We start from the raw sequence: 144,179 nt of genomic DNA on the forward strand, positions 1-144,179 counted from the left end.
TGAGGTAATGGGAGACACCTGGTGGGTGTCTCCCATTCCATGATCTGTTTTTTGTACCAAACCGTTCAGACGCTACAGACAGAAATTGGCACATCGGCGGTCCGACTTCAAACGAAGAACACCATTGAGTTTGTGAGTTTCATCTTTCCATAGAAGGGTCATATTAGTTTGTAGCCCAAACCGTTCGGACGGTATATACATTATTGTGAGATTTTCAGGATGTTTCCTGGTTTGACAAACGCCGCTGCTCTGCCAACTTCCACGGCAGATGCGGAAGTCCGACATTGGTGGATGCGGTGGATCAACCTGGTCTCATAGCATTTCTCATTATTCTGTAAGTAAATACACCCCATTTAGTATGATATGTTATGTTTCGTATTCTATGTATACATTGTTGGATGCTATGTATGATATGTTACAATTCGTATGATACAGTATGTTTTGAATTCTCAAAAAATAAATAAAAAAAGATATGTTACGAATTCTAATTTGTTGTGGCTAAAGTTAGCTAGGTGGCTTGGTAGCTAATGCTAACGTCGACTAGCTGGCTAACGTTAGCTAGTCTAGGGGTTAGGTTTAAGGTTAGGAGTTAGTTTAAAGGGTTAAGGGAAAGGTTAGCTAAAAGGGTTAAGTTTAGGGTTAGTGTTGGGGGAAGGGTTAGCTAACATACTAAGTAGTTGCAAAGTAACGTAAACTCACGTAAACTCGTACATCGCCTTGGTCCGTACAATTGCCCCTATTTTAGCGCCCCAAAAACGTAATACTTCCAGATCAACTGTAATGTCAATACCATTGTAATGCACAATTTCTCCCCTTTCCAACAGAATCAATTACATGACCTAAACGCTGCCCGTTTCTGCATAATTCAAGCAGGCAATGAGCCCCGCCATTTAAAAATGGCGGGTGTGGAAGCAAAACTAATACGTGATACGTGATAGTTCACTCGATCTGTCCAACTTATCACCTTATCGCCTCTAAAATGTAAATAAAACACTATAAAGAGTTTATATAATGTGTCATTACATACCTATTTGAAGGTATGTGTCGAATTTGAATCGGGTTTTTAGGGCGGTGCTAAAGTGATCTTAGAAGTAAACAGCGGCTTTGAGAATGATGATCGCATGCAATGATGACGCAAAAAATTACTAGGTATCCCCCCTTACCCCCGTCACTGTCCATTTCTTGTTTTTAACGGTGAGAGAAGTGCTACACCTGGTGGAGAGAGATTGTAAGACAGAAATAGTTGCTTTATGCGTGCTGTACGTTACGACATGACACGTCAATATGTAACGGAGGGTCAGTTTTTTCAACTTTTCTCCAATACTATAGAGCCATTACCATGTCGATCAACGCTTGAATAGAAACCTAGTTCACACCCCCGATTTTGAAGTCAACACAGTCGCTACAGTCCCATTAGTTTTCTTTGAAGCCTCGTTTGAATGTTAGGGTTGCGCACATTTGTAGGCCTTCCTGTTTGAGCTCCTGTAAGATAGATTCGATTTGGTTTCTCGAGGGGAGGCTGTCTAGTCTTGCCGTCTACCTGTGTCTGTTCAGATGGGACAGGTTAAGCCTGATAAGTAGGCTATTTATTTTGGGCTATTGCATATTTGGTAAATCTACTTGTATATTTTGTATGATATGGCGGTTTCACCAATGGATCACCAAGACCTTTAAATAAATCTACACTCTGAGCACGCCAACCTGCCTGCCCTTCTGCTGATTTCATGCCCTTACAACTGCTACAAGGTCCCTGTTTTACAATTACATAGGCTAATCAAAATGTGTTGTAGACAAAATAATGAAATGGACATCTGGTAGCCTCAATAAATAGACAAAGATTTGTAGTTGAACAAGTCATTGCATGTATGGATACCTCTAGTCTAGAGACCAGGCTGGGTTGATTGAGACACAGCATATGCTAAAAAGCAGATATCTCTAGTTTAAACAGACAGATTTTGACAATAATTTTTTTATTATTATGCTAGTTAGATTTCCACAGGTCCGTAGACATTGTTTCTCCGGGGAGATAAGGCTATGCTTGGTTTTTGATCAAATGAAACTAAATGGGGGAAACCAAGATTTTTTAAATTGTTTCTAAATACGAAATTTAGTGGCAGAAAGGGCACATCTGTCCTTCCATGGGCACTGTGCATCATGGCTAGATAACTCTCATAATCCATGTCCTTTTCAACTTTGTTAGCGTTAGGACCTGATTTTGTGGGTCTTAAATCTTCCCATTAGCGCTGCACAGTGGTGTAGTGCTTTTTGTTTAGCCGAGGAAGCACCCCAAAAAATTATGTAAATTACATAATTTCCTCAAAGTTTCTACCGACAAGTGTAGCCAATTGAATAGCCTATCATTATAGAATATGCATAAAAACATCCTCCAAATTGCAACGTCTGCCTATGCCCACACATATTATCTCAGGAACATTATATTTTTAAATCCCCTTAATCACAAAGTTAAACACAGGCTCCTAATTTCTAAATAGGCCATCATCACTGTCAATGCGTGAATGATAATTCTTCACATTTTACCAGTGAAACGTCCAAACTTAATCTCCATGCAAATCATTTGATTGATCTCAATCAGTTTCATGGGAATATGCAATGAGGTCTTCTTGAATTAAGGTTTTGTGCATGAGTTAGAGCAGATGGTGTTAACAAACTATTAGCCTTTCTTGTATTTTTTTTCCAATCAAAGTGTATATCTTGCCTAGTGGCAAGCTCTGTTGAGTTTTGGCGCATTATATTTTTTGGGGGGACTATCTGCTTCAGTGTCACGTTCCTGACCTGTTTTCCTTTGTTTTGTATTTGTTTTAGTTGGTCAGGGCGTGAGTTGGGTGGGTTGGTCTAGGTTTGATTTTCTATGTTGGGATTTTGTGTTCGGCCTGGTATGATTCTCAATCAGAGACAGCTGTCAATCGTTGTCCCTGATTGAGAATCATACTTAGGCAGCCTGGGTTTCACCTGTGTTTTGTGGGTGTTTGTTCCTGTGTCAGTGTTTGGGCCACACAGGACTGTTTCAGGTTAGTCATGGTTGTTGTATTTTGTAGTGTTTGTTGTTTTCCCATTAAAATATGAATACTTACCAATCCGCATCTTGGTCCGATCCATGCTCCTCCTCGTCTGAGGAGGAGAAGGACTACGACAGCCGTTACATTCAGCTACCATCCTAAAATCTCATTGGAATATAATGTTAACAAAGCTCATAAGCAATAGAATGGAAAAAGTCATACCAGACTTGATACAGATCTATCGTCAGCTGAACGTTGTTTCCTCTGATGCATTGGTGCGGTAAAATACTATATATATATATATATACACAGTTGAAGTCGGAAGTTACATACACCTTAGCCAAATACATTTAAACTCAGTTTTTCACAATTCCTGACATTTAATTATAGTAAAAATTCCATGTCTTCGGTCAGTTAGTATCACCACTTTATTTTAAGAATGTGAAATGTCAGAATAACAGTAGAGAGAATGATTTATTTCAGCTTTTATTTCTTTCATCACATTCCCAGTGGGTCAGAAGTTTACATACACTCAATTAGTATTTGGTAGCATTGCCTTTAAATTGTTTAACTTGTGTCAAACATTTCGGGTAGCCTTCCACAAGCTTCCCACAATAAGTTGGGTGAATTTTGGCCCATTCCTCCTGACAGAGCTGGTGTAACTGAGTCAGGTTTGTAGGCCTCCTTGCTCGCACAAGCTTTTTCAGTTCTGCCCACAAATTTTCTATAGGATTGGGGTCAGGGCTTTGTGATGGCCACTCCAATACCTTGACTTTGTTGTCCTTATTAAGCCATTTTGTCCATTTGCGACCAAGCTTTAACATCCTGACTGATGACTTGAGATGTTGCTTCAATACATCCACATCATTTTCCTGCCTCATGATGCCGTCTATTTTGTGAAGTGCACCAGTCCCTAATGCAGCAAAGCACCCCCACAACATGATGCTGCCACCCCTGTGGCAGAACAGCCTCAATTCACCGGGGCATGGACTCTACAAGGTGTCGAAAGTGTTTCATGTTGACTCCAAAGCTTCCCACAGTTTCCCTTCAGCCACAGTACACTGATTGAATTGGATTGAACAAGTGACATCAATAAGGGATCATAGCTTTCACCTGAATAAATCTGGTCAGTCTATGTCATGGAAAGAGCAGGTGTTATTCATTTTTTGTATACTCAGTGTATGGCAGTGGAGGCTGGTGACTTTAAAAATTGAGGAGGATGGGAGACCGATAGTATAAATCGTCAAAGACGATTTATTTGAACCTAAAGCATTTAATAATTACATTTGTAGTACAATATCATGTGGAATGGGAATGACAGGGCTACTTAGTGTTGGAAAGGGATCACAGCAGTGATTGAATGAGGGTATGTGGCATGAGTTGAGATATTCAGAGGCTTCACCAGTGCAGGACAGGATTTGACTGGCAAGACAAAAAACAATAACACAACACACTACACAGTTAGACAAAATATCTAAAAATGAGCTATTCCAAGCATGGAGTAAAATCATTGATGTGTAATAATGGGATTGTGTTTTTGTATGTGATTGACTCTACATACAGTAATGAGAGAAAATTGATAGGGATACTCAGAGTGCTTGGAGGGGAAACATTCAATGTGCCAGTGGATGAGCGGGCACATGAGACGTGGCTTCAGTTCATGTCAGGAGAAAGTTGACAACTGTAGTGGAGTAGTCATCACCTCTTAACCAGGGAACAGGAGGGGACTTAGCTGTAAATACAAACAGCAGATACATTCCATTACAGCTGCGCCATCGTAGGTTTAGACAACGAGTTTCTCCATGAAGTTAAACTCAGACATGTCAAAATTCATCAAATCAAACACAGACTGCGCATCTCGCACACTTGACACATCAAAGTAGCTAAAGAAACGGTTGTGAATAAAGCCCTGATCGTCCACATACCTGACGATAACTGACAACTGCAAGCAGACTGGTGGCATCATAGGTCCCAAAGCGGTGGGAAAATGTTTACCCCCTGGGGCCTGGAGTTTGCCTTATATGTTAACCTAACTAGGAAGACTCTGGACCCTATAAGGTATGACAGTGATTAATCAGTTGTAAAAAAGATTTACATGGGCTACGATGAGACACGTTTTCCTAATTAAGTCACATGGTTTTAAAAAACTCCTGAAAAAAAAACCTGTCAAACTGCAGCTACCTTCTATTTGTTCTTAGAAATTATATTTCGACTGGATTAGGTGGGGGATTTCCTCTACCTCGACACTGACAGACAATAGAACTCACAGAGCTTAGATTGCTTTATGCATGCTGGCATCATGCAGGCCTGTGCAACTGCAGGCCTTGTAACAAATATACTCATATCTGTCATCACTATTATGTTGAATGATTCATTCCAGTTAATCATTTTGGATTAAAAAGGTATAGGCAGCCTAGCCAGGCCAATTTTGAATATAAACAAAATTTGATCACGTTCACATTTTCTCCTGACTCACAAATGGACTATAAATACATAACGTTACCAATTAGTTACCCTGACCAAATGGACAGCAGCGCACATAGGCTGTATGCAGCTGCTCTTATTAGTAGCCTACAGTTGATCAAACTGAAAAATAGTCTCATTTTCATACCGTACAGCATGTCAGATTTCCAATGTTTAGGTGTAGCCTAGGCTGCTGCAACATTTATGTCATGAGTTTTTGCTTGTGTCTGTCCGGAGTGATTATGTGTTATCAACTTTGCCAAATAAATAAAGTTACCAGAAGAAAGTGGAAAGCCTACTTGAGCGCACGTGAAAGAAATGCACGCCGTCAACCGCTCTCTTTAATCTTACTTTTAATGGATGATGCGATGGAAGCTATCAAATCATTCGGAATTGTTTTCGACATCCCAGAAAAGACAGTCGAAAGTTCGATATGTTCAGCAAGTAATGAATCGTAAAGTGTATTTACCTCTGCAAGCTCCTTGTAGTTGCTCTCGTTGACGGAACTTTGCCTGTCGTCGTGTCCTCTAAAAGCACATTGTACCCACCTTTCGACCAAGGCTCAGACTTTCCAAAAAGCAGGCAAGGCCAGCAATACAGGCGGCTTGATGAAAGGCTCCCTGTTAACCGGCTATACTTTTGATACCAGTTGGTATTGTACACCCTGACCTTCTCATCCTTCTTCATGAAACTGTTCTCAGGCAGAGGATGACCCTCACTTTTAAATCGCACCTTTTCCGTGTTCCCCAGAGAATGAAAGGGGTTCTTCAACAAAAAGTCCACAGCGTGGCAACGTTGGCCATTCTACCATTCTGGCGGAGAAAACTGCACACTCGAGCTGGTAGCTAGCTAGCTACTGAAGTTAGCAAGGCAAATATAAATAAATTGCACTGGACAACTGGACACAAAAAAACAAGTTCTAAAACCAAGAAAACAATTTATAATTTACCTCATCCGTCTCCAGTAATTTGAAAAAACGAATTTGAATTGAATAATATCAAAAAAATGCTAAACTATCGCTCTTCACTCTTAATCTCTACCCAACAATGTCACCAATCTAACACATAGAACCCCCATAATGTTCTGTGGCACAATCCCAATACAACACACTAGGTTAATTCTCTGATCCTAATTCTATGATTGGATGGACAACATGTCAGTTCATACTGCAAAATCTTTGATTGGTTGGAGGACGTCCTCCAGAATTGGTCATAATAACCATGTACATCTATGGAAGGGGGTGAGGCCTACGAGCCTCCTAAGAGGAGGACGGAAGCTAGCTGTCCCCTGGCTACACCATGGTGCTACCCAGACAGTGCTGTTGAAGTTACTGTAGACCTTCATTGCAAAACAGTGTATTTTAATCAATTATTTGGTGACATATGAATATATTTAGTATCGTTTTATTTAAAAAGGATAACCTTTTACATTTTTCACAATTTTATTTTTATGAAATTTCACTGAGGAGGATGGTCCTCCCCTTCCTCCTCTGAGGAGCCTCCACTGGTGTATAGTTAAACGCACTAAGGAGGAACAATGTGTACAAATTGAAGATACGCATACTCATTCACGTGTCTATTCTCAAAGGATAAAGCTAAGAACATGCACAACTTCGTAGTTAAGAACCCCATAACAATATGGAAGAAAATTAATCGTATTCTACAAGAACCAATATCAATCCCTAAAAACACAACCCCATGGAACAATAATTGGATAGCTTTTCAGAACACACAGATAAATTGGTACACATGGAAAACTAAAGGCATGGAAAACGTAAATTACTTGGTAATAGGAAATACATGTATTTCCATGACAGAATTAAAAAGCAATTTTAGACTGACCAACGTAGCTATTTTTAAATACATGCAACTTAAAAGTATTATATCAAGAAATTTCAGAGCAATCTTGAGGGAATCCTATTTGAGTCAGAAAAGGATATTCATAAAGATACACAAAACCTTGCAGATAGCCTATCCAACTGACAATCTCTTAGAAAAAAATATTAATTTGGAACCAAGACTTAAAAAGAACTGATATTGGGACAAGATGGAGAGAATGTTGGAACATAGCTAACAATATTTCAGTTAATGAAAATGTACGCTTAATCAAGTATAAACTAATTTGTCTAATTTATTACACAAATTCTACAGCACAATGGCAGAGTCATGTCTTAAATGTAAAACTAACAATGACTCAATAATCCATGCTTTCGGGAAGTGCTATAAAGACCAAAAGTTATGGGCGGAGTTAGATAGTTGGCTGTCAGAAGTTGTACAATATAAATGTACTTTTAATCTCTGTCTGCATATTTCAAGACATGGCATATGAGGGTGGAGTTATATACGCGATGGGTTGGACAATACTTTTCTTGTCAATCATCTTGAAAAAATGTATACTTAAAAACTGGAAAACAACAAGTCCTCCATTGTCAACGCAATGGAAAGATCTAATGCTTTATTATCTAAATGTCGAAAGTGCGTGGGCAGCGGAGAGAAACAAAATGGTGCAGTTTGAGGCCATGTGGCGGAGAGTGATGCGGGCGCTGGAAATGGGGGTGTGAGCAGGTGGGTCTGGGCAGGGGTGATGTTGTGGATGTTTGTGAGCGTCTGTATGTTGTCATTCGTATGTGTATGTTTTCTATTGTTAAAAAAATGGTACAAAAAAATGCTAAATTCTGTGTTTTTGGTGTAACAGTAACATTATAGACATACTATGCCATGGTATTATATTTGGTTCTGTTACGTTAAAATGCTAATTCATCATTATGTGATCTTACGAGAAATTGATTCAGCTTTGTTCTAACTTTACTAAATGAGCACCATTGTGAGAAGTGATATGTGTAATAATAATAATAATATGACTATTGATGATGTCATTTTAAGCAATTGGTGCGCCATTTGTGGTGCTGAAAGACACCGCCAAGATCGTGCAACGATATAAAAAAAGTTGAACCAACTTGTGGTGCTGAAGGATAGCTCTGTGCATTCAGCCAGTCTAGGAAGAAACAATAATAATTTGCATCAGGCCTATAGCCTTATAAATCTACGACTACGTGATATAGCTACACTCAGTAAAAAAAGAAAAGTTCCTTTTTCAGGACCCTGTATTTCAAAGATAATTTGTAAAAATCCAAATAACTTCACAGACCTTCACTGTAAAGGGTTTAAACACAGTTTCTCATGCTTGTTCAATGAACCATAAACAATTCATGAACATGCACCTGTGTAATGGTCATTAAGACACTAACAGCTTACAGACGGTAGGCAATTAAGGTCACAGTTATGAAAACTTAGGACACTAAAGAGGCCTTTCTACTGACTCTGAAAAACACCAAAAGGAAGATGCCCAGGATCACTGCTCATCTGCGTGAACGTACCTTAGGCATGCTGCAAGGAGGTATGAGGACTGCAGATGTGGCCAGGGCAATAAATTGCAATGTCTGTACTGTGAGACGCGTAATACAGCGCTACGGGGAGACAGTACGGACAGCTGATCGTCCTCGCAGTGGCAGACAACGTGTAACAACATCTGCACAGGATCGGTACATCCGAACATCACACCTGTGGGACAGGTACAGGATGGCAACAACAACTGCCCGAGTTACACCAGGAACACACAATCCCTCCATCAGTGCTCAGACTGTCCTCAATAGGTTGAGAGAGGCTGGACTGAGGGCTTGTAGGCCTGTTGTAAGGCAGGTCCTCACCAAACATCACCGACAACAACGTCGCCTATGGGCACAAATTAACCGTCGCTGGACCAGACAGGGCTGGCAAAAAGTGCTCTTCACTGACGAGTTGCGGTTTTGTCTCACCTGGGGTGATGCTCGTATTCGCGTTTATTGTCGAAGGAATGAGCGTTACACCGAGGCCTGTACTCTGGATCAGGATCAATTTGGAGGTGGAGGGTCCATCATGGTCTGGGGCGGTGTGTCACAGCATCATCGGACTGAGCTTGTTGTCATTGCAGGCAATCTCAATGCTGTGCGTTACAGGGAAGACACCCTCCCCCCTCATGTGGTACCCTTCCTGCAGGCTCATCCTGACATGACCCTCCAGCATGACAATGCCACCAGCCATACTGCTCGTTCTGTGCGGGATTTTCTGCAAGACAGAAATGTCAGTGTTTTGCCATGGCTAGCGAAGAGCCCGGATCTCAATCCCATTGAGCACATCTGGGACCTGTTGGATCGGAGGGTGAGGGCTAGGGCCATTCCCCCCCAGAAATGTCCGGGAACTTGCAGGTGCCTTGGTGGAAGAGTGGGGTAACATCTCACAGCAAGAACTGGCAAATCTGGTGTAGTCCAAGAGGAGGAGATGCACTGCAGTACTTAATTCAGCTGGTGGCCACACCAGATACTTGACTGTTAATTTGGTTTTGACCCCCCCTTTGTTCAGGGACACATTATTCCATTTCTGTTAGTCACATGTCTGTGGAACTTGTTCAGTTTATGTCTCAGTTGTTGAATCTTGTTATGTTCATACAAATATTTACACATGTTAAGTTAGCTGAAAATAAACGCAGTTGACAGTGAGAGATGACATTTCTTTTTTTGCTGTGTTTATTTGTAGGCCATAGCCTAATATATATACAAATACATATAGCTTAATATCATTGCACAGTTTGCGAGGAAAGCTTCATTACGATTAGGCATTTAATTGTATTGTGTAGCTTACACACTGTGTCATAAATAGATATTTGAGTTACAATATACCCTATTACAGAGTAATAGAAAACAGATTGATTAAACATGCTATCTAATGAATTGACCAAGTAGTGAATATAGATCATTACTAGTAGAATTGCAGGAAATTCGTTTTAAAACAGCCATAAAAATCTATATTTTGTTGTGGTGTGTTCATGCATCTCAATAAATAATAACCTAAATGCATTACTACCTCCAACTTGCCCCAATTCAAATGTCCAATTACCCACCCTGACGTACCAAGCTAGAACGGGCAGTCAAAATATCCCTAGCAGGACTACAGCAACTTCCAGAGAGGGTCAAGCTCCTTGGGCTTTGCGATGGCTACTCTGGTTTGGGTGTCCTCCTTAGAATGGTGTCGCCGTATCCAAGTGGTCACATACTGTATCGTTCTGGGCTCCACTCTGCAAAAGTAGAAAGGGGGACCGTCGAGTTTTATTAACTGCTGACGGGCCTCCGCAGTGCACACATTGTGCACATATAGTTGTTCAGATTTCTTGCCATCGCCAGAGAGAAGACAGGGAAGAAACCACCATTCACCTACCTCTAGGCTGCTATACATATTTATTTGGTTTGTCATTCTATTGTTTTTCTTTTTTTTTTTGGTAATTCAATATAATTTATTTAGAATTTATCAGAATACATTTTCCAGAAATAGTTTGACCAGCTCTGTGTATTCTCAAATAGAAATACGCGAGGGAACGCCGCTTCTCTGCGCCGCCAGCTCTACACCCCTGTTGCTGCATGAAATTGTCACGTTTCAAATCAAATCAAATTTTATTTGTCACGTGCGCGAAATACAACAGCTGTAGACCTTACCGTGAAATGCTTACATACAAGCCCTTAACTAACAATGCAGTTAAGACAAATATGAGTTTATAAAATATTTACAAACTTAAGTAAAAAAAGTAACACAATAAACTTTTATGCTTGTTTTTAAGGACACACCTCAAGTATTGCAGCGCAAGCGAAAATATCTTTTACAGGTAAATTGTTTGTCCATGATTGACACTTGCTGTAAGAATGCGCACCCTTAGCGCCAGCCGAAAATCGAGTCCTTACTGTAAGAATACTTTCAAATGCACGTTGTGAATAGTCAGAATAATATAATAGTTTGATTATAAACATTTACATGCTTTGCAAGAAGAACGATTGCTCTAATAATCCTGTTAACCTGGACATATCTGATAGGACTTTGATAAATGCAAATGCAGAACATCGCCAATCAAAATAAACATTCTAGAACAGCGAGCATGTTATTTTAGGGAAGCCTAATTGATTCTGAGTTTGACCATATGAAGTTTGTATGTGGAAAATATGATGCATACTTTCAGTTTTTCTCCACTTGGCAAAGAGGGAGGCTTGTGCTGCTCTTGCTAGCATATGCATAGATCAAATACACCGATTAAGATAAGCAGGGTAAGGTGTTTACAAGACAAATGCCATATTCGGGCTACTGCCATAATCAGTTTAATATTGAATTATTAGTGTGCATGTAAACATACTCATTGTTTTCAGTGAAGTTCATTGGATATCACCATTAAGCTCTTACATTATTGTGTTGTTTTAGACCCAAATCAGCTATTCTAAGGCCCATGTCCCACTACCTCGGCACTTTAAAAACACTGACTACTCCTGTTAGTTTCTGTCTCATTTGCCTGTTTTCTCCCTTATGTTTTTTTCTGGAGAAGTTAAGGGGGGAGCTGGTCTACTTGGAACAAAGACTGATTGGCTGATTGTAGCACAGACAGCAATCAGCTGCTCTCTCTCTCTTTCTCTCTGTCTGTCTTTCCCATGGAGAAAGATAGAGGACTCTGCTGCTCAAAATCCTGTTTTATCCTGGGCAGTGCCATTGAGGACATTCACCATCTTGAAGTAGACGACTGGGTGGGACTTCCTATGGGTTAAGGAAATATCACATGATTTCCATCCAGGTAATGAGGAGGGGTCAGCCAATGAATTATACTTGTGAGCAAACATTCCAGAACTGCAAGTGGCAGTAAATCATCAACCTTAGCTTTATACCTGTTCAAACAACACACTCTAGGTGGCAGTATGCACCCTTTCAGTTTGTTTTCCAACTCATAGAAGCAGAAGAAGAAAATTAACTACTTGAAAATGGAGATGACCTCAGAGGCCATAATGCGACAGATACAATGATGTGGTGTCTATCTAAGTCTATGGTCCCTCCCTCCCTCCCTCCCTCCCTCCCTCCCTCCCTCCCTCCCTCCTCTCTCTCTTGCTGCTCCAACTGCTACAGAATAGAAGAAAAACAGACAACAAAGGAATGTAGGAGGAAGAAAAGCATTTCCTTCGATACAAAGACACAGTTTGGGGAGTGAAGTTGGTGTAGGGTGTAACCAATTTACCATGACATAATCTCTCTGGAAACATACTGTACTGTTCCATCCAATTGTTTGTCCATGATGTAAGCCATAAGCAAAGCAAACACATGCAGAAACAGCTGTCTAAATGTATGTTTGCCTAGGAAGTTATGAAACGCATAGGGTGCAGTAGCATATCATTGAAACGCACATCCAGAACACTAGCATTACATTTACATTTACATTTAAGTCATTTAGCAGACGCTCTTATCCAGAGCGACTTACAAATTGGTGCATTCACCTTATGATATCCAGTGGAACAACCACTTTACAATAGCATGAAAGCATGAGGGCTGTTTTGACGAGACAGAAAAAGCAGGAAAAAGCAGAAATAAGCCCTGAAAGTAAAGGTCGTTCATAGGAAAAAATTATGTCTGAAGAGGGCCTTGTTAAATGCTGACGAATGCCTGTACATACGTCATTACTTGAAAATTCCACTTTCACCCTTCCGCCACCTGGTGTCAAATAGCACATATGACACCCTAAAGTTCCACTGAGTTCCACTGAGGGAGTGCAAATCTTAGTCTCAGTTACAGTAATTTCAATTCTTTCAGATGAGTCAAAAAAATGTATACAAGTTTCTCTGTGTGAAATAAAATGAAATATCACTCAACCAAAGAGTCTTTGTAAGTAGAGCTACCTGTCACCAAGCAACTGATGTAATAGTAGAGCTAGAGCACACCAAATCCTCTGTGTATAAATCATCTTCTATAAAACAGTCAAAAACAACCTCAAAGACATATTCCATGGACATAACTCTCTTTATTTGTCTGAGGATTGGAATTTTATGACAATTTAAGGCACATGTTGTTGTTGGATTGCATATACAAAGTCTCTGACAAACCAAATAACCAAGTCTATGTATGGCAGAAGTGACCAAAATAAATAAATAAAAGCAGAAACATATTAGGGGTGATATGCAAAGACACCCTCAACAGGAAGAGAGAAGGAGACAAAAAAAGTGCAAATATAGAAAATATGGCATATTAGCATTGCAAAAAATAAAAAAAACTAGTCTTAAAGAGTTTTTATTTTTATTCTATGAGGTATGCACAAGCAATGGTATTTAAAAGTACAACATTTACAAAATAGCCATCAAGGCATGGACTTAATCATTTAAACAGAAACAAAACAACAAGGCTCCTTGTCTATAATAATACTGTAAAAGGAAACACAATTCAGACATTTCCTGAGCTATCTCCTGAATGGTGTATCTGATACCAATATTATACTGTAATATCATGCTCTACAGATAAAAAAAAAACTATTACAAAAACAGCAACAGCCTCTAAAAGTAACAACAAGGTAATGTGTAGCGATCTAAAGAAAATAGATATAATACTGGTACATACAGTGCATCCTGAAAGTATTCAGACCCCTTCCCTTTTTCCACATTTTGTTACGTTACAACCTTATTCTAAAATTGATTAAATACATTTTTTCCCTCATCAATCTACACACAATATCCCATAATGACAAAGCGAAAAACAGGTTTTTAGATATTTTGGCAAATGTATTAAACATACAAAACAGAAATACCTTATTTACATAAGTATTCAGACCCTTTGCTATGAGACTTGAAATTGAGCTCAGGTGCATCCTGTTTCCGTTGATCATCGTTGAGATGTTTCTACAACTTGACTGGAGTCCACCTGTGATCCAATTGATTGGACATGATTTAAGGTTGCACAGTTGACAGTCCATGTCAGAGCAAAAAACAAGCCATGAGGTCAAAGGAATTGTCCGTAGAACTCCGAGACAGGATTGTGTCTAGGCACAGATCTGGGGAAGGGTACCAAAAAATGTCTGCAGCATTGAACATCCCCAATAACACAGCAGCTTCCATCCTTCATAAATGGAAGAAGTTTGGAACCACCAAGACTCTTCCTAGAGCTGGCTGCCCAGCCAAACTGAGCAATCGGGGGAGAAGGGCGTTGTTCAGTGAGGTGACCAAGAGCCCAATGGTCACTGACAGAGCTCCAGAGTTCCTCTGTAGAGATGGGAGAACCTTCCATACGGACAACCATCTCTTCGGGCACTTCACCAATCAGGCCTGGAAGCCACTCATCAGTAAAAGGCACATGACAGCCCGTTTGGAGTTTGCCAGAAGACACCTGAAGAACTCTCAGACCATGAGAAACAAGATTCTCTGGTCTGATGAAACCAAGATTGAACTCTTTGGCCTGAATGCCAAGCGTCGTCTGGAGAAAACCTGACACCATCACTATAATGAAGCACTGTGGTGGCAGTATCATGCTGTGGGGATGTTTTTCAGCGGCAGGGACTGGGAGACTAGTCAGGATCGAGGGAAAGATGAACGGAGCAAAGTACAAAGAGATCCTTGATGAAAACCTGCTCCAGAATGCTCAGGGCCTCAGACTGGGGGCGAAGATTCACCTTCCAACAGGACAACGACCCTAAGCACATAGCCAACACAACGCAGGAGTAGTTTCTGGACAAGTCTCTGAATGTCCTTGAGTGGCCCAGCCAGAGCCCGGACTTGAACCCGATCGAACATCTCAGGAGAGACCTGAATATAGCTGTGCAGTGACACTCACCATCCAACCTGACACAGTTTGAGGATCTTCAACAAAGTACTGAGTAAAGGGTCTGGATACCTATGTAAATGTGATATTAATATTTTTTTAAATGTAGATTAATGAGGAAAAAAATCTATCAAATCCATTTTAGAAGAAGACTGTAACGTAACAAAATGTGGAAAAAGTCAAGAGGTCTGAATACTTTCTGATTGCACTGTATATAGTCATTTCAAAGGAAAATAAATGTACAACTGTTGCCAAAATGTGTTATACTGTTAGATTTTGTAACGATACTAACCTTCAGGCCCATTTATTTTCATCAAATTATAAAATACAACAAACAATATTCTCATATAATTGGTGATTATATGAGAATTATCTTTACCCTTTATATTGTCTAATTCTGAACAATTTTTTTCCTAATTTGACAACTTCACAACAGTCAGCAGCTAATTTAATTTAAAAGCAACAGAGTATATACAAGGTAATAGGCACCGTTAAATTAAATTAAAGAGGACATTTGGTTAGTAAAATGTAGTAACAGTAAAATAATAAACGTTTCTGTAAATTGTGGTTGATATGACTTACGACCTATTATTTTCTATCAGATAACTATATCAAAAGAAAACACCCTGCAGTTCACTGACAGTAAATAACTGCTTTAATGTTACTTTGATGGGAGTTTCTTACTCAAACTATATGTGTCCATCAACGTCTATCTTGATTTTTTTGTTGTTGCTCATTTTCAGGTTAAGTCTATAGATAAACATTTCAACACCACCAGGATGTGATGCCAATTTGAATGTTATTACTTATGGCATAAGATGTACACTGTATCTCCTGAAATTGCAAGATTGTACTGTACCTTCATCTGGTCAACTTAATTATGGAATGCAAACCGCTAATGGGACACAAAATCTCATCAGCACAGAATACCTAGCCTGGCCCCAGATGTGTTTGTGCTGTCTTGCCAAATCACAACAACCATAGCAGTTGGAAAGACATCACAAACAGATCTGGGACCAAGCTAGAGAATAACCTCTCACAGAATGTGCTATACCACATGATCCAACCAGTGGAGCTTAGGCAAAACACCTATCCTATCACAGATGTTTCTCTCAACTTCACATATAGAAATCAGAGCCTTTATTAAACATTAATTGCAGGCCGGGAAAATAAAACTCTGGCAGTTCTAAAATGACCTCACCGCTGCCTGTCAGCCAATAGAGTTGCTTTTAAGACAGCCACTCGTGAGTCACGTCCTGTCTGTGGTGTCGAAATGTTATACTATGCAGTTTTTTGTCATCAGTGTCATAAGTCAGTCCTGTGAATCCAAGCAAGTGATTCAGTTTTGAGCAACTCTTTAGCATTGAAAGGCTAAATGAAAGGATACGATTAAAAGCTGCTTGAAAGATTTAGGGTCAATTCAATCAAAACCCAATGTTTAGGGATTATCTTTTCACAAGTACTGCCCTGAGACACTTGTGCCATCAAATGAAAAACTGAAGTATATTCCTGTGAGGGTAGTCTATCTGGTATTGGAAAAATAACCAAAACCAGAGCCATTTTATTTGGATTATATTTATATATAAAGATATACAGTATCTCGTTATTAAAAGTAGTTAAACCTACGCCGCGGTTTATCATTAATCAAGGAACAAACATAACAGGTTGTGTGTGTGTGCGTGTGAATGTGTGTGTGCGTGGGTGCATGCATGTGAGTGTCTGAGGCCCTGCAGTGGGCTGGGTCAGACTACAAAGCCAGATACAGCCAAGGAAAACGCAGCTCTCAGTCTAGCACAACCCCGTCCCCAGACCACAGAGGAGGCCAGAGGCTGGGTCGATGGTGGGAAATTGCCAGGGTGGACGCCCCGATGGGAAACAGGGCTTGATTTGGCTTTTGACCTGGGCCATGTCATCACTGTATGCCAGCCAATGGGATGGTAGGTGGTGGTCTTCCAACAAGTGAAGACTGAAGGGGAGGAGGGGTGGAGGGAAGGGGAGGGCAAAATAACTGGTATGCAGCCCGGCTGTGCAGTTATTTTAAGAGAGAACCTCTGGAAATACACTTAAGGCTGTCTACACAGCCACTTTAGAGGGACAGCCCAGCTGAGGACAAAGATAATTCAAACTTTGGGATGTTAGAAATGACAAACACCCCGGTAATCATTTCTGGAACCACCAAATAAAGTTACAACAGTGTTGGTTGAACAGACATTATTCGTCATAGATCTATGTACTTGTGAACAGAGAGATTTACAATGGTATTTCCAATAGCGCCAAATGGATCTTTTCACAACCTAAACTCAATGGCAAAACTTAAGGATTCTTCTTAGTTCTAAATACTAATTTGAGATATTTCTAAACTTAGTGTGAAAAAACTGCAGGTGGTAATCTAAATGCTCTTTAATATCTGCTTTCAGTTTAGTGTTCTCCTCATCTGGACTGCCAGATTGTGAAGCATGATTCATCATTCCAGAGAATGTGTTTCCACTGCTCCAGAGTCCAATGACGGCGAGCTTGGCATTGTGCATGGTGGTCTTAGGCTTGGTTGCGGCTGCTCGTCCATGGAAACCCATTTCATGAAACACCCGACGAACAGTTTTTGTGCTGACATTGCTTCCAGAGGCGGTTTGGAACTTGTTAGTGAGTGTTACAACCGATGACAGACGGTTTTTACGCGCTATGCGCTTCAGCACTTGGCTGTCCCGTTCTGTGAGCTTGTGTGACTTCGAGGCAGAGCCATTGTTGCTCCTAGATGTTTCCACTTCGCAATAACAGCACTTACAGTTGACCGGGGCAGCTCTAGCAGGGCAGAAATTTGATGAACTAACTTGTTATGGAGACACATGGCTGTGTGCTCGGTTTTATACACTTGTCATCAACGGGTGTGGTTGAAATAGCCAAAACCACTAATTTGAAGGGGTGTCCACATACTTTTGGTGAAGTAGTGTATATCCAAATAGAAGGCTCTGCCCAAAACACCTCAGATTTGATTCTACAACAGGACAAATGTCATATGTGTCTTTGTAAATACTGCAACAGAAGTTAGATTGAATTGGGGCCTAACAACAAAGCAAAAAAATATATACATGGTCAATAATACATTTATAGAATAATAACCAAAAACAAAAGGCAGTTTTTCCTTTTCCTTCATACAGCATAGATCTACCTTATTGAGTTGAATTATGTACACACTTGTCCACCTTTACTGTTAAAGCGAAACTACAATAAAACTATTACCAAAACTTCAAATAAATCTGTTTATGTAGTCAAATTAGTAATATTGTCCTATAATAGCATACTGAATATATTGTGGGAGCACACATTTTTTTTTTAGCAAACACAATATGTCCTCATTTGTGCCCTGTGAAAAAGTACATCATAGATGTCCAGCAGTTGTCCTAAAAAATAAATATACGTGTTAGGCAAAACCCTCTTAAGTTTAATGGTGACATTTTTACCAATGGAAATATTCAGTGTTTCTTGACCTGAGGATTGGCACAACGTTAATATGTGATAGTGAAATGTCCAATGATATCAAAACATACACATTTCTTAATACTATCATGGCAAAAAGGTCTTTAACACTGAAAAGGAATGATTCAAGAAGGCCGCATTCAAAATGGTAGAGGATCTTCCTCTCTGTTTCCTATGTCTAAGCATTCAGTCAACTCTCATACCCAGTATTGGTTCTTTTTTAACTCCGGGTTCGTTGTCCGACAGTGCTGCAGCAATTCCGGGTCGGCGTCTTTGGAGTCCATTTGGGACATGGGGATGTTATTGGCCGGGTCGGTTTTCCGGAAGGTCTCCTGGCTGATCTCTCCGTTTTTGGGCTTTGAGCCAGCCACCGTCTGCACATTGTGTTTGCCCGTCTTGTTGCGACGCACCAAGTAGAAAGCCAAGATGGCCACCAGCAGGAGGAGGAGCAGGAGGAGCAGAATGGGGACGAGGATGGACCACAGGTTGTTCCTCCTGGACAACACTGGCTTCCTATGGGAGTCTTTGTCAGTGTAGGCAGTGGTGGGGGCATCTCCTCCATGAGGCCAGTCCATGTTGCCCCTCCAGCGGGGGCTGGCTGGGGTGATGCGTGGGGACCCCGCCCCTCCAGGGAGGTCGTTGCTATTGGACCACGCAGACCCGCCAGGGACCTTAAGGAGAGTGGCCGGGTAGACCTCTGAGGCGTTGTAAGGGGTCGTCTTGAAGGAGAGAACGCACTCAGCGGGAGGGACCCCATGGGCCTTGAGCAGGAAGCGAGCCACGTCCTGGGCTTGGCTGCCTCCTGTTCCATTCAGGATCTCCATGGCTACAAGTCCCTCATCCAATTCTTTCTGGGTGAACGTGTCCACGGGCTGGCCGTCTCCCTCTGGCCCTCTCCCGCCAGCCCTCACGAAGCGGGCGCCTTGTGGTTGCTGGATGACGCTGAAGGTGGGAGATGTCCGGGTCTTGTTGGCCAGCGGCGTGGCATCCAGCAGCTTCTTGTCCAGCAGCACGGTGGCACCCCGTGGCAGCAGGAGTTCCTGGGGGATGTTGGCCAGAGGCTTGACCGTGATGTTGAGGACAGAGGAGACGTTGGCCGCCCGGCTCCGGGCCACAAAGGCCACGCTGTCCCGGGGCGAGGTGGACTTGATGAAGCGAACGCTCACCCGGCCCTCCCTTATCTGGGTCTGGGTGAAGGCCGACGTGGGCTGCCGGTCCACCATGACGGCAGCGTACTTGGGCACACTGGTGATCTTGTAGAGGACTTCCTCCTCATTGGGGCCACCTGTGGTGGCCCTCAACATCTCCTCTGTCACTAGGGTCTCGTCGTCCCCCTGCAGCACCTGGATCTCTGGGGCTTTGGCCAGCACTAGCGTCCGGGACAGGACTCCTACATGGAGAGTGTGCGGCTCGGTGTGGTGCTTCCCGTCCGACACAGTGAACTCCATGAAGCCGTCCAACAGGCTTCCGTCACTGACAAAGCCCACCTGGCCCTGGTTGACCGCCTCCTGGGTGAACGTGGAGATGTGGTCGCCCTTGGTGGCATCCACCAGCCGCCCGTTGGTGGGCGCCTTGGAGACTGTGAAGCGCACCTCGTCGGGCGTGCTGTCCTCGTCGCGGGTGTTGAGGTACTTCTGGGTGATCACCGTCATGGAGCCCTGGAGTACCTCCAGAAGAACGTCCAAACTCACCAGCTCTGGAGGACTAGAGTCCCTTCTCCGGATCGAGATGTTGAAGACCTCCTCCAGGACCACTGCCTGGGCTGGGGAGGGGGGAAGGGTGGCACGGCCCTGGGAGTTGAGCCGGGCTCGGAAGGAGAAGCTGTCCACGGAGGCTCCAGAGTCATCGTGGAGGTATTCCAGCTCGCCCTGCGCCACGTCCTTCTGCATGAAGTAGGGGGCACCCTGGGGCAGATCCAGGCCCCCCAGGGTGACTCTCCCATGCGCTGGGAAGCGGCGCACCTCAAAGACCACGTCCAAGAGACCTCGCTCCGCCTCGGGGAGGCTGGCCAGCAGGTTGGAGGCGTCCAGGATGGAACTGTCAATCACCTTCCTCTGACCTTGCACTATGTCCAGACCTGAGAAGAAGAAAGAAAAATAATATACAAGATTATCCATTGATGTTTAGGGCTACATACCCTTTCTTTATATGACATTTGAAATAACTTTTAAATTTTCTTGTAATGCTTCTTTGTAATTATGCCATGAACAGACCTGATTCAATAAACCTGCAATAGCAAGATTTTTCTTTACAGAACATTTTGTTTACAAACTGCTGCCTGACACATATGCATATCTTAGACTGATAACAGACAGCCAGACCTGTGTCAAATACATACTGTATGTCAAGTCAGCTTGATTTATCTAACTCAGTAGAATAGAACCAACGGAATAATCACTAGTGCTAGCTAGTACACAGTTATCTGCATTTTCAGATGTTGTGAAACGCCTTGAATCCCATACAATGACTGACCTGGACACCATTTTCTTTGGTATCCACCACTTTTGACATGGCACCTGCCCAGATCCATGTGGCTCTACCTACCTCTGTTCTTCCAGAGCTGTGAGGAGACATTGTGGCTGGCTGCGTAGTAGGACACGGTGATGGGGAGGACGTGATGCACAGCTGGGGCCGGAGGGGAGGAGAGCAGGAGCTCCACAGAGTCCCGGACCACCCAGAAGGGCTCCTCAGGCATCTGGTGCTCGTAAAAGACTGCCCCGGACTCCAGCTGTGGGGAAGAGCAGAGGATAGGACATTGTTCATTAAGGCAACGTTTAAAATGTTTAGCAACAAAAATGAGCATTTCTCATTAGACAAGACCAGGTAGTTCCTCCCTGTTTCAGCATGTAATCTTCAGTTTGGAGCTTAATTAATGAACACGACCCAGGTAGCTGTGCGTTTCTATGTGTGTGTATATATGTTTGTCAGTGAGTGAGTGAGCGAGTGAGAGACGAGTGAGCGAGCGAGCGAGCGTGTGTGTGTGAGGGCGTCATGAAATTATACAATAACTATGAGGTTAAAGTGCAGCCTTGGTGAACCGTGTAGAAATTACAGCACTCTTGTACATAGTCACCCCATTTTAGGGGCCAAAATAATTGTGACAAAGGACATATTCAGATATATTTTATTTGAAAAAATAAGTAGTTGAATATTTTAATGTATTTGGAAATACACAGTATTTTCAAATACAATTTTTAAATACTTGGGTTAAATCCATGCGAGTGTATTTGAGTCACTGTATTTTAGTATTTGAAATACGATTTAGCAGCATATGATTTATACAAATATGTCACGCCCTGACCATAGAGAGACTTTTTATTCTCTATGTTGGTTAGGTCTCTGCTGCCAATGACTGGAACGAACTACAAAAATCTCTGAAACTGGAAACACTTATCTCCCTCACTAGCTTTAAGCACCAGCTGTCAGAGCAGCTCATAGATTACTGCACCTGTACATAGCCCATCTATAATTTAGCCCAAACAACTACCTCTTTACCTACTGTATTCATTTATTTATTTTTGCTCCTTTGCACCCCATTATCTCTATCTCTACTTTGCACTTTCTTCCACTGCAAACCAACCATTCCAGTGTTTTTTTTACTTGCTATATTGTATTTACTTCGCCACCATGGCCTTTTTATATTTTTATTTATTTTTATATATATTTTGTTTGCCTTCACCTCCCATCTCACCTCACTTGCTCACATTGTATATAGACTTATTTTTCACTGTATTATTGACTGTATGTTTGTTTTACTCCATGTGTAACTATGTGTTGTTGTATGTATCGAACTGCTTTGCTTTATCTTGGCCAGGTCGCAATTGTAAATGAGAACGTGTTCTCAATTTGCCTACCTGGTTAAATAAAGGTGAAATAAAAATAAATAAATAGGTCGGGGTGTGACTAGCGTGGGTAATCTAGGTTGTTTTATTTCTATGTTGGCCTGGTATGGTTCCCAATCAGAGGCAGCTGTTTATCGTTGTCTCTGATTGGGGATCATATTAGGCAGCCATTTCCCCACTGTGTTTTGTGGGATCTTGTTTATGTGTAGTTGCCTGTGAGCACTCCATAGCGTCACGTGTCGTTTGCTCTTTATTGTTTTTTTGTGCGGTTCACTTCTAATAAAATGTCGAACTGATTTCACGCTGCGCTTTGGTCTGAATGTTATTACGACGATCGTGACAAAATAACCATTCAAACGCTCAAATAAAAGTACTTGTTTTGGGCTGTGCATTTGAAAATGCTCTGACTATGAGGTTAAAGTGAAAATACTCAAATACAATTTTTTTTTTTTTTGAAATATCAGATAGTCAAATACACATGTATTTGAACCCAGGTCTGGTGTGCGTGTATATTACTTTCAACCCAGTCAACATAAGCGCCGTGTCAGTGTTTACTTTTAAACCCCTGTAGCTGGTTAACCCTATGTGAGCCTGGAGATTAGATGGAGTAATTAAGATCAACAACTTCTAAATAAACTTTTGATCAAGTGCTTTTCTGATCTTGCCTGTTTTGTGATCTATTTCATTAATTTGTGTCATGACGATTTGTGTCATAGATTTTTATTTGTGGCTGGACATGTTCATGATCTTCATTTAGCATCCTGTATTGTAAGATTAGATTACCACTGAACAATGGAGGTTGGCGGCACCTTAATTGGGGAGGACAGGCTTGTGGTAATGGCTGGAGCAGATAGGTGGAATTGGATCAAATACACATGTTTCATGCCATTCCATTAGCTCCTTTCCAGCCATTATTATGAGCCGTCCTCCCCTCAGCAGCCTCCACTGCCACTGAGCTAGTGTAGAATGTTGAAGATAGATCTGGGCCAGTAACGAGACTGGGAATGTGATGGAAGGTAGGCTGGAATGTGCCTATGTGTGCTTCTTTGAGGTTACTGTGTCCTGAGCTGAACTTTTCAACACCACTAAAACTTGTCTGCAACATGCCAATCAACCACACATGGGAGCATACAGTTCACTAGGAAAGTATTCAGACCCCTTGACTTTTTCCACATTTTGTTACAGCCTTATCCTAAAATTGTTTTTTTTTTTTAAATCATCAATTTACACACAATACCCCATAATGACAAAGCGAAAACAGGTTTAGACAGTTTTGCTAATTTATTAAACATAAAAAAACCAAATACCTTATTTACACCCTTTGCAATAAGACTCAAAATTGAGCTCAGGTGCATTCTGTTTCAATTGATCATCCTTGAAATATTTCTACAACTTGATTGGAGTCCACCTGGGGTAAATTCAATGGATTGGAGATGATTTGGAAAGACACACACCTGTCTATATAAGGTCCCACAATTAACAGTGCATGTCAGAGTAAAAAAACAAGCCATGAGGTCGAAGGAATTGTCCGTAGAGCTCCAAGACAGGCACAGATCTGGGGAAGGGTACCAATACATTTCTGTAGCATTGAAGGTCCCCAAGAACAACACCTCCATCATTCTTAAATGGAAGAAGTTTGGAACCGCCAAGACTCATCCTAGAGCTGGCCGCCCAGCCAAACTGAGCAATCAGGGAGAAGGGTCTTGGTCAGGGAGATGACCAAGAACCCAATGATCACTCTGATAGAGCTCCAGAGTTCCTCTGTGGAGATGGGAGAACCTTCCAGAAGGACAACCATCTCTGCGGCACTCCACCCACCAGGCCTTCATTGTAGAGTGGCCAGACAGAAGCCACTCATCAGTGGCACATGACAGCTCACTTGGAGTTTTCCTAAAGGCACCTCAAGACTCAGACCATGAGAAACATTCGACACCATTCTATATACTTCCGGCCCTTCCTTGGACACTGTGCTATCTAACCTCCAAACGAGCTTCAATGCCATACAACACTCCTTCCGTGGCCTCCAACTGCTCTTAAACGCTAGTAAAACCAAATGCATGCTTTTCAACCGTTCGCTGCCTGCACCCGCACGCCCGACTAGCATCACCACCCTGGACGGTTCCGACCTAGAATATGTGGACATCTATAAGTACCTAGGTGTCTGGCTAGACTGCAAACTCTCCTTCCAGACTCATATCAAACATCTCCAATCCAAAATCAAATCAAGAATCGGCTTTCTATTCCGCAACAAAGCCTCCTTCACTCACGCCGCCAAACTTACCCTAGTAAAACTGACTATCCTACCGATCCTCGACTTCGGCGATGTCATCTACAAAATAGCTTCCAATACTCTACTCAGCAAACTGGATGCAGTTTATCACAGTGCCATTCGTTTTGTTACTAAAGCACCTTATACGACCCACCACTGCGACCTGTATGCCCTAGTCGGCTGGCCCTCGCTACATGTTCGTCGTCAGACCCACTGGCTCCAGGTCATCTACAAGGCTATGCTAGGTAAAGTGCCGCCTTATCTCAGTTCACTGGTCACGATGGCTACACCCACCCGCAGCACGCGCTCCAGCAGGTGTATCTCACTGATCATCCCTAAAGCCAAAACCTCATTTGGACGCCTTTCCTTCCAGTTCTCTGCTGCCTGCGACTGGAACGAATTGCAAAAATCTCTGAAGTTGGAGACTTTTATCTCCCTCAACAACTTTAAAAATCTGCTATCCGAGCAGCTAACCGATCGCTGCAGCTGTACATAGTCCATCTGTAAACTACCCACCCAATTTACCTACCTCACCCCCATACTGCTTTTATTTATTTACTTTTCTGCTCTTTTGCACACCAGTATCTCTTCTTGCACATGATCATCTGATGATTTATCACTCCAGTGTTAATCTGCTAAATTGTAATTATTCGATTTATTGCCTACCTCATGCCTTTTGCACACATTGTATATAGATTCTCTTTTTTTCTACCATGTTATTGACTTGTTTATTGTTTACTCCATGTGTAACTCTGTGTTGTCTGTTCACACTGCTATGCTTTATCTTGGCCAGGTCGCAGTTGCAAATGAGAACTTGTTCTCAACTAGCCTACCTGGTTAAATAAAGGTGAAATAAAAAATAAATAAAAAAAACAATATTATTTGGTTTGAAGAATACAAGATATGTGTTTCTTCATAGTTTAGATGTCTTCACTATTATTGTACAATGTAGAAAATAGCAAAAATAAAGAAAAACCCTTGAATGAGTAGGTGTTTTAAAACTTTTGACCGGTAGTGTAAATTCACTGAAAACCCACACTAACACACGGTCATATTAACAGTATTGCACTTTTCATGTAGCCTAATTTTGGCCAGCTAATAGCCTAACCACCGATCAAGTGTCACGCACTGACCTTAGTTCCTTTGTTATGTCTCTATTTTTGGTTTGGTCAGGGCGTGAGTTGGGGTGGGCATTCTATGTTTTTGTTCTATGTTTTATATTTCTATGTGTTTGGCCGCGTGTGGTTCTCAGAGGCAGCTGTCTATCGTTGTCTATGATTGAGAACCATACTTAGGTAGCCTCATCCCACCTGTGTTTTGTGGGTTGTTGTTTCCTGTTGTGTGTCTGCACCAGCCAGAACTGTTTCGGTTGTTATTTCAGTGTTCATTTAATAAATATGGACACATACCACGCTGCACCTTGGTCCTCTCCTTCCAACAGCCGTTACATCAAGCAACATTATGGAGTAAACATTTAAATCCTGTTGCTGCTAGTTTATTTTGCTGTGTCAGTACTGGTCAAATTAAGATCCTACATTGGATGCATGTACTGTATGTAATCTTTCCTTAGCGCTCCTTTCTTTTTCCCATCAGCATATACATAAATATGGAACATAGCTTCCTGCTAACATTGGCTTGTCTCTTACAGCATTAGCTAAGTATTGGTTTCCAAACTCATCCTAAATTGAAAACCAGATGCACTGACTGGACACTTTTCCCACAGGCCAGGGAAGTAAATGTCATATCCATTCTTTGGAATGTTCTTATAATCGAAGATGGCACAATGGAAATGAAATTATAATAATTCTCAGTCATCTGCGGATTCTCTGTCTTACCTCTGATTGAGAGAAGCGTGTGATCTCTTCAAACTGGTTCCTGTCGTTGGCTAAGATCAGTCTTCCCAGGCGAGGAGGCCTGACCAATGAGAAGCTTATCTCATCTCCATCCTCATTGGTCACTGCCTTCAAAATGGCACTGGTGATGGCATGTCTTGTTCCTATAAAATTGTAAAAATGGTACAGGTTCACTATAAGTGAATATAACGCAAGATATAAAACACATGCCCTGTCATTGTAGCCCTTAGCTTCTCATTGACACCTTTTAAGCCTTTAAGGCCAGACTTTCCAATAGCTCAGACACCAGAAGGATTGTCAAACGTTTGCCTGCCGATAGTACTTACTTAGCACCTCTGAACAGTGTCGGAAGTCAATCTCTTTTGTGTTCACACAGCAAAGACTTAAGTCGTCAGCCACTCAGCCTTGTTAAAATACACCAAACCAGAAGGTGGCAGTAGGGTTGTTTGGCAATGCATGTCCATGTGTGTTGCTTAGTTTATGGTGTAGATTCCCATGTTAGCTAGCTAATGTTGCTATTTTGTAGAAAGCACTTGTTGATACTAGCCAGATGGCCACAGCTAGATAACTACTTAGCAAGATGACCAAGAAACAATTTAATTCACTCTCCATAATCCCAGCGCCAGCCCATAGCCAACTGTTTAGCTATCTAGCTAATGTGCTAATGTTAGCATATTCGCTAGCTAGCACATCTTAGCTAGGTAGCTAAGGACACTGCACTAAAATGGCAGCTGTTTCATGGAAACTAATCCATTGTAATTTAATTATAATGTCAATACTAGCTACAGTGGTTAGTTAGCTTGGAGGAAGTATTCAGTGTTGTGTGCATTACCATCCCATAGCCTACATTGCATATGAAGTGTGACTGGCTCATGACATTTAACTGTGGATGTATGAAGAAAATGCCCTCTTTTTTCCATTTTGTTGTCACTCTTGCCGGCTCCCCATCTGGGGGTTCATGCGCTCTGATTGGCTCAAAGTCAAGTTGTTGGCCACTGACGAGCATTGCCATGTTCGTCACTACCGGGTTGGTACTAGTGATGGGAAAATGAAACTTAATGAAGAGTTGAGCATTTCCCACCAATTGTGTCGAAAATAGGTTCATTACCCGAGGCTTTAATCAACACTGTGTATATTAGTGGCACCTGCTGGTCAAAAGAACAGCAAATTATTATAGATGACGTCGCACACGCTGTAGCACGTGTGCAGTGTAGCATTTTTGTCTCCTACCGAAACCAATATCAAACCAATCAGGTGGTTGTTGATCATTGATCACGTGCTTCTGATAAAAGTGATACAAGCATCAGCATACTGCTTAGAAGTAAACTGCTTAGAGATTTCGACGCATGCCTCAGAGCTCCGGTATCAAACGTAACTAGCAGGTACCACTTTTGTTCTTGCAAGAGAAAAAAAACGGCCTCCCACTGTGATAAGTACCTATCGGCAGTCTCGGCAGTGAGATTCTCGGTGTGTTTCATGCCTAAGTGTGGAATGTCAACATGTTGTGATTTAAAGAGGGGAAAATGATTAGAAGGGAAAATACTAGAAAACAAAGCTAAACATTACACATCCTAAATTGTATTCATTGTAGGCTACAAAATACCCATGGAACTATTTTTATCTGATATTGTGGCCTATTTGTTATCCAAACAAAAAAACAAAGCCATGCTGAGACATAATTTGAAATGGCCATTATTTGTTCATCATACATGTCTGGTCAAGTTGGGTTCACTACTTCATGATCCAGCATGCTTTTGGTAGCTCACCTGGAAAGATCATTAGCTCCTCCCCGGTTTCCATGGTGATGGTGAGCTGTCTAGCCGTAACGACAAAGCGGTAGAGAGGAGAGGTGTGCTCTCCGTCTGTCACGGTAAAACTGAAGTCTCCAGACTCCAGACCTGAAGGAACAGTTCAGAATAGGTTGACCATCAGAGTCAAAGATAAAGCTTACAAAGCCTAGGGAGCTAAAAAAAAAACATGAGCTGGCGCACACCCAGAATAATAGCTTGTTTGGAGGTGGTGACTAACGGAAAATAAACTATAAACTATCAAAAATAAAGAAAGTCACACACTCCATGTATAAACTCCCAGCAATGTAATGGGTATTTACCAACGTTTCGGCATCACTGTGCCTTCCTCAGGGTAATGTCATGAATACTTTGAACCAGGTTATGTAGACAGACACACAGTGCAATTAGTGTAACCAATGACAATAGTGAGGGGTGTGTCATAATGATTAAGTTCATTAAAATTAATTAGTGAAACTGTTAAAAAATAGTATATGGCATATTAAGTATATTACGCTATTGTTATCATATAGAAACATAATGGAATATTGTACATCATATTAGCATCAACATACATTATTATTTCATTCAATTTCACATAATCATTTCATTTCATTTTTGTTACATGTAATCTTTTGGTTCAACCTTAATATATAATAAGAATCATCAACAGGGGGAACATATTAGGTGTACGCTAATAAGCTGGATTTTTTTTCTTCAGATTTATAAGACTTGTTCATAAAGGAACATTTGTTCATAAGAAGGGCCTGAGATCAAAGTCAATATTCAGACCACTAGGGGTCAATGTTTTTAGACAGGACATCCAGTAAGCCTCACTTTGTAGTAGTAGGATCTCGATGTGACCTCCTTTCCTTGGTAGAGCAACATGCTCAATGCCTGTTTATTTAAGGGAGGAGATGGGATGGTTAGCTTCAACAAAGTGAGCTGTTACTGGAAAGTCAATGTTCTTACACCTGATTGAGCTGCAGGGTTCAGCTATGTGTTGTTATAATTGTATTTTCGTTTGTCCTACGTAGGCTTTTCCACATGAACAGGTGATGAGATAGATTACTCCCTTGGTCTTGTATGAGATGATACCCCTAACAGGGATCTTTCCACCTGTATGTGGGTGTCTGAAGAAGGATGTTTTTATAGTGCTATTGCACTGTGCGCATGAGCCACATTTGTAGTTCCCATTTGGGATAGGTGTCAAGAGTGTCTGAGTGGGCTGAGGGGCAGGTCAGATCTCACCAAACTATCTCCAATATTGCGACCACGCTTATAGACCACCAGTGGGGGTTCCTTGAAGAGGTGTGTGATTTAAAAAAAATCTGATTGCAGAATATGCCAGTGCTTTTTCAGGATTGCTTTCCTTTTCTCCGAACCCTTGGTGTATTTAGTGCAAAAGACGGTTGCGTTGTTTTTCTGGAAAGCCAAGAACATTGGCTATCAAGTAGCAGCTCACTTTGTTGAAGCTAACCATCCCATCTCCTCCCTCAAATACACAGGCATTGAGCATGTTGCTCTACCAAGGAAAGGAGGTCACATCGAGATCCTACTACTACAAAGTGAGGCTTACTGGATGTCCTATCTAAAAACATTGACCCCTAGTGGTCTGAATATTGACTTTGATCTCAGGCCCTTCTTATGAACAAATGTTCCTTTATGAACAAGTCTTATAAATCGGAAAATATTTTTTTACAGCTTATTAGCGTACACCTAATATGTTCCCCCTGTTGACGATGCTCATTGTATATTAAGGTTGAACCAAAATATTACATGTAACAAAAATGAAATGAAATACAAAATTATTATGTGAAATTGAATGAAACAATAATGTACGTTGATGCTAATATGATGTACAATATTCCATTCGGTTTCTATATGATAACAATAGCGTAATATACTTAATATGCCATATACTATTTTTTTAACAGTTTCACTAATTCATTTTAATGAACTTAATCATTATGACACACCCCTCACTACTGTCATTGGTTACACTAATTGCACTGTGTGTCTACATAACCTGGTTCAAGTATTCATGACATTACCCTGAGGAAGGCACAGTGATGCCGAAACGTTGGTAAATACCCATTAAATTGCTGGGAGATTATACATGGAGTGTGCGACTTTCTTTATTTTGATGTTTTAAAGCCTAGGGAGCTAACACAGGTTTTCAGGTCTTAGAGAAGGTATACCAATTGCATCCTTAAAAAGAAAAGAAAAAGCTGCACACTAGTAGCTCCGATTAAATCATTTTTTTACCAACATTTCGACAGAAAGATTGATTCATCAGCCTGAAAGTGAATTTGTGGCCAGTGAGTCAATTGGGGTCAGTGAGGTAGCTGAGGCTGTAGGTAGAAGCTCAAACAGCCTTACCTTCATGGATAAAGACGACTTCCCCATTGTTAATTTGTGCCTGTGTGAAGTTCTGGATTTCTTCGTCAGGTTCCACCTTTAGTGCCACCAACCCATTGATGGTTGACTCGATGGAATAAACCAACTCGTTGATGGGGGTGTCTGCATCTTCTGTATTCAACATGCTGGTGGTGATGTCCGATTCCTCTCCAGCTAAAACCTGAAGAGAGAGAGAAGCCCAAAGAACAGAGCTTGGTCTTGGTTAAGGAAAGGGATACATCTCTATTAACTTTTGGTGAGTCTATTTTCAAAAAAACATATGTAAAACAAGATGTGCATTATTTTCAAAAGTTTTAAGTTTAGAATGTTTATCATACCCATTGTGATATATTCAACCTGCAACTATGAGAATGTTTCAACTACTTTTAATAGATCTGATTGAGCATACTAGTTAAGTTTTATATACCCCCAAAATGATATTGTATGTAGGCCTCCATATAATGGAATGTACTCTATGGACAATGTAAATTGACAATTGCTGCAAATGCAGCCTGTGCTCTGCCAAGCCTATTCTTTCTTACTGCTGTCTGGTGGTAGTACTGTGTAGGGTGGCAGATAGCCTAGCACTACTGTGTAGGGTGGCAGGTAGCCTAGCGGTTAGAGCATTTGGCCAGTAACTAAAAGGTTGCTGGTTAAAATACCTGAGCTGACCAGGTAAAAAATGTGTCCCTTGAGCAGAGTACTTAACTCTAATTTGCTCCAGGGGTGCTGTACTACTATGGTTGACCCAGTAAAACAACACATTTCATTGCACCTATCCAGTGTACGTGACAATAAAGTTAATATGTTTTGGGGGGTGTGTACACCATCAAATAATTAGTTATTCCATTAACTTTCCACTAGATGGCAACATTACCTCACTATCACCCAAGAAATTTCCCTGAGTCATTTTGGCAAGTTAAATTGTGCTGGAAATTGATTGTTTATATAACAATCAATGAATTTTACTCCTCAGGAAGAAGGGTTGCAAATTAAACTTGATCTGACAAAATGGATGTCTCATTTCTTTTGAAGCCAACAATATGATTCAATGTGTCAATGTTTTAATTGTATCCGTCTCCAAATCCCAGTAAAGAGAGAGGGAGAGAGAAAGCGATTGATAGAGAGATTAAATGAGAGAGAGAGAGGGAGAGAGAAAGCGATTGATAGAGAGAGATTAAATGAGAGGGAGAGAGATTAGAGCAAAAGAGAGGGAGAGGAGAGAAAGGGAAAGAAATAGAGAAAGAGAAAGATAGACGGAGTGCGAGAAAATATCCTAATAGAAGACAGCTGTAGCAAGGGCCTGGCCAACAGGATCTATGGCGATCAGAGAGTCACGACCGGACCATGTTGTTCGTCATGCCTGATCATCTGCTGTAGGTCACTATGCTCACATTTCCTGCCCTAAATCAGAAGCAGTGCTAGGGAAGCTAAGGAGAGAATTCACAGGAGGAGCTGGAGCTGGTATGAATGAACACTAGGCCTGCATGCGGACAGAGAGACATATCATTATATTACATTTTGTGGCCGTGCGAGAGACGCTGCGATTGGCTGGTTCCCTGGCATCGCCAAAAGCCTGAGGTCTTGTCATCTCAGTTTCCCCAAAATACAGGTTACCGTGGATACGCCGAACCACAGGGCAGAGTAAACAAAGCTGAATGACACACTCGGTTTCCAGTTGTATGTGAGATGATTATAGCTTTTTCCAGCCATTTTGTCTCTACAGTAAAATCTACATTCAGAATTTTTGAAACACTTAGGCCGTGTTCGAATATACCCATATTTCCGTTCTAAATAGTAGGCACTTTGGATATGTGAAAAAATTACTTTTTATTGAAATTTTGAAAAGGTAGGATGCTTTAAATGCCAGAATGTCATACTCATTTAGTAGACTTCACTACACAATATTGAGGAAATAATTGTCTTTCGAGACCCACGTGTGTCTGACAACAGCTGATAATCAGTTGAGGGGATGCGCTGTGCCAAAATAAATGAATTGTGGGAATCAATGCAAATGCACATTAGATGACTCATTCTCAGTAGGATGTGCCTAGTATGATATTTGTTGCATACTGCATTCGTTTTACTAAACAGTATGTTCTAAATAGTATGTAGTACGATTAGTACAGAGTATGCAGTTTAAGCAAGTAGTAGGCAAGTCAGATTTAAGACATGGCCTTACTGTTTGCTTTCAAGAATTGACGGGTAATACAATATATCCATGACAGAAATTGGTAATGAACCTCAGGCCTTAAAGGGTTACTAATATAAAGTGTTGCCATATGTGTCTAAGGTATTACTTAATTAAGGTATTCATTATCAAGTACATTAATTAGTAAGATGTTTACAAACCAATTATGTCCTTCATAACTCATGGCAATGTGTAAATCACTTATGAATAGAGTTAATTAGCTATTAAGTTGTTTTCAGGCAACCCACTGAGAAGGCTTATCAAAACATAAATGATAGCATAGATGAACAAACGAAAAACAGACAAACAAACAAACACTGTCAACTTCTGACAAGTATAATGGTTTTGGAGTGTCCTAAATGTGTGCACTAAACTGGAGCATAAAACAAATGCGTTTGTATTGGTTCTGGTGAAATACAGTACATCGCAATTAAAAGGAGTTTGCACTCATCAAATATATAGTTATCAGTAGGCGACTGTTGTGGTAAACCGACAGCTCAGTACCTCCAGTCCTGTGTTGCGTGTCAGTTTAGGTGCCTCATCGTTGACCGGGAAGACGGTGACAGTGAAGGTAACGGGGAGGCTGCGGCGCTCTATCTCATAGGCTGAGGCAGAGAGTGTAAAACTGTCCTCGCCGCTTTCCGTGCTGTCATGTAAGTAGTAGATGTGTCCAAGTTTCACCTGTAGAGAACAAAAGGGGCCGTGGGGGTCACACAGACTAGTCAGTTCTCCTGTCACACAATAGTGGTAGGCAAACAGAATTGGCAGAATGGACACAGTGGTGTTGTTTAATCCGAGTCTCAAGCAAAGCTATAATAGCTCCTGTGTCTAGGAATGTTTAGGCAAAATTTGGCAACCTTTGGGCAAAACATTTAGGACTAAGGTGATAATTCAAGATGTTGATCACTATCTTATCATGTTGGAAGTTTGTTACACTCAAACAAAAATCAATTATTAATGTGTGTAAACTATATCATGCACATGTTTCAGAGATGGGTGGATCAACAATATTCTATCAAGGTCTTCATATCCCAGTATTTTGGAGTCCAGACAGACAATGGATCACTGTGTCTTTCTCTCCCTCTACTGATCAATAACATAGGTGACCCGTTTCAGGAAACTAGGCGTACAGTATGTCGCAAGTCACAACTTTGTTTTTAATCAAAATGCGTTTTTTGGCAGAAATGCCTTCTGGAACATATGAACTTTCATGCACCTTAATAACAAACTTGTATGCCATCTGTAAATACGAATACAATTGTTAAATTACGAGCCTTGTTGGTTAAGGCACAGAAAAAGTCAGCAACCTTCCCACTAGCCATGATTGGCTGAGATAATGAGTGGGCTGGACATGCCGAGAGAGGAGTTCGGATTGGGAAGGTTGCTGGTCTGCCATATAGAAGGCTTCTGTCTATTTGAGCTGGTGAGTCTGTGTTGGTAATCCTGTCGAACGCGGATTTAATTTTTTTTTATTGTGTAGTGGAGCTGTGTAAGGGTTGCTCTCCACTTTCTGGAGGTTTGAGTTTACAAATCAGTGGCGCGAGAGTATGATAGCTAAAGAGATGGAGAAAACACCTGTCTCCTGATTACATCTTCAAACTAAGGGCAACCGTGGCATGGCATCCGTGACATGGAGACTGATCCATCATACATGATGATGTATAAGGGTAAGATAGTCTAGCTAGCTACATTTTCAGATATTACACAATTCTCATTTAGACAATGATTCATTTCAAGCTCAAGTGTGGTTTCATTTCAAGCTCAAGTGTACTGTTAGCTAGCTAGCGTTACGTGTATGACGTTATTATTCATATCCCAGAGCCGTTTGCTTTGCTAGTTAGAGCCTAATGTTAGCTAGCTAACATTGAACCTGGTTGGTTAGCTCCCAGCAGATTCATGCAGGATAGTAACAACATGATTTGGCACTATGTTCATTGTTGTTTAACTAGCTAACGTTAGCTGGCTGGCTCTTTAGCTAACATTACATTACGTGTGGGATCTTGCACATTGTTTACCTAGCTAGCTAGCTACATGTCTGAAGCTAAAGTGTACAGCACCCGTTGAATATGGCCGGTGTCAGTAAACGTCAGCACAAAAGAGGAATGAAATTGTTGCCAGCAGAGCTGGTTAGGCTGTTTTCATGTTATCAAGAGGTAAACAAATCATCGGCCAGAGCGTCAAGTGTGCGTTCTGAACGCTCCAAGAGCGAAACGAGATGGGTGGGGCTAAAGCTTAAGAGGGTGTGAACAATGCTGAATGGGTGTAGACAAAGAAGAGCTCTTCACTAGATACCAAAACGTTCAAAGGCCAAAAGTGAATTTACAGGTTTATCAACTTTTAAAGCAGAATTACTTTCCCATTGTTCCTCAAAAATGCAGTGTATGATATACCATTTTGTAGCTCTAAGTCTCTACCTTTATCCAATGTAAAAAACACAATTTCAAATTTTGCTACATAAGACCAAATCCAGGTGGTGAGTCACATAGGCTACATGTTAAAGTGTAGGACACTTCGTCAGACGATCTTGATGTTCTGATATGAAAATACACAGGTGAGGTATAGTAAGATAATACTCTAACAAGCACTCCGTATTCCCAGTCTCAGAGTAGGAGTGCTGATCACGGATCCGTTTCACTTTTTAAATCATAATACCTAAATAAGACCGGGGGACCTGCTCCTAAATCAGCACTCCTACTCTAAGAATACAATCCTACAGTCCAACTGTTTGTGAATACAGGCCCTGAGTATTTGAGGAAATGCATACAGAAGCATTGTTTCCAATGAATGGGTAGGACTTCCTATTTAGTCTACATGCAGGGGAGCATGACTTGGTGGTGAGAGGGGCCTGCTGCACCACAACTGTAGTAGGGAGATTCAAATTGATCCAAGATGGAAGCCAGCTAACTGGAAAAACACTAGGTTTCATTACTGATCGGAGAAAGTGAGCGGGAAAATCAGCCTCTGCTCAAGGACAATAAACAATGAATTGCTCTTGTTCGACATGTGGCCGTCACATTGTTCCATGCTGAGATACAATGTGGTGTTCTGATATTTTTATTGGGGACAGTCATTCAACTTTACCACAGTATGCGGGAGAGCTTTGCTAATCCAGGATAGTGCTTGTACAGCATCAAACAGGTCAATGCTCGGCTGCTGTGTGTGTTTGTGTGTGTGTGTGTGTGTGGGGGGGGCATGCGTGCATGATGGTGTGGTGTGTTTGTGCATGCATGCGTGGATGTGATTTTAATGAGTGCTTCGATCAGATGGAGGCTCCATGTTTATAGAAGCAACACTATTCCTGATGAAACTCCTCTCTCTGCACCTGGTTGAGCTTGTTTATCGTACCTTTGGTAGTCTAGAATGTTCCACTTCCAAGCCAGTTTGTTTACAAAGATGTAAACAGTCAATATAGTGGCTCTTCTAGAAAACAGTGTTTAAATTATCTCTGACCTTTCTGACACACCCTTCGTCATGTAATGTACTATGGTCCTATGTTACATGTTACAATACTACTTACTCTATGTTCTGTTCCTATGTTATATGTGCAGTACATGCAAGTAGCTATTTACATTCTTGTGGCCTCTTTAATTCATACTTATGATGACTACCAGTCTATAATGTGCCAACCACTTCAGCTACAGGAGTAAAGCTCCCCCACTCTCATTTTCTCCACTGCATCTCCTACATGCACTAAGCTACAATACTCTGACATAACCTCACAAACCTCCACTGCGTGACGAAGAGTTTACCACGAAAATGTCTTTACACAGCAATTAAGCCAATATGAGTTTCGCGGAGTAGTGGGCCCTGAGCATGAAAAGCATCGCTGAGCATGAAAAGAACCACTGCTCCCACATGAGTGAGTCAAGAAATTCCAAATCATGTCCGATATTGAGTCCAAGCATATCCATCTTTAATTTACAAACAATTACACTCTGCTTCTAATCCTGCCTCAACCGAGTCAGTCTGCAGATTTACTTCTAAACTTGGTAGTCATTTGGAGAAGTGTTGTGTTTTGTCCTCTCAACTTTTTTTGGGTCGTCCTTGCATAACAGGAAACAAACTCACTGGCGATGTACAGAGTAGAGTGCACACAAAAATACACAGATCCAGAGAGAAAACGTGTCCAGGATGGCAGACGATGTTAAAGTCCCCCCCCCCACATTTTCTCCTCTAAAAATCAAAATCAGATTTAACCTGAATCATGGCTATGCGCTTGTCCCAGTTGAATTGAAACACATAGTGGGGTCTTTCAGAAAGTCTGTCTGGAAGCAAAGCGCGGGAGGGTTGTGTGCACATGCCTTATTATAGGAATACATAGGCCAGTTTATTTTGGCTTCGGGCTGCCGAACATCACCGTCAGTTTTTCCACAACCCTTTCAGAAGAGTAGTGTATGAGTGAGGAGAAGAGCTGAGCTATACACGTAGCAGGCAAGCCGTAAGTGGGGTGACTCACAAGCTCCACTAGGCTCCCTGGTACATACAGAATGCATGAGGCTTTTCCACCACAAGTGACCACTCATGTCTCCTTTTCATTCTTTCCAAGTGCTAGGCCTCAGGACCACATGGTTGGAGACGAGACAACTCACAGTCTCACATACTGTAGTTTCTCTCTATCTAATACGACGGACAGAATCATAAAACAGCAGAGAAGCATCGCACAGAATAGTGAGCAGCTACTGTGAAAAGAGTTACTAAGCAAACAACAGTAAAGTGAACTTAGTGTGGCCTTGGTTGTCTTCGCGAACAACCAGCAAGATCAAAGTCAGAGAAGGTGGATATTATTCTGTGAGCATCTTGTAATTAAGACACAGAAAATGCTATGGTGCATATAAATGATATGGCTTGTGGTCTGGTGGGACTCAGTTTGTTTCCAAACAAGTCAAAACGGAAAAGTCAAACTCCATTTTCAATTAAACTAACGAATCCCTTTTTGTGTTGTATTTTCTCATGGTTCCTTCTTTTCAGAAAGATTAACAAACAAATAACACTTAAAATGTGGGGAGAGAGAGTAGCTCAATTCCTGGCATCTAAATAGAAATGTTATGTTTTTTTTTAAATCCTCGAGAATTTGAATAAATATACTGTCTTTATCACAGGGGGTGACACATACCAGAATTCACCTCTTAACAGTTGATATGGATATCTGTGTACTTTTAAATGAGCTAATGAACTAAATCAATCAATCAATCCATCAACAAACCAACCATCCCCCTACCCCCTCCAAAACGAAACCTATGAAAAGCACTCACCTCCTCCCAGGTAAAGAAGGTGAGCTCTTGTTCGTCACCATCCAAGTAGCGGATACCCCCATGCTGCGGTGGCTCCTCCACGACAAAGTCCACGTTGACCGCGCTGTAGAAAGGGTGAGAAATATTCAGGAGCTCAGTGGTAAGGGCCATCCCGCCGCCCTCCCTCACACTGAAGTTGAGGGCCTGGATGGGGATGAGGCGAGGCACAATGTTCACCATCATCCGGAGGTCATCCACGGTGGTGAACCCGTTGCTGACGTCAGCCACGAAGACGTCACTGCCCTGGATGGAGGCAGAGACATAGAGGATGCGGCCCCTGTTGACATCCTCCTGGGTGAAGGAGTGGATGTAGTCGAGGATGGGCGTAGCCGTACTGTCCGAGTGGTTGGTCAGCATGACCACGTGGCCCAGACGAGGAGGCTCCTTGATGGTGAACACCATCTCAGAGGGCAGGATGTCTGCTTGTTCCACCTGGGGGGAGAAAGTTGGGAGACCAGGTTCAGATTCACTTTCAAGTCTTGACTAACTAAATGGCCGTACTTACATGGTTGTAGAACACCTATGTAATAGCTATGCATTTACATGGTAATTACATGGACAGGTGCAGAGTGTGACTATGTTGTAAGTAGCCTACACATTGTTACATAGTACTTATAACTTACCATGTAAATACATATTTTAGGGACACTTATGTAAAGTTGGACCAGTTAGTTCAGTCAGTACATTCCATATACATTCAGTCAATTTGTTCCACCACCACTGTAAAAACCTTCTGCTACTAAGATGAGCACATCAATGTACTGTAGCATTTACTATGTCTTCCCTTATGTTGTATGACAGAAGTAGGCCTATATTTACAATAACAGTATACTAAAGGTTTTTACAACCTATAAATTCAGGCAATGGAATAAACAGACAGTCTCCACTGACTTTGATTCATATGAATTACATTCGATGCACAATAGTTTTTCATCTAAAGCCCTCATAACTTGGTCGATTAAAGAAGATTCAGGGTCTGGCACTTTTGTGGCCTGATTGAAGCACTTCTGAAAACAAGCACCTTTCAAAATAGGCAAAAGCTGCATCTCAAAGCAAGTTGATTATTGATTATAGTTGATTATTTGAATCAGCTGTGTAGTGCTAGGGCAAAAAGCAAAATGTGCATCCCTATGGGTACCGAGGACTGAGTTTGGAAAACCCTGGGATAAAGGGAGATGCTTTGCCTCAGGGATAAATCATTTCTGGAATAGTTGACTGTTCTACCATCTATAATCACAACATTAGTCACAAATACAATTTTTTTTCTATGTGAATTAGGCATGGGGCACTTGCTATGACTCATAGCTATACGGTCTTAAAAAAACGCCCTATTTTTGGTCACTTGGGAAAGCTTGGTATTGATATCTAAAAAAATATATTATTTTACGCTAATTTGGTGCCAGGCGCGCCGGTTTTAGTGTGTCAAGAACTACAACCCTGCTGATTTTTTTCATGGTCAACAGTTTGCGTGTGTATCAAGAGTGGTCCACCACCCAACGGACATCCAGCCAACTTGACACAACCGTGGGAAGCATTTGGTTCTCCAACTAAAAGTAAGAATGCACTTCAAGTAAGCTCCACAAAAGCCATGGTCAATAGGGCCACATTTAAAGGACAACCTGAGCTTCGTTCGACATTTCTCAATAATGCATTCTCAATGTCTGTACACCTTGGTCCTTCTTAAGTCAATACTGAGAAAAGAACAGAACAAGGTCCTCTGAGAAATGGAACTTTAAATATCAAGCACAATTTTCAATATGTTTCTTATTACTTCACAATGCGAGGTGAAAACAGGAATGCAATATGCATTGGAAAAAATGTAACTTCATCAATAGGCTCTCAAGATGAAGTGCACTCGTATTCATCTTCGAAACAACACGATTCCAGATATATCCGTAGGGTGTACTTCGTGAGTGTTTTCCACACTAAATAGACTATAATTAAGTAATAAACAAGATTAAAAGCGCCTTCAGAAAGTATTCAGACCCCTTGACTTTTTCCACATTGTTACGTTACAGCCTTATTCTAAAATTGATGACATAAAAACAATTCCTCAGCAATCTACACACAATACCCCATAATGACAAAGCGAAAACAGGTTTTTAGACATTTTTGCAAATGTATTATAAATGTACTACAAGAAATCTGCCTCCAGAAGTAAAAGCTTCTCCCAAGTGGGTGTGACACCTACTCCCGGTGCCTGCTGCACTGCTGCTTAGATTCCACCTGGCAATCTGTTCATCGTCTGCCCTGGTTGTCTTCCCCTGTCTGGTACAGGTACCCTCACCACACTCTCCCCACCTCTCTCCCAAGCTTTTGCTCACCTCCAGCACACAGGCACTGTTGGGGCGAGTGACTCTGAATTTACAATGGTTAATCCCCAAGTCGTTATATATTTTATATTTTATATTTTTCTTCTGCATTTGACTATTTTTCTATTTGCCTCATGACTCCTGCATGCTTTGTTGACTCCGAACTTTCTTTCCCCAACCGTGGGACAGACTATGTTTGTTCCCACACTCGGGACTCTGACTCTATTGGTTACACACACAGACTTTTGGCCTCCCATCCTATTCTAATCACCTCTCGCCGGCTTTGTATTCATATTACCTCATGAAATTGCTGTACAATATGATCTTGTTGCCATCTGATGCACATTCAGATGTCATAAATCAGCACTGCAGAGCTCTCCCTGTCCTATGCTGTGCCTTGATTGTATTACTGTTGATGATATCTGGAAATGTGCATGTACACTCTGGCCCATCTACTGTTGCTAGCCCCAATTCTGACTTGTTCTCCGATATCTGCTTCACTGATTTCTGCTCTCGTAAAAGCCTGAGTTTTCTGCACGTTAACACTAGAAGCTTATTACCTAAAATAGATCAGTTGAAAGTGTGTGTTCACAGCTCCAATCCAGATGTGTTGGTCATTACTGAGACGTGGTTAAGGAAGAGTGTTTTAAATACTGATGTTAACCTTTCTGGTTATAACCTTTTTCGGCAAGACAGATCTTCCAAAGGTGGGGGAGTGGCAATCTTTACCAAGGATCGCCTTCAGTGCTCGGTTGTCTCCACCAAGTCTGTCCCCAAACAATTTGATTTGCTGGTGTTAGATTCTGGGTTAAACTTGGAACATTGTATACTCAGAAGTACAGTATCTAAGAGAGATAGAGACTGGTTTTTACATCAGAAGTTAACTTCTTTGGGGTAGGGGGCAGTATTTTCACGTCTGGATGAAAAGCGTGCCCAGAATAAACTGCCTGCTACTCAGGCCCAGATGCTAGGATATGCATATTATTAGTATATTTGGATAGAAAACACTCTGAAGTTTCTAAAACTGTTTGCATGATGTCTGTGAGTATAACAGAAGTCATATGGCAGGCAAAAACCTGAGAAAATAATCCAACCAGGAAGTGGGGAATCGGAGGTTTTTAGTTTTTCAACTCTTTGCTTATACAAGATACAGTGGAAATGGCGTCATGTTGCACTTCCTAAGGCTTCCACTAGATGTCAACAATCTTTAGAACCTTGTATGATGCTTCTACTGTGAAGTGGGGGCGAATGAGAGGAGATTGAGTAAGGTCTGCCATGAGCTGACCATGCGCTGACCATGCGCGTTCATGTGAGAGTTAGCTTGAGTTCCATTGCATTTCTGAAGACAAAGGAATTCTCCGGTTGGAACATTATTGAAGATTTATGTTAAAAACATCCTAAAGATTGATTCTATACTTCGTTTGACATGTTTCTACGAACTTTTACCTGGACCTGCCCGCGCGTCGTGAGTTTAGATTGTGTACTGAACGCGTGAACAACAAGGAGGAATTTGGACATAAATGATGGACATTATCAAACAAAACAAACATTTATTGTGGAACTGGGATTCCTGGGAGTGCATTCTGATGAAGATCATCAAAGGTAAGTGAATATTTATAATGCTATTTCTGACTTCTGTTGACTCCAACATGGCGGATATCTCTTTGGGTTGATTTGTCGTCTGAGCACCGTACTCAGATTATTGCATGGTTTGCTTTTTCCGTAAAGTTTTTTAGAAAAGGAGAAGTGGATCTAAAATTCCATGTATAACACTTGTATTTTCATCAACATTTATGATGACTATTTCTGTAAATTGATGTGGCTCTCTGCAAAATCACCGAATGTTTTGGAACTACTGAACATAACGCGCCAATGTAAACTCAGATTTTTGGATATAAATATGAACTTTACCGAACAAAACATACATGTATTGTGTAACATGAAGTCCTATGAGTGTCATCTGATGAAGATCATCAAAGGTTAGTGATTAATTTGATCTATATTCCTGCTTTTTGTGACTCCTCTCTTTGGCTGGAAAAATGGCTGTGTTTTTCTGTGACTTGGCTCTGACCTAACATAATCGTTTGGTTTGTTTTCTGTAATGACCTTAGTGATCACTATTTTACAGCCTGTGTTCATAATGGCTGCTCAGTGAAAGGACCTGTCCTGATTTGTCATAGACGCCTGCTAAAAAACTTCAATGAGCAAGCCTTCCTTCATGAACTGGCTTCTGTAAAATGGTATAGAATCAACTTGATCCCCTCTGTCGAAGACACTTGGACCTTCTTTTTTGATATTTTCAGTGGTATTGTTAACAAACAACGCCCCCATAAAGAAAATTATAATTAAAAACAGGTTCAGCCCCTCGTTCGACCGTGATATTGCAGTTACTCCACTTCAAGAATTGCATTTTGCGAAATGCTCGGCACACGCATACTCAGGCTGACTGGCTCTCGTTCAGGCAAATGAGAAATAAGTGCACGCAGGCTATCCGGAAGGACAAAGTTAGTTACTGTCACGCCCTGGCCTTAGTTATCTTTGTTTTCTTTATTATTTTAGTTAGGTCAGGGTGTGACATGGGGGAAGTATGTGTTTTGTATTGTCTAGGTTTTTTTTGTATGTTTATGGGGCAGTGTTTAGTCTAGGTGTATGTATGTCTATGGTTGCCTAGATTGGTTCTCAATTAGAGACAGCTGTCTATCGTTGTCTCTGATTGGGAGCCATATTTAGGCAACCATAGTCATTAGGTAGTTTGTGGGTGATTGTCTATGTCTATGTTGCATGTTAGCACTTAGTTTGTATAGCTTCACGTTCGTCGGTTTATTGTTTTGATTTTGTTTGTATAGCGTTCTTCGTTTTTTCGTCTTTATTAAAGTAAAGATGTATTGCTATCACGCTGCGCCTTGGTCCTCCTCTCTTTCACTTTACGACGATCGTGACAGTTACTTTAAAGACCTGGAGATTAAACCCTCCTCACAGCTACCCATGTCCCTTAAAGCTAACGATGTGGTTGTTACTGACAAGAAGCACATGGCTGAGCTCTTTAATCACCACTTCATTAACTTCTCTAGGATAGGGGGCAGTATTTTCACGTTTGTATGAAAAGTGTGCCCAGAGTAAACTGCCTCCTACTCAGTCCCAGATGCTAATATATGCATACTATTATTAGTATTGGATAGAAAACACTATGAAGTTTCTAAAACTGTTTGAATCATGTCTGTGACTATAACAGAACTTATTTATCAGGCAAAACCCCGAGGACAAACCATTCAGATTTCTTTTTTTTTAGGTCACTCTCTTTTATTTTTATTTTTTTGTTGTTGAATTTTACCACCCTTTTTCTCCCCAATTTCGTGCTATCCAATTGTTAGTAGTTACTATCTTGTCTCATCGCTACAACTCCCGTACGGGCTCGGGAGAGACGAAGGTCGAAAGCCATGCGTCCTCCGAAAAACAACCCAAACAAGCCGCACTGCTTCTTAACACGCGCGCATCCAACCCGGAAGCCAGCCGCACCAATGTGTCGGAGGAAACACCGTGCACCTGCACTGCGCTGCGTGCACTGCGCCCGGCCCGCCACAGGAGTCGCTGGTGCGCGATGAGACAAGGATATCCCTACCGGCCAAACCCTTCTTAACCCGGACGACGCTAGGCCAATTGTGCGTCGCCCCACGGACCTCCCGGTCGCGGCCGGCTGGGACAGAGACTGGGCGCGAACCCAGAGTGTCTGATGGCACAGCTAGCGCTGCGATGCAGTGTCCTAGACCACTGCGCCACCCGGGAGGCCGGTCACTCTCTTTTCAATGGGTTTTCATTGGGAATCCAGATTTCTAAGGGACCTTCCTGCAGTTCCTATCGCTTCCACTGGATGTCAACAGTCTTTAGAAATTGGTTGAGAAAAAAAAATACCTAAAGTTGTATTACAAAAGTAGTTAGAAATGTTTGGACAAAGCTTACAGGTAACTTTTGAGATATTTTGTAGTCACGTTGTGCAAGTTGGAACTGGTGTTTTTCTGGATCAAACGCGCCACATAAATGGACATTTTGGATATATATCGACGGAATTAATCGAACAAAAGGACCATTTGTGATGTTTATGGGACATATTGGAGTGCCAACAGAAGAAGCTCGTCAAAGGTAAGGCATGAATTATATCTTTATTTATGCGTTTTGTGTCGCGCCGGGAGTGTTGAAATATGATGGTCTGTGTTTGTTTGTGTGGTTGCTATCCTCAGATAATAGCATTGTTTGCTTTCGCCGTAAAAGCATTTTTGAAATCTGACACGTTGGCTGGATTCACAACAAGTGTAGCTTTAATTTGGTATATTGAATGTGTGATTTCATGAAAGTTGAAAGTAATTTATTTGAATTTGGCGCTCTGCATTTTCACTGGATGTTGGCCAGGTGGGACGCTACCGTCCCACATATCCCAGAGAGGTTAAGTCAGGATTCCTATTTGACTCAACCATGCCTCCTTGCCCGTCCAACATTTCCTCATCTCCCACCCCTTCAAATCCGACTATCCCTGATGCTTCTCCCTCTTTTTCCCCTGCCGCGCTACAAAGTTTCTCCCTGCAGGCAGTCACTGAGTCCGAGGTGCTAAAGGAGCTCCTGAAACTTGACCCCAAAAACCATCTGGGTCAGATGGTTTAGGCCCTTTCTTCTTTAATGTTGATGCCCCTATCATCGCCAAGCCTATCTCCGACCTTTTTAACCTGTCTCTCCTTTCTGGGGAAGTTCCCATTGCTTGGAAGGCAGCCACGGTTCGTCCTTTATTTAAAAGGGGAGATCAAGCTGATCCTAACTGTTACAGGCCTATTTCTATTTTGCCTTGATTATCAAAAGTGTTGGAAAAACGTGTCAATAATCAACTGACTGGCTTTCTTGATGTCTATAGTATTCTCTCTGGTATGCAATCTGGTTTCCCCTCAGGTTATGGATGTGTCACTGCAACCTTAAAGGTCCTCAATGATGTCACCATTGCCCTTGATTCTAAGCAATGTTGTGCTGCTATTTTTATTGACTTGGCCAAAGCTTTTGATAGGGTAGACCATTCCATTCTTGTGGGTCAACTAAGAAGTATTGGTGTCTCTGAGGGGTTTTTGGCCTGGTTTGCTAACTACCTCTCTCAAAGAGTGCAGTGTAAAAAGTCAGAAAAGCTGCTGTCTCAGCCACTGCCTGTCACGAAGGGAGTACCCCAAGGCTCAATCCTAGGCCACACGCTCTTCTCAATTTACATCAACAACATTGCTCAGGCAGTAGGAAGCTCTTTCATCCATTTATATGCAGATGCTACAGTCTTCTACTCAGCTGGCCCGTCCCCAAATGTTGTGTTAAATGCTCTACAACAAAGCTTTCTTAATGTCCAACAAGCTTTCTCTACCCTTAACCTTGTTCTGAACACCTCCAAAACAAAGGTCATGTGGTTTGGTAAGAAGTATGCCCCTCTCCCCACAGGTGTGATTACTACCTCTGAGGGTTTAGAATTTGAGGTAGTCACCTCATACAAGTACTTGGGAGTATGGCTAGACAGTACACTATCCTTCTCTCAGCACATGTCAAAGCTGCAGGCTAAAGTTACATCTAGACTTGGTTTCCTCTATCGTAATCGCTCCTCTTTCACCGCAGCTGCCAAACTAACCCTGATTCAGATGACCATCCTACCCATGCTAGATTACAGAGACATAATTTATAGATCAGCAGGTAAGGGTGCCCTCGAGCGGCAAGATGTTCTTTACCATTTGGCCATCAGAAATGCCACCAATGCTCCTTACAGGACACATCACTGTACTCTATACTCCTCTGTAAACTGGTCATCTCTGTATACCCGTCGCAAAACCCACTGGTTGATGCTTATTTATAAAACCTTCTTAGGCCTAACTCCCCCCTATCTGAGATACCTACTGCAGCCCTCATCCTCCACATACAACACCCGTTCTGCCAGTCACATTCTGTTAAAGGTCCCCAAAGCACACACATCCCTGGGTCGCTCGTCTTTTCAGTTCGCTGCAGCTAGCGACTGGAACGAGCTGCAACAAACACTCAAACTGGACAGTTTTATCTCAATCGTCTTCATTCAAAGACTCAATCATGGACACTTACTGACAATTGTGGCTGCTTTGCGTGATGTATTGTTGTCTCTACCTTCTTGCCCTTTGTGCTGTTGTCTGTGCCCAATAATGTTTGTACCATGTTTTGTGCTGCTATCATGTTGTGTCACTACCATGCTGTTGTCATGTGTTGCTACCACGCTGTGTTGTCATGTGTTGCTGCCTAGCTATGTTGTTGTCTTAGGTCTCTCTTTATGTACTATTGTCTCTCTTGTCGTATTGGCAGCTAGCTAAACCTAGAACCCCACATAGAAATAATAAACTAGACTAAAACCCCTAGTCACGCCCTGACCTACTCTACCATAGAAAATACAGGCTTTCTATGGGCAGGACGTGACAACCAGACTGCAATGTTTTGGACACAGGCTGCACCTTGCAATTGGTAGGCTACACGTTACATGTTTTTAAGGCTTACAATTTCAATTATAATAATTATTGAGTCTACTTATACATAATTGCACAATCATAAGTTTCCTATTCCATCTGCAGGCCATGGCTGCCTGAAAAAATAATTAACTTAGGTTATTTAGGAACTCATAATGGTAAAATAGGAATTCATAATGTTATTCATAAATTTATTAATAAATGCACACTATATTTTGATGATCATGGTAAAAACGTTTGTTAATATGTTGGTGTAATAGTACTATTATCATATGTAGCCTATAACAATGTTGGAAAATATTTGTTTCATTTGGTTTTGTATTCAGTTAGCACAGTATGTAGTCATTCATATGATCTCATTTTAGAAGTGATGTTCTCTACCCTGACTCTTGTTTTAACTAAGTCTGACGTTTTCACCCAAGTGCTTCGAAAATCGCAATTCATACTCGCAATTGCAATATCTTTCCCCCCAAAAATCGCAATTAGATATTTTATCCAGATCGTGCAGCCATAAAGTGTACATACTGTTGAGGGTGCATGCTTGGGTACTTGCAACTCTAATGACTGCTTCATAAACACAATTACAGTCTACTAAGTCATGCAGTTCGCGGTATTGTAATAGATTCAAGAACAAACAGTAGGCAAAGGTGGAAGTCAACGATTGGTAAACATAGAGGGGAATATACAGTAAACATACCTTAAGATGATCCTGGTTAATCACGGTGTGCTCTCCCTCATAGGAGATGATTATCTCATTGGTGATGACCTCAGGCTCTGACAGATAGCCTTGCTTGAAGATCTTTATTCTGAATGTGCCCTCCTCAGAAAATCCTTTCGCTTCCACAGTGAAGCCAAACGAGTCCTTGGAGCTCAGACTCTGGTCGTTATGCTCGTAGGACACCACACCCTTTTTCAGATCCTCCTGTGTGAACCAAGAGGCCTCAATCCCACTCACGATGATCTTCCCATCACTAGGGGGTGATGTCACTTGGTACCTAATGTCACTGGCGTCTCTTATGTCCATGTTGGACTCTGCACTCAACAGACTGGTGTTGAGCGTCTTTGTGCTTCCATGGTCCATGACAACCATAGTGTTGTTCACCACACGGAGGTAGGCCTCACCAGCCTGGATCTGCAGCAGGGCTGTGGTCTTATGCAGGCCATCAGAAACCTGGAGCTGGAAGCGCTCACGGTCTGCCCCATGGTGCACAAATAGAACATTCTGGTCTTTCACGTCCGCTTGAGTGAAACGAAAGAGGGGCTGCGAGGGGTCTGATGGGGAGACAATATTTCCTGAGAGAATGCCTGTGCGAACAAAGACCAACTGGGTATCATTGAACCCTGAGTCATCGTCCCTGAAGAGGATATCTTCTGTGGTCAGCAAACGTTGTCCATTTCGCACCACGTTAAAGGTTTTATCAACCACTCTAAGAGGCACGTGGTCGTTCTTGGACTGAATAGATATTCTAAACATGCTGCTCAAAGACTCTTGACCATCGATTCTGATGTTTTCACTTCCTGCTGCTTGCTCAAATACCAGGAAAGAGAACTCATCATCGCTAGACTCTGAGCCATCATGTTGGTAGATCAGCCTATCGAGATTCAGATCCTCATTGCTGAACATTCTAATGGCCCCGTCGAACCTGGGCTGTCCAGATGGGGACTCCCTGATGAGACGGCCATACTTGGGGTCTTGTGTCACCCTGTAAACAAAGTTTGTCGAGATGGATGTCTGAACCCATAGATAGTCTTTGTTCAGAATATTCTCTCCGCCCTCCAAGACAATTAGTCTCTCATTAGTCAAAACAGGGGCGTCTGAATCAGCCTGGATCTTGATTGGGTAGGTGTATATAGGGGAGTACTGATTCTCTGCAAAGACTCTGAACTGGAACTGGTCCTCATTAGCCACCGTCCTTTGCACCTGGACTCTATAGCTGACCTGGGCATTCCAGAGGTCCTGTTGGGTGAAACTGTCTCCCTCAACTAGCTTCCTGTCGATCATTTGAAGAGTACCCAGTGTGGGGGCCTTCAGAAGGATGTATCTTATAGTTTCTGGGGCTACACTTTTCCCCTTCACTTCTGCTTCAAGTTCAGTGTGTTTTATTGCCTTTTGCTCTACCTTGCCTTCAATCTCAAGGGGAACTACTTGGGCCATTTTAACCTGTGAGGGTGTGATCTTGATCAAAAAAGTATTGTTCCATAGGGAAAACTGTCCAAGATGGACATCAAATTGAAAATTATCTGACACAATGTCCTCCAGGTCACTTGAGTCTGTGCTAACATATCTCAAGCGATCTTGCTCCAAATCTGACTGGTGAAAAGATGTCACCTGTTTGGGCAAACCATTGCTAGTGAGAACATGCAATTCACCATATCTCAGAGCCTGTGTGACATTAAACACAATATCTCCATTACGAGGGGTGGCAATGACGGCCAGGTTCTGGATCCCAATGGAAGAGTTGCTTCCCTGAGACAACAGAAGGCCAGTATTGGTCACAAGGCTCATTTGGGGCTGTGTAATGGACATTTTAAAAGTGGTCGAATGACTTATGGATTGTCCGTCAGATACCTGTAAAGTTATCCCACCGCTCCCAGTTCTGTGGACAAAATATATATTGCCGTCTTTCAACTGTCTGCATGTGAACTCTTTGATACTTCTTCCTGGTTGCTGGGCATTTTCTAAGTAGCCAACCCCTCTGGGAGGTTCTGAGGTCACGGTGACAATCAATTCATCACAGCGAGTGTCCGAATCCACAATCTTGATAAGGTTGGGATTTAAGCGAGTGCGACCGTTTTCTGTGATGGAAATGTCTCCTCCGTTTAGTTGTGGTGTGTCATTGACAGGTATGATCTCCACTGGGAGAATGTACTGGTGGGTTTTTTTAAGACATCCTGGAAGGTAACTGTTACTATGGGCAACCACCTCCAACTGGATCTGATCGCCATACTTTTCATTGCCGTCGTGGAGATACTTGATTTTCTTGTTGACCACATCCAGGAGTGTAAACTTTTTGGTACGTCTGGTATTGATGTTCATGTCTACGAGTCCGTACCAAGGGTCACTTTGTAGAGTGAAGATGATCTGGGATTGGCGGATTCCCACAGTGTTTAGGTCAAATGTAGGGCTAAGGTTGTTAATATCGAGAAAAGCTTCCCCACCCTCGGGCACAAGCAAAGGGTTGACTTCAATAAGTTTTGTAATGTTCCGGAAGGCCTCTGGTGTGTCGTCAGTTGGGTAGCAATGTCTTTCATTAGGGTCAGCGTCGACATATCGGATCCGAACAGGAGCCGTAGTTGTGGTTGCCTCCAAATCATAGTAACTTGAGTAGTCATAGTCCTCTCCCTCGCATTTCACATGGACGTCTTTGGTGACCAACGCGTCCTGCAGGCTTCTGTCCTTCTGGTTCACTTTGATTTCTCCCATGCATCCGATAAAAGACTCAGATGTTATTTCCACCTCCATACGAGACAAGCTACTATCACGAAACACATCCTTCATCTTGCCCTGGATTCCCCCCATATACAGATTGCCAACTAGATCCAATCGCTCTGAGCCCCTTAGAGGGATAGAGGCAGGCTGGCTGTCCACGTTAATCTCAAACACACTCGCATCTACAGTGACTCTGATCCTATGCCACTGATCATCATCTAGCTGTACTCTGGGGTTGTCCAGTACCACCATCCCACTCCCAAGGTCCACCACACCTTTTAGGTAACCGCCCACAACGCCAACAGCTATAAAGTCTGACTCTCGTCCAGGGTGGAAGGTGAGTAGGGCATCCTCGATGGTGGTCTTCATGAGAAACTCCAAGGTCCTTTCACTACCACTAGCCCCGCTCCAAGTAGGGAAGGACACAAATGAGTCTGGGCTGATAAAGCTGGTCGCCTCTCCATCACCAACCTCAAACTCACTGCTACAGGACTGCTTTGTATCATGGCAGTCAATGGGCTCGGAGTCGAGAATATCAAACTGATGGGACTCCAACTTGACATTGGTCATGCAACCGCGGAATGGAGGTATGGCATTGCTGAGATATGGGGCGTCTAAGTCTCCGGTGCCCCCCATGTAAACCCCCATGTCAATGTTGAGGTCCTCCTGGGTTTCAGGCACAGAGATGAAAGTGGAAAAGAGGTCATCGATCAGCATGGTCAGTTTGGCCTCCTGCATCGTGATAGACACCTTGTGCTCCAGGAGGTTGTTCAGTTGCAGCCCCAGAGATGATGACAGCACCATCTCACCGGCCCCAAGGTTCATTCGCACCTATGTGAAAAAAGAGAGAAGAGTAGTGTCATTGCTATTTTATGAAGCTCAATAATTGTATGTTTTTTGGACTGTCATTATATTCGTGAAAGGATTCCTTCGTCATAGCCTTTCTTTCCATGAACGATTATCTAAAAGGATTTGAAAGATGATATCAAAGAGGAATCAATCTAGCATAGACTTGTGATTGTCTTTTGGGGGGCATACCTCTTTCACCTATGTTGTCCTTACAAACGGCTTCTTATGGATCAGAGGAGAACGGGGAAAGCATTTTAAGAATTTAAGAATTGTGTGAGCAGCATCATAGCTTTCTTGTGATTTTATCATATTCAAACGTTACTAATAGCAAACGCACCAGACCTCTAAAAACAATATACCTTGTTTATTGTACACAATTTAGGGATTGTTTATGACAGCACATCTGATGCTAATTCAGTTCCTCACAGACTCTGCCAAGAAATTCATTATGGAATTAAAATGTCAGGAATCCCATTTAAAGTGACAACCAGTAAAGCAGTGTCGAATGATTTCAGAGTACCATCTAATTGAAACTGTCACATACATGGTTCTTTAATGAGCACACACCACCAGCCTGCTTTCACTTCTGTTATAATCTTTAAATGTATTAGGTTGAAGTACATTGTTGGTTTGGAAAGAGGAAAGTGACATCACAGATGCTGTTGTCAGTCTTTCAATTACAATATAGGACATGTATAGGAAGACAGGTGTCCTTTTTCTAATACTTTTAGTGCCTCATCTCCACAGGATAGAACCAGAGGTGGAATTGGGGGGCGGGGGAATGGGTAGGAACCGAGTCCCCAAAGTGAAAGCATTTTTGTAAAACGGTGTTTAATTTGAATTTCTAGGATTTGACATGGTCAGTCCCCAGAGTGACTTTTTCCAATTCCAACCCTGGATAGAACTATAAACTGGAATATTGTGAACCAGCTGACAAAACATGTTTGCCATCTAGGATTCACAATCAGTCATCCACCTAAATAACCATGCCTTGTACATTTCTGGGTGGTTTAATAACAACATAAAGCTTGTGTAAAATACACTTTGCAACCGCTTGCTAGGTTGCCTTGGGTTAAGCCGGTCTGATAGTACATTGCAAATAGAATCCTATTTCCTACAATACAGGTGTTGATACTAACCTGTAATTTCCCATTCTGGAGTTCCAGGAATAGGTAGTCCTGCATCCCTGCAGCCAGGAGGAGGAGTCCACTTCGTCGGCTGGTCTTGAACTGCAGCGACAGGTGAAAGGAGGAGACATCTTGGATCGAAGTTATCTTGCAGAAACTGTCCCCAAAGTAGGATGCTGGGGAGACAAAAAATGAGGAGCGTTAAAGAAAAAAATAATATTCTGACATACAGTATTCTTTGAACATTCAATAAATATGGTTAGGTGTATTTTTGTTAAGTATACAGTCACTTATTAATTCATATAGTTGCCAATTTTATCGACAAATGTGTGGTGTGGGGTGGATTCTTGGTACCAAATGGCATAGGGATATCAACAGAAAATTAGCTTGATACCCTTTCATAGAGCTGGGCGATATGGACAATAAGTCATATGGTGGTACATGTAACTATTCTGCTGGATAACAACAAATACATGTTTTACTTTTTTTATGGACAGTTCATTTACATTAGCGGCAGGGCTCTAGACATTTTTTTCCATTGCAAAGTAAGACAACTGAGATGGTAGCCTCCCACTGGGCAAAAACCGGTTGATTCAACGTTGTTTCCACATCATATCAACAAAAACATTCTATGTGATTATATTGAATCGACGTGGAAAACTGATTTGATTTGAAATAAGTAATCAACGTAAGGGAATTTCACCCAACTTTTTGGGGGTGATTTCACGTTGAATTCAGGTTAGTTGAGACGTCTGTTATATGCCATGCTGTCATTGTTCTCTCTCTTTTTCTTGTCCCGACAGTGAGTTGAGTAGCTGTGATCGTTTTATCTGACTTATTTGGCGTAGGCTACAGCCAAACAGTAACCTGTGAGTTTGGAGTCAGTAAGCCGTCAATTCAAGAACTCGAGAACTGTAGTGGACGTTCTCTCATTTATGATCTATCGTGGTCATTACAATATGATATTGTTGCTATATAGCCATGTAGGCTAATTGATTAATCTATCAGTAAATGTATTCTAATGTCTTTGAAAAACTTTCCAGAGCTAGGACTAGGCTACTTGATGTAGGCCCATTCACTGCAAATGGCGCACTCTGCTTGCTCCGGGGCGAATCAAAACCATACTACAGCTTACTCCGGTTGTAAAATGTTGTCATGAACTCAATATTGGTAGGTAAGCAATATAGTATATACTCATAGAAAGCTGTGATTCTCCTCTCTGTAACTGGAACAACAGTAGTTGCTTTGAAAACTGTATTTTTCCCGCAATTGCATTTCGAGCAATGGTCATATGCTTGAGCTTCTCAGAATGCATCTCTCCCTCCTCTGTGCGCATAGTGGGGAGGGGGAGTGAGAGTGGTCTGCTCACACAGTAGCCGACAGCAAAAAAGGGACAGGCAGAAACCATCATAGCAGGGATCAACGTAATGTATAGGTTATTACTGTTGACCAGATAATGGTTTTTAGAACAATCTACAGAAAACATGTGAAGCAAAATCACCAACGTTGGCCTATGCAATGTTGGTGTTGGTAATTTTCAGTTTATCGTCCCTTTGTATCATGGTTCAGCTGCAACTCTGTTCCATTGCATCTCTGCTGTACTGACCAACATGAAAAAGCTATTTTTGGATTAACTAAAACATTATCAGGCCTTGTACAGCTGTTGCTCTCTGAAGAGGTGTTCTCATCACTTCAAAAGGATTCTCTCACTGAGACATCAGTCATTATCATTAGAGAGGGTTTCTGGAAGCCAACTATGGGCTGTAGGGTTTCCCAGGCTTTTTGGCTGTCTCCTTTCCAGCTCTATGCAAATTCAGCCATCTGCCTTGGACCACGTTCTCCGGAGTCCCTCTCCAACAGTAAACCACTCAGGAAGCCAATTATTTCCCAATAGCTTGTGCTCCTAAATAGCAATAGCTTGACCTCCAAGGCCCTGTTTCCAAGGCAGGGTTTTCCAAAGCCAGAGCCAAGAGACATAGAAGGGGGCTTTCCACAAGCCGCACACTCGCCTTCTGGGGATTATAGGTCAAACCAGAGCGCCTTTCTGGAATTCATCGAAGTGGAACTCTGACACTGTTCCGAACGACAGACAATGCAGATGTTCTGGGGACCGGGAGGAAAAGACAGACATCGCTACATCTCACCCAGAACATTCCAAAGAGGGCACAGTGTCCCTCAAAAACTAACAGAGCACCCAGCAAGTCAGCAGCAGAGCACTCTTGCCAAGAGTAGAAGGCGCAATGCCACCACAAGAGACAGATCTAATTGCAAGACTTTGTGCTGTATAAAGTGCACGTGTGCAGTTATTCTGACTCATTATTGTAACTATAAAAGGTAAAAATATGCTTTCAAGACTTATTCAATGTGTGTGTGTGTGTGTGTGTGTTTAGATGGTTGAGTGGTAGTCAGTATCTGTGTTTTATCAACATTAACGGCCTTAGGCCTACTGCCAAACGCAACCAGGGTATGTTCGTCCTGCGCTTTCTCATCCTGGAAAATTATCCCTTTCCAACCAGATCCGCAACAAACATTGGGAAACAAAATACTGCATTAGAGAGCCCCCAAACACATGTATACAGAACTAAAATAAGACAGTCGGCACAACTTTTAGCGTCTCGCCCAGGGCCTTTGTGATCACACTGTGCGCATTTGAAGGTGCAAAGCTTGCTCTTTCATGAACAAAGACAGTTGTGATTAACTGTCCCCGTACAGAGCCAAATGCACACAGTGACCTTTAGTGGCACACAGCACAGTTCTGCTCTCTTGCCAAGGATACACAATGTAGGCAACTCCCAATGTTGAACGATACAATTATTCTAACTGTTATCACATGGACAAACATACACAGCAGATGATGACTATATTATACGTACTATATTTACAAACCATGGCAAAGTGAAAATAAACAAGTTGCAAAAAACGATAAAAATGTTCACAAATGAGAGTTTACTTTCCCTCTAAAATGAGCGTAAGAACATTATAATTAAGGCAGAAATCTGTTATTGGTGGCAGCGGTGGGATTTGAACCCCGTGCCTCCGAAGAGACTGGAGCCTAAATGCAGACAAATATTATGGCTATATGCAAATACTGAAGATTGTCAGGAAGCCATGTCTATACGTTTCTGATTGTGTCCAAGCTGTATATGCTTCAGAGAACTCTGGGGACATGGTCCAAATACGAGACGTCTGCTAATAGAACAGGAGCCTGCGGCTTGGAACCAAAAATAAAAATAAACTGTTCTCTAAAAGTCAATTAAATTAACAAAGCAAATCCCAATGAGCTTCATGGTCCTTAAGCTGGAGCTTTAGCTGGATTGTTCTCAGAGAAAAGGGGATAAAATACTGAAGTAGAGGGTGATGCCAAACAATTCTGCTTAGGGATTTTCTGGTCCGTGCTGAGCTCACTGTTCCAGCCTGTGGGGAAGAAGCACCATTTTGTAACGAGATACAATGGTCCTAGTCTCAGCAGAGTACCTGGAATTCACTACCTCCCCTAGAGTGCTGTGAATAGAATACATGTGTAAAGAAATTGGCCATTTTTAAAGGGTTTGCATGGGGTTTTAATGTTCCATGCTTTGTTTTTTCGAGGCATTTCTCAACCTTTATTGTCTGACAGCCCTCACTACCATCAGCCCACTCACAGAGTGAGCAGAGGTGTTCCACCTCTGTATGATTCACAAACCTAGACCACAACCTAGAGACAGTCACTCTGTGGCCAAACAAGACAATATCACAAAAATAACACTGATGCTGATTTCACAAAAATGCGAGAACTTCCTTTGTCAAAGTGCAGGTGAAGTTCAGGACCAGTTGGGTAGCATTCGTAAAACATGTGGTGCTAACTCTGAAAAGAAATGGCCTCCCGGGAGCGTATAGCCTAGGTGAAATCTAGCCTTGTTGATCCATGGTAAAGCATCATTAAGTTTGAGTTATGGTTAACATTCTACCAGAGTAGACAGAAGACCCGAGTTGTAAAACAGCTGAGAGGTTTGGTCTCACATGTCTGTCTGAGTATGTGAGAGTCATCACAGCTCCTCTGGGAATGCACTAGAACTGATCTGAAGACAGCTCTTATCCCCCTTAGCCGCCACACCCAAGCTAACACTGCTGTATTGTGCATGGGCAGTGTCCTGGGCAGCAGCCAATGCAGATGGCTATAATTTGATGACTGACTGAGGTTGTATTTATAGTGTTCGGAGGAAACTGAAAGTGTCTTCTATTCCTCAGACCAGTGAATTAATTTCCCTCTTGTCTTTCACCCCCTTCTTTCAACCCCTGCTCTCTTCCCAGCTAACAACAAATGTTCACACAACTTTAGAGAACGTTCCCTTAAGAGTCTCATTATGTCATTACCTAACGTTTTCATAGGAATGCTCCAGTGCAAGGACTGTGTCCAAGAGACCATTCCCTTAATGTAAAACGGAACTTACCCAGAACGTGGATACCATGTTCTCAGAATATTCAATATTAATGTTTCAAACATGTTTCATTGGAACATTGCAAGACTGTTCCAGTGTCCAGTTTTCTGAGGGTTAGAAGAATAGTCTATCAACGTCACACCAAACATACTCAGAACATGGTTGCAATGTTGTCTGAATATAAGATAATCATGTTCTGGACACGTTTCATGGGACATTGCAAGAACATTCACGTGTCCAGTTTTCTTTGGGTTAGGAGAATATTCCATCAACGTCACTCCAAACATACACAGAACACGGTTGCCATGTTCTCAGAATATTCAATGGAATGTTCGAGACACATTTCATGGAAACGTTTCAAGAACATTCCTGTGTCCAATGACGTTTGAAACATAGTTCTGTCATGGTCCCCTGGAGATTTTTGTGTAGTTCCCAGCTGGGATGTCCCTAAAGATGTTCTTAGGATGTTGCCAGATGGTCCAAATGAAACGTTCTCCTACAAAATATTTCTTTATACACCACCAAATGTTACTGTAGTACAGTGTATGATTGGTGAACCACTGATTCATTTCCCAGCTCTTTGTATGTTGGCAAGGGACACCCTCACACAGGAGCAGTGCTTTTCACATACACATTTTCAACTTACATATTTGATTTCATTGTGCATGTTCATTTATACAGTAGTTATTATACAACATGTCCTCACCTGGGATTTGAATGCATAATCTCTTGGTTCACAGCATTCCGAGCTTCCTGCTATGCCACCATCTCACTATTCTCTCATCATTGATTTGATTGGCTTATTTCAGCAATTTTGGGGTTTTCTGTCAAGTCTAGTGATGCTGGGGCACATTACTCTGTTTTAATGTTACTCTGTAAACACTCTGAGAAATAACAGGGCTGAGATTTACTTCGAAGTGAAATCAATCATCGACACAGACGTGCTGGCGTAGCAGGAAGATCGTAAATGCTGTGAACCAATAGGTTGTGAGTTCAAATCCCCAGTGAGACATGTTAAATAAACATGCACAATGTAATCCTGTGTCAAATATGTAGGTTGAAAGCACTGTGTGTGGATGTCCCTAACTTTGCCAACAGACAAAGAGTTGTAAATGGTTCAATGATGGACAATAGTTACAAGGGGTGATGTGTAATGAAATAAATTCTGTTTTTTTGGGACCATATTGCAACGTCCATTAGGGACGTCCCCGGAAAAAAGCCGGGAAGTAGACAAATTCCTCTAGGGACCATGACAGAATGTCCTATGTTTAAAATGTCCTTGGACTCAGGAATGTTCTTGCTACGTTCCAATGAAACATGTCTAGAACATTAACCCTCAGATAACTGGACACATGAATGTTCAGAATGTGTACACATTCTGTGTATGTTTGGTGTAATGTCGATGAAATACTCTCCTAACCCTCAGAAAACTGGACACATTAATGTTCTTGCAACGTTCCATGAAAAGTGCATCGAACATTCATATGGGATATTATGAGAACATGGCAACTACATTCTGGGTAAGTTCTGTTTGACACTAATGTTCTCCTGACGCTAATGTCAAAACATGCTAAAGAGGTTATAGGAGGTTTCTGCTAACATACCTGTTAGTTAGGGGGGAACAATCTATGTATCTGGACAGTCAAACATCAGGGTAACATTACAGGTAACATTACAAAACCTTTTTCTCTCCCTACAATTGTTAGCTGGGTTTTTGCTTTCGGGCTCCCAACACATGTCCGGAAAACACATGAGGAAGAGGGCACAGGGGAAGGAAGCTATGCGTTGTTTGGACTGCTTCCTTCTGGCCTTGTGACTTGGCAGGGTGATGAGTCAGATTCCTCTGACTATAGATGCAGTAAAGAGGTCAATGAAATGCAGACCATGGCGGATAGAAGGAGGACGCCGGATTGGCACACATTCAACAAATCTGATCTAACGAAGTGGATATTCGTTAAATCCGTCATGATTTATTTATTGTAACAGGCCCACAATGTGGTTACTAATATCCAGTTTGGATATATTTGGATGTTTTCGCTGCATAACATTTAGAAGGTGTCCCTTTTCAGGTTTAGAAGAAGTGACTGCTAAATGCTAACTCCCGTTCGTATAAGCTGGTAGCGTAGCTAGCATGCAGAAATCAGTGGTGGTAGTCAAACTCGTTTTTAACTGTAATGCAGTTGATTGGTGACGATGACATGAATATGTGTTGGGGTTGACATCCATACAAGCATTATACTCAGATTATTACCTCAAGATAGTGTGAAACACACACTTAAACAACAGCCTAAATGTAGGCACATTTTGCTGGGGGGGCAAGGAGATTTGGTATCTTTCCCCCAAACGTTTCCATGGCATTTCTAGTGTTCTGATCACGTTTGCATGTATTCTCTAGAGATGAAGACACCATCCAGATCAGATACAGGTGTGCAGGTTTAGTGTACATAACCATACCCCTGTACACTCAACATGAGCTTTATTCCAAAATGATTTTTTATTAATACTGATGTGGGCCTATGGTCCTATTTGTAGATTACGTGTGTCACAGTCCCTATCATAATGCAGGTCGCATCAGCATGTTTATCTGTACGAGCACCATGGAAACCATTTTTCCATGTGTGCCCTCCTCCATAGCAACAGCCACTGGCAGCCACTGATTCACCAAACAAACCATCTACTTGCGTAGCAGTGGTAAAACTCTGGTCAACTTGCCTATGAATAGCGGTCATGTTGGTAATTTGTTTTCCTTACTGGGTTGTGCCTGCCCACTATACCAGCCAGTGCAGGGTGATGTTCTGGATATAATTACATGAGGGATGGGCTGCTGCTGCTATTCCGCGATAGAGTAGATCTACTAACGGATATGATGACATTTACTGTCTGAGACCATTACAAGTAACATGACAGTGATATGAATGAATCCATTCAAAGTTTAATGACAATAATGTACAGGGGTTAAATTGGGCCAGGTCTCGCTATGATCCAAATGAGACCTGGTAGGTAGGCCGCCAAACTTTGGTCATTTTTCATTATTTAATGAAAAATTGTTCACGGAACATTTTCCACAGCCAACAACACGAGTAAGCAACAGCAAAATCAGACAACCCCATAGTAGAATAGTTGATCTATTCTTGTTCAGCCTGTTGCATTCTATGTGAGAAAATAATGTTCCTCTAGAGGTGCAATCAAATTCCGAGTGCCGCACAGGGAGTGAAATATAAATGGCCAGTCATTGTACAACATTTCTATGTGCAGTCGCGGGAAAACACTCCTTTTAAAGCAATTTTGATGGCCACTGTTAAAAGGAGGATCCCAGAGTTTTCTTTCGTTACGAGGCTACACTTATTTCTCAAATCTAAGATTTGAGCCCTTTTCACCAAGATGTTTTTTTAAAACCACTTCATTGCAACACCTACAGTGTTATTCACATGCAAAACTCAGCACGCTAGCTGCTCTTTAAAGGAACCAAACACACACAGTAAAAAACAAAGTGCTTTGTAAGACAAACTAGTGCCAACTGAGCTGCCACCACCACCTTAAAGGAGACGATACCTTAACTTTGCTGGAGTATTGAAACACATGGTTGTGAGGGTACTGGGACCGATTTAAGGTGTATTGAAACATTCATCCTGAGGTGTTCTGACATGGTGTGTTGTAACACCACATAATCAAGAGTTGTGCTGCACATTGCCAGAGACTGGGAGCCCTAACCCGGAAAAGCTTGAAAACACATTTATGGTGTTTCGAGTCCTGTGTAGTGCAAAATTAAATCCCTTCTCTTTTGGTCGTTTCCTCTCGCTAAGCTCCTAACCACTATGATGGTGTTTCAAATCCTGTCTAGTGCACAATTAGATCCCTTCATCTGGAGTTTCCAAATATTGTAAATGGGAGTCTCATCTCTTATTGTATATTCCCTGCTCTTATATGGTGTGTTTATTTTCTCCTCGTCTGTAATTACAAATGGTCAAATGTACAGTATTATGCTCAAACGAAGGACACAAGAAAAAATTGTTTTGTGAAAATACTAATTATTCATTATCCTGGACAAATGTATTGAGTACAAAATTACTTTTTCAAGACATGACTGAAGCAAATTATTAGCAAATTATCAAATGACAACAAAAATGTAAATGTCTAAGATATTTATCACATTCCACTAAAGCAACAGAATTGTGGCATATTTCACATTCATGAAAAACAATATGGACAATGACTGCTAATGTTAGCAGTAGCACTCATACAAAACTTGTAACAAACTTTAGCCCAGGGCTCAATGCGATTCACTAGTCAGTCATCCATTATTCTAATGTCCTGTCCTGAGTCTATATATTCAGATGATGGTACAATACATGAAATGGAAGGTTGTTCAGATGAATTGAATCACAGTACAGTAAAGTTAGGACTTTTACTTAGACTATTAGCATAAGCAGCCGAAATGCTACACAAAATAAATGTTCTTTTTGAGTGAATTCCTGTTCTGTTTCCTTCTTCAATGTGATAACATTGTGTTTTCACGTTTCATTGACACATACTTTCTTGGATTGCTTTGGAGAGTTTCATCTGAGTGTTTGGTGTGCCCTCAACTGTCTAAGTTCGTGAAGGACCGGAATACAGGGAAGGCGCCGCAAACTTACCTATTTTTATACTTTACCGTAGAGTTTACTAGAGGGCACACCTGCCCACAAATGCCCGCCCTCCACCTCTATGCCTCAGACTGGGGGAATTCTGAACAGTACAAAAGCACAATGTTTGTAGTTCACATTTTGCCTTTAATCTTCTGTTATGAAGGTATGAAAAAATAAAGGTGGAATTTCACCCCCCAAAGAATTATCCCTAGGCCCTATTCAGACATGTATGACTGTAGTCCATAATTGAGTCCATGTTGTCTACTCTCAAGTCTGAATCGGGCCCCATGTCATCAGTGTAACAAGGTTGGTTCATCACACCAGTTTTATCCTGATGACTGGCTGAGTGGACTAAGGCAGTTTTTGACACAGTTTTTCACATCCGCCTTCTCACATAATAAATACCAGTGATGAAGGTTCATGTTGTACATGTTACCTCTGATATACCCACTGGAATTGTGATGCAGTGAATTAGAAGTGAAAAAATCTGTCTGTAAACAATTGTTGGAAAAATGACTTGTGTCATGCACAAAGTAGATGTCCTAACCGACTTGCCAAAACTATAGTTTGTTAACAAGAAATTTGTGGAGTGGTTCCAAAACGAGTTTTAATGACTCCAACCTAAGTGTATGTAAACTTCTGACATCAATTGTACATATTTTAAAATAGTAAATGGTTTAAAGCATAAATGTTGATTTATTATAAATGTTGATTGAATTTTGAGTCAATATTTGAATTAACATTTTGAAGAAGACACTGGGAATTTGAATACTTCTCATAGGGTAAACTTTGTGAGATTGTAAATAATGTTACACTCCAGATTTTTAGTGCTATGTAAGGTCAGAAGTTTACATACACTAAGTTGACTGTGCCTTTAAACAGCTTGGAAAATTCCAGAAAATGATGTAATGTCTTTAGAAGCATCTGATAGGCTAAATTACATCCTTTGAGTCAATTGGAGGTGTACCTGTGGATTTATTTCAAGGCCAACCTTCAAACTCAATGCCTCTTTTCTTGACATCATGGGAAAATCAAAAGAAATCAGCCAAGACCTCAGAAAAAACATTGTAGACCTCCACAAGTCTGGTTCGTCCTTGGGAGCAATTTCCAAACGCCTAAAGGTACCATGTTCATCTGTACAAACAATAGTACACAAGTATAAACACCATGGGACCACACAGCCATCATACCGCTCAGGAAGGAGACACGCTCTGTCTCCCAGAGATGAACGTACTTTGGTGCGAAAAGTGCAAATCAATCCCAGAACAACAGCAAAGGACCTTGTGAAAATGCTGGAGGAAACAGGTACAAAAGTATCTATATCCACAATAAAACAAGTCCTATATTGACAAAACCTGAAAGGCCGCTCAGCAAGGAAGAAGCCACTGCTCCAAAACTGCCATAAAAAAGCCAGATTACGGTTTGCAACTGCACACGGGGACAAAGATCGTACTTTTTGGAGAAATGTCCTCTGGTCTGATAAAACAAAAATAGAACTTGGCCATAATGACCATCTTTATGTTTGGAGGAAAAAGGGGGAGGCTTGCAAGCCGAAGAACACCATCCCAACCGTGAAGCATGGGGTTGGCAGCATCATGTTGTGGGGTGCTTTTCTGCAGGAGCGACTGGTGCACTTCACAAAATAGATGGCATCATGAGGCAGGAAAATTATGTAGATATATTTAAGCAACATCTCAAGACATCAGTCAGGAAGTTAAAGCTTGGTCGCAAATGGAAAATGACCCCAAGCATAGTTCCAAAGTTGTGGCAAAATGGCTTAATAAGGACAACAAAGTCAAGGTATTGGAGTGGCCATCACAAAGCACTGACCTCAATCCTATAGAAAAAGCGTGTGCGAGCAAGGAGGCCTACAAACCTGACTCAGTTACACCAGCTTTGTCAGGAGGAATGGGCCAAAAATCACCCAACTTATTGTGGGAAGGTTGTGGAAGGCTACCCGAAACGTTTGACCCAAGTTAAACAATTTACTAATTGAAAATACTAATTGATTGTATGTAAACTTCTGACCCACTTGGAATGTGATGAATGAAATCAAAGCTGAAATAAATCATTCTCTCTACTATTATTCTGACATTTCACATTCTTAACATAAAGTGGTGATCCTAACTGACCTAAGACATGGAATTTGTACTAGGATTAAATGTCAGGAATTGTGAAAAACTGAGTTTCAATGTATTTGGCTAAGGTGTATGTAAACTTCCGATTTCAACTATATGTCACCGAGGACATACCAGGGACATACATTCACAGTCATTGAGGAGCTATTTCTCACACAGGACCCAAGCATTGTGAAGGCAAGCGCAACATAATTTTAGCCTCCTTTCAGATTCCCATCTACCTCCGCGTTCCCTCAAGATTCACCAAAGCCGCCGGGGCAAAGATAAATAAAATATTCAATATGGTGGCCATTGGACATGACTCAGGGGGTGGCCTTCTCCCTGTGAATCATTACAACGGTTCTGCCCCTTCGTAAAAACTCACCGCGCTTACACATGGAGTGGGAAAACATAGGACCCTTCCATCTTAGAGAGAAGCATAATATAGTGGTGTAAGTTCAGCTGTGAACTCGACAAGAGAAATGAGGGAAAAACATGGGAAAGTTGAGGTGGAGAATAACTTTGATTTAAAGGATACTTTGGGATTTTAGCAATGAAGCCCTTTATCTCCTTCCCAGAGTCAGATGAACTAGTGGATACCATTTGCATGTCTCTGCGTGCAGAGTCCCTGTTGTCTGGGCTTGGTTCACCAACAAAGAGGGGAAATTTGGAAAAAAGTGTCTCATCAAAATGAAATTATGGTTGGTGTCACACTTTTGCCCCAGCCCCAGCTAACATATCTGACTCCCAATAACCAACTAATCATGATCTTCAATTCGAATGCAATTAGTTTAATTAGCTGTGTTTGCCACGGATGGGAAAGAAGTGTGACACCACTCCAGCCCCCAAGGACTGGAGTTGTCTATCCCTGCTTTAGGGCTGCCAGCTGGTTGGAGAGCAGAATCGAGTTCACCCCATGCATGGAGAATCGTTGTACTTAGTCGCATCCATCATGTAGAAGCCAAAGCTCTGGCCTACATTTAGAGGCGGGAGAAGCCCCATTCCAATTATGTCCACAAAAAAAACATGTCTAAGATGTGTAAAAGTCTGGGTAAAAAGTATTAATTGGTAATGACAGTAGTTTACAGTCCAGTATTCACTGTTCGCCTGCTTGACAGATAGCAGTGATGGAGATAGTGGTTGCTTGTCATGAATAAAGTAATGTCTTGTAAAGGTTCTGTATGCTGCCTCTGTCTGGTCTTAACTTTCAGTATAGTTGGCGTTCCACTCTTCAAACCCTCCAAAAGGTTTGTTAAATTATTCCAACTTGGAACATTTTTGAGGTGCAGTATAATGTCCATTTCTCAGGTTGGTTTTGCTAGCTAGCTAGCTTTGTTCAGTTCAAAGGGTGCGAGTGCAACATTTTGTAGACACGGACACGTTTTCAGAGCATATCCCAGGTTTACCCAAACAACATGTTTAGTCAATACGCATGTGCAAAAAATGAAATCGGCTCAATGAAACTAATGAAGCTACAGTACTTCAAGCTAGGCAAAGCAGCGAAGCCTATGCTGACCCTGTCCGTTAACAGTTACTGGAGTCAGGAACGGCCGTGCACGCAGTGATTTGCATTAATGGAAAGGAAGGCATGTATACCCTGGCTCCTTTCCTGAGGTTTTGAATCAGTTTTAGAAAATGTTGAGATTTTGAGCAAAAAAACACCAGAATCATTAAGAAAAAACATTTAGATAACAATAAAGAATGACTATTTGTTATATAATTTTTATCTGGTTTTTCATAACATTTTTAAAATGAGATTATCACAGGCCTACCCTGCCTACTGTCGTGGCAATTTCCTCAGTGGAACACACACACACAATAGTCGACAGATTCTATTCTGTCGAATAAAACAACCATTCTAATGCAATACAAAGATTATAATATAATTTTACAAGCACTATAACATAATCTTGCACTTTTCCACTGCACTACCCTGACTGCACATCCCTGGTGGGGGTACAGTTTTGGACAACACAGTTTCCAGTAGCTACCCTACCATGGGAACCAAATCACTGAGCAATTATTTATGTGAAATGTATGTCTAGAAAACCAGGATCCCCTATATGTACGAGAGCCAGTGAAAATACTTTTTGTTAGAGCTTGGCTGCATTTCAGTGTCATGTTAAATTTGCGATAGCCCACTGGACAAATCTACCAAGTGATGTCATACAATCCTTCATTCTTTCCTATTTAGACACCTCGAAAAGACACCTCAGTCTGAAATCCCCAACATTGTTTACCTTGTATGTAAATAATTGTATGTCTTCCATTATAGCAAGCAGGACAACAAGTTCGCTATTTGGTTTAGAGTTCATCACACCCAAATGGAAAGACTAATAGCAGTCGTCACAAATGGCCTGGACGGATAATCTCACTCACCTAACAGCATTTGAACAAAAACAGAAACCTCAACAGGAGCATTGTGCCAGGCCTGAGCCCTGCCTGGTTTATAGCCAGGCAATACAAAGGACGCCTCTGTAAGGCCCAGGCGAGCTACGGAAGCCATCAACCTCCAAGGTCCCTGCGGGTGGGTTCTGTTTAAATAATCCCCCCGTGACATCACTGGGACTAACAACAAGGGATTGTTTATACTCGTATGACCTGCAGGAGGGACATCAAAACCCCAGGGTGCTGTCTCCTGAAGACTCCTTCATCGTTTTTGTGGACCGCGTCAGCAATGCCTGGGGACACTTGAGTCAATAGACAAGTGCACTGTAATAATGTATTACTTGAAATTACATAGGCTTCGTTACAGGGTAACTACAGTACAAAGACATAAGCATGGAGGAAATGACCATGTAGCTAGGTCAGTACAGGCATTTACCACTGCTAAATACAAAAATGGAGAGAAAATGTAAGTACTAATTACTCCATAATTTAATGTACTTACTAGCTTGTTACAGTGCAATTACATAGGTTATTACACTGTAGTTACTCTGACATGAGACTAGTAGCATAAAGCTAGTAGCATAAAGTTCAACCATAGCCTCATGTCACTATATTGGAAAGAGATGATTGATGTGTATAATACTCATATTTTTCATTTTTTCCTTCCCATATACCCACTACCAGTGTACCTTTACAGATATGCATATGTAAAATATTCCATACAGAGTTTCTATCACCTTTACCTCCACGTCTGTAGTCCTGCCGCTTTAACCTAATCCACTGTTCCTGACATTTCAAAAACATAATTAATTCAGTATTCACTAGTATTAACATTTGCTCCGTTATGAATCTGGTTATGAGCACTAGAGAGCAGCCTTCATTCACGCAACAGCTAATTATCCCCATGACATTGGCTTTTCAATGGAGTGGAGAACAATTCGGCGAGTAGCAGATCTCTGTCATAAATCACCCTCTGAATGTCAACAAAGGACAATATTTGAGACCTGATTCATAAAGACATTTCTCTTTACTGGCTCCTTTGTGCGCTGTGTGCTGTGCAGTGAATCAGGTATATGGATAAGCTGAATGGGGTATAGAAAGGGGGAAAGTAAAGAGTCCCTTAGTCTGAGGCAGAGCCCAGATCAGAGCTCTCTCTATGGGCTATGGCGTGTGAGCCCCTAGCCAAGCAGGCCTGGTTGTGTGTACAGTCTGTGGAGGGGAAACTGTGATACAGAAGCAGAAAGCTGCGTTGCTCCCTATCTGGCTTACAACCCTGGTGTGTAAGTCAGTGTGTGTGTGAGATCAGAGCACAACATTAGCCCCTTAATGCAGACCAGATGAAGGCCCCGCAGGGCTCAGGTTGCCCCCCCCCCCCACCACTCCCCCATCCTTCCCATAAGCCAAATCACCGTCCACCCCTCCCTATCCTATCTCAGTCCACTGTATTAAAGCTCCCCATAAATGCTATTCTTGAAGCTGTCTAGCTACCCCTCCCCCAGCCCTCCTTGCCCACTCCACCTCCTCCTTGCTTCGCTCACTTTTTCCCCCAACAGCTAGGTTTTCCACAACCACTCAATCATTGTATTCAGTCTCCTGGTTGGTCTGGTCACTCCACCCTTAGCTGGTGCTCTCCCGCCACTCCCAGCACCATTTCCACAACGCTACTACTCAGGGGCCCCACCCTGTTTTTACTGACTGACTGCCTCTCATTTGGGAGAAATTAGGAGCAAGCCACCCCACACTACCCCACCTCTCACCCCCCTCCACCTCCCTCCCTCACCCTACCACCACTCTCCACAGCCCAAAATAAACATGGGCGCTAGGAAAACCAGGGAACACTGCAAAACGACTTAAAAGCCTGTCTAATCTTCCATCTCTGAATTTTCATCCATCTATTCATCCATTTTCCTTTCCTATACCGTGACAATTTGTTTCGGGAAGTTTTTGGATGTCTAACTTAAAGATTGATAGTATCGTTGACCATGGAAAATGTAGGTCGGGAGTCATTAAGAGACAGAGAGAAAACCCACTCAGACCGGGGATTAATCCGAAACAGGTTCTCAGCTCAGCCACATTCTCACTCTCTGGCATGGCCGTCCATGGTACGCTCTCTAACCAACTGTGCAGAGATAGATAAGTCCAAGGTATTATTTCATATTGGGAAATGTGGAACCCTGAGGGCCAATTCCATCTATCCAAGTAGGTTTTCAGGATAAACATGAAATAAGTGTGAAATACTGTATTGTACTACTATTGATTTATACAGTAGAAGTAAAATCATAGTCCACATTCCCGACGAGCCCCCAAATATGTTACGATATAGGATACACAAACTCTACAAAACAAAGTTTACAGTGAAACCCGGTAATCACTGTTGATTGACTGTGGGTTACGTAATAGCCTCTGCAATTACTTTATGGACCAGTCTCTATCAAGATGCAATCTAAACTTGAGCTCAAAGGATGGTATTGTTCAAAAGGTCTAGCACATTATGAGGTCTAGACATATATATATATATCAACAGGAATTGATTGGTGGTGGACTCAAGGTTCAATGGGAGACAGCACAGTGAATAGAATTGTCTTCAAATCGCAAAAACATACAACACATTTGGAAACTGTTCCACCACTTTCAAACCTCACTTTTCAACCCACTTAAAAGCCAATGCGGTAAGAATGTTGCGTTACGCTTTATTATTCAAGTCCCATTTTTTTTTCTGTTGAGGTTGTGGACCACAAAACACCCGTATTCACATCCCAAAGGCCACATCCATGTTAATGGTTTAAACATGTGCTGTTTCAGTGAGAAGTCCCCCCCGGGGGAAAACTCCGACTCTCAGCCTCCTAGTAATCATAAATTAGTCCCCACTCCATCCACCACAGTGGGCAGGAGGTACAGTGCATTCGGAAAGTATTCAGACCCCTTCCCTTTTTCCACATGATTGCTATGTTACAGCCTTATTCTAAAATGGATTAAATGACACATTTTCGTCATCAATCTACACACAATACATCATAATGACAAAGTTACATTTTTTGCAAATTTATATATTTTTTAAAACAGAAATACCTTATTTACATAAGTATTCAGACCCTTTGCTATGAGACTCGAAATTGAGCTCAGGTGCATCCTGTTTCCATTGATCATCCAACTTGATTGGCGTCCACCTGTGGTAAATTCAATTGATTGGACATGATTTGTAAAGGCACACACCTGTCTATATAAGGTCGCACAGTTGACAGTGCATATTAGAGCAAAAACCGAGCCATGAGGTCGAAAGAATTGTCTGTAGAATTCCGAGACAGGATTGTGTCGAGGCACAGCTCTGGGGAAGGGTACTAAAACATTTCTGGAGCATTGAAGGTACCCAAGAACACAGTATCCTCCATCATTCTTAAACAGAATTAGGCTGGAACCACCAAGACTCTTCCTACAGCTGACCGCCCGGCCAAACTGAGCAATTAGGGGAGAAGGGCCTTGGTCAGGGAGGTGACCAAGATCCCGATGGTCACTCTGACAGAGCTCCAGAGTTCCTCTATGGAGATGGGAGAACCTTCCAGAAGGACAACCATCTCTGCAGCACTCCACCAATCAGGCCTTTATGGTAGAGTGGCCAGACGAAAGGCACTCCTCAGTAAAAGGCACATGACAGATAGCTTGGAGTTTACCAAAAGGCACCTAAAGGACTCTCAGATCATGAGAAAATAGATTCTCTGGTCTGATGAAACCGAGATTGAACTCTTTGGCCTGAATGCCAAGCGTCAGCCTGGAGAAATCCTGGCACCATCCCAACGGTGAATCATGGTGGTGGCAGCATCATGCTGGGGGGATGTTTTTCAGTGACAGGGACTGGGAAACTAGTCAGGATCGAGGGAAAGAAGAACGGAGCAAAGTATAGAGAAATCCTTGATGAAAACCTGCTCTAGAGCGCTCAGGAGCTCAGACTGAGGCAACGGTTAACCTTCCAACAGGACAACGACCCTAAGCCCACAGTCAAGACAACGCAGTAGTGGCTTCAGGACAAGTCTCTGCATGTCCTTGAGTGGCCCAGCCAGAACGCTCCCCATCCAACCTGACAGAGCTTGAGATGATCTGCAGAGAAGAATGGGAGAAACTCCCCAAATACAGGTGTGCCGAGCTTGTAGCATCATACCCAAGAAGACTTGAGGCTGTAATTGCTGCCAAAAGTGCTTCAACAAAGTACTGATACCCCCAAGACATACTAACCTCTCATAATTAGAATAATAGGGGAAGTTAGCATTTTTGGGGTGTATGATATTTGTGCGTGTGTAACTTTCTCACTCATCATTATTCACGATTCATTCAGGACAAGGCCTATACTCGGCCTTGTCTCAGGATTGTAAGTTGGTGGTTGAGGATATCCCTCTAGTGGTGCAGGGGCTGTGCTTTGGCAAAGTGGGTGGGGTTATATCCTTCCTGTTTGGCCCTGTCCGGGGGGTTTCTTCGGATGGGGCCACAGTGTCTCCTGACCGCTCCTGTCTCAGCCTCCAGTATTTATGCTGCAGTAGTTTATGTGTCGGGGGGCTAGGGTCAGTTGGTTACCTGGAGTACTTCTCCTGTCTTATCCAGTGTCCTGTGTGAATTTAAGTATGCTCTCTCTAATTCTCTCGTTCTCTCTTTCTCTCTGAGAACCTGAGCCCTAGGACCATACGTCAGGACTACCGGGCATGATGACACCTTGCTGTCCCCAGTCCGCCTGGCCTTGCTGCTATTCCAGTTTCGAATGTTCTGCCTGCGGTTACGGAACCCCCACCTGTCCCAGACCTGCTGTTTTCAACTCTTAATGATCGGCTATGAAAAGCCAACTGAGATTTATTCCTGATTATTATTTGACCATGCTTGTCATTTATGAACATTTTGAAAATCTTGGCTCTCTCTAATTTTCTCCTTCTCTCTTTCTTTCTCTCGGAGGACCTGAGCCCTAGGACCATACGTCGGGACTTCCGGCCGTGGTGACTCCTTGCTGTCCCCAGTCCGCCTGGCCTTGCTGCTATTCCAGTTTCAACTGTTCTGCCTGGGGTTATGGAACCCCTACCTGTCCCAGACCTGCTGTTTTCAACTCTTAATGATCGGCTATGAAAAGCCAACTGAGATTTATTCCTGATTATTATTTGACCATGCTTGTCATTTATGAACATTTTGAAAATCTTGGCTCTCTCTAATTTTCTCCTTCTCTCTTTCTTTCTCTCGGAGGACCTGGGCCCTAGGACCATGCGTCGGGACTGCCGCCCGTGGTGACTCCTTGCTGACCCCAGTCCGCCTGGCCTTGCTGCTATTCCAGTTTCAACTGTTCTGCCTGGGGTTATGGAACCCCTACCTGTCCCAGACCTGCTGTTTTCAACTCTTAATGATCGGCTATGAAAAGCCAACTGAGATTTATTCCTGATTATTATTTGACCATGCTTGTCACTTATGAACATCTTGGCATAGTTCTGTTATAATCTCCACCCGGCACAGCCAGAAGAGGACTGGCCACCCCTCATAGCCTGGTTCCTCTCTAGGTTTCTTCCTAGGTTTTGGCCTTTCTAGGGAGTTTTTCCTAGCCACCGTGCTTCTACACCTGCATTACTAGCTGTTTGGGGTTTTAGGCTGGGTTTCTGTACAGCACTTCGAGATATTAGCTGATGTACGAAGGGCTATATAAAATAAAATTGATTGATTGATTGAATTGACAATCCATAATCATGGTAGCATCCACATTAATGTAGAACATTTTCCTTTCAGGGTGCAAAAAGTTCCGTAATTTCTAAACGGTTCTCCCAGTATGGATGAAAATACCTTTCAAATTAAAGCTGACAGTCTGCACTTTAACCTCATAGTCATTGTATCATTTCAAATCCAAAGTGCTGGAGTACAGAGACAAAACAACATAAAATTGTCACTGTCCCAATACTTTTGGAACTCACTGCACATAGAGACAGAGAGAAAATGAGAGACACTAAGAGAGTGGAATGAGAAACAGAAACAGATAGAGAGCGGAAAGAGAAAGAGATTTGTTAAAAGACAGATTGGACCAGACAGAGAGAGAAAGAGAGAGAACAGAAAGGGAGAGAGAAAGGAACTTCGTACATCATTATTGTACGTGAACAATGTGTCAAAGAGCTGGCAAGACGATGGAAAAACAGTAGAGTATTTATTCCCCTATTTGCATTTAGATTATAACAATCATGGAGCAATTTTTAGACGCTGTTGTTCATACAGCTTTCCCAGTGGTTAAACCAATGTAATTACAAACAATTGCACCTCATTGACTGCAATTGATTTACTGTTATCTCTTCATTCCATTTGAATGAATTGGCTTCTACTACTAATCCCAAATGACCCTCTTTGTAATACACAGTGCGTAACATGCTCAATATCCCGGGTAGTGTGTTAGTTGCTAGTCATTGTGCATGAAATTAGCATTAGCTTTCCAAGACAACCACAGAGCATAATGCATTAGGCCTACTCCAACGCTTATTATGTTTTAGCTTCACCATCATCAGCCCAGACCCAGCTTAACTAAGCAGATAATGAGTCTATATGCAGATGTAGGATCTGAATTTGAGCCTGTTTGCCACAGCAGGACAATAATCCTGCAGCAACAGGAAATGTGAATTATTATCTGGATTATAATTAATGGACTTTTTTTTTTTTCAAGTCTGAAATTTCTAAATGGAATTTACAAACTTCAGAATCCTTTTTAAAGTTCTGCTGCAACAGGGTGATACAATTAAGATCATACATCTGTAGGGCGAAGCAACAGTGTTACGAGTTTGGCTTTATCCCAATTATTTATGTCCACTCCACGTCTTCCTGTATGCAATCTGGTGCGATAGGCTAACACATACATCTCGGTTTCGGCCTACACATGCCAAAACAAACGTCCATCATAAGATCTTTGATCTTATCACAGTGTAATTATGTTGATGAAAGCACTATATAGGCTCCTGTGTGAATCGTTCTACGGAATAAAATATGCTCTACCCTACAGATGGCAAGCACAGATTTCTTGCATAAAACACACATCTACCAACATAGTTTTACATACAATGGAGACAGCTCAACGGCTTTATCTAGATTTACGACCACATTCTTTTGCCTCTATATGTTTTTTTTTGCACACTTCAGGCAAACAATATTGATATTGGTGTCAAGTTGTGATGAATACGGGTTTGGCTGACACACAGTAAGGGAGGGAGAAGAAGAGAAGATTATTAACATGGTTGAGAGACTGGGTCGCTGAGGAAAAAAGGGAAAGTGAAGGATGTCTCTTCTATTCACAGCTGGAGGCAGCTCTATAGAGACCGTACCACAGAGGACTTTTTGACAAAGCACTTGACTAAAATCAATGCTGCATTTCTGTGCGTGAATGCGTTATTGACTCTATCATCTTGGTCCATGCAAAGGACGCAAGGGTGACTATCTTCGATGTGGGTTATCGATAACAACATTATGTATTACTGTAGCTAGCATCCTTAGCTAATTCCATAATGGCCTCTATTCCTGACATATTTAGTACCTTGTGCATTCATAATGCATACCTAGAAAAGGATGCACTACGCTCGATGCCTTACGCTCCCAGGAGCTAGAAAATAGGCACTACCTTCCCAGGAGCAAGCAAAGATGAGTGCGTGAGTGTGTGAGATGAATATCTAATGTAAATTAACAACATGTACTAGTAATATGTGACATATTCCATATTGAATGAAGAGATATTATAACCATAATCTAAGTCTTTAGACTTGTTCCATATTCGACAAATGTAAAGTTCTGATGATCTGACATTATCCACCACGGATGCATTGTTCGATAGCCAGCTTTCTGAGGCAACGATTTGTAAACTCTCGACTGTTCTTGATTCAAACCAAGTAGATCCACTCCCCCACATTCCAAGTCTACAGCAGCCAGGCATAAAGGCATTTGGGGATGTCTTCTATCTCTGTAGTTGCAAGCCGATAGTACGTCATTATGATGATGCTGTGACAGGCCCCTGGGGTGCATATGTTCATTCGTCCACCTCCTTTCCTTCCCATTTCACTCCTAATTTATTAACCGGTACACACACTCACCATATGTGTACCAGATGTCTAGGCCCTTCAGTTCTCCTACTAAGAGACCTCACTTACCTACAAGGGTATATCACAGAACTGTGGTATAACATATCAATGACAAAGACAGAATGAAACCTATACATAACACATTGCTTGAGAAATCTGTATCCATGTATGTGGCAATGACAATGCCTGCACACAGGGTTTTGTTGAACCATTTTCGGGTTAAAAAGAAGTGCCTAATGGAACTAGCAGAGTGATGTTTAGCTTACATGTTCAGAAGCAATCATATTCCATCATGTCCCTGAAATATGTTTGTTATGTTTGCTTTTGTAAATGTAAATGTAAATGTAAATATGTCTTAAAGGACATAATATGTCTTCCTCGGAACGTTATGTAACGTTCGGTTAACCAACGCATTCAGAGAATGTTTGGCCTTTTAAACATGATCTGACCTTATTTGAAAGAGGATGTTCCTCTATTTTCCGGACTACCTGTTAGTTATTAGGGAGGAGAACCTATAAACTGCAAAGATGAACCTTTCCGTTCTTCTTTTTGCCCCATTAAACTGAAAAGAATACACTTATCTGCACAACAAATGAAGAGAACACCAAAACGGGGACTTTCTTACAGTACGAACAAAACCAAAATGACCTGCAGATGTGCTCACTGTTGCTTACCCTCTAAGTAAGCAAACCATCCTTGCAGAATGCTGACAAGTTGATATGTGTGAGAATATAGGGTTCCTTCACACCACTTGACATTTTTCACATTTTGATGTGTTACAGCCTGATTTTAAAATGGATACAATTTAGATTTTGTGTCACTGGCCTTCACACAATACCCCTTAATGTCAAAGTGGAATGTTATGTTTTTATACATTTTTATAAAATAATAAAAAAAATGAAAAGCTGAAATGTCTTGAGTCAATAAGTATTCAACCACTTTTTTATGACATGGCTAAATATTTTCATGAGTAAAAATGTGCTTAACAAGTCACATAATAAGTTGCGTGGAATCACTCAGTGAACAATAATAGTGTTTAACATGAATTTTTAATGATTAACTCATCTCTGTACCTGTCACGCCCTGGCCATAGAGAGGCTTTTATTCTCTATTTTGGTTAGGCCAGGGTGTGACTAGGGTGGGCATTCTAGTTTCTTTATTTCTGTGTTTTCTGTTTCTATGTTTTGGCCGGGTATGGTTCTCAATCAGGGACAGCTGTCTATCATTGTCTCTTATTGGGAATCATACTTAGGCAGCCTTTTTTCCTTTGGTGTTTGTGGGTAGTTGTCTATGTTAGTGGCCTGTATAGCCCTAGTCAGCTTCACGTTTGTTTTTTTGTTGTTTCTTGTTTTTGTTGGCGACATTCATAATAAAAGGAAATGTACGCTCACCACGCTGCACCTTGGTCCGGTCATTTCCACCCTGACGACGATCGTAACAGTACCCCACACATACAATTATCTGTAAGGTCCCTCGGTCGAGCAGTGAATTTCAAAAACAGATTCAACCACAAAGACCAGGGAGGTTGCCCAATGCCTCGCAAAGAAGGGCACCTATTGGTAGATGGGTAAAAAAAATCAGACATTGAATATCGCTTTGAGCATGGTGAAGTTATTAATTACACTTTAGATGGTATAACAACACACCCAGTCACCACAAACATAAAGGTGTCCTTCCTTACTCAGTTGCAGGAGAGGAAGGAAACTGCTCAGGGATTTCACCATGAGGCCAATGGTGACTTTAAAACAGTTACAGAGTTTAAAGGCTGTGATAAGAGAAAACTGAGGACGGATCAACAACATTGTAGTTACTTCAAAATATTAACCTAATTGACAGAGTAAAAAGAAGGAAGCCTGTACAGAATAAAAATAAAAGTAAAGTAAAACTGCAAAAAAATGGTGAGTTACCAGAGAATTACCCAGAAAGACTCACAGCTGTAATCGATACCAAAGGTGATTATAAAATGTATTGACTCAGGGGTGTGAATACTTATGTAAATTAAATATTTCTGTATTTAATTTTCAATACATTTGCTTAAATTTCAAAAAACATGTTTTCACTTTGTCATTATGGAGTATTGTGTGTAGATGGGTGAATAGTTTTTAATAGTTTTTATTCAGGCTCTAACACAACCAAATGTGGAATAAGTCAAGGTGTATGAATACTTTCTGAAGGCACTGTATGTGGCACATGGTCTACACATGCACAATCTAATACCTCACAAGGGAATCGACTTCCGATAGACTGGAATATGGTAATCATGGGGTTTAGGCTCTGAGAATCTTTCAGGCTGGTATATAAATTTAATGTCAGCTTTCTGTTTTCAACTTGTTTATTTTTCATTTTTTTCAACAAAAGTCCCCCATATCTTGGGCGCGTTGTTGTCAACATACCTTGAGGTTTGGCTTGGAAGTGCGGCAACATTCTTGAAATGGTTTTCAAGAAGTGAAAAAACATCTGACTTAAGCATCACCATTTTACCAACAAACAACACAAGGAACCAATTTGCAAGCTATCCTAATATTGTTAAAATTCCAATAGATTTGAATGCCTTCATTGAGTTTCATGGGGGTTGTTAGAAAGACTTTAGCTATGCTTACGGCCAACACTGGATTTCATGGTACTACAACGCAATGATCCATTTTTAAATTGCACATGACAGACACTCTTGAAGACTCATTGAGTCTTTCACACCAAGCCAGTCCTTTTTTTTCTCCTTTCGTAAACTTACTTTACTTTGAAAACATTCTCTGCACTCTCTGGGGAACAACATCTGAATGTTTCTAACAAGCCTAAACTATTCACAGATTGTCAACAATAAAAGCCCATGTTAGGACTTTAACTTAATTTCTATGAAGCCAAATCTACACATTCTTAGTACTGATGTGCAGGCCATTCAGAATGTATCCCAAATGTCTCAGAATTTCTAAAACTATTGTTTGAGTGTATTATATAAAATGTCAGAACAGTGCATTGTGGGAGCAAATCTACAGCTGCAGATAGATGTGTTGGTCCTTATTTGGAACTTGGCTGCTATTTGGGGATTCTTGGAGAGAGGGAGACATTGGACACAGTACACGATAAGGTCAAAGAGACCCCAGACTACACAATGTTTGAAGAACGGGAGCTTTTGAGCGCCACGTCACCGCCCTTTTAGTCTGGGAAAATAGGGCATTTATTCAACTATTACCATTATTTATGATGACATCAGCGAAATCCCCCCTCACCCAGAATGAATTACAGGGGTTTCAACACACTGTTCACAGCAAACTGTTGCTCTGCGCATATAGGATGTGCTTATATGGAGCAAACTTGTTAAGGGGGGTGAGTGTGGGTGGATTGTGTAGATAGGTGCATGGGGATGGATAGATGGATGTTCGGGTCAGGAGATGCTATGGACTACTGCTGTGCTGGGAATGCAGATCCCAGCTGCAAAGGATTATGGGAGATTAGAGATAGTTTTATCTCTTGTGAACAGTACCAGGTCTGTATATCTATGTCAATAACTTGTGAATGGAAAAATTTGTTTTTTGGGACTAATTATTTATGGATTGGGTTGGACATATTGCACCCTCTGTGAGAATGAGTAACAAGGGCAAAGAGGCTTGTATTATTGGCTAGCATGGACTGATTTGTAATGGACCATTCCCCCTCATGGATCAGAAAGGGCTAGGTGAAAGCAATAAGGTAGTATCTCCTCAATAGCTTGCCCTCTAATGTACTATGTACATTTTGGGACACCCTCTGGCTAAAGAAGGGGTGATGCTTGAGACTGAGGGTGTCTTAAAATGCACATCGTACTGTTACATGCTGACCAGACCGGACAGTTCGCGTGCGCGAGCGTTGCAAAAATTACTGTTATTCAACTATTGCACCCACATTGCTTGCGCGCGCTAACGAGCGTCTGCGTTGTCAAGGGCTAAAATAGAAGTAATTCTTATTTCTGACGCAGATCGCGCTGCAAGTCCTGCCTCTCCCATCTCCTCATTGGTTTATAGAAGCAGGTACCCACGTGCCATCTCCTCATTGGTTATACCCACATGAGTGATTGAAAGAAGAAATGTTTTGCCGGTCGTCGTGGTAATATTATGAAAGTTTAGATGCCAATCACCATATAAGTTCAAAGATGAAAAAGCCTGGAAGGAGGAGAGATGACTAGAAACGATTCGGTTGACCGTTTTATGTGTGGATTAATTGTCGGAGTAGAGGACCTTGTGCATTTCAGGTAAAATAACAACTCAATGTTTATATCACAGGTCAAATTAGCTAGCAACAGCAAGCTAGCTAAATAGGACACATTAGCTAGCATGTGCAAGCTAGCTAGCTAAATTGCCATACATGTTTGATGCTTTTCGACCTGTCCCCAAATTAATGTAATTTGTTCAGAGTTTGTTTTGATATTTTAACCGGCGTGTTGTGATTGTGTTTTGTGTGGGGGGACAAAATACATTTATGCAAGATGGCGCACGATGGCGCATGTGCGCAGCCGGTTTGGGTTCCGTGTTAGACTGTGTGTACAGTTTCTGCCATATTTCTTGTACCTATCCTGTCCTACCAGATGGATATAGAAAAACAAGGTTAACAAGGTTGAAGGTACTGGATAAAGGAACCAGCTTGGAATCCACTCTGATGGAAATTTATGCTAGACTGTGTGACACTCCATAATTCTGCTGTTCAGTTTGATGACCCGAGAACTGTTATCACAAACAACAGTACACAAAAGCTCTCGGTAATAACTCGGTCTGAATAAGTCCAGCTATCTTCTTTGAACATCAGCAACACTATCCAATATGGGATTAGAGATATGTATCCAATATGGGATTAGAGAAATCAATGTCAGATGAGACATTTCCAATTTAATCAAATTAGCAATAGAGTTTAGTTAAGCTTTAAAAAGAGCAATCCCACTGGACACAAACTGGTTGAATCAGTGTTGTTTCAATGCAATTTGTCTACTTATTGTGATGTGGAATCTATGTGGAAAATACATAGGATTTGAAAAAAGCTATCAATTTAAACTGCTGTTTTGAGAGTGAAATTTCAGCTACAGGATTATGTAATCATTGTAACAAATGTTCAACATAGACAAACGTATAAAATACAATGAATTTGATACAATGACCTTGACTTATTCCAAACAATAGGCTGGGCAGCACCTTCCACTGGAGATTTGATCTATCTATAGCCACAGTATTCATTTGGTCTCCTTCGGGATCGGTGTCCCTTCCACAGGATGGTTGAGCAAACGTAGGCTAATGTGATTAGCATGAGGTTGTAAGTAACAAGAACATTTTCCAGGACATAGACATATCTGACATTGGCAGAAAGCTTAAATTCTTGTTAATGTAACTGCACTTTACAGTGAAAGAATACCATGCTATTGTTTGAGGAGAGTGCACAATTTTGAACATGAAAAGTTATTAATAAACAAATTAGGCACATTTGGGCAGTCTTGATACAACATTTTGAACTGGAATGCTATGGTTCATTGGATCAGTCATACATTGCTGCCATCTAGTGGCCAAAATCGAAATTGCAGCTGGGCTGGAATAATACATTATGGCCTTTCTCTTGCATTTCAAAGATGATGGTACAAAAAAATAACAACGTTTGTTTTTTTCTTTGTAATATCTTTTTCCAGATCTATCGTGTTATATTCTCCTACATTCCTTTCACATTTCCACAAACTTCAAAGTGTTTCCTTTCAAATGGTACCAAAAATATGCATCAGGGCCTGAGCTACAGGCAGTTAGATTTGGGTATGTCATTTTAGGTGAAAATTGAAACAAAGGAGCGGATCCTTAAGAGTTTTTTAACCAAGCCCAGCTTCAATATGTGTCACTGATTACTACCAATGTGCTATTATGAGAATTACTATTGAGAGATTTCCACTTACCAACTAAATATATTCACTGTTGCTATCAAAGTCATTCCAAAGGGTAGGTTTAACAGTGTAAATGAAATGTGACCATATTTTATAATTAATATATTCTTCATTGCTGAGCGGCCTTTCAGGTTATGTCGATATAGGACTCGTTTTACTGTGGATATAGATACTGTTGTGCCTGTTTCCTCCAGCATCTTCACAAGGTCCTTTGCTCTTGTTCTGGGATTGATTTGCACTTTCGCACCAAAGAACGTTCATCTCTAGGAGACAGAATGCGTCTCCTTCCTGAGTGGTATGACAGCTGCGTGGTCCCATGGTGTTTATATTTGCATACTATTGTTTGTACAGATGAACGTGGTACCTTCAGGCGTTTGGAAATTGCTCACAAGGATGAACCATACTTGTGGAGGTCTACAATTTTTCTCTGAGGTCTTGGCTGATTTCTTTTGATTTTCCCATGATGTCAAGCAAAGAGGCACTGAGTTTGAAGGTAGGCCTTGAAATACATCCACAGGTACACCTCCAATTGAATCAAATTATGTCAATTAGTCTATAAGAAGCTTCTAAAGCCATGATGTAATTTTCTGGAATTTTCCAAGCTTTTTAATGGCACAGTCAACTTAGTGAAAATAAACTTCTGACCCACTGGAATTGTGATACAGTGAATTATAAGTGAAATAACCTGTCTGTAATCAATTGTTGGAAAAATGACTTTGTGTCATGCACAAAGTAGATGTCCCAACCGACTTGGTAAAACTATGGTTTGTTAACCAAAGATTTGTGGAGTGGTTGAAAAACGAGTTTTAATGACTTTTAACTTCCCACTTCAACTGTAATGGGTGAAAGGACAAGTTGTTTTGCGCTATTTGGCAACTGAATGACACCTTTCACGTTGGGCACATTAAATAAATTGTTATGACATTCATGAATTTATCATGGCGGTAAACTTCATGTAAAATGTCACTACTCTAACACTATAACGGGTACACTATGCTCTTAATGTGTTTCGAAACGTATCCATTTGTGATCATGACAAGCAACGTGTGAGCTGGTGACTCTGGCTGCTAACCCTGCGGCAACACCCGTTCTCCCCCCACGCCGAGCCCTTTGCTGAACAGAATTCACCCAGTAAGCCACAGCCACACTCCAGAGGAACCACAGATCCACAGTCTCACACATTTGCCTCCCGCCCACTGGAAGACAGCCAGAGAAACAAACAAACAACAACAACTGCTGTAATACTGTGGGACTCTTCTTGATGCACTTCAGTTGCCAACGACCAGCCAGGTGTGCACGTGTGTGTGTGTGTCTGTGTGTGTGTGTGTGTGTGTGCACGTGTGTGTACTCAGTACTGTATATTCCTATGCACCAAGGGGTATTCCCAAGCATACACAGCTCCTATCAGATTGTGCAGTGAGTCTGTCATAACTACAGAATGTCACAGGGAGAACACGCTGGGAGAAGCCATTTGGTGCAGTAGGCTCTCCTTGGTAGAAAGCTCTCAGTAATATTGTCGACAGAGGGGTACAAACAACACTCAGCCGGTCTTCTCATTTGGCTTCCCGAGGGGAGGTCTGCTTTCCCCCCCTTCCCAGAGAGATTCCACTCAGCAGGCCTAAACACCCAATCACTGCATGCTCATTTGAAGAGATTAAGTGGATGGCGGAGTCAATTAATTCATTAGGGCATACTGGCTAAACTAAGCAAACACAGACTCTCTCTCAACTCAGTCAGCAATAGAGGGGGTTGAGGGAGGTAGAGAAACCCTGTGCCTCGGCAGCCGTGCATGCCTGACGACATGAAGTGCTGTTTTTTTTCTGCGCAGCTTCCCTCCAGACTCCACCATACCAAGCTTTGAGGTGGTTTTGGAGCCATGGGAAGAGGGCTCTTTTTTTAACCGTTTTATGAGGGACAGGGCGAATCCATTCGCAGACGGGATGGGCCCTACTAGAGGGTGTAATAGGGGAAACTGTCCCGAAAAAGGAAAAGCAAACAAACAGCATACATTTTTTTTTCATGTTGATTACTGTAAAAGGAGCCTTTGTGTCTCAAATGTTGGATGTCCACCGGACACTCACTGCTATGTCAGAGCAGAGGAAAGAACAGCAGGAAATAAGTACTCAACAGAAGGGTACAAAATGTACAGAAAGGGAGGGATTTTTGGCGAACTGTAAAATATGTATTTCGGGAGGAAAGAGATCCTTCTTTCAGTTCGAAATCCACGTTTTGCCAGCAGATCTTGGCTTTAGGTTCTGGGGCGTTTATTCTAGTTTCCAGAGGCGTCACTTACTTTCATTGCAACAGCACCACTGCTTCATAAGACATTTCTAACATGTTTTATTTTTACCCTTTCATCTGACGTGGCAGAACAAACAGCATCTGTCAAGTTCAGTGAGCAGACCTGGTTTAAATAAGGCTGCACACATGAAATATAATCATGCATTCAGTTTGGCAGACAACCACTCAAGGGAGATATGAATAGCTAATGTCAGAACATAATGTTTACTCAACAGAGCGGAATTATATAAGTCTACATCATATTCACAGACCTGTTGAATGGTATGAGCACATAAGCCCTTTTCATATATCTGTTGCTGGGTAACTTGTTACCCTTTCAAACTCAAACTCCACTCTCTGTTGGATGTTAAAGGGGGGCTGAACTTCCTGATTTAGCCTCCGTTTCAATTCTCCTCATTAGGATATGTGACTGAGAACGAGATTTGTGTTTTGGAGGGGTGCTCTGATGAAAGTGTCTCTTGTGTGTGTATTTGAATATGGGAAGCGTTTGTACTTTCACTCTGCCAAAACAGTACACAGGTAGTCACTCACCATTCTAGATAACTTGAAACAGTCTAACCAGGTCTTGTGTTTGGAAGTAGCCTAGACTAGCTAATAAGCTAGCCAACTTCTTTCGCCAATTAGCTTCAACCTGCCGGTGTGCGACCATGGTGAAGTTGGTTTAACTTTGGATAGCCTATCTGTGGGCCTATTTAGGGACCGTCAATAAATTACACAATGTGAATGGGCCTATACTTGTAAGTTGCACTTCTTTTAGTTATCTCATTAAATGCTTTTAATATTTGTGTATGAATTGACCATGGTCATTAGGATCAGCTGTCGTGCAACTGCGCTTCGAATTGATGATTACTTGCTGCCTGCTGTGGGCAGGATTGAAATAAACCAAACCAAAGATGTCCTATTATATTGACAAGATAGTCGAGTGACCGCTCTAACATTGGAAATACATGTCCTCAAAGATAGAAGGCAGGTAAGATCAGTTGGGACCATTCTAGCCAATGAGGGGTCAGATAGCCATGTGAACAACTCTGATATAAAGTATTTTTTTTCAAAGTTGATGAAATGCCATGTGCATCCACTTATATCAGTGCATTCGTAACAACCTAACCATTATGTAACTTCTATTCAATCAAATAAGCCTCAAGTAGCAAATTTGTAAAATTTTTGTGGACAGATTTTGGGCGGAGTAAGCCTTCTCACTTCGCCTCTTCCCCTCTGACCCAACCCAAGGCAAACTGTTACGGTACCCTTCATTCGGTGACATAATTCACCCCCCTAATTATCTTGCAAATCTCTGTTTTGGATGAGACTTAATTTATGACCAAAACGATCCTATTTACACTTTGTAGTCAATTTTGACATTACAACACATGTATCTGACTCATATCGATGCCACATAGGGCGTTTTCAAAAGGAAAATTAGCTTTTTTGGTTCAGCCTCACTTTAAAACATCTGGATGTCACACCACTGTAACACATACAAATCATAACATACATTCTTTACTGCAGCTACTTGTGATGAGAATATTGGGAAATATTCACATCTTGAAAGTCTTTACTACTGTATGACTTGTAGAAGTCATAAATACATAACATAAATTCTTTACTGTTGCTATTTGTGTGAAATATGAATGTTGTATAGCCTGCACTTCTTAAACTTCTCGACAGCTGTATATTCAATCAACGTCCAATATGAATTCCATCACTCCAAATTAACCCTTCCATATTGTTGACTGTAAGTGAATGTTGTTAGTGGATGCACTTAATTGGTGATAACATTACTTGGTCTGAATACTGCCAACCATAACCAGCTGGTACTCACATGTGCTGAACAAATAGTGGAATATCCATAAGGACAATGGTACTGAGTGAATGATTTACACAATAGTCCATGCTGTATAATAGACACGAAATGGTTATAATGCAATCATATCAATGAAGCTAGCATGCCACTTCTTACGAAGCAACTTAAACTTAAACGTGCAATATGCAGAAATCAATTTCCTGGTTACTAAAATTCGAATAGTTCACTGAATTTCAGTTTACGTGAAAAAACAAGCAAGTATAGTGTAGAGAATCATTGTACCATCTAAACTGCTGTGAAAAATATTTTATATAACCAAAAATATAGTATTTTCAGCTGTTTGAAGCTGGTGCACAAAACTGAAAGTAAAAGATGCAAAACAAAACTTAAGAATGGGAAGAATAGAAATAGTGCACATAGAACAGATATACCGCTTCTTAGACTTGCTTTCAATGAGAATTACATACAGTGGGGAGAACAAGTATTTGATACACTGCCGATTTTGCAGGTTTTCCTACTTACAAAGCATGTAGAGGTCTGTCATTTTTATCATAGGTACACTTCAACTGTGAGAGACGGAATCTAAAACAAAAATCCAGAAAATCACATTGTATGATTTTTAAATAATTAATTAGCATTTTATTGCATGACATAAGTATTTGATCACCTACCAACCAGTAAGAATTCCGGCTCTCACAGACCTGTTAGTTTTTCTTTAAGAAGCCCTCCTGTTCTCCACTCATTACCTGTATTAACTGCACCTGTTTGAACTCGTTACCTGTATAAAAGACACCTGTCCACACACTCAATCAAACAGATTCCAACCTCTCCACAATGGCCAAGACCAGAGAGCTGTGTAAGGACATCAGGGATAAAATTGTAGACCTGCACAAGGCTGGGATGGGCTACAGGACAATAGGCAAGCAGCTTGGTGAGAAGGAAACAACTGTTGGCGCAATTATTAGAAAATGGAAGAAGTTCAAGATGACGGTCAATCACCCTCGGTCTGGGGCTCCATGCAAGATTTCACCTCGTGGGGCATCAATGATCATGAGGAAGGTGAGGGATCAGCCCAGAACTACACGGCAGGACCTGGTCAATGACCTGAAGAGAGCTGGGACCACAGTCTCAAAGAAAACCATTAGTAACACACTACGCCGTCATGGATTAAAATCCTGCAGCGCACGCAAGGTCCCCCTGCTTAAGCCAGTGCATGTCCAGGCCTGTCTGAAGTTTGCCAATGACCATCTGGATGATCCAGAGGAGGAATGGGAGAAGGTCATGTGGTCTGATGAGACAAAAATAGAGCTTTTTGGTCTAACTCCACTCGCCGTATTTGGAGGAAGAAGAAGTATGAGTACAACCCCAAGAACACCATCCCAACCGTGAAGCATGGAGGTGGAAACATCATTCTTTGGGGATGCTTTTCTGCAAAGGGGACAGGACGACTGCACCGTATTGAGGGGAGGATGGATGGGGCCATGTATCGCGAGATCTTGGCCAACAACCTCCTTCCCTCAGTAAGAGCATTGAAGATGGGTCGTGGCTGGGTCTTCCAGCATGACAACGACACGAAGCACACAGCCATGGCAACTAAGGAGTGGCTCCGTAAGAAGCATCTCAAGGTCCTGGAGTGGCCTAGCCAGTCTCCAGACCTGAACCCAATAGAAAATCTTTGGAGGGAGCTGAAAGTCCGTATTGCCCAGCGACAGCCCCGAAACCTGAAGGATCTGGAGAAGATCTGTAGGGAGGAGTGGGCCAAAATCCCTGCTGCAGTGTGTGCAAACCTAGTCAAGAACTACAGGAAACGTATGATCTCTGTAATTGCAAACAAAGGTTTCTGTACCAAATATTAAGTTCTGCTTTTCTGATGTATCAAATACTTATGTCATGCAATAAAATGCAAATTAATTACTTAAAAATCATACAATGTGATTTTCTGGATTTTTGTTTTAGATTCCGTCTCTCATAGTTGAAGTGTACCTATGATAATAATTACAGACCTCTACATGCTTTGTAAGTAGGAAAACCTGCAAAATCGGCAGTGTATCAAATACTTGTTCTCCCCACTGTATCTGTAACTCATATTTCTATGTGAATTGGTTGGGTAGCCCAAAAAGTTACATATTGCAGCTTTAAGTGTTTCCGGAATTAGATCTTAATCTTGAAATCAGTTTTTTTTTTTGTACATATTTTTATTCAAGTTTTACAAAATGTACATCAATGTAAATACAAATATTTTACCATTCACCCCCACCCCCCAGTCCCTTTCCTACCTCGCTGCCCTACCTCAGTCCACCCACCTCAATTCCCTCCCTCCCTCCCTCCCAACCACTCAACCCAACCCCCTCCCAACTACCCACCCCAATCACCACATATACCCAACCCACCCCACATCCTCCCTCAGTTCGGTCTTAGAAAACCAAAATTCTACAGAGATATCACAAAAAATAAACAAAAAAGAATACAGGAAAAAAATTGAATTGTCTCACATACAAACAAACAAACAAGATACAAAAAGTGGAGCAACAAAAATAGAAATAAAGAAGTAAATAAATGACCAGTAAACCTTAGACAAACTTGCTTGGACAGGATAGCATTATATTAATGACTGTACTTATTATGTAATGACTACTGGGAATACCTACTGGGAAACCTTAAAGCATCTCATCAGAAGGGAGCCTCTGCAAGCCATTGAAGTATGATATACTGTAAATGGTTACCATTTTCTAACAAATGTATTATTGGAACCACTAAGAGAATGCTTAGTTTTCTCAAGCTTTCGGAAGAACATTACATCGTTGAGCCATTGAGAAGTATAGGGGGGCTGAGCAGACTTCCACTGGAAAATAATTATATGTCGAGCTAATAAGGATGTAAAAGCAACAATATCGGCATGTTTGGGGTTCAAAGAGAACAAGTCTTTTGGAATAGCTATCAAGGCTGCAGTTTAATTTCAAGCACCTCAGATACAATTTTAAAAATAGAATCCCAGTAATTGTGTAGTTTGGAGCATTGAATGAACATGTGACTAAGATCACATGGTGAGACAAAATCTATCACACTCATCATTTACACTTGTATATATTTCAGACAATCTGGATTTGGAAAAATGCACTCTATGTAAAACCTAAAATTGTATGAGACCAAGACGAGCACAAGATGCAGTGGAGCGTTCTATATCAATCGCCTCATCCCACCACCCCTGTGTAAATTCAACAGCCATTTCCCGTTCCCAAGCAGATTTAGTTTTGTTGGTGGAGTGTTTGTGCAATGACATAATACACAGATAGATCTTAGAAACGACTGCTTTCTGTTGAGGTAATAGAGTCAATAAACCATCCCAGGGTTGGCAAGGGGGTGAAGCAGGGAAGACAGAAAATTGGGGGGGGGGGGGACACAATGCCTAATTTGTGTGAGATGGAGGCAAAGGGAATTTAGAGGCCAGATTGGGAAAACTAGAAAACATTTACATATAAGTCTTGGAAGGACTTAATACCTTTCCTTGTCCAGTAAGATAAAGCATTATCTGTTAGGGAAGCGGGGAATAAGTGATTCTTATCAATATAACGCAGAGGAGAATTTAAAATGCCGTCAAAACTGGTACTAAATCTTAAGTTTGGAAACCACTATAGGATTGCCAGTATAGAGAGAGGGGGGGTTGCTGGGAGAGAAAAGCAGAGTAAAGCAGGAAGAGAAGCAGAAATGCAAGAATGTGCCTCTAGGTGGCTCCATGGGGTATCTGGAGCATGTAACCAGAATGGCACTTTCTGAAAGTTGGCTGCCCAGTAATAGAATAAAAAGGTGGGTAGTGCAAGCCCTCCACTAAACGTGCATCTCTGAAGTTAAGATCTACTGACTGTCACGATTGTCCAAGGGAGAGAGAGAGGACCAAGGCGCAGCGTGTAAAAAATACATCTTCTCTTTATTTAGGAGATGAACGAACGAAGCAAAACAACAAATAGACGACCGTGAAGCTATAACCGAACAAAATGCAAACATGCGACCTAGACACAGACACAGACCTAGACAATGACCCAACAAAAACATGATGCCTATGGCTGCCTAAAATATGGCTCCCAATCAGAGACAAATGAACGACATCTGTTCCTGATTGAGAACCACTCAGGCAACCATAGACATACCTAGAAACATTCACTCAACCATAGACATACCTAGAAACATTCACACAACACAAACCCATACACTAAACCCAACACCCCCTTTTCCATATAACCACCCGAAACGAGACAAAACACAAACATTCCCCATGTCACACCCTGACCTAACTAAAATAATAAAGAAAACAAAGATAACTAAGGCCAGGGTGTGACACTGACTCTGGATACCTTTCCTCACCAGATAAATGTGGTAACAGCCTGATTGATTGACTTAAAAAACAGCTTTGGTAAAAACAATGGCATAGATTGAAATAGATAAAGGAATTGGGGTAAACTGTTCATTTTTATAGCATTAATCCAAGTGATAGTGGTAAGCTACCCCATCTCTGCAAATCATATTTCATTTGCTTAAGGAGGGGAGCAAAGTTTGCAGAAAAAGAGCATGTAATGAACAAATTATGTTCTCTCCAAGGTATTTGAAACCAGAGCAGCTAAGCTGAGTCTGTCTGCTGGAGCTGTAGCGCTGCTGGATTGATTGGGAAGCACTCACTTTTCTGGAGATTCAGCTTGTATCTGGAGAAGGAGCCAAAGTTCTCCAGAATATAAAGGATAGAAGGGAAACAGGTTGCAGGGTTATTTACATAGAGTAACAAATAAGCTGCATATAATGATAACCTATGTTCAACTCCTTCCTATGTTACACCTTGGAATGAGAAGGATGCCCGTAAAGCTACTGAAAGTGGCTCAATGGCGACGGCAAATAATAAAGGGGACAGTGGGCAGCCTTGGCGTGTCCCACGTTCCAGGGAAAAATAATTAGAATGGGTGTCATTGGTACTGACACTGGCCTGGGGAGATGAATATAAGAGACGGATCCATGAGCTTTTTAAGAACAGCAAATAATTACTCCCATTCAATTATTTCGAATGCCTTCTCTGCATCTAGGGAGATTACCACCTCAGGGGAGTTGGAAAATTATTTAGAATAAATAATGTTAAACAGCGTCCGAATATAAACAAATTAATGGAAAGGGGTTAACTTGGTATGGAATTTCTTAAAGAACTCAGTTGGAAACCCATCAGGCCCTGGAGCTTTGCTGCTCTGCATTGACTTGATAGACTGATTAACTTCTTCAAGGCTGAGAGGAGAATCAAGGTCATCTGCAGTTTCAGCCTCAACTGTGGGAGCCTCCAGTTCACCCCAAAATGTTGTCATATTAAAAATAAAAATCTAAACATACCTTCGACTTGGAGGGTAGGCTAGGCTATGCATGCTACCTGGCAAAAGAGTAGGTCATAGATCCAAGATACGGCTCAGAAGTGACTGCAGAACCTCATGGCATGTTCAGCGTGGAGACGAGCAGGGAAGCGGAATGATAATTTCACTTTCTACTCATGAAGGTTGCGTTTCACATCAAGGAATTTAGCTCTCTTCTTGGTGACACTCGAACTGAGGTCAGGAAAGATGGACAGAACACCTTGCGTCCGCAGAAGTGTAGCTGGTCTCTGCCATGCCTCTGGAGGATGCGCTCCTTGTCACGGTAGTAGTGAAAATGGACGATAAACACTCTAGGCTCGGAGTTCTCAACTCCGCCCGCTGGGGAAGGGCCAATGCGGTGGGGCTCTGTCCAGCTTCGGGGGTGATGGAATGATGGCCAGACCCAGCACCTACGCAAAGAAATCTGACATGAACTTAACTGAGTCCCCTCCTTCAAGTTTCTGGTATACCAACAACCTTGCCAATCAGCTTTTGGTATTCGGAGCTCAGACGGGCGACTGTTTTCTCAAGGGCTACTATGCGGTCACTCTAGTCACATAGGTCATGTTCAAAGCCGTCAAGTTGGCGGCCTTGTTCATCCGCAGCGGCTCGGACACCATCCAGGACAGCAGAGAATGGGCCAGAGCAGCATCGATGGCAGTTTAAAGCTGAGTGGCAATGGTAGCTGTAATTTCAAAGATCAGAACCGTCCGGATGTTCTGAAGATCTGTGGGGGGAGTGTGACTCCGTAACGGTTGGACTGGAGTCGGCGCCATTACCGTTTGCCATCACCGCTGAAACGTTAGTTACAGGTCTTCTGCTCCTCAGATCGTGTGACATTCAAATCAAAAAGGAAACTTACGAACTCATCAATCAAATCTGATATGTAAGAAAGTGGAATGCAAAGTAAAAATGTGGTAAAATTAACTAATGCGTAGGAGACTCGTCCAGGAGCGTCCATGTCAAAATATTTTGTGGTGGTAACACGTGCCAGACCAATGCTCTCACTTATAAGTGGAAACGTTGAGGTATTTCACTCAATCTTTCACTCCAAGCCTTGAGCTATTTTCTTCAACCGTTGAATATTGTATAATTTTTAACCATATGAAATCTAAGGGAAGGGAATATCTCTATAACAATGAGCAAGTTTTATCAGAATGTACAGGTATAACATACTATGGGGAGTTAATGTCTGAAATCATGTCCAACGGGTCAAAAGATGCTGAGCCCGCGCTCAGAAGCCCCACCTTCCTGGATGTAATACCGGGGCACACTTTAATGTCCTGAATTCAATACCGCTCTTCAGCGATCCCAAACCCACTGATGGCGCTGGTCAAAATATGTTATACCTCGTTCCCTCGTTCAAGGAGCAGTAGTTATATTCATAACTTTGCGTTTCCTTTCAGTCGATCACCCGGTATAACACACTATGGGGAGATACAATCACGCCCCAACTGGCTCAATGGGTACCAGACTAGGAGGCAGCCCAAGTACACACAGGTTCCACCAGCTCCAAAAAGGAGTTACAGAAGCCTCCTTTTTCCCTAATACTTACCAGAGAAGCCTGAACTGTCAGAGCCTCATGAGCCCCATATAGGGAACCAGAACCTGCTGCACCTTGGTAAAGCACACGCATGCTGCATAGTGTCGACCAGAGTCGATGAACCACGTCAAACCCACAGGAAGCCTGCAATAAGCTGGAAACTATGCACTTGCACACTGCCAAGGCAGCCCAAAGCTCAAACCTGCAGGAAACTGTGGTAACCCTTATAATGTGCACTTTACGCGCTGCCACACCCCAATAGAGCCTAAGGCTCTAACCCACAGCGAACTGTGGTAACCCGAATAAATGCCCAACCTGCACATCATGTTCCTGAACCATGCCCAAGAAACTGCCACACCCCTAGTGGAGTGAGAAAGCACACTGCTAGGAAAGCCTTGTCATTTGCTGTCAAATGTCAGGGAGATAGCCTCCACAATCCAATGAGAAAGCGCCATACCTTGAGCTGGATTAGCGAAAAATACAAAAGAATTGTCACAAACGTGGAAATCTATCCATATACCTGAGTAAAGCGTGCACTGGACACGGGCCATCCAGGACCAGTCAGGTCCCAGGTCGGTGCCATAGGCTTAGACACTGGTCTGAGCCAAGACACGCCTTTCAGGAACCTCACCACCAGAAGATGAGACCCAGGGGTGGAGCCGTAAATCCCTATATGACACGCCGAGACGGCTGATATATAAACCTTCAATGTGAAAAAGGCCCAGCTCAAAAAGCTCTTGCAAGAACATCAAAATGTCTACCAAAGAACTCTGAAAAGGAGAAACTCCTTTAACTTGACACCAACCCTCAAATGCACGCCAATTGTATATGTATACAACCATCTCATATAATCAGTTCCACCGGAGAAGCACATAGAGCAGAGTCACTGATACGCCAAAGCATCCGTTCCCAACGGAGTGTCCAGATCCCTCATTGAAAGAACAGACCACAATGCAAAGAGGCAACACATGCTGGCCCTCCAACATTGGAAGGAAACGCCTCAGCACTAGCGAAACAGTCAGTAGCTTTAGGTAATTGATATGAAGTGCCCTTTGCGCTGTTGACCAAAACCCTCTTTCCGAGTCGCCCACACACTGTAATGATGCGTCTGTCGTGATCACCCTGCGGGACACTACCTGGCCCATGAGAACCCCCTGCAACAGCAGTCGCGGGTCCCTCCAAGAGTCAATGCCCTTAGGCACGATGGGGATAACTTGAGCAACCGATGGCAGTGGTGAGATGCGTCCAGACACATAGCAATCACCCAGCGCTGAAACAAACGCATCAACAGAAGTCCCAGAGGCACCACAGTTATCATAGACCCAATAACCACAGGCACAAGCGAAAAGGTGCAGAGTGCCCCAGCTGAAACCCTGCCAGACAGAGCCGTAATGAGACCCCTTCCTTCATGCTCCAGGAACTGCCCCCGTGAAAGATTTCTGTGGGAAAAGGACGTGTGTCCTGTTTTTGTTTCTCCTCAAAATGGGCTTGTAAGTACTTCATAGCTGAGCCAAACAACCTTGTTAGTGAAACTGGCTCATCTGTCAGTCTCAAGAATCCGCCACCATCCCCCACAGCCAGGATAGTACAGAGGGACAGACACAGCACAAAATAAGCTGTAGCACGGATTTTGTCGAGAAGCTCTAAAACTGGCTTCCCTACCATGACGGTCTTATTCAGCTCTTTCAGCAAACCGATATATCTGCAGCATTGTAACCACATTCAATGACCGGGCCGCCACACCATCAGCCTGATACACTTTGTCCAGCTGATCCGCCGAGAAGCGGCACTGTTTATTCGGAAGCACCATGTTAGGATTAGCCCCTTTGTTAGTCTCTGGAGCTAAGTAACTCCAGCTTTCCATCCATCGGCGTACAAACGAGCTCTACCTCTTCCATACCCTCTACATTCATGAACTCGCCATAACCTGGTAGCACCAGCCTGGCTGAATGAGGGGAATCCCAGGTCGTCTTTATCTCATTGGCGAAATCTTTAAACAGGGTTGCGCAACGATTCACCGCTGCAGTGACAGGAGGCAAATACCTTCCCCCAAACCTGGAATAACTCCACTGGGGAGAAGACGGTCAATCGACCCCCAGGTGATCTGTCGTCCTACGACACCGCTCCATCACAGTTTCATTAACAACCAATGGTTCACTCACCTGCCGAATTCAAAGCCCTCCAAAGCCAACCAGGGGTAGCATGTCATCCCCGGAATCCGGACTCAGAACACTGCCAGAGAAACCGTAATGTGCCTCATTCTGCTGGGATGACACCCCTATCAACTCCGACCACTGCTGTTGCTCTCTCCCGGCCGCAGACAACCCCATTCCTGAGGTCGCTTCACCGGATGACCCTTCACCAACAGCCCCAATCTTTCTCACAAAGTTAGCCCGATGCCCAATGGAACACAGCCGGAGACAATGTCACACTAACTGGTCCGAGCCAAAGCCTGCTGAGCATGTTTCCACCCCAGGCAAACAGGACAGCACTCATGAGTATCACACATTTTTATTGTGAAACCACATGCCCTACGGCACGGTCAGAGGATCAAACTCAGCCGATAAGCCTTTTTGAACACTCACCACTGGCCATCTTACTCAAGCAAGGAAGCAGAACAGCAGAAAGTATTGGGTTTTTAGTAAACACAAATCCTACCCAAGCAAGGAAGCATTAGCTACACAAGCAGAGCAGAGAGTAGTTAGCTTTTAGCACAAAATAATCAATACCATGACCCAAAACTCACAATATCTAGGGGGGAAATAACTCTCTCTCCACTAACAGACACCTAAACATGTTCTTCCTTCAGGTGAGCTGAAGAGTGAAGAATTTAGGAAATTAATGCGAGTCTGATATTATAGCGGCGGGGCTTCTAAGGGTGGGCTCGGGAATCCATTGGCCAGTTGGGCGTGAATACTGTATGACTGGTTGTTGACTCACCATAGTATGTCATACTGAGTGAACGACTGAAATAGAACAGCCCGTTATATATTATCCAATCCCCTCTCTCCTTGAACAGAGTAAAATTGTTTCTTGACAACTTTTCCATTGTTTCCAAGTAGCCGCATTCTTGAATGAAGTCATGAATAGGTAAAATTGACTAATTCTATTTTTCTGGTCCAGGTAAAGTGATCATCCTGATCTGTGAGTGAATTATATATATAATCACACACTATATGACCAAAAGTATGTGGACATCGGCTCATTGAACATCTCATTCCAAAATCATGGGCCTTAACATGGAGTTGGTCTCCTCTTTGTTGCTATAAAAGCCTCCAGTCTTATGTGAAGGCTTTCCACTAGATGTTGGAACATTGCTGCGGGGACTTGCTTCCATTCAGCCACAAGAGCATTAGTGAGGTCAAGCACTGATGTTGGCGTTCCAATTCATCCCAAAGGTGTTCGATGAGGTTGAGGTCAGGGCCCTGTGCAGGCCAGTCAAGTTCTTCAACACTGATCTCGACAAACCATTTCTGTATGGACCTCGCTTTGTACATGGGGGCATTGTCATGCTGAAACAGGGAAAGGGCCTTCCACAAACTGTTGCCACAAAGTTGGAAGCACAGAATCGTCTAGAATGTCATTGTATGCTGTAGCGTTAAGATTTCTCTTCACTGGAACTAAGGGACTAGCCCGAACCATGAAAAACAGCCCCAGACCATTATTGCTCCTCCACCAAACTTTACAGATGGCACTATGCATTGAGGCAGGTTGCGTTCTCCTGGCATCTGCCAAACACAGATTTGTTCGTCGGACTGGTAGATGGTGAAGACGATTTTTATGCGCTACGTGCTTCAGCATTCGGTGGTCCCGTACTGTGAGCTTATGTGACCTACCATTTCGCGGCTGAGACGTTGTTTCTCCTAGACGTTTCCAATTCACAATAACAGCGCTTACTGTTGACCGGGGCAGCTCTAGCAGGACAAGAAAACAGACTTGTTGGACAGATGGCATCCTATGATGGTGCACATTGAAAGTCACTGAGCTCTTTAGTTATGGCCATTCAACTGCCAATGTTTGTCTTCGGAGATTGCATGGCTGTGTGCTCTATTTCATACCCGATTCCCACTAATTTCAAGGTGTGTCCACATACTTTTGTTCATGTAGTGTACATCCCACATTTAGAGATCTGATGTTATATGGTTTGCAACCAGATGGTTTGAAAAATGGTCACCATTTGAACAGATTGTTCTGAACTCCAATGTAAACAGACTCTGACGCTCTAGACAAGTGAAAGATGTACAGAAACATTTTCCTTGCTTCGGGTTGGTGGTAAACCTATCAGAATATGCAGTAGATATGCAGCTTAACCCTAGATAATTAATGGGTTTGCTTGAATCTTGCAAATTCTTGCCGTAATAAAGAAAGGCCTACACACATTAAAAACCTACGCAAAAAAAAGAATAAATCAGCCAGTGATTCTCCCTAGGGATCCTAAATGCTGAGCAGACACTGTGAGTTAAACTTCAGTGCTCCATAGTTGGATTGCTTCCTTGACTTGACAGTTGAACAAAGCTCTCCCAGTATCAGCTCCCAAACTGTATCCATTTGTCGCCCGCAGAATGTCTCTGGAATGCCAACTATAGTTTAAGTTTACACAAAGACAGATGGCAGGTAAAGCCTGAACGTTTCACTCCAATAATGTGCTCTTGACTTTTCTGTGAGACTATGGGAATATAAAAACATGTTCCATTCAAATGTGGACCAAATCTCACTTATCTTTGACTTTCTGAAGTGTATGTTTGCACTTGAAAAACATCTGTGGCATTGCATTGTGTTCTGAGAATTTGTTCAATAAACAATTAAAAATACATTTTGGATGACAAAGAATGCAAAGCGGTTTCAGGGCGGTATTTGCTAAAGAATGCTTCGATGCAATTAGGACTGCAAGCCTCCCTGCCTTGCTCCTGTCTCCATCTTTGAGTAGCAACCATATTACATGCTACAGGATTCATGAATACAATGTTCTCCTTCCATTGAGGTCATGTGTATGTTCTGAATTCAGGTGAAGACAGCAAGTGACGTGTTTTGAGCTGAGATCTATGTAATTGACATGGCCAGTGAACTATACATCCAATATGTCCATTTGAAGGGCAAGGAACATTATTCCCACTAGGCACACACTGGTTGAGTCAACATTGTTTTAACGTAATTTGTTATTGGATTTGAAAAAAGTAATCAATCAGTACTGTTTTCATTTAATTTCAACCAGCGTTGTTAGCATTGAAATTCGGGTAAAACTTCAACTTAAATACATTGACATAACCTGACTAACAAGTTGTTATACCAATATAATTTCAATATAATCATCAGAACCATGTATACGTTGAAATTGTGTTAAATTCCACATAAAAACATGAATATTTTTAATCTTATATTCAATATACGGGTGGTTGAAATTATGTAAAATTGTATATTTGATGAAACATGTTTTATTTGACCTTGTTTCAATGTTGATAGTGTTTGAATCAACGTCATCGTTTCAACGTCATGCCATCAAGCTAAAAAAAGAGGTATATTGAAATAAAATGTGAAGCCACAGTCCAATGATTCCTGCCTGAATAGTGACTCCTACTGGTATATGAAGGGTAGTGCACCTCAGTGAGAACAAGTCAACCATCCAGTTTCCTACCTCCATGTACCTTGCTTAGGTTTGGACACAAGCTGCATTTCAGTTGAGCTTGTAGCTAGGTATCCTGTCATTAATCTATGGTTGATTGGATCTTTGGAAGTTTTGAAGTAGTTACCATTAGCTCTACAAATAGGATGCCAAATGCATGATATTAATAATACATTTTCACCTTTAGTTGCTAAAATTCTAATAGCTAGCCTAATTTCAGTTTATGTGGCAAAAAAGGCAAATACTGTAGAGAATTATTGTACCATGTAAATTGCTTTTAAATATATTTTCAATAACCAAAAATCTTGTATTTTCAGCTCCATGAGCTTTCTTGTCTTACAGTTAAAAACAACTACAACTCCATTCAGAATATTAAGTAGCAGCCTACCTGTTGACTCTTGGTTGTTGTAACCTACCTAGCCTAGGCAGCCGACAGTGGTGAGCGCTAGATCTGCACTATCGTCTAGGCTTGATGTGCATTCCTGGTAGTACACTCATGTCCCCGTGTACCGGCTCGTTCATAAAGCATCCTCCATTTAGGCTGCAAAGGCATACTTTTCCTCCTTAACTATCTTTAAAGGCAAAAAAGGCGGGGGGGGGGGGGGGGGAATTATCTAGAGCACACCACTATCGGCTGCCTAGGCTATAGCCTGTCCTCCTCCTTTAACTTTTAACTTCTATTGATTGGACATCTCCTAACTTCTGCCGTACACAGAGGCTCTATGACTGTAGCCTATTGCCACTTTGATGACATGATTGGCCAATAACAAGCTCCATGCGCCATGTGCCACTTGTGAAAAGAGCAGGGAAACTCTGTCAGGGTGGAATAGTCTATTATTATGAACCAATCTGTGGTTGACTAATGACAAGTGAAGCATGGGGGGTCCTCAAGCAGAGGACTTACATATATTTTTTACATAATAACTAGTATTTAATTACTGATGATTTGAGGCCTTGATGATTTAAGTTCGCTAGTGTATAGGATATTCGTAGGCCTATTATTTGGTAAGTGGTGTCACCAAGTCCCATGGCCTGATAGCCAACTAATTTATTTAAGAGATGATACCCGAGAAGCCCGTGTTTGGAGGATATATTGGCATGGGTGATGTTAGGCCCGAGAGTTGAGGTTCGGCAAACCGTGTCAATATATCCTCCAAACACCGGCTTCAAGGGCATTATCACTTTTATACAATGGGTTACCAACATATTCAAATAATGATTGACATATTTTCATTAAAAACGTTATTTTGATTAATTTATTTACACTATTTCATCCTTCCACAAGACATAGTCCCAACACAATGATTGATGATTGTGTTGATGATTGAGGGAGGACCATTTTTTTTATGAGCATGGCCTTATTTATATTACAGCATATTGGATGACTGTCATTCAAATTCCATTCAGCCAGTTCAATGTAACATCGATAGGTTTAGGCTACTACATGATACTCAAATTTTCCCTATACCCATCATGAGGTTACAGCCTAGCCTGTGAATGAAAGTTTACAACATAGGTGCATACAAGTTGAGAGCATCTAGCTTATCTAGGGTGTAATCATTAGTCCAACAGTTGCAAACGAGAGTTTCTATTAGACAAATTCAGGTATTTTTTATCCCCGTTTTGTTTGATTCCGTTTAAGAAACGTTTTTCACCAGAATCGTCGGAATGAATACACCCCTGGTCACACGTAAACACTACGTTGTATTCCTTCTCTCCTCTATTCACTCTCCTCCTCTCACCATTTCCTTTCCTTTGTGGACTTCAATGCACAACACATCAGCTGTATGTGAACAGGCGAAAAAAAACGTTCCTAGCCAAACCATGTCATAACCGCTACACACAGCCTACATCATTGTCCCCATATTAGCTAAAGTAATGTCCTAGTCAACATATCTAATAAAGCTATTGTTGACTAACCCCAATCCGTACAAATTTGCACAACCGTGGCATTCAAACAAGGCTGCAATGAAAACTAATGGGATTGTAGCGACTGTGTTGGCATCAAAATCTGGGGTGTGAACTACGTTTCTATTCAAGCGTTGTCGTACTGCCTCTCTCAACCAGGTGTAGCACTTCTCTGGCAGATTAAAAACAAGAAAGGGACAGGGTAAGGAGGATACCTAGTCAATTTTACACTTGAATGCATTCATTTCTTGCGTCATCACTGCAAGCCATCATGACTCTCAAAAGCCGCGACAGCCGCTGTTTACTTCTGAAGATAACTTTAGCGCCGCCCTAAAAACCTGATTCAAATAGGTATGTAATGACACATTATATAAACTCTTTACAGTGTTTTATTTACATTTTAGAGGTGATAAGTTGGACGGATCGGGTGAAAAAGCAGTTTGCCCACACAGCTTATCTCCCCATTTCCCTATCACACAGTAGGTTTCACTTTCACGCCATTTTTAAAAAGACCCGACTTAGCTCACTGCCTTCTTCAATCAGGCAGCATGAAGGTCTCGTCATTGATTTTGCTGGAACGGGGAGAAATGTAGCTTTACAATGGTATTCATATTACACTTTTTGGGCACTAAAATAAGGTCAATTGTACATTACAGCGCGATGTACGAAAGTGCGTTAGCTAACTATAAATGTGTTAGTAAACCTGCTACAATCATGCAGTAACGTTACAGTGTTTAGTCAGTAAGAAGTTACACCAGTGGGCCCCGGTGGCAATGAATTAATAAAACCAAAAGCTTACCTTGACTTGGAAGTGTTCCAGTGTTGTGTTGGATAGTCATAGCCAGCTAGCTAACATAGCATCCCTCTGTTTGACCCGGGTGTTTGAGTAGGCTAAACTAGCTAGCCGCATTTCCTAGCTAAGTGAAACTGAAAGTGAAAAAAATTATAATCTATCTCTCTCTTGCTTCTCCTTCATTTTTAAAGAAATGAATTTGTTAAAAACTGTTCAACTATTGTCTTTCTCTCTCTTTGAGTCAATTACTCACCACATTTTATCCACTGCTGTGCTAGCTAGCTGTAGCATATGCTTTCAGTACTAGATTCATACTCTGATCCTTTGATTGGGTGGACAACATGTCAGTTCATGCTGCAAGAGCTCTGATAGGTTGGGGGACGTCCTCCAGAAGTTTTCATAATTACTGTGTAAGTCTATGGAAGGGGGCGAGAACCAAGAGCCTCCTAGGTTTTGTATTGATTTCAATGTACCAAGAGGAGGACGGAAGCTAGCTGTCCTCCGGCTACACCATGGTACTACCCTACAGAGTGATGTTGAGGCTACTGTACACCTTCATTGCAAAACAGTGTGTTTCAATCAATTATTTGGTGAAATGTCAATATATTTAGTATAGTTTAATCTAAAAAGGATAACTTCAAATGTTACATTTTAGTTCTTTTTATGAAGTTCCCTAAGGAGGATGGTCCTCCCGTTCCTCATCTGAGGAGCCTCCACTGATAGAAACCGACTTCATGAAGCTCCCGACGAACAGATCCTGTGCTGACGTTGCTTCCAGAGGCAGTTTGGAACTCGGTACTGAGTGGTGCAATCGAGGACAGACGAGTTTTCTGCACTTCAGCTCTCAGCAGTCCCATTCCGTGAGCTTGTGTGTCCTACCACTTCGCGTCTGAGCTGTTGTCGCTCCTAGGCGCGTCCTATGACGGTGCCATGTTGAAAGTCACTGAGCTCTCCAGTTAAAACATTCTACTGCCTATTTTTTCTATGGAGATTGCATGGCGGTGTGCTCGATTTTATACACCTGTCAGCAACGGATGTGGTTGAAATAGCCAAATGCACTAATTTGAAGGGTACTCCACATACTTTTGTATATATAGTGTATGTGACCTGATGCACTGGTTATGTGGCTGTGGGAGCATATTCCAATACTTTCACCGCAAAATACTGGGTAGCTCTTGTCATTGTACATTGATTCTGCTGCCATTTGATAGTGTTTTTCTATTTGGCCTATGATTTGTCTACTTTGCGAGTTGTACTGTTTTGCCTAAACCGACAATCTAGCTAGCATTATTGTTCACCATTTGATTGTTATTGAGCAACATAGGACAACAATTTGTGATACAATAACATTTTATTGAGACTTGTTGTCTTATTACATTCAGTATGTATCCCTATGTACCAAATACACATTCAAGAGCTTCAGAATGTTGTGTAAGACAGTACCCATTTGTTTGCTTTACAATGTGCATTAAACAGCAATGATCTCAAGTGCTGTAAATGAACACACAATAAAGACGTAACTGTATTAGCCTTGGCTATTATATCAGCTCAGACAAGGGCTTGGTCTCCTGGCAAGTCCCCTCAGCACCCGAGGCAGCTACTGAAGAAGACGTTGCAGTCAGTCAGGCCCAGCTCCATGGAACAAACCATTTCCTCTGTCTATTTCAATCTGCCGTGACTGGGAGATGACGACATGCTCTAGCCCCTGAACACTGGAATCTGTGTGAACCAACACTCTGCACCCCTTTCCTCTTCTCCTCTCCCCAGAGCTTCCAAGCAGCCCCTCTCACACCCCCTCTCCTCTCTGCAACATGTGAAGCAATACGCTACTGGGTCGGGCTACACCCGGCTATATTTATCCAGCACAATTTAGTCACGTCTTGTCAGCTGCAAGAGCAGAACCAAGCTACCCCAGCAGGCCCCTTGATTTTCTCCCGTAGGATCCAGCCTCTGACGAGAACAGGCAGGCTACAAATTACCCAGAAACACTTCAGGGTTTTATCAGGCCTGAAGAAGATTTCAGCAGGACAGAAGTTGGCATTGATATGTCTCTGTGTCGCACTCCTTGCATATTGCCGTCTGCCTGCCAAAGCCATGTTGCGATAGTCAAATGGCAGGAGATATTCAAACTGCATATTCAGGTCAACTGAAGACAATCATGTTATATTTTCTGTGTAAGGTTGCTGGAAAGAAATGCTCTCTAGATAGAACATACAAGGATGTTTTTTTTTATTTTTTATTTTTATTTTTTAATATTTTTATTTTTTTATTTTAGGGGTACAAGGATGTTACAAGGATGTTAGAGGAAAATTCATGTCGGGTTTCCATTGGTTTTGAGATAGTTAAAAGGGAGAGTTTTCTCAAACGCTACCACAACATTTCTAACAAGCACCATTGAGAGGACTCATGATTGTATGACTCACACTCAGACACTCTGTGGACCTGAGAGAACTCCCACAGACCGGCAGCACTAGACGGTTGTCTCCTACATTCGACTCAAGTGTGCCATTTTGGAAGTAGCCGATGACTCACTAAAACACGTGAGCGATCAACAAGGCCGTCTATGTTTATATTATTAACAGAAGGAAAGTTTCAGGGAGGGTTTAAATTACAAAGCCTCACAAGTATGTCTTCAAAGATATACTGTATGTTGACATATTTTCATAACAGATATTCAGTCATTTTAAGGAATGTACTTTCCCTTGTATTCCCTTGTATGATCATTACATCAGCTATGGCCAAATCTACATTAAAGCTTGGCTCCAAGCCGGTATATTGTTACAAAGGTTCTCATGGGTTCTGAAGTAAAATAACGAAAACGTTTTCTTGGTATAACAGTTAATTGCTCTCTTACAAGTCCTTTTTATCTCCATTACTAACTCAACCTAATCGAAAGAAAAAAAAATACAATCAAATAGTAGGCATACTTGAAATCAGGAACTATTGAGATGGCAATGGAACATTTTCTAAGCCTCTCACAGAAGTAGTTTTGTCTATATTAGGATGGGGAAGAAACAGGGATATTTTGATCAAGGTATTGACATGTTGCTAAGCATCAGACCAGGCTCTTTTATCACACTTCCCCCATTGAATCATCCCAACACTGGAGACTATTTTTATCCATGCATAGTCAATTTACCTCTACCTACATGTACATATTACCTCAATTAACTCGAGTAACCGGTGCCCCTGCACATTGAATCTGTCCTGGAACCCCCTGTATGTCACGACTTCCGCCGAAGTTGGTGCCTCTCCTTGTTCGGCGGTCGACGTCACCGGCTTTCTAGCCTTCACCATTTTAATTATTTCCCTATTTAACCCTCTGGAGCCATCATGGTTTTGTGCGTGTTTATTGTTGTCAGTTGTCTCGTTTATGGGATTCTGGATTTTCGTTCTCCTTGTTGGAAGATTATTTTCAAGTAAAGTTACTATTATTACTCATCTCTGTGTCCTGCGCCTGACTCCGCCTTACCCACATCACCTAGACTCTGACACTGTATATAGCCTCGCTATTGGTATTTTATTGTTGCTTGTTTCTTGAAAAAAAAAAAAATATATATATATTTTTTACTTCAGTTTATTTTAGTAAATACTTAACACGTTTTTTTCTTCTTAAAACGGCATTGTTGGTTAAGGGCTTGTAAGTAAGCATTTCCCTGTTGTATTCGGCGCATGTGACAAATACAATTTGATTTGATTATTTATATGAACATTTTATTTTCTCAGTGTGAACTCTCGGTCCCATCCCTCGTCAGTGAGTCAGCACACGATGGAGTAGTGGATGGATAGTTTATTTATTACCAAGCTGATAGGACACAGTATAGATGAATGTTCAGTCATCAAAGGCATATTAACAGCACTCCAACAACACTTCTCCATAGATCTGCTGTATAATATACTAACAAAAAGACAATCTGAATTAACTCGAGTAAAAGGTCTTGGTGATCGTATAGTAGATACTTAAAAGATACTTAAAAAAGATACTTAAAAAAAAATATATATCCTATTTCTAATAATACAAATAAATAAATAGTTTAAAAACGTAATCTCATGTCTACAACATCACAATAAACTACTATCATCAAAATATGTCAAATGTACCTGAAAAGTGACTCGATGTCACATTAGTGGCGAAGAAATAGAATGCACCACATATTTCTGAGCTAACAACCACGCTAACAAGCTAGCTGGTGCTCATGAGTTTATAAAAACAATTATACTTTGTACAATCGTCAACAATAAATTACCTGCAATGATGGGACACAGTATAGATGAATGTTCAGTTATAAAATAGATATTATCAGCACTCCTAAAAAAGGGCAACCTTAGCTAGCATAAAACCCACATGGAAACGATATTCTTAGATTCAGAAATAGACATGTAAAGAGTGGCTTATTTGAAGCCAAATTTACAATGGTAATTGCTGATAACATAAATTGCTAATGCATGATACAAAACGTACATTTTATGACAACTTAATGACAGTTTTTATCCCAGGACACTCTCAACTCAACTACAACAATGGCGAAGGTGCATAAAGATGTCGGAATTCAGATATTGCGTCATTGTTTCAGCCCTATCCACAGAGTTTTGAAACTACAGCGTACATCATGGTTCAATGCACAATCCAATTTTTCAGTTTTTCAAATTGTTGGTGTCTTGGAGTAAAAATGTAGATAATGTATAATGTGTTAATGACGATACAACAAAAAAAGTAACGTTGTTAAGGGTGTGTACTGGAGGCGAAGTTAGGTGCAGAAGAGCAGAGTGTAGTGAACAGGCGCACGTTTTATTCCGGTCCAACGAAAGCACAAAAGTACATAAATGTGCCCAAACACGGAACAATAGACAAAAAGTATGGCGCGTAACAATACCCACATAACATAAATACAATTTCACACAAAGACATGGCGGGAAACAGAGGACTAAATACATGCAGTGTGATTAGGGAATGAAAACCAGGTGTGTATGGAACAAGACAAAACAAATGGAAATATGAAAAATGGAGCAGTGATGGCTAAAAAGCCGGTGACGTCGATCGCCGCCCGAACAAGGAGAGGAGCTGACTTCGGCGGAAGTCGTGACAAACGGAGAGGAAAGTACAATATGGCAAACAAGGCATTTGTGGTAAGTGCATGGGGGGTGCCATATTTATCTACATCCGCTATTCTCCATAGATCTGCTGTGGATTACCCAGAATTCCATACTGTTACCACTTAGTGCATTAGACAATGTAAGAACACTCATCTGCCAGGGGGTGTTGTATTACCCATTTTATGCAGGAATTGAACAACTTATTTACACTGTTACATTAGCTTAGGGAAGCAGATTTGTGCTGCCTATTGGTCAAATCAGATACTGTTTTTATCAGAAAATGAATGTTTTAAAATGCTAACTTCGCCTAAGAACTGAAGACATTGGTTAGCTCCCTGATCTCATACCTAATCTTCAGCTCGATGGGCTAACACAGACTTCTTCAAAACCAGATATGATAAGATCTTCTCCAGTACTTCATTGGTCTCCAAAAGGGAAATGTAATGCCTTGACCTTAGCTGATCAGGCTAACACAGTCTATTCAAACCCAGTTGGTCACGCTGGTCTGATCATGAAATCCACGCCATTAAATTCCCCAACAGTTCTTATCAACAATAAATATGCCGGGCGGTGCTGTTTCACTTTGTGTTACACTTGTTTTTCCTACTACCTTGAGGGAGAAAATGTAACGGTTTCACTTTTCGGGGACAGAGACACAGGCTTTGACTTGAGTATCTTCACAAATGCACCTTCTAGTTTGAGAAACAGACGCCTCACAAGTCCTCAACTGGCAGCTTCATTAAATAGTAACTGCAAAACACCAGTCTCAACGTCAACAGTGAAGAGGCGACTCCGGGATGCTGGCCTTCTAGGCAAAGTTGCAAAGAAAAAGCCATATCTCAGGCGGGAATAAGTACAAGCAGAGATGGCAAGCCCTATCATATCATAACTTTTATTAGGGTTATAAAGTTACACTTATTCCGCCTGGTGGGGGAAGAGCGGGAGAAGGCATAGGGAATGTCCAAATTAAGAAATGTGGATTCTCACAACGGATTTTGCCCCCGGCCACAGGCAGAAAGGTCATTAATAACACAGAACTCACTCGAATAGTGAAACCTGCTGTCTTATGCTGCCAGGATAAAAAGCAGACCCGAGAGAGGAGGGAGCTTTTACTTCATTAGAACACTGTCAACATTGATTTTCTTTCCCATGCTCTGCAATGTTATGGCGTCCTCTCATTTCCATATGGTTTCAAACGGTGGCGTAGGCAGAAATCTGTTGATGGCAGAGCCAGCAAAAATGTATGTGGTCCAAAATTTGGGAACTTAAATCAACATTAAATTATCATAAAAGTATAGCTTACCCTATGCTTTAATGTATACTATACCCCACACATGTGATGGCCTACGTAAATCCATGACTCTTGCGTTTAACATGCGACTCTCATAGAACTACATATAATAAACCATAGGCCTATAGTTAATAGACTAAAATAACTTTTTTAAAGTTAAGTTATGTCCCCCCATCTTTGACTTTTCCTAAATAAGTCTATATAACACACTATTGTGTTAGACTCTTAATATCACAAACAGAATGTGTTATAAGCAGTTTTAAGAGGACATGTTCTTTTTTTCCCCTGCCAGGCCTGTGCAGCTAATGATGACCCATCAAAACCCTGCGATCCTATTGTTTTTATTTGTTTCGTGATGTTGGTGGTAAGTGCACTTGATTCAGCAGCCCCAGCGCCTGGTAGGCAGTGTTCCCATTTTGAACCATTACATGTGTCTGAAGGTAGAACTCCCCCTACCCGACAGGCCCAGAGAGCAAATCAAGTGCACCTACAGGCCTATCGCTGGCCAATCAGATAGCTCAGATCACGTGTCTGCAGTTTCCTCGAGCCATAGGCTGCGGTCCAACCACTTAAAAGACACACTCTATCCCCTCAGCCCTCAAATTAAGTGGACACTTCTGATGACGTATCATGACGCCTGACGAGTATATACAGGGCAAGGGGCAAGGGGCGAGGGAGGAAGGAATTATTTTTAAATGGACCACCCTTGGCTGGAAATTCGTCACTCGTTCATCCAGAGATGATTGTGTTTTCAGCCACCGGTATCTTGTGGGCCCCATATGCGCTACAGTCAATTATGAGTGCATGTCTACTTATATTAAATATATAATTATTAATATACGCCTACTGTATGATATCTAGCACATTAATTACCTAACTAACTTCTGAAGAAGGAAAAATATTTATTTCTACAATTTCCAAAAGATAACCAAACAAAAACATATTTACTTTTTACGAGACGTGTTTGTGCCGTAATGTGCATTAGTAGCACAACTTATTTGCATTCATTTTTACTTACACTTGTATGTTGACTTCTCCAATGATGTTGTTTTCAAGTTTTCGCTGACTTTTCTTAGCGGATGTATAATCGTCGCAAATTGAATTATGGGGAGTTTCAGGCCATTCTAGCATAGCCAATGTGCAGTGATGATATATTGGGCATAATAGCCTACTACAAACCTCATCGCTACAGAACTGTTTTGAATAGGTTAATGTTGCATAGGCTTACTGATGTTTAAAGATCTCGGCTTGCATTTTGACTCAGAAAGTGATCTTTAACAAATTCTCCTACAGAGTTACAAGCAGGTAAGACGTTTTGATGTCTATATACAGTGGGGAGAACAAGTATTTGATACACTGCCGATTTTGCAGGTTTTCCTACTTACAAAGCATGTAGAGGTCTGTAATTTTTATCATAGGTACACTTCAACTGTGAGAGACGGAATCTAAAACAAAAATCCAGAAAATCACATTGTATGATTTTTAAATAATTAATTTGCATTTTATTGCATGACATAAGTATTTGATACATCAGAAAAGCAGAACTTAATATTTGGTACAGAAACCTTTGTTTGCAATTACAGAGATCATACGTTTCCTGTAGTTCTTGACTAGGTTTGCACACACTGCAGCAGGGATTTTGGCCCACTCCTCCCTACAGATCTTCTCCAGATCCTTCAGGTTTCGGGGCTGTCGCTGGGCAATACGGACTTTCAGCTCCCTCCAAAGATTTTCTATTGGGTTCAGGTCTGGAGACTGGCTAGGCCACTCCAGGACCTTGAGATGCTTCTTACGGAGCCACTCCTTAGTTGCCATGGCTGTGTGCTTCGTGTCGTTGTCATGCTGGAAGACCCAGCCACGACCCATCTTCAATGCTCTTACTGAGGGAAGGAGGTTGTTGGCCAAGATCTCGCGATACATGGCCCCATCCATCCCCCCCTCAATACGGTGCAGTCGTCCTGTCCCCTTTGCAGAAAAGCATCCCCAAAGAATGATGTTTCCACCTCCATGCTTCACGGTTGGGATGGTGTTCTTGGGGTTGTACTCATACTTCTTCTTCCTCCAAACATGGCGAGTGGAGTTAGACCAAAAAGCTCTATTTTTGTCTCATCAGACCACATGACCTTCTCCCATTCCTCCTCTGGATCATCCAGATGGTCATTGGCAAACTTCAGACAGGCCTGGACATGCACTGGCTTAAGCAGGGGGACCTTGCGTGCGCTGCAGGATTTTAATCCATGACGGCGTAGTGTGTTACTAATGGTTTTCTTTGAGACTGTGGTCCCAGCTCTCTTCAGGTGATTGACCAGGTCCTGCCGTGTAGTTCTGGGCTGATCCCTCACCTTCCTCATGATCATTGATGCCCCACGAGGTGAAATCTTGCATGGAGCCCCAGACCGAGGGTGATTGACCGTCATCTTGAACTTCTTCCATTTTCTAATAATTGTGCCAACAGTTGTTTCCTTCTCACCAAGCTGCTTGCCTATTGTCCTGTAGCCCATCCCAGCCTTGTGCAGGTCTACAATTTTATCCCTGATGTCCTTACACAGCTCTCTGGTCTTGGCCATTGTGGAGAGGTTGGAATCTGTTTGATTGAGTGTGTGGACAGGTGTCTTTTATACAGGTAACGAGTTCAAACAGGTGCAGTTAATACAGGTAATGAGTGGAGAACAGGAGGGCTTCTTAAAGAAAAACTAACAGGTCTGTGAGAGCCGGAATTCTTACTGGTTGGTAGGTGATCAAATACTTATGTCATGCAATAAAATGCAAATTAATTATTTAAAAATCATACAATGTGATTTTCTGGATTTTTGTTTTAGATTCCGTCTCTCACAGTTGAAGTGTACCTATGATAAAAATTACAGACCTCTACATGCTTTGTAAGTAGGAAAACCTGCAAAATCGGCAGTGTATCAAATACTTGTTCTCCCCACTGTAGTTTCAGAAAGAGACGATTCTGCAGTTGCCAAATCACCTATCCTTACTAAACTCCTGAGCTCCCCACGTGCACTTGCAACACTCAAAGCACAGTAATATATTTAAACAGAAAATATGCCATTCTGTTCTTTTGAAGAAAAAAAAATTCTTCATAAATTCATTCCTTAAGAACTGCCCTTAACTAATGAATAATTTCTGATCTTTGTGATGGTGTTTATTTAATGGATTTTAACACTTGAATTGTGTTTTTTTGTGTTTTTTATTTTGCACATTTACATAATTATAATACTAGTTACATAAACAAATGAAAATTCTATTGTGTTCTTTGAAATACATTATATTTTGTATAGCGTTACCGAACACCCTCATAAACACAACCAAATGATTATTCTTCCGATAGTATATATGAAATGTATTTATTAGACTGTTGACTTTCGAAAGACATGTCATTGGCCCGAAGGCATCCAACGAGGCCAGGCTTTTCTAGTGTTAATCACTAGCATGTCGGCCAATCGAATTAGATCAGGTTTGCGTGAGACACCATCACAGCAAACATTTTTGCCAAACACTATGCTAATGCGCCTCATAATAGGCTGTAGCCTACATAGACCAGAACAGTGGTCCACAACCTTTTCTTAGTCAAGATCACTTTATGAGTCATAATGCAAGTAGAATGCTATTCTCTGTGGGCACGGGGGATCAAGTGTGCCTACAATGCATTGTGTGATATCAGTTAAATTATCAAATAGCCTAACTAAAGTGCATTGGCGGAGAAGCCCAGGACAAAGTTCTATTTCCAATTCAATTAAATCCCCCATGCATTTGCCTACTTTCATAATAATGTAGAATCCCTTATATTTCTAAATTCGAGTCTCAAGCTAGGCTATATGATAACACTGGTAAAGGGTCAGTTGTTGTATCCTATTACTTGCCAGGCACAACAGAGCATACATTTAAATAACTAGATTTTTCATTTCATGTCATGTCTCAGCGGAGGGAGGGATCGAGCGTGTGTCGAATTGGAGAAGCGTGTTTCATGATTTCTAAGAATGTTTAATAAAAATGGTTTGTAGTGCTGATCATTGTCTCTGGAAGACCTTCATGGCAAAATCACTGATATCAAATAACTTGGCAGATGCTCCAACATCACATTTACTTGTTTTTGCGAGCCAAGTTGGCTAGAGAGTCTTAGCTAGCCAACACAGTGATAGCTGCTGTTTACTACACATGGTATCAGCGCAAAGTGACACGTGCCAGAGCCCACATATTATTTGGAAATGAATCAATTTAACCTGTATTTAACTAGGCAAGTCAGTTAAAAACAAATTCTTATTTACAATGACGGCCTACCCCGGCTAAACCCGGACAACGCTGGGCCAATTGTGTGCCGCCCTATGGGACTCCCAATCACGGCCGGATGTGATACAGCCTAGATTCAAACCAGGGACTGTAGTGACACCTCTTGCACTGATATGCAGTGCCTTAGACCGCTGTGCCACTCAGGAGCAGATTTCTTTTTACAATTTGTTTTTATAGTTTTTCCCCTGGTAAATAAAGAATAATTCATATTCATTGCATAGGCCTAACTGAAATTGATTTTATGTAAAGCACCAGATTTTATGTAAGATGTCCTTTAGTGTCCTGAAAGGCATCTGTCAAATACCATGTATTATTATTGTATTATTATTATTGTTATTGTCAATATCCCTTTCGTATATCCCTTTCATTTTCCCACCCCCTCCCTACTGCTTGCTATGAATTCTATCTGATGGTGTATGCATGTTTAGACCAGTGCTTGACTTGGACTGAAATAGGTGCCAGTGCTCATTTCGAGTACCGGTACCGTTTATATTTAGTTGCAGGAACTCCTCAATACTTTTGAACTAGTATTCTATAGGAGGTGCAGGAACTCAAGCAGAAGAAAAGGTGCCGGTACTCAGTTCCGTTGAGGTCCTGCCCAAGTCAAGTAAAGACAAATAACATCCCGTTTGGAACACTGACGAGTAAAGCATTTTATTTGCCTATTTGGTGGGCCTGGATCCCCTACACCTGTGCCTGCACCCACCCAGACCCAGCCGTGCCTACGCCCCTGGTATCAAGCAAAAGGTTGTAATAAAATTATGTGTATTTTGGGGCTGATTCCGATTGTAGTAGTAGCAGTACTAGTCTTAGCCAGTGGAGGGCACTTATCCAATGCAAATAACAATGCTCAGTGCACATACCGTTCATTAAACAATGTCATGACGTTTGGGTATATCGCCTACAGCAGATGTACAATATCAAGAAGTTTGGGTATACAGCATACAGCAGATATAGCGAAGATCAAGAATTAATGTAAGAGGTTGATCTCCCCATGGGTCCTTGTCAAAACAAGTGAATTACACTGAACAAAATGATAAACGCAACATGTAAAGTGTTGGTCCCATGTTTCATGAGCTCATATAAAAGATCTCAGAAATGTTCCATACACAAAAAGCATGTTTCTCAAAATGTTGTGCACAAATTTGATTTACATTCCTGTTAGTGAGCATTTTTCCTTTGCCAAGGTAATCCATCCACCTGACAGGTGGCATATCAAGAAGCTGACTAAACAGCATGATCATTACACAGGTGCACCTTGTGCTGGGGACAATAAATGGACACTCTAAAATGTGCAGTTTTTCACATGACACAATGCCACAGATGTCTCAAGTTTTGAGGAAGCGTGCAATTGGCATGCTGATGCAGGAATGGCCACCCGAGCTGTTGCCAGAAAATGTTATGTTAATTGCTCCAACATAAGTCACCTCCAATGCCGTTTTAAAAAACTTGGCAGCACGTTCATCCGGCCCCACAACTACAAACCACGTGTAACCACTCCAGCCCAGGACCTCCACATCCGACTTCTTCACCTTCGGGATTGTCGGAGACCAGCCACCAGGACAGCTGATGAAACTGTGGGTTTGCACAACCGAAGAATTTCTGCACAAACTGTCAGAAACCGTCTCAGGGAAGCTCATCTGTGTGCTCGTCGTCCTAACCAGGGTCTTGACCTGACTGCAGTTTAGCGTCGTAACTGACTTCAGTGGGAAAATTCTTACCTTCGATGGTCACTGGCACGCTGGAAAAGTGTGCTCTTCACGGATGAATCCTGCTTTCAACTGTACCGGGCAGATGGTGTTGTGTGGGTGAGTGGTATGCTGATGTCAACGTTGTGAACAGAATGCCTCGTGGTGGCGGTGGGGTTATGATGTGGGCAGGCATAAGCTACGGATAACGTACACAATTGCATTTTATCTCTGGCAATTTGAATGCACAGCGATACCGTGACGAGATCCTGAGGCCCATTGTTCGTGCCATTCCCCCGCCGCCATCACCTCATGTTTCAGCATAATAATGCAAGGCCCCATGTCGCAAGGATCAGTACATAATTCCTGAAAGCTGAAAATGTCCCAGTTCATCCATGGCCTGCATACTCACTAGACACGTCACCCATTGAGCACGTTTGGGTTGATGTGTACGACAGCATGTTCCTGTTCCCGCCAATATCCAGCAAATTCCCACAGCCATTGAAGAGGAGTGGGACAACATTCCACGGGCCACAATCAACAGCCTGATCAACTCAATGCGAAGGAGATGTGTCGCGCTGCATGAGGCAAGTGGTGGTCACATCAGATACTGACCGGTTTTCTGATCCACTGCCCTACATTTTTTAAGGTATCTGTTGCCAACAGATGCATATCTGTACTCCGAGTCATGTGAAATCCATAGATTAGGGCCTAATTAATTTATTTAAATTGACTGATTTCCTTATGTGAACTGTAACTCCGTAAAATATTTTAAATTGTTGAATGATGCATCTATACTTTTGTTCGTAGGGAATAGGTTGCCATTTGTGTTTCAACCTTTGTGATTAAGTGGACTGCGAAACCACGTCTCTAACATGGATGTCTGTACGTGGATGTCTGTACTACATAATTACATGTACAGTGTCTTGCGAAAGTATTCACCCCCCTTGGCATTTTTCATATCTTCTTGCCTTACCACCTGGAATTAAAATTGATTTGTTGGAGGTTTGTATCATTTGATTTACACAACATGCCTACCACTTTGAAGATGCAAAATAAGACAAAGAAAAATGAAAACTTGAGAGTGCATAACTATTCTCCCCACAAAGTCAATACTTTGTTAAAGCCACCTTTTGCAGGAATTACAGCTGCATGTCTCTTGGGGTATGTCTCTATACGCTTGGCACATCTAGCCACTGGGATTTATGCCCCTTCTTCAAGGCAAAACTGCTCCAGCTCCTTCAAGTTGGATGGGTTCCGCTGGTGTACAGCAATCTTTAAGTCATACCACAGATTCTCAATTGGATTGAGGTCTGGGCTTTGACTAGGCCATTCCAAGAGGTTTAAATGTTTCCCCTTAAACCACTTGAGTGTTGCTTTAGCAGTATGCTTAGGGTCATTGTCCTGCTGGAAGGTGAATCTCCGTCCCAGTCTCAAATCTCTGGAAGACTGAAACAGGTTTCTCTCAAGGATTTCCCTGTATTTTGCGCCATCCATCATTCCTTCAATTTTGACCAGTTTCCCAGTCCCTGCCGATGAAAAACATCCCCACAGCATGATGCTGCCACCACCATGCTTCACTGTGGGGATGATGTTCTCGGGGTGATGAGAGGTGTTGGGTTTGCGTTAGACATAGCGTTTTCCTTGTTGGCCAAAAAGCTAAGTTTTAGTCTCATCTGACCAGAGTACCTTCTTACATATATTTTGGGAGTCTCCCACATGTTTGCTTATTTTTTCTTTAAGCAATGGCTTTTTTTCTGGCCACTCTTCCGTAAAGCCCACCTCTGTGGAGTGTACGGCTTAAAGTGGTCCTATGGACAGATACTCCATTCTCCGCTGTGGAGCTTTGCAGCTCTTTCGGGGTTATCTTTGGACTCTTTGTTGCCTCTCTGATTAATGCTCTCCTTGCCTGGTCCGTGCGTTTTGGTGGGTGGCCCTCTCTTGGCAGGTTTGTTGTGGTGCCAAATTCTTTCAATTATGGATTTAATGGTGCTAATTCGGATTTTCAAAGTTTCTGATATTTTTTTATAACTCAACACTGATCTGTACTTCTCCACAACTTTGTCTCTGACCTGTTTGGAGAGCTCCTTGGTCTTCATGGTGCTGCTTGCTTGGTGGTGCCCCTAGCTAGTGGTGTTGCAGACTCTGGTGCCTTTCAGAACAGGTGTATATATACTGAGATCATGTGACAGATCATGTGACACTTAGATTGCAGACAGGATGACTTCATTTAACTAATTATGTGACTTCTGAAGGTAATTGGTTGCACCAGATCTTATTTAGGGGCTTCATAGCAAAGGGGCTGAATACATATGCACGCACCACTTTTCCGTTTTTTATTTCTTTGAATTATTTATATTTTTAGTAGTTTCTTAAATTTCATTTCACCAATTTGGACTATTTTGTGTGTGTCCGTTACATGAAATCCAAATAAAAATCTATTTAAATTACAGGTTGTAATACAACAAAATAGGAAAAACACCAAGGGGGATGATTACTTTTGCAAGGCACTGTACATTGTTGCCATCCTGTTCTATGATGATGTCCAAAGGGCCGAAAATAAGTCCTGTGTGACTTGCGCCGTATTTATCCACTGTCGGATTTGGAAGCCCAGTATGCTGGATCTACATAATGTGCATTTACAATGTATCATAACATTTTAGTTAGTAAACTGTTTAAAGTGGGGGGTGAATTCAGGGTTGCTGGCTGCATTAGTCAGAGAGCTCCAGCCACCAACGGACTTATCTCGTCAATTCCCTTAAACAAGTATTGGATTCATTAATTTAATGTGCAGACACTTGTAGTCAGTGCAGTTCACCCTTCTGGCAACTCACACAGGACACATGGGCTCCTTGTATAGAAGCTCCAAGAAGCCCAGTGTCAAAATCCATATTTGTTTAGCTCTGTTACCATAGCCACATAATACACAGAGGAGGAGAATGAGATGTAGTAGTTTTGACTAGAAAGGATAGAGCTTTTGTCAGATTAGACTTTTTGTAGCAGGTTAGGATAATTCATGTAGCAGTTAAGGAGAATTAGGTTTATGAGCCCGAGTCATTTAGTAACACCTCAACAGGCCAGAGCAATCATTAGAGGGACTTTTCTATAGCATTCTGCTGTCGTACAATGACGTACAACTTTGTCCAGTTCCAGCTGGGAGCAATGTGGCACCCCGTGACACAGGAACAAGACGCAAACACAGAGGAGGTGAGGTCAGAGATGCACAGTCCAGGTAGTTTGTGAGGTGTTCCTGACAGCTTGTGGTTGGAAGGGTGAGGGTGACAGGGAGGGGTGTGTGGGTGGGTGTGTGTGTGTGTGTGTGGGGGGGGGGGGGAGAGAAAGGCGCAGACTCTGGAACATCTGTTTAGCATTAGCGATATCGGGTCAGCAGTTTAACACTACAGACTGTGGTGCCAATTGATATCACCTGATAACATTGCATTACAGTGCTACAGATGACATTCACTACACAGGATTTGAAGGTTAAAATTATTCCCTAAACTAGACTTAACAAGCAGTTTTCCACTCAGACCAAGTGGCATTCCCAACCCCAGACTGGGGCTCATCACTGTTTTCCCAGTGGTGATTTGAAAGATCTAAGAGCCTGGGACAAACAATAAACTAAACATCTGTGCAATGGGGCCGGGGATACTCCTGCCAAATTGCCATGTGTACAGATTTCTGTAGGATCCAGTGAGCTTTTGAAAGGCATCGTTTCATTCCCTCACCAGATTCAGGGCGAACACCAGATGTGCCTTCCCCCAACCTGTGCACACATGCACACGCATGCACGGACGAGATCGCACAAACACACACTTCTGAAACTCCTCGTGGCCGGGAACTGCATTGTGACAACTGAGGTGCTGCTGCTCCTGATTCAATCAAACTCAGAACTGTGGGGCCAAGGGAGGAGAAGGGAGAGAGAGAGGAGAAGGGAGGGAGAGAGAGAGGAAGCCAGCTCTTTCTTGACCCTCCACCCCCTAAAGCTCACTTCCCTGGATGGGTGAAATCAAACCTCGCCTACCCTGGCCCTGGGCTGCTTCTGAAAGAGCTTTTCAGAGCTCGAGGAGAGGACCTCAAACTCACCTCCCTTTAAAGTCAGCTATCTAACCACTGACTGTACCCTCTACCAACACACTGCTCCCACAAAACTGTTCCTGAGCAAACATTACACATAAACTTCAACATCTGCTGTCTGAGACCTATAGCACTGCACAACACCTACAGCAGATCTCTCCAGGTGTATGTCATTTCATGTAAAACAGCAGTAAAATGTGTTTGAAAGAAACCTGACTGATCGATATCTAATGGTGTGGGATGAAGTTACCCCAAGCCCGGGTCCAAAGTCAGTTTTTCTTTTTTACCTCCCAAAAGTGAGGAGGGTGAAGGATCGATGAGCTGAACCTAAGTCAGCGATTAGAGGCAACTTCAACTCGGAAACACAAGTGATTATGATTGATATGTATAGGAGGGAAGCCCCTGAAAGTGAGAGTTGACTTGAATGACCCCCATAGCTACAGCTGTGACTTTCTGACATAACAGGGGGGTCGGTCAGCTGGGAGACTAATAGCGTGACGAACTAATTTGGCTTGTTGCACTTACCTCCATGGCTGGGGCTGGGCAGACAGAGCAGGGGCAAGAAGGCACTCAGCAGGACCAAACGCAGGGCTCTCATATTGCCGGTGTAGTCCTCTGCAACTCACTCTCCATTCAAAGGGAACTGTCTTCCAGTTAATTTTGGGAGCCGAGTTGCTTCTGCATCTCTACTCTATGGAAGGGGTTGGGCCCCCGAGGTAAACGCCCTCCTTCCTGCAACCCCCCAAAAAGCCACAAGAGCCCTGCCTACGCCTCCCTTCAGCCCTTTGCCTAGCACACTCCTAGAGAGAGAGCCACGCCGCCCCTGGTGGAAAAAAGTACACAACTCTCCCTCGCCCCTTTCTCCCCCTTCTCTCACTCTCTCTCGCTCCCTCTCTCTCAAATTACTGAGTCTGGCCACTCAAAGTTGAAGGGCTCTTTATGTCTTCTGCCCGTAATTGGAATGGCCTTTAGAGACTGCAGGCTGGTGCTGCAGGGATAAACCTTTTGCTTTTAATTAAAGATGAAAATCAAGGTTGTTTCACTCTCTGTTGCTTTTGTCTCTTAAGTCTGGAGGCAGTGTCTCTGTTACTACTTGGTAGTAATAATGGTATTCACATACAGATCCTACACTTGAATTCAATGGAATAACTTCTGAAAAGAGTACACAGTAAATCAAGGAGAGTTAAAATCAGTGTTAACATTTTAGGTTTAAATTGACTTTACTGGCGTTATCTTAACTCTACTGGAGTTATCTTAACAGAGTGATACAGTCTCTGGATTTGGTGCTGATAACTGAGTACTTTTAGCTCATCCAGAGACATGGAGTTACATCTATGGAATATCTACATATTTGGGAGGGGCCTAATTGTCATATTTCCCAGCATGCTCTGTTGTAGGTAGATTTTTTTTTAAGAGTTTGTTTCAATATCTATGATTTCGCATTGATTGTTTTTATCTTATGCTTCACAAATATATGTAAAACATTTTTAAAACGAATCCAATCTGTAAGTGGTTGGATTTATTGCATCCATTACTGAGATGGTTGTTCCAGTTTACGTGAGGTAATGTAGGTAGTCTCCAACTGTGCTATATACCCCTACTTTGGCAGGCATTCTGATTGTAATGTGATGTACAATCGGTGAAGCTCCTACTGCTAGTTGGTTTCCAACAGAGATTGGATTACACATTGCAAGCCACTGTAATGTGCCACTTTTAGAACTATGTAAATGAGACTTTACACCTTCATAACTCAAAGGAGGTAAATCGACAGAGAAAATGTTTACTCTGACAGTTGATTGTTAATGAAAAACAACACAGAAAAGTGCAAAAGGGCAAGGGAGTTTAATCAACTCTCTGAGTTGGAGATTTACTCCATTTAGTGTTGTTTTAACTCTAAAAATATAAACACCATGAACAGAGTAGTTTTACCTCAAAATGGGGGTGGAACCATATGAACCTCAAAATAGTGTTGAATTTGACTCCATAGGAGATGTTTTTACTGTGTATAGAAATTAAAGGAATGGGTCAATGGGTCTTATTCATGAACGGTATTTTAAGTGACTTCAGTGACACGACTTACGAGACTAATCTTTTTGACTCGGCTCCCTTGATAATTTCACGGAAGCTTGTGCTGCATCAATAATGTCTTTATGAATCATAGCACGCCACATGGTCCCAAGACACAGAGGCTCGTTCCCCTGGGCGTGGTAATTTTCCTGGAGGGATGCCACTCACAGATATGAGTGGGTTCTCTCAGCATGGGAGGGCACAGAGCCACAGCCATTCATTCAAATGAGGTTCACCTCAGTCAGGACAACTTCAAACCACTTCACATGATGTGTGGTGAGTCAATTGTGTGGCGGTTTATAAAACAGATTCACAACAAACAGTTTGTTGTTGTGTGTCTATGTCCATACCCAGACATATTTCTGTAAACTCAATAAAAAACAGCAGTTATTGAATTCAATTATTCAATTTGCCATTTGGTTTCTTATATAACTTTAACCTCTGTACGCTGGATGTTCATCACTCACCACATGTTCATCACTCACCACATTATGTTCATCACTCACCACATTACATCATCAGATGCTAAAAAAACATATGTCTCTGCAAAAACAAATCAATACTAGCTTACTAACTAGCTAAGTTTTTCCCTTGTTTGACCTGCGTTTACAATGCATCCAATTTCATTTTGTGTGGTTGTTGGCTTAACTTTCTGTAACTTTTTAGCAAGTACTGTAAGGGGTGCGTAACTGGTGGCAGAGAAGTCAGACGCAGGAGAGCAAAACTGGGTAATAACCAGAGCAGTTTAATATCCAAAACCACCGGCATCCAGAATAACAACGTATGGGTACAAAACCCGTCGCGCACCAGACAACAATGTGGACAAGCACTTACAACCAACAATTCCGCACAAAGACATGGGGGGAACAGAGGGTTAAATACACAACACGTAATGAGGGAATGAAAACCAGGTGTGTGGGAAAACAAGACAAAACAAATGGAAAATGAAAAATGGATCGGCGACAGCTAGAAGACCGGTGACGTCGACCGCCGAACACCGCCGAATAAGGAGAGGAACCGACTTCGGTAGAAGTCGTAACAAGTACGATCTGCATAAGTAGGCGGATATTGCGTCATGATCGCAAGGTGTCCTGATATAAATTCCAACTGTCCCGTTATCTGTTTTAATGTCCATTCTAGAATGCCCTTCTCGCCAATCAAAACCGAGTATTCAACAATGCTGTGGTATATGGCCAATACACCATGGCTAAGGGCTGTTCTTAGGCAGTATATTGGTCGTATATCAAAAACCCCCGAGGTGCCTTATTGCTATTATAAACTGGTTATCAACGTAATTAGGCAGTAAAAATACGTATTTTATCATACACGTGAGATACAGTCTGATATACCACGGCTGTAAGCCAATTAGTATTCAGGGATCAAACCACCCAGTTTATAATAATATAATATTTGCCATTTAGCAGACGCTTTTATCCAAAGCGACTTACAGTCATGCGTGTATACATTTTTCATATGGGTGGCCCCAGCAGGAATCAAACCTATGATTCTGGCATTGCAAGTGCTATGCCATACTGACTGAGCCACAAAATGTCTAATGGACTTATTAACTAAATTATCTGAGAATGGTTAACAAACTAGCTGAACGGTATCAGCAGACATGCTCACATTGAATAAGTGGAAATGATGATGTCACTTCTTGCATTTTTGTATTTTCCAAAAATGTGAGTTCTGCCATCGAATTTCTTGTTGCTACTGGACCACTTTTTGGACCCAAGCACCTAACCAAAGCGCACAATGCTGAAAACCTCACACCTACCACTCCCTTTTGCACTGGACTCGTTCCTCTGTTTGGGTTCGTTTGAACATCAATAATAAGGAGCCTGGTCAAGCAGACTAAACACTTCTCATTTGCCTTACAGTTGATGTGTGTAATCCCGAAACACACACCCTCTAATATGCAGAAGCCTGGGATAGTTCTCCCAAGGAATACTTGGAAATACCTCACACGTCTCCTCTGGAAAAAGCAGTACGGCTCAGTTTTCACCACAAACGAGCTAGAATATCATCTCTCTGTGTTGCTACTGCTGTCACGCCAGGCCCAGACCACCTCTTCACTCTTAAAGCTAAAGACTTGATTAACCACAGCCTGGTGTGTCAATGTTATTCTAGACCTTTTTCCACTGTCGGGTAATAACCCAGCACCAATTGCCAGATAATCACAAAAGGTAAATAATCATCACTGTATTTTTTTTCTGTGTTTAAATATACATTCAAGTGCCCCCTTGAACAAGGTCTAATACAGTATACTGTACACATTTGCTTCAGTACTGCACCCAAATGGAAGCAAACAAGCGAAAGAATTAAGATAACAAACCCATAAAATGTGTGTGTAAGTTTGATTTTGCAGTGGACCAGATTCCAGACACCATGGGACTTGTGACCATCAACATAAATAAGACATAAAATCGGATGGTTTAGAATTTCCATACTGCATTTGAGATAATATTTTGCAAATGGACTAAGCATTGCATTTGCTTTCACTTTAATGTCTTAACTCTGTTTTCATCCTTGCTCTACATTCTTCTGGTTTTGGGCATGGTTCAAAAGTCCCACGTCATAACAACCCACATGTTGGGTGATAATGATTCAAGATTCATGCCCAAACATTTACCCTCTAGAGAAGTATCACTTTATGACCTCACGCCAGCTTCTCTCCATAAGCAAGCATTAAGAAAAGCAAGAGTCACCTCCAAGCCACCTGTGTAACTTCACTCCTCGCCACACAGTGGTCTGCCTCCAGTGTGGGTGCAGAGGCCAGATTTTTACAGAGGGAAAATTATTTGGAGGGGGGTCACACCCTTGTCAGTGTAACGGCTACAGCTCACACTTTCATGAGTCTCAGTGAGACAAAGCAGTAGTGTTGAGAAGCAGAGTTCATGTGTGCCTGGAGTCATCCAGATGGTTTGGCAATTCTCAGCACAACTCAAAGAGTACATGGTGCCTTAGAAGAGTTCCTATCATCTAGAGACAAGTGGCTACTCAGACAGGCCACTGGAATATGACATACTTCGATAAGATTCCCAGCCCAACCAGAATACACTACCCATAATGGGTGGGACTATGTTCACATAGAACGCATGTCATAAGATGTCAGAGTAACTGTCAACAGCCTTTACACTTCTGACAACACACATGTTGTTTTTGTGACACCTGAAATTCATGACCAATATTTGGTAACACTTTATATAAACTATGTATACATAAGGCATTCATAACACCTTTATGAAACAGTAATGACATATTTATGAAACAGTCATGAATTGTAGAATGACGCCGGAGAGGATGGCTGACGTTTTACGTGCTCCTAACCAACTGTGTTATTTTGTTCGTTTTTTTTGTGTTGTTTGTAACTTATTTTTTTACTTATTTTGTACATAATGTTGCTGATACTGTATTTTATGATCTAAAAATAACTTCTGGACATCAGAACATTGATTACTCACGTTGAACTGGAAGAAGCTTTTTCCTTTAACGAGTCCAACGAGTCCGACGCGAAGGATATACTAAATTTTTGGGAACAGGCCCAAATCCCCATTATTCACGTGAAGAAAAGACAGAGAAAAAGGGGGCGGAGGTCGGGTTGCCTTCTGAGAATTTGTAGGCGAGCGAGTAAACTCCCACTGCCATCCATTCTATTGGCCAACGTGCAATAAAAAAATCGCTGACCTACGATCAAGATTATCCTACCAACGGGACATTAAAAACTGTTATATTTCACCGAGTCGTGGCTGAACGATGACACAGATAATATAGAGCTGGCAGGAGTTTCCACACATCGGCAGAACAGAGAAGATACGTCTTGTAAGACAAGGGGCGGGGGTGTATGTCTATTTGTCAATAACAGCTTAGGTACAGGTATTGCTCACCTGAGGTAGAGTACCTTATGATAACCTGTAGACCACACTATCTACGAAGAGAGTTGTCATCTATATTATTCATAGCTGTCTATTTACCACCACAAACCGATGCTGGCACTAAGACCTCACTCAACCAACTCTATAAGGCCATAAGAAAACGCTAATCCAGAGGTGACGCTCCTAGTGGCCAGGGACTTTAATGCAGGCAAACTTAAATCCGTTTCACATAATTTCTACCAGCATGTCACATGTGCAACTAGAGGGAAAAAAACTCCAGACTATCTTTACTCCACACAGAGAGATGCATACAAAGTTCTCCCCCACTCTGCATTTGGCAAATCTGACCATAATTATATCCTCTTGATTCCTGCTTACAAGCTAAAACTAAAGTAGGATGTATCAGTGACTCGCTCAATACGGAAGTGGTCAGATGACGCGGATGCTACGCCTACAGGACTGTTTTGCTAGCATAGACTGGAATATGTTCATCCAATGGCATTGAGAAGTATACCACCTCAGTCATCGTCTTCATCAATACGTGCATCGACGACGTTGTCCCCACAGTGACCGTACGTACATATCCAAACCAGAAGGAATTTCTTTTAAGCGTCCAGATTAGTGTCCTGCTCGTTGAAAGTGGCAGCTCTCCATAGCTGCCACTTTCTAGGAGTGCGACACTAATCTGGACGCTTTTGAGACACCCCGTTATTCACCTCAGACAAACCATCAAACAAGTAAAGTGTCAATGTAGGACTAAGATTGAATCGTACTACACCGGCTCTGACGCTCGTCGGATGTGGCAGTGCTTGAAAACTATTATGGACTACAAAGGGAAACCCAGACGCGAGCTGCCCAGCGACACGAGCCTGAAAGACGAGCTAAATGCCTTTTATGCTTGCTACCAGGCAAGCAACACTGAAGCATGCACGAGAGGACCAGCTGTTCTGGACGACCGTGTGATAACGCTCTCGGTAGCCGATGTGAGCAAGACCTTTAAACAGGTCAACATTCACAAAGCTGCGGGGCCAGATGGATTACCAGAACGTGTACTCAAACATAGGCGGACCAACTGGCAAGTGTCTTCACTGACATTTTCAACCTCTCCCTGACCGAGTCTGTAACACCTAAATGTTTCAAGGAGACCACCATAGTCCCTGTGCCCAAGGAAGCGAAGGTAACCTGCCCAATTGATTACCGCCCCGTAGCACTTGATAGCCATGAAGTGCGTTGAAAGGATGGTCTGTGTTCACATTAACAGCATCCTTCCGGATACCCTAGACCCACTCCAATTCACATACCGCCCCAACAGATCCACAGACGACGCAATCTCAATCGCACTCCACACTGCCCTTTCCCACCTAGACAAAAGGAACACCTATGTGAGAATGCTGTTCATTGACTACAGCTCAGCATTCAACACCATAGTGCCCACGAAGCTCATCACGAAGCTAAAGACTCTAGGACTTAACACTTCCCTCTGCAACTGTATCCTGGACTTCCTGACGGGCCACACCCAGGTGGTAAGGGTAGGCAACAACACGTCTGCCACACTGATCCTCAACACTGGGTTCCCTCAGGGGTGTGTACTTAGTCCCATCCTGTACTCCCTGTTCACCCACGACTGCCTGGCTAAACACGACTCCAACCCCATCATTAAGTTTGCTGACGACAACAATGAGACAGCCTATAGGGAGGAGGTCAGAGACCTGCCAGTGTGGTGCCAGGACAACAACCTCTCCCTCAAGACAAAGGAGCTGATCGTGGACTACAGGAAAAGGCGGACCAAACAGGCCTCCATTAGCATCAACGGGGCTGTAGTGGAGTGGGTCGAGAGTTTCGAGTTCCTTGGTGTCCACATCACCAACGAACTATCATTGTCCAAACACACCAGACAGTCGTGAAGTGGGCACAACAACACCTTTTCCCCCAAAGGAGACTGAAAGGATTTGGCATGGGTCCCCAGATCCTCCAAAAGTTCTACAGCTGCACCATCGAGAGCATCCTGACCCGTTTCATCACCGCCTGCTATGGCAACTGCTCGGCATCTGACTGTAAGGCGCTACAGAGGGTAATGCATGCGGCCCAGTACATCATTGTGGCCAAGCCACAGGACCTATATCCATCCAGGACCTATATACTAGGTGGTGTCAGAGGAAAGCCCAAAAAATTGTCATAGACTGTTTTCTCTGCTTCCGCACGGCAAGCGGTACCAGAGCGCCAAGTCTAGGACCAAAAGGCTCCTTAATAGCTTCGACCCCCAAGCCATAAGACTGCTGAACAATTAATCAAATGGCCACCGGACTATTTACATTGACACCCCCCTCCCCCTCCGTTTGTTTTGTACACTGCTGCTACTCACTGTTTATTATCTATGCATAGTCAGTTCACCCCTATCTACATGTACAAATTACCTCGACTAACCTGTAGCCCCGCACATAGACTCGGTACCGGTACCCCCTGTATATAGCCTCGTTATTGTTATTTTAATGTTACTTTTTTTGAATTTCTTTGAATTTTTTTGGTTAATATTTTCTTAACTCTTTCTTGAACTACACTGTTGGTTAAGGGCTTGTAAGTAAGCATTTCACGGTAAGGTCTACACTTGTATTCGGCGCATGTGACAAATAAAGTTTGATTTGATTTATGAATGTTACATTGACATGGATACAACATTCATAACACCTTCATCAGGGTTCTTCAAAATAAAAGTCAATTTTCATGATATTACAAAAAGTTACAGGCCTCCAATGGTGTTAGTGAACCAGATAGTTGCTGGTGTTACTGATGGGGCGGGGTCAAGCCCTGGTCTCCTGCGCACCACAAGATTTTGTTAGCCTGATGAATAATTTTTTTTCATTTTTCATTTAACCTTTATTTAACTAGACAGGTCAGTTAAGAACAAATGCTTATTTACAATGACGGCCTACCCCGACCAAATTCGACGACACTGGACCAATTCAAATCAAATCAAATGTTATTGGTCACATACACATGGTTAGCAGATGTTATTGCGAGTGTAGCGAAATGCTTTTGCTTCTAGTTCCGACAGTGCAGTATCAAGTAATCTAACAATTCCACAACAACTACCTAACACACACAAATCTAAGTAAAGGAATGGAATAATAATACATAGAAATATATGGATGAGCGATGACCGAGCGGCATAGCCAAGATGCAATAGATGGTATAAACATACAGTATATACATATGGGATGAGTGATGCAAGATATGTAAACATTATTAAAGTGGTCATTATTAAAGTGACTAGTGATCTATTGTGCACAGCCCTATGGGACTCCCAATCACGGTCAGATGTGATACAGCCTGGAATCAAACCAGGGACTGTAGTGATGCCTCTTGCACTGAGATGCAGTGCCTTAGACCTCTGCGCCACTCGGGAGCCCCAATAAGAAATATTAGTTTGTGTAGCTAATACAAGTCTTCAGGTCTCAGCCTAGATTGTTGACTACCACATTACAATGGAAAACAATTGCTCAGGGGCCATCCAGACCTGGATTCAAATAGTATTTGAAATCTTAAAAACACTTTGAGTTTCTGCTTGAGCCTGCCTGGAGTGCCCGACGGGCACGTGTGGTTTGTACTTTCAGGACTATTCCATTGCTTCCACTGCAATAGGCAAGTTTAATCCAGCACAGCTATCTTATGTATTTGAACGATACTACACCCAGGGCTGGTGCCGTCCCCTACTGCCATTGTGGCCTTGAGCAATACATGTTATGAATTACCCCTTCTGTAACACTTTACTTGACACCCAGTGTCATAACACGTTACGACTCGGTCATATCCATGTAATAATATGTTATAACAGCTGACATAAATTGTCATAACCTGTTATAACATGGTCATATAACTGTCATGACATATATATTTAGGTCTATTGTGGCATATATTGCGTTATTTTATTGCTGGTTATGACACCTACATAAGAGTGTCAAAACCCCCAAAACGTACCACACAAGCCAAAACATTTTAATTACATCATAGCCTACGTGTATCAGCATGTTTATGTTGTATTTACAGTTGAAGTCGGAAGTTTACATACACTTAGGTTGGAGCCTTTAAAACTCGTTTTTCAACCACTCCACAAATTTCTTGTTAACAAACTATAGTTTTGGCAAGTCTGTTAGGACATCTACTTTGTGCATGACAAGTCATTTTTCCAACAAAAACAGAAAATGCCAAGAGTGTGCAAAGCTGTCATCAAGGCAAAGGGTGGCTACTTTGAAGAATCTCAAATATAAAGTATACTTTGATTTGTTTCAATTTTTTTGGTTACTTCACGATTCAATTTCTGTTATTTCATAGTTTTGATGTTTTCACTTTTATAATACAATGTAGAAAATAGTAAAAATAAAGAAAAACCCTTGTATGAGGTGTGTCCAAACTTTTCACTGGTACTATATGTCAAAACAGGTGTAAATATATGGGTCATGACAGTCTTAGGACCATATTATGACAGGTTATGACAAGTTATGTCAGCTGTTATAATATATTTTGACATGGTCAAAGTGTAAAGTGTTACACCCCCCCCCCCCCCCCCCCCCCAGGACTGATGTCATGCTCATGACCGTGCCACGACAGTGTTTTGAAGATTTATCCTATCAAGTATCCATGCCCCGAATCCGTCAGTCAGTCAAACCGCTTCACAGCTTGAAAAGCGATGCCACTTGATACTGAAACATCGAAGCACTCACAGTCCTCCTGGTATTTACTTAAAAAACTTCCGACATTTTCTGAGCCGTAATCTGTATTATCCCTCACTTCTGAAAGGTAACAGGAATCCCTAACTAAATGCTAATCCTCATCACATACAGTGTGTTTATCTTTCTTCTGACAGCTTTGTGCCTGTGAATCCCCATCTCTAATGCCATGCTGCCGGGTGTATTGTCTGTGTGGATAGATCAGAATCCTCAGGTATTATAAGTGGAAAAGGGAAAATAAGGGATTAACAACTAGGCGTTGGTTGAAATTTCATTGTATTAAAGAGACTTTGCAAAGTTGTAAGATAAAGAGAACAAACACAGGAACATCTGAAGATGTCAAAAGTAATTTCCTCTTCACTGAAAGTAAACTTAGAGTTCACTGTTTGTTACATTTACCAATCTTCTCTAACATACAGAAAAAGTTAACATGTTAAATGTTAGAACTGTTCAACTCCTTTTCAATTTCGGTACATGCAACAAGTCATAGCTTAAAACATGAAAGCCCATCATAACATATTAATCCGGTTTTCTAATTTTGCCAATATCAAAGGAACAACTTAATTGGAGTACGGGAGTTGAAAGAGATGTTTGGACTTCTTTTAGCTATCTGCGAAAGGAATCGACATATACATATTTACACCAATGAAAAAAAATTCTGAAGTTGTTTCAATCAACTCAAGGCCCAGGGAGGAGGCTGTAGCTAGGGGGGAAACACTATAATATCCCCTGCTGTTTCTACTCTCTAAAGTAGCATAAGCACTGCGTGACAAGAACAGACCAAAGGGGTATCCTACGAAGCAGGTTTGAGGAGTTAATTAACGAGGTAACTTTGGACAACTCGGAGTTCAACTCAGGATAACCAGTCATACGAAAGCGGCTCACGTTTTAGCCAGATAAATGTCTATGGCAGCGAATCCTTCAGAACTATCCTGCTCAGGGACAGGCTAACTCACGGCTTATCTCCATTTACCCTCAATGAAATGACTGAGCCACGAGTCGAGGACCAGTGAAATCAGATTCCCTTGCTCTTGCGTCATCATCCCCTTCATTTGACTGATAAAAATATTTTATTTTGTGGAAAAAAATGTAATGTTCAAATATATCACGTAACATATTTAGTAATGACAGAAAACTTTCAACTTCATGCAATGTAACAATTTTGTATGACTTTAAAAAAACATAGTGATAGGAGTGGGGAAAAAGGAGCTTGTGCACTGATAAGCACACCTAAGACCGCATCAACTATACTGTAAGTAATTTCGGCAGAAATTAGAGGCAGGCGGACGAGAAAAATCCACCGTCGTAGTACAGATGAAGCCTGAGCTGGATTGTGAAGTAAACTGAAGCTGGGTAGCTTTAGAAAACCCTGAGTAGATCTAGCTTGCTTTGTAGGATATCCCTCAAGCCAACCCACTTGTTTCCATGTATACTGAATATAAATATAAATGCACCATGTAGTGTTGGTTCCATGTTTCATGAGCTGAAATATAACATCCCAGAAATTTTTCTGACGCACTTAAAGCGTTTTTCTCTCAAATTGTGTGCACAAATGTGTTTACATCCCTGTTAGTGAGCATTTCTCATTTGCCAAGATAATCCATCCACCTGACAGATGTGGCATATCAATAAGCTGATTAAACAACATGATCATAACACAGGTGCTGGGGACAATGAAAGGCCACTCTAAAATGTGCAGTTTTCTCACACAAGACAATGCCACAGATGTCTCAAGTTTTTGAAGGAGTGTGCAATTGGCATGCTAACTGCATGTCCACCAGAGCTGTTGCCAGAGAATGTAATGTTAATTTCTCTACCATAACCATGCCAACCCAGGAACTCCACATCCGGCTTCTTACCTGCGGGATCGTCTGAGACCAGCCATCCGGACAGCTGATGAAACTGAGGAGTTTTTATGTCTGTAATAAAGCCCTTTTGTGTGAAAAAACTAATTCTGATTGGCCTGGCTCCCAAGTGGGTGGGCATATGCCCCCCCAATTGTTGCATGTTGTGTTTATATTTTTACATAAAGCCAAACAGTGATTGAGCATTTACAAAGATATTTCACGCTGCCTGTGGATGATTCAGAAGTTGGAATCTTTCCTCCGAAAAGTAAACATCCATTTACTCCTGCCAATAAGTTCATATCAATTCATCATGTGTAGCTACATCAACCTTCCCGGGGTCTTACAGCAAGAGACGCTGTGAATCTGATATGCAACCTGTATCAATACATTTCACAGAACTTTATTTCAGTTTATAGGATATCAATTTTTATTCTGAGTGATGTATCTTTTTCTTACTTGCAGCAGTGGGAAAAAACATTGACACTCAAATGTATCGGTGAGACTGGCCTAGTAAATATGAAACATTTACCTTATTCATTAATAATAACCTAGATGTATTCCTTGTTTGGGCAGAGTAAATACAAATCTATCTAAACACAAACAACAAAGAATTGAGCTGGTTATCAAGTTGATCATTCCTGAAAAACAGTGTCATTGATGGAAATTGTGTGTCAAGCATGGTTTATAGGACAGAATTCCCTCTTGTCGAGAATCAACTGTCCTTTACACAGGTAATGACCTAAATGCTTGCAGGCTAAGCAACAAACTGGACACAGGAGGCGGATACCACAGTTCTCAGATGATTTATTGAAAACACGAGGCAGGCAAAGGGCAGGTCGAGGACAGGCATGGGTTCGTTATCAGGTCAGAGTCAGGCAGGTACAGGACGGCAGGCAGGCTAAGGGTCAGCGCAGGCAGAAGTTGTCAGGGCAGGCAGAAGTTCGTAATTAGGTCAGAGTCAGGCAGGTACAGGACGGCAGGCAGGCTAAGGGTCAGCGCAGGCAGAATAGTCAGAACCGGGGAAACACTAGGAAAACACACTAGAGAAATAGGAAGAAGGGAAAGCACGCTGGTAAGACCTGACAAGATAAGATGAACTGGCAACAGACAAACAGAGAACACAGGTATAAATACACAGGGGAAAATGGGAAGATGGGTGACACCTGTAATTCTCTTCAACTGGCTACAAATGACTCCACTACTCACTTACCCACTGAAGTGGCTATTGAGATCCAGTTGGTGTTTTCAACTCTATGTGAATGAGGGAGCTGTAGTCACACACTTACACACTTAAATCTTCCCTACATAGCACTTTTTCATATCAGACCACCACTAAAAAATATGAATGAGTGAGTACTCTGACTGACCAAATAAAATGAGCTCCAGTTACACACGGATGATAATCCTTTCAAATTGGTCTAGATGAGAAGTGAAAAGCATATTTTAATGCATTCTTGCATGCTCCTATTACATTTTGGTCATTGACAAATCAAAATCACATGCGTAGTGATGGTTATGACTTGCAACGCAAGGGTAAAATTCTTTATATTTGCAGATAGAAATATAGTCATTAGAAATATACTATGGAAAGGGGATAAAGAACATAATAGGATAATGATACTTTTGTTACATTGGGTTTTGTATACAGCGGCTTGTGAAAGTATTCACCCCCATTGGCATTTTTCCTATTTTGTTGCCTTACCACCTGGAATTAAAATAGATTTTTGGAGGTTTGTATCATTTGATTTACACAACATGCCTACCACTTTGAAGATGCTAAATATTTTTATTGTGAAACAAACAAAAAATAAAACAAAAAAACTGAAAACTTGAACGTGCATAACTATTCACCCTCCCAAAGTCAATACTTTGTAGAGCCACCTTTTGCAGCAATTACAGCTGCAAGTCTCTTGGGGTATGTCTCTATAAGCTTGGCACATCTAGCCACTGGGATTTTTGCCCATTCTTCAAGGCAAAACTGCTCCAGCTCCTTCAAGTTGGATGGGTTCCGCTGGTGTACAGCAATCTTTAAGTCACACCACAGATTCTCAATTCGATTGAGGTCTGGGCTTTGACTAGGCCATTCCAAGAGGTTTAAATGTTTCCCCTTAAACCACTTGAGTGTTGCTTTAGCAGTATGCTTAGGGTCATTGTCCTGCTGGAAGGTGAACCTCCGTCGCAGTCTCAAATCTCTGGAAGACTGAAACAGGTTTCCCTCAAGAATTTCTCTGTATTTTGCGCCATCCATCATTCCTTCAATTCTGACCAGTTTCCCAGTCCCTGCCGATGAAAAACATCCCCACAGCATGATGCTGCCACCACCATGCTTCACTGTGGAGATAGGTTCTCGGAGTGATGAGAAGGGTTGGGTTTGCGCCAGACATAACGTTTTCCTTGATGGCCAAAAAGCTCAATTTTAGTCTCATCTGACCAGAGTATCTTCTTACACATGTTTAGGGAGTCTCCCACATGCCTTTTGGCAAACACCAAACGTGTTTGCTTATTTTTTTCTTTAAGCAATGTTTTTTTCTGGCCACTCTTCCGTAAAGCCCAGCTCTGTGGAATGTACGGCTTAAAGTGGTCCTATGGACAGATACTCCATTCTCTGCTGGGGAGCTTTGTAGCTCCTTCAGGGTTATCTTTGGTCTCTTTTTTGCCTCTCTGATTAATGCCCTCCTTGCCTGGTCCGTGAGTTTTGGTGGGCGGCCCTCTCTTGGCAGGTTTGTTGCGGTGCCATATTTTTTTAATGGCGCTCCGTGGGTTATTCAAAGTTTCTAAGATTTTTTTATAACCCAACCCTGATCTGTATTTTGCCACAACTTTGTCCCTGACCTGTTTGGAGAGCTCCTTGGTCTTCATGGTGCTGCTTGTTTGGTGGTGCCCCTTGCTTCGTGGTGTTGCAGACTCTGGGGCCTTTCAGAACAAGTGTATATATACTGAGATCATGTGACAGATCATGTGACACTTGGATTACACACAGGAGGACTTTATTTAACTAATTATGTGACTTCTGAAGGTAATTGGTTGCACCAGATCTTATTTAGGGGCTTCATTGCAAAGGGGTGAATACATACGCTTTATCTTTTTAGAATTTTTTGAAACAAGTTATTTTTTTCATTTCATTTCACCAATTTGGAAAAAAATGTGTATGTCCATTACATGAAATCCAAATAAAAAACGGTTTAAATGACAGGTTGTAACCATTTTACTTGTTGAAGTTGAAGTGTTTATTAAGTATAATACAGTTGATTTTTGATGATTACACAAACATTATATTAAACAGGACAATCATAGAGTCTTAAAATCCAATTATAATCCAAAAGTACTGTGAAATGCATTCATAAGAAACATGTATATGAAAGCTTTTTTTGCTGGCGGTCATGAGAACTCCCCCATGTATGTTCTGCCACCAAATTTGCGCATGTGGCAGTGTTTGCAAACACAGAACGGAGTCTATATCTGTCCCAGGGGTGTCTGAACCCCTCCCACCCCCACCCATCAGCACTGATCTGAAATCACATGATGGGTGAATGTGATATGGTGGAGAAGGGTGCTTTCACTTGTCCAGTTGTTTCAGATCAGTGTAGATTAAGTAAAACAGACAAGCAACTTTTGACAAGCTAGAGGCACGGGCACATTGCTAAATTCATAGAGAGGAACTAGGGTGGTGTGATGGAATAGAGTAAAGCATCCTAATTCTGTCAATTACTGCCCTCTGGTGGGGGAGTTTCAAATGACCCTTACAGAGTGCCAATCTCACACTTTCCTTTATCCTCTTACGCAGTACATAAGAATGTATTGAATGATTTTCATATCAATGCAAGAATAAATATCATATTTCATTCAAGAGTAGTGATGAAAATGAATAGCATAGCTCAATGCTGACCGTCTCATCCAAATATCTAATCTGAAAAGTTGTCCTTGGGAGACTTTTAATTCAAGGTGGTTTACGAAACAGAACTTTACATGTCATTTAAGGCCAAGAATGACAACATACAAAAAAAACGAATCTTAAATTATAAACAGTCATTTCCGTCCTTGCTTTTCATCCACAGATTAGTTAGTAATAGAGAAGTGGTCGGAAAAATATGAGCCTTGGGAAAGAGAACGGAAAGAGTGCATCTCAGAGGATAGTATGAGAACCTCAATTGCGAGCTCAGGTCAAAGGCCAAACACTATCATCATTACAGCATAGCCACCCAGTGAGTCATTGCAGAGTGAATCTGTTCTTAAAATCTATTGTATGGCTGTCACTGCCTGAATTGTATTGGCTCTGACTTATTTGTGAATTGAACAGTATGGTTCCACTGACGTACCGGACACACCCGCAAGGCGGGGAGGCCCACGAGCTCTGGGGGCCCGTGTGCCTTTCATCAGTCTATTTTCGTAAATGTAATACATTTCACTAACCCTCCAGAAAGTCATTCAAAAACATCTTTTTTTGTCACTTTCAGGGATGTTACTGAAAAGGTGCCCAAGGCCTTGAAAAAGAAAAATGTAACTGATTGAAAGTAGGTGGATATCAGTGACCAAATGCCGTGGTCAGGGCTACTGCTGCGCCAGTGCTATGAGGGTCCGTGCAATCCTGGTTCCTTGGGACATCACTACCCCATTGAAGTTGACATTTAAAATGGTTAGGGTAAGGGTTATGGTTAGGGTTTAGGGTAGGGACGTCCCAAGGATTCCCGATAGCACTGACCATGCAATGAGTGGAGCTTACTCGGGTGTTCAAAAGTTCATATAAGATTGTTGACTGAGAGCCTAATATTTTTTTTAGCTAGTTCTAGTTTAGAAAACAATCTCTCCTTAGAAGCGACAGTTACAGGGATGGTAAAAACAGCTTGATTGCAGTAGCAACATCAGGGAAACTGGGCAGAATTGAGTGGTGCTTCAAATACAGCAGTATAGTTCTGCAATTGAGCTTCTCATTCTCATAGGGCTCCCGAGTGGCGCAGCGGTCTAATGCACTGCATCTCAGTCCTGGAGGCATCACTACAGACACCCTGGTTCGAATCCAGGCTGTATTACAACCGGCCATGATATGGAGTCCCATAGGGCGGTGCACAATTTTCCCAGTATCGTCCAGGTTTGGCAGGTGTAGGCCGTCATTGTAAATAAGAATTTGTTCTTAACTGAATTGCCTAGTTTAATATAGGTTAAATTAATAAAATATGCTCAGCTTTAATCTGAGGGTATTTTCATCCATATCGGTGAACCTTTTAGAAATTACAGCACTTTGTGTACATATTCCCCCCATTTTAGGGGACCGAAAGTATTGGGACAAATTCACTTGTATTAAAGTAGTCAAAAGTTAAACCTACAAATTAACTTGTAGGGCGACCCGACCAAATTCACATGGAAATGTGAGTTTTGATCTTTCATTCCCATTGAAAGCAAGTCTAAGAAGCGATAGATCTGCATGCTATTTCTATGCTTCCTGTTCTGAAGTTTCGTTATTGCGTCTTTTACTTTCGGTTTTGTACACCAGCTTCAAACCAATATTTTTGGTTATGGAAGATATATTTCAGAGGTAGATGGTATAATGATTCTCTACAAGATGACTGCTTGCTTTGTAACATAAACTGAAATTAGGCGAACTATTTGAATTTTAGCAAAGAGGAAATGGCGGATGGATTTCTGCATAGTATTAAGTATTTGGTCCCATAGTCATAGCACGCAATGACTACATCAAGTGTATGACTTTATTCATTTGTTGGCTGCATTTGCTGTTTGTTTTGTGTTTCAGATAATTTTGTGCCAAATAGAAATGAATAGTTAATAATGTATTGTGTCATTCTGGAGTCACTTTTATTGTAAATAAAAGTAGAATATGTTTGTAAACACTTCTACATTAATGTGGATGCTACCATTATTATGATAATCCTGAATGAATCGTGAATAATGATGAGTGAGAAAGTTACAGCGGCATAAATATCAAACCCCAAGACATGCTAGCCTCTCCCCATTACAATAACAGGGGAGGTTAGCATTTTTCGGGGGGGACGGTATATAGCTATAGATAGTAGGCTACACTAAATAATGAAACAATCCCTGGTAAACTAGTGTTTTGAGGGTGGACTGACTGCATTATTTGGCGTTAATATAATGGTTTTACGCACAACTTTCTATTCAAGCTGGGAGAGATCATGAGGACGGCTCATGTCATGCAGGTTCAGGTAGAATTTATGTTCTTAAAAAATATTTATCTGATTAGTATGCTGTTGCATCGAAAATTAACTCCTACATTGCGGGGTTCCATAGAAACTGTGTTACGCCAGTATATGGTCCATGTACGTCAGTGATGTTCACAAAAGATATCACACAAAAGCAACTGGGTGGAATGGTGAGAGTTAGCTGTTTATGTGTTAGCATAGCGATTGCTGCATTAGTCACGAGCCTGTTAGCTAGTTGTGAACACTCCTGTGTAAATGGCTGCGCTCGTGCGGATAGCTCGTCTCACCCTCCCTCACCCTTGAATTAGCTAGCTAGCTAGCATAATAAGCTATCAGTTGGTTGAGATGGCTTGTTCTCAGAGGTGTGCAGTTTTACCTTGCTTGTATAGCTAAATTAATGAATGTAAAAGCTTGTTTTTAGACAAAGTATAAACAACTCGTTCACCTAGCTAGCTAGATAGTTGTCTAACGAATGGTTATTTCAAAAATACAATGTTAGCAATCACACTGACTTACACTAAGTTACCCAAATGGGGTCTCCCCCCTGATGAAAAGACACTTAACTCTGCTGCTCTTCCTCCCTGGAAAGGACTGCCTGCTCCAAGACCTCTGTCACAGTTAACAACTCCATTGTGTCCCCCTACCAGACTGTGTAAAACGCCTTCACACTCTCCACTGGCTCCAATCAGTGTGCGTCAAATTCAAGTCCCTGTTTGCCTGTCTAAAGGGTAGAAAAGGGAATCGTTCTTCCCCAATCTTTGTCAGCACTGCCAAACGTATTGTTCTTCATATTGCCATTATACATGTAGCATGTCTCTTATACTCTCCCAATTTTTTTTACCCTGTAGCTGACCTAAGAGCACTGTTGAAGGCAGAGATACCCAGAAGGTAAAAACACTGATCTATATAATTTGTAAAGAATGTTTAGATCAGTGTTTCTTAATCCTGTTCCTGGGGACCTTTTTTTTGCCGTGCTAAAGCCTGATTAAAATCATGATGTAAGTAGCCTTGGCTTGTGCATGCCAGAACAACTTATAGGGCAGGAGCCTGTCTCATGTAGTGTGAGGCACAAGTACACCAACTGGACAAGAACACCCGTCTATCACAGGGCCTTTGAATCAGCTGTGTAGTGCCAGGGCAAAAAAACGTTGTCTCCTGGACCAGGTAAAAAAAAAAAAAACAGACAGTGTAATGTGTTGTAGTAGTATGGCGCCCCTGGAGCAAATTAGGGTTAAGTGCCTTGCTCAAAGGCACATCAGCATATTTTTCATCTTGTCTGTACCGGTATTGAAACCAGCAATCTTTCAATTACTGTCCCCCAATGCTCTAACACACTAGGCTACCTAAAAAACACTGGATGGGATAAAAGTATCAAATATATGCAATAGAAAGGACCTTTCTATTGAAAGTCCAGGGTAGCCATTAGCAGTTGCCTTCAACCCTCATCCTTTCCTTAAAAGGGACCCAGTTTGGACACTACACCACTCAGTTTAATACCGTGGTCTTCGTTTCACGTTGTGATGAAAACTTGAATTTTCGATCAATCATGTTCCTCCTACAGTGTCACGACAGCAGACAGTTCATACAACAGCATCCTATCAAATACTGAGAACGTGTTGGCGTGCAGGGACATTATACACCTGGCCCAGTCCTTCACAACAGCCAGAGGTGAAACAACAGCCTTAGCCCATCATCCCATCATCCCATCATCCCATCCCTCCACCCTATTCCTTAGCCCCGTGTTTCCCAATCCGTTCCTCCAGGGCCCCAAAGACGTTGCATATTTCTGTCCTATCACACCTGATTCAACTAATAAATAGCTTGAGAAGGGATATAACGTTACAGAACATTTAGATATACATGTATTGTCTAGAAAATACACAATTATCTGCCAGGTAGAATAGCAAATTGTAATAACTATATTCATTACATTTGTACCTGAAATATTCTATACATTTCACCTGAGATTTCACTGAATATACATACCTCAGGTGTACTTCTGGTGAAATTGAACAACAATTTAAAATTAAGGAATGTATACAATTTTTGTAAACAGTCAATTAGCTTGGTCAACAATGTGACTCATTGCCATGGGTTTTTATCACTGTGTATTCATGCATCCGTTTCCATAACTATTTCTAGCTTTGTCTCCCTGGATCTGCCCAAGCACTTTGTGGATCCCCTCATCACCATGACCTCGAGGATGTCAAGGTAAGCCACACATAGGGTGCATCTCAATACCTTTGGATATGAATGGGTGTGTTTCACAATGGTAAAATGTAAACAACTGGAGACATCATTTTTGTCTGTAGACATTATTTTTGGAGACTGGTTGTTGACATGGCAAAGCTGCTGTAGCTAACACAATAGTTCACAAGCCAGGGCTGCTGGCAAATGTGTGGTAAGCTGGCATTTGCCCCACTCTTTTTAAATCAGGTGTGGCAGACAAGTTAAGTTCTTCAATAGAGCTGACATAGGCTTTCATAGCTTCATGATAATAGCCCATTTAGTTCCATCAGGGGCCCATGGTAGGATAAATGTATTGCTGAAATTGACTTTTCCCCAAAAGGGAATCTTCTTTTCCATAATTTCCAATGATGCCCAGAACCCATCCCTACAATTTACTGGTATTTGTTGTGTTTAAACGTGATTGTGTTAGAATCCCACTTCGTATCGTTGTTTCCACTAGCGAGCACAAGCCCTGGCAGCTTCAGGTCCTGTGTTCTTCTCAGACTGGGGTACACAGTCCATTCTGAGGAGCAGCCTGATCCTGTGCCCAACCCCTGGGAGCTCAGTCTCCTTCTTGCTGCACCTGTTCTTTCACTTCATTCATCCTCACTTTGCCATTACTTTCATCATACTTTTGCCTCCTTTGCAATTTCAGTTGTATATACTTTTTTTTTTTTTTTTACTAAATGTCTCTCACCACATTCTACCTCTTGTTTGTATTAGTAATATGAAGGACTGATTATGTTTGTATTGCTTGTGAAGAATACATCAGGCAAAACTAAATTGGAGTTTGCTGGAAGTCATGGCTTTTACGGATTTAAGTCTGACTAATATGCCTTAGTATGAGCAGAGTAGATGTAATAATTTTTCTGAAGACAAAAGGAAAGCAGATGTAAATGAAAAACTTGTGAATTGTGTTATTAGTCATGTCTTTTGGCTTTGTCATTGTTTTTTGTCTGAAATTGGGGAAGGTCGAGCCCCATCACCCTTGAAATAGAAACATGTCACATAGTTGTGTGTTGTTGTTTGCTCTCATTAACCTAATGTTGAGCCGGCCCAGTGGGTAAGGCAGCTAGACTACTGATTGTGTTTGACTTGCCTAGTGTCATCATTAACAGCTATAAGACAGCAGATCACTATGAGGCATGGGAATTGTTGACGTACATTTTTGCTTTTGGTCTGATACCTGTCAGAGGGAGGATGAATAGTTTTCTTTCAGAGAGCCTATAATGTATCTTCCCCGTAACCTGAAATAAGATCTGTTCACGCAAATATCCCCGGCCAATCCCTCCCCTAACCCGGACGACGCTGGGCCAATTGTGCACCGCCCTATTGGACTCCCTATCACAGCCGGGTTGTGATACAACCCCAGGGTCGTGATACAACCCCAGGGTCGTAGTGACGCCTCTAGCACTGCGATGCAGTGCCTTAGACCGCTGCGCCACTCGGGAGCACATGGTAAATGCATCTGTATGAGTGGGTGCGTGTGAATTCACACTACACTGTGAGAATTCACCGACGGTGAGTTAGTGACTCAGGGACCTGTGTTTGAGTGATGGTGCTTCCAGACCGTCAGGCCTCCTCCATAGAGCAGAGGCCAGTTGTAAAACTCTTGCAGAGTCCCAAGCACTCCAAGGGCTCAGAGGCTCAGGGTTGACTGATCGCAGGATTTCTCTACAGGCCCCATCAGGGGTTTGTTTTAGAGGATATTCTCCCCACAGAGACCCCCTTGGATTAGGAAGCCTGGGTTGGTATTGCATTAATAAGGCTCTTCACTGCCCAGAGAAGATACTGCAGTAATGCCTTGCAGTTTTAAGCCGTGTCCTACCTCTTCAGGCTGCAGAAAGAGTCAGAGTGAGAGAGAAATATGAAAGTAAGAGGCAAATAAATAAAGAGTGTGGGGAGGTTAGTGGAAGAGAGAAAGAGAGGCAGAGAAAGAAAGAGATGCAGAGAGATAGAAAGATGTAAATAGAGACAAAGACATATACATAAGACAGACACAAATGCAGAGAAAGAGAGGGAGTGAGAAAACATGGAGAGAGAAAGACAGATGCAGAAACAAACACAGGAGCAGAGAGAGAGAGAGTGGTCTCCCCAAGGTCAGTCAAAAAGTAATAGCTGGACTTTTGCACTGAATAAAATCAACCCCAAGACAAATAGGCACTGTTGTTCTTCTCCCTCGTCTTCTCTCTCAAAGCAAACCAGTCAATAATTACTCTCCTAATCCCTTCTCCCAGCTTTGAGATCTCAGAAAAAAGACTTGAAAGACATTTAGCAAGGAGGCGAAGACAGATCGTTATTTTTCTCCTCAGCGCTAGATGAAAATGCATTCCCTTGTTACTTTCCTTTTCTCTCTTTTTTTATTTTAGGGAGGGGGGTCTGAAACCTCTTTCTATTCATGATATCATTATCTTTTTTACATTCATACAATACGGAACAGCGATACTCCAGAGTCCCACAAACTCCCTGGCTCCCCTAGGTACAAAAAACACTTGGAGGAATGCTTTCGGCGAAGACTCATCAAATATCTAAGGGTGGAACAGTGGTACCGACGGAGTGGGCAGGCTTTTGGAAACTCATGGGAGGCACCTGCCCACCAGTTTCTTGCAAGAGAGCTTTGCAATGAAAGGCAGCCATGAGCTACTGTGTAGTTTTCTTTGTTCATTCTCCTTCAGGAGTGATGTCAACACATGACATACGTGCTCTCTGGTCATTTGGCATCCTAACAGGTAAACAAAAACTGTACTGGCCCTAGGTAGTCAGAGGCAATGGTGAGTCAATGACTTGAGTGTAGCGTGGGAAAACAAACAAGCTATCCATAGGATATCTAGGTTCGCCTCCATGCACAGCACCTTAGTGGTTTGGGCTTTAGAAACATTAATGATTAGATAGTAGTGGTCTTAACTACATGGGGAAAAAAGCAAAGAAGCAACTATCTCCTGCCTCCTTCCTACCCACTCTGCACATCCCCTCCCCGCCATCCTCATTTTCTCCCGTGCCCTCCCGATTCACTCTCTCCACTCTCATGCGTTCACCTTTTTCACCTCCATGCCATGTGGAGTACCCTTTCGCCACATGACGCCTCTAATAGTGACAGCAGCGAGCAAAGGGGGCTCGCATTAGTGGCCCATTATTCATACGAGAGGTAACCGCGATGCTGTGTCTCTCCCAGGTACTGTACTCCGCAGCGTGGGCCGCATTGACAGAAAAACCCCATTTGCGGCTCCTATTGCCCAGCTCAAGGGCTGAGTGTATAAATACATTGTTCCCCCCCCAAGGGACACGGGCCGCTTATGAATGGATATTGAAATGAGGGGTCAAGAAGTCCAACATTTCAATCTATCATCAAAGGGGAAAGAGGGGAATCATATAAGAACGGCCCGAGAATAATATCAGCGCATGTTGCTGGCTGAATACTAAGCACTGTCTGCTGCAGGCAGCCAGTGATGTTTGAAGTCGAGAGGAGAAGACATTTGAGGGCACCAAACAGTCGGTCGCAGAATCACAGCCATTGCAGAAGCAGAGCTGCTTCAGTATTATGAGTATAGTTGAGATCATGTGTCATAAAGCTTGACATATTCAGTTATTTTTATGCATTATGTGATATTCATTGCTATTTGATCATTGAAATTGAGCAATTTACATGTCTAGATATTGGTTTCCTTGCAGTCACTCCTTGCAGTCACTTCTTGGTTTAAAGGCCCAGTGTAGTCAAAATTCAGTTTTTTTTGTGTGCCTTATATCATATTGCACAACAGCTGAATAAACTAACACTGTAAAAGTGTTAAACAATTGGATAGGTGTAATTTCCTCATAGTTGCTGGTTGAAAATACAATCTACACAGGACCTTCCAATCAGCAGGTTGGCATGGGCGGGAGATTCGGCTTTCCATGTTCAATCAATCAATCACATTTATTTATAAAGCCCTTTTTACATCAGCCGATGTCACAAAGTGCTATACAGAAACCCAGCCTAAAACCCCAAACAGCAAGCAATGCAGATGTAGAAGCACGGTGGCTAGGAAAAACTCCCTAGAATGGCTGGAACCTAGGAAGAAACATAGAGAAGAGCCAGGCTATGTTGGCATAATTATGCGGTAAATCGGTTAATAGACCAATAACAAAGAGTTCCAAACCTCTGTGACAATAACAGCTTGTTTTCAATTTACCCCTCCCCACTCAGACCCCTCCCAGACAGTCCTTATTTATTGAAAATCTATTACAGTAAGGTCCTAAAAATTAATGTTGAAACTCAGAGCTAGAAAATGGTATATCATACACTACAGTTGAGCAACAATGTGAAAGTATTTCTGCTTTGAAAGTTGATCAACTTTTAACCTCACTTTTGAGAAAATGGCCTTTCAATGTTTTGGTACACCCACTGGAGAGCTCTTCTTCTTCTCAAGACACCATCAAACATGTATCAGTCTTTCCGCAACAGAGCCATCCTTATGTGTGAGGGTGCTTGTGCATGATAGTGATATAAAATATGTTATAGTTTCCTGTTTCATGATCACAATCTTGTGAAACCCGAACCCTCCAAGATCCCCCACAGTTCCCCAATAGCTGTCCCTCAACCATTCGAGACCCCTTCCACAGTCCCCCCCAGAAGAAAAAAAAACGAAACAATGAATTCCATTCCCCACCCCCAAACCCCCCCCCACCAAGGACATCAAGGACAACTGAAATCATAACAGCAATGCCAACTGTATATGTTTGTGTGCATGTCTGGCACTATTACATGTATGCGTGTGTTCTTGTATGTGTTTATGTGAATGAGAGTGTGTGTATATGCATGTGTACAAACACCTGCACGGCATCAGCTTCAGGCAAACCGGCATTAGTTGTAAAAACACTGCCACTTAGTGTCATTCAAATGTACTTTTATTATGTTTTATTTAGACTTTTTTGACCATCATTCTCTCTCTCACACAGCAACTCCAATCCCACTTGTCTCCAATTCCACATACCAACCCTCAGCTTCCCTCAGCCCATTCCATCTATCTCTGCTGGCCACCCACTTCGTGTTTCTACGCAACACATATCTTTCAACTATGCTATGATGTTTAACTTCACTAGGGTAGGGGGCAGCATTTGGAATTTTGGATGAAAAGCATGCCCAAATTAAACTGCCTGCTACTCAGCCATAAAAGCTAGAATATGCATATAATTAGTAGATTTGGATAGAAAACACTCTGAAGTTTCTAAAACTGTTTGAATGATGTCTGTGAGTATAACAAAATTCATATGGCAGGCAAAAACCTGAGAAAAAATCCAACCAGGATGTGGGAAATCTGAGGTTTGTAGTTTTTCAACTCTTTGCCTATCAAATACACAGTATCTATGGGGTCATATTGCACTTCCTAAGGCTTCCACTAGATGTCAACAGTCTTTACAACCTTATTTGATGCTTCTACTGTGAAGTGGGGGCGAATGAGAGGGGAATGAGTCAGAGGTCTGCCAGAGAGCCACGAGCTGACCATGCACGTTCACGTGATAGTTAGCTTGCGTTCCATTGCATTTCTGAAGAAAAAGGAATTATCCGGTTGGAACAGTATTGAAGATTTATGTTAAAAACATCCTAAAGATTGATTCTATACATCGTTTGACATGTTTCTACGGACTGTAACGGAACTTTTGGACTTTTCTTCTGCACCTGGTGATCGTGCCTCATTAATTTTGATTACTGGGCTAAACGCGCGAACAGAAAGGAGGTATTTGGACATAAATGATGGACATTATCGAACAAAACAAACATTTTTTTGTGGAACTGGGATTCCTGGGAGTGCATTCTGATGAAGATCATCAAAGGTAAGTGAATATTTATAATGCTATTTCTGACTTCTGTTGACTACACAACATGGTGGATATCTGTTTGGGTTGTGTTGGTGTCTGAGCGCTGTACTCAGATTATTGCATGGTGTGCTTTTTCCGTAAAGTTTTTTTTAAATCTGACACAGGGGTTGCATTAAGGAGAAGTGGATCTAAAATTCCATGCATAACAGTTGTATCTTTTAGCAATGTTTATTATGAGTATTTCTGTAAATTGATGTGGCTCTCTGCAAAATCACCGGATGTTTTGGAACTACTGAACATAACGCGCCAATGTAAACTCAGATTTTTTTATATAAATATGAACTTTACCGAACAAAACATACATGTATTGTGTAACATGAAGTCCTATGAGTGTCATCTGATGAAGATCATCAAAGGTTAGTGATTCATTTTATCTCTATTTCTACTTATTGTGACTCCTCTCTTTGGCTGGAAAAATGGCTGTGTTTTTCTGTGACTTGGCTCTGACCTTACATAAACGTTTGGTGTGCTTTCGTCGTAAAGCCTTTTTGAAATCGGACACTGTGGCTGGATTTACAACAAGTGTATCTTTAAAATGGTGTAAAATACTTGTATGTTTGAGGAATTTTAATTATGGGATTTCTGTTGTTTTGAATTTGGCGCCCTGCAGTCTCACTGGCTGTTGACGAGGTGAGACGCTACCATCCCACATACCCTAGTGAGGTTAACGTACAATTTCAATCTATCGAATAGAATCAACAGATTGCGTGTTGAAGATAAATACTTTTACTAAGAGTATTAGTATATTAGTAATTGAGTGGCCCGGTCTCTCCAGATCTCCTAACAGTACTATTTCTAGGGTCAACTTTAGATCAATGCTATGCACTTTCAGCCATTCCTGAACCGGAGACCAGAAACAGGCTACATGAGGGCAATACCAAAATAAATGGTCTATTGATTCTGTATCCTCACAACAAAATCTGCAGAGCTTCGATGATTTTATGCCCCAAATATTCAACATTTTGTTGTTGGCATGAATTCTATATAATGATTTTAGCTGAAAACCACAAAGTCTTGAATCTTGCGTTGTTTTATATCAACTCATACACCCTGTTCCATGGAATCGGTGCATCAAAAATCTCTTCCCAACTATTTTGCAATCTGTATGGCACAGTTGTCAACATCGTGGTCCTGAAATTAAACTGGTATACTTTCCTATTTATGCTATTTTTATTCCTCTGACAGTTTTGATCCTTTATATTGGGCAGACAGACCATTTCCCTACCTCCTTGTCACGACTTCCGTCGAAGTCGGTCCCTCTCCTTGTTCGGGCGGCGTTCGGAGGTCGACGTCACCGGCCTTCTAGCCATCGCCGATCCACTTTTCATTTTCCATTTGTTTTGTCTTTGTTTTACACACCTTGTTTCAATTCCCCAATTACATGTTCATTATTTAACCCTCCGTTTTCCCCATGGTTTTTGTGCGTGATTGTTCGGTCCGATTCCGTGTGCTTGGTATTTCCACATGTATTTGGACATTTTGAGTCAAGTTACGTGTGTTACTCATCTCTGCTGTCCTGCGCCTGACTCCTCTGCACCAGCTACACCCAGACCTCACACTCACCCCGCTGCCACCCGCCTCCTCCATTTTTGGGGCAATGCAGTAATCAATTGCTTGTAATCTTGGATTGAGCAGACCTTCCCGTACAATTCTGATAACTCCATGGACATAACTCTACCATTACAATTT

The 144,179-nt window shown here is 41.8% G+C and overlaps 1 protein-coding gene and 1 long non-coding RNA gene across 2 annotated transcripts; one reads left to right on the top strand and one right to left on the bottom strand.

Annotated features, from left to right (window-relative positions):
* Positions 1 to 13,311: 13,311 nt before the first annotated feature.
* cspg4 (chondroitin sulfate proteoglycan 4) lies at positions 13,312 to 116,394 on the bottom strand. Its single transcript, XM_071326770.1, has 10 exons — positions 116,245 to 116,394; positions 52,447 to 52,610; positions 47,726 to 51,289; positions 38,184 to 38,654; positions 33,436 to 33,612; positions 30,723 to 30,921; positions 28,320 to 28,451; positions 26,536 to 26,696; positions 21,134 to 21,317; positions 13,312 to 20,666 (listed from the first exon to the last, which is right to left on the bottom strand). The coding sequence occupies exons 1-10, from the start codon at positions 116,315 to 116,317 to the stop codon at positions 18,787 to 18,789; spliced, it is 7,005 nt and encodes a 2,334-aa protein (XP_071182871.1). The 5' UTR covers positions 116,318 to 116,394; the 3' UTR covers positions 13,312 to 18,786.
* LOC139530398 (uncharacterized) lies at positions 65,532 to 71,814 on the top strand. Its single transcript, XR_011666021.1, has 2 exons — positions 65,532 to 66,448; positions 70,633 to 71,814. It is a non-coding gene; the product is annotated as an uncharacterized lncRNA (long non-coding RNA).
* Positions 116,395 to 144,179: the final 27,785 nt, after the last annotated feature.

This window comes from Salvelinus alpinus, chromosome 9, assembly GCF_045679555.1.
Source record: "Salvelinus alpinus chromosome 9, SLU_Salpinus.1, whole genome shotgun sequence".
Classification (NCBI taxonomy): domain Eukaryota; kingdom Metazoa; phylum Chordata; class Actinopteri; order Salmoniformes; family Salmonidae; genus Salvelinus; species Salvelinus alpinus.

Coding starts and splice junctions, on each gene's coding strand:
- cspg4 (XM_071326770.1), bottom strand. CDS start 116,317: ATGAGAGCCCTGCGTTTGGTCCTGCTGAGTGCCTTCTTGCCCCTGCTC. Junction 21,318..26,535: donor CACGCTTCTCTCAATCAGAG/GTAAGACAGAGA, acceptor TCTTCCCCACAG/CTGGAGTCCGGGGCAGTCTT. Junction 20,667..21,133: donor ACAGCTCTGGAAGAACAGAG/GTAGGTAGAGCC, acceptor TCTTCTTCTCAG/GTCTGGACATAGTGCAAGGT.